At 32.2% G+C, this 136027-nt stretch overlaps 11 protein-coding genes, 1 non-coding gene and 1 pseudogene across 15 annotated transcripts; 7 read left to right on the top strand and 6 right to left on the bottom strand.

The window, feature by feature from the left end:
• The first annotated feature begins 2923 nt into the window (after positions 1 to 2923).
• Positions 2924 to 11542, top strand: LOC146939560 (Zn-dependent exopeptidases superfamily protein). The gene is made up of 15 exons (XM_085753181.1): positions 2924 to 3278; positions 3388 to 3502; positions 4118 to 4200; positions 4294 to 4370; positions 4813 to 4890; positions 5956 to 6027; positions 6125 to 6198; positions 6771 to 6903; positions 7015 to 7086; positions 8223 to 8342; positions 8678 to 8749; positions 8911 to 9051; positions 9669 to 9753; positions 9867 to 10302; positions 11076 to 11542. The coding sequence occupies exons 1-15, from the start codon at positions 3104 to 3106 to the stop codon at positions 11338 to 11340; spliced, it is 1998 nt and encodes a 665-aa protein (XP_085609307.1). The 5' UTR covers positions 2924 to 3103; the 3' UTR covers positions 11341 to 11542.
• A 2254-nt stretch (positions 11543 to 13796) lies between these two features.
• Positions 13797 to 20758, top strand: EMB1467 (NADH-ubiquinone dehydrogenase). The gene is made up of 5 exons (XM_085753182.1): positions 13797 to 14279; positions 15539 to 15785; positions 16322 to 16616; positions 18921 to 19295; positions 19588 to 20758. The coding sequence occupies exons 1-5, from the start codon at positions 13871 to 13873 to the stop codon at positions 20485 to 20487; spliced, it is 2226 nt and encodes a 741-aa protein (XP_085609308.1). The 5' UTR covers positions 13797 to 13870; the 3' UTR covers positions 20488 to 20758.
• LOC146939562 (carbon-sulfur lyase) lies at positions 20733 to 21886 on the bottom strand. 3 transcript variants are annotated; one of them, XM_085753183.1, is made up of 2 exons: positions 21754 to 21886; positions 20733 to 21409 (listed from the first exon to the last, which is right to left on the bottom strand). In XM_085753183.1, the coding sequence occupies exon 2, from the start codon at positions 21369 to 21371 to the stop codon at positions 20958 to 20960; it is 414 nt and encodes a 137-aa protein (XP_085609309.1). In that variant the 5' UTR covers positions 21372 to 21409; positions 21754 to 21886; the 3' UTR covers positions 20733 to 20957. The 3 variants fall into 3 exon arrangements, with proteins under 3 accessions (XP_085609309.1, XP_085609311.1, XP_085609310.1); XM_085753185.1 differs by having other exon boundaries at positions 20733 to 21419; positions 21754 to 21768; XM_085753184.1 differs by lacking the exon at positions 21754 to 21886 and adding an exon at positions 21597 to 21741.
• A 744-nt stretch (positions 21887 to 22630) lies between these two features.
• Positions 22631 to 22703, top strand: TRNAV-UAC (transfer RNA valine (anticodon UAC)). Its single transcript has one exon. It is a non-coding gene; the product is annotated as a tRNA-Val (tRNA).
• A 9471-nt stretch (positions 22704 to 32174) lies between these two features.
• LOC146939564 (Eukaryotic aspartyl protease family protein) lies at positions 32175 to 33981 on the top strand. The gene is made up of 2 exons (XM_085753176.1): positions 32175 to 32200; positions 32238 to 33981. Exon 2 carries the CDS (start codon positions 32255 to 32257, stop codon positions 33626 to 33628), a length of 1374 nt encoding a protein of 457 aa, XP_085609302.1. The 5' UTR covers positions 32175 to 32200; positions 32238 to 32254; the 3' UTR covers positions 33629 to 33981.
• An 8428-nt stretch (positions 33982 to 42409) lies between these two features.
• Positions 42410 to 45038, top strand: LOC146939565 (uncharacterized). Its single transcript, XM_085753187.1, has 4 exons — positions 42410 to 42490; positions 42619 to 42692; positions 43516 to 43726; positions 44036 to 45038. Exons 3-4 carry the CDS (start codon positions 43545 to 43547, stop codon positions 44862 to 44864), a joined length of 1011 nt encoding a protein of 336 aa, XP_085609313.1. The 5' UTR covers positions 42410 to 42490; positions 42619 to 42692; positions 43516 to 43544; the 3' UTR covers positions 44865 to 45038.
• A 315-nt stretch (positions 45039 to 45353) lies between these two features.
• EMB2444 (RNA-binding (RRM/RBD/RNP motifs) family protein) lies at positions 45354 to 51120 on the bottom strand. The gene is made up of 8 exons (XM_085753186.1): positions 50890 to 51120; positions 50695 to 50783; positions 50559 to 50615; positions 49588 to 49650; positions 49419 to 49484; positions 46882 to 46968; positions 46173 to 46266; positions 45354 to 46066 (listed from the first exon to the last, which is right to left on the bottom strand). Exons 1-8 carry the CDS (start codon positions 51041 to 51043, stop codon positions 45537 to 45539), a joined length of 1140 nt encoding a protein of 379 aa, XP_085609312.1. The 5' UTR covers positions 51044 to 51120; the 3' UTR covers positions 45354 to 45536.
• Positions 51121 to 65706: 14586 nt separating this feature from the next.
• On the bottom strand, positions 65707 to 66490 carry LOC146939567 (uncharacterized). The gene has a single exon (XM_085753188.1). It carries the CDS (start codon positions 66378 to 66380, stop codon positions 65835 to 65837), a length of 546 nt encoding a protein of 181 aa, XP_085609314.1. The 5' UTR covers positions 66381 to 66490; the 3' UTR covers positions 65707 to 65834.
• A 502-nt stretch (positions 66491 to 66992) lies between these two features.
• LOC146939568 (Tetratricopeptide repeat (TPR)-like superfamily protein) lies at positions 66993 to 79041 on the bottom strand. Its single transcript, XM_085753189.1, has 17 exons — positions 78781 to 79041; positions 77255 to 77442; positions 77032 to 77136; positions 76298 to 76398; positions 75974 to 76052; positions 74972 to 74983; positions 74790 to 74855; positions 73108 to 73176; positions 72948 to 73004; positions 71918 to 71995; positions 71294 to 71391; positions 71161 to 71206; positions 70804 to 70931; positions 69393 to 69501; positions 69206 to 69268; positions 67829 to 67891; positions 66993 to 67499 (listed from the first exon to the last, which is right to left on the bottom strand). The coding sequence occupies exons 1-17, from the start codon at positions 78977 to 78979 to the stop codon at positions 67362 to 67364; spliced, it is 1599 nt and encodes a 532-aa protein (XP_085609315.1). The 5' UTR covers positions 78980 to 79041; the 3' UTR covers positions 66993 to 67361.
• Positions 79042 to 85972: 6931 nt separating this feature from the next.
• Positions 85973 to 89856, bottom strand: LOC146939569 (glutamine synthetase cytosolic isozyme). Its single transcript, XM_085753190.1, has 12 exons — positions 89664 to 89856; positions 88902 to 88941; positions 88680 to 88783; positions 88507 to 88555; positions 87952 to 88058; positions 87771 to 87858; positions 87356 to 87484; positions 87167 to 87241; positions 86985 to 87038; positions 86814 to 86851; positions 86564 to 86723; positions 85973 to 86367 (listed from the first exon to the last, which is right to left on the bottom strand). Exons 1-12 carry the CDS (start codon positions 89735 to 89737, stop codon positions 86215 to 86217), a joined length of 1071 nt encoding a protein of 356 aa, XP_085609316.1. The 5' UTR covers positions 89738 to 89856; the 3' UTR covers positions 85973 to 86214.
• Positions 89857 to 93092: 3236 nt separating this feature from the next.
• Positions 93093 to 95117, bottom strand: LOC146939570 (uncharacterized). The gene is made up of 3 exons (XM_085749784.1): positions 95043 to 95117; positions 93586 to 94650; positions 93093 to 93191 (listed from the first exon to the last, which is right to left on the bottom strand). The coding sequence occupies exons 1-3, from the start codon at positions 95115 to 95117 to the stop codon at positions 93093 to 93095; spliced, it is 1239 nt and encodes a 412-aa protein (XP_085605910.1).
• A 4428-nt stretch (positions 95118 to 99545) lies between these two features.
• Positions 99546 to 109223, top strand: EMB2656 (ARM repeat superfamily protein). The gene is made up of 12 exons (XM_085753177.1): positions 99546 to 99962; positions 100769 to 100972; positions 102180 to 102325; positions 102882 to 103150; positions 103820 to 103917; positions 104406 to 104553; positions 104632 to 105071; positions 105669 to 106189; positions 106271 to 106331; positions 106450 to 106728; positions 107901 to 108162; positions 108547 to 109223. The coding sequence occupies exons 1-12, from the start codon at positions 99588 to 99590 to the stop codon at positions 108879 to 108881; spliced, it is 3138 nt and encodes a 1045-aa protein (XP_085609303.1). The 5' UTR covers positions 99546 to 99587; the 3' UTR covers positions 108882 to 109223.
• A 22657-nt stretch (positions 109224 to 131880) lies between these two features.
• Positions 131881 to 134094, top strand: LOC146939572 (nudix hydrolase 18, mitochondrial-like; annotated as a pseudogene). The gene is made up of 5 exons (XR_015031695.1): positions 131881 to 132058; positions 132511 to 132622; positions 132717 to 132800; positions 133300 to 133428; positions 133787 to 134094. The product of XR_015031695.1 is annotated as a nudix hydrolase 18, mitochondrial-like (transcript).
• Positions 134095 to 136027: the final 1933 nt, after the last annotated feature.

The following is a 136027-nucleotide window of genomic DNA, read 5'->3' on the forward strand; positions in this document are numbered from 1 at the left end:
GTCGTGGTTGAGCAAAAGCTCCAGGGCATGAGCCCTCATCTTTAAATGAGTATGCATGGACTCAACATCTTACGTCTTAGAAACTTCATGAACATCTATGACATCTTAAAACTACACGATCTTTAAATAGCATCTTTCTATAACCCATCTTTAAATCACACATCTTCAAATAACACATCCTTATATAACACATCTTTAAATCACACAACTTCAAATAACACATCTTTATATAACACATCTTTAATTCACACAACTTCAAATAACACATCTTTATATAATACATCTTTAAATAATACATTATTTTCACATCATTAAAACATCCATCATTCGACAACACGTCAATTTCACATCCTAATACATAAGAATTAAATAAGCTACTTATCATTGAATAACTCATAATTTAAAATTCCAAAATCAATTGATAATATATCACATGGTTCTATACAATTTAAAATAAAAGTAATCAGCACTAAAATCTATAACTGACAGTAGTATTTGATCTCTATCACCTGTGTAGAAAACTTTTGAATCAAATTTAAAAGCTAATAATATAAAATTATCAATTGCTAATAAATTTTGTTTGAATGATAAACCATAATCACGGTCCTATTATTTGCAAATTCATATACCGATAAGAAAACAATTTACGTGTCCATGGCTTCATGTAACCAGTTACTCTCATGTGTTATTAAATCAAATTATCAAAAACATGAATGTCAATCGAATATAGCATAATATCCTGAACACGTAATACGATATCAGTTAAACAAACCTAATCAAAAAGGCCGAACATGAATATATTGACATATAAACATCACTATACGTTAATCGGATTCAAATTAATGACTTTTTCACACTTTGACACATAGGAAACGAAAATAGAATATAACCATGAATCAATTATAAATTTAGCACATAAAAATAATGAAATTCAAACACAAGAATATACCCAAAATCACAGCAGCAAATTATAGCACGGATTTAACATGAATTATTCATGAAAAATAATGGAAAACAAAACCCTTCACTACCCATATGTTCATACAACCCTTATGGTGAATAGAGACTCCCCCCTTACATCAATTCAGTATTTTTTCATCTCATAATCATCAATTCTCACTCAAACCTTAATTCTCATAATCTTACAAAACTCATCCTAAAACACGTTAGATGCAATTTAATGATTCACAGGCTTAATATTAGTGAAAGATAGTCTCACCCTTACCTTAGATAGTTTTTCTGAAATCAAAAGCAGCGTTCTTCGTTCCTAGGGTTCTCTCTCTCTCTCTGAGTTCTCCTCTTTCTCCTCTTTCTCCAAAAAGCTGTTTAACGTAAAAACTCTTTCTAACCTAAGCTTCCTTATTTATAATACTAATCAGTCTTCCTAAATCTATTTAGGCCAATAACTTATTCTTATTTCTATTCTAACCTCCAATTCTACTTACACTGATAATTCTCATATTCTAATAAATAATAGAATAATGCCACATAATAAAATACTATACCCTCATATATATATATAAATAAATCACATAAATAGACTCTAACTTAATAAAAATAATTAAATAAAAAGGAGGGCGTTACATTGACCACTTTGGTCCCTGATGTTAAATTTAGCTGTTAACTCCACAAAAAAGTTGAGCTTGCAAGTTTTTGGATGACAAGTTAGGTGTGAGGTGACGAAATGGACCAAAATGAAATGTATTATTAACCAAATGTTATTTTCCATTATCCTTCCAAACCTAAACTCCTAATTTCCCTTCTTACTCTCCCAATCTACCTTGTCTGCCGGAAACACCAACACCCACCGCCGTTCACCGTCGTCTCCATTGGCGAGTTTGCGCCACCACCCATCATCATGTGCTTTTTTTAAGGAAGATTTGTTGGAATCAAGATGAAGAAGAAAGGGTAGGATTAGAGATTTGATGAAGGGATATTCAAAATTGGGATTATAGAGATTTACTAAAAAGAACTCAAATGTGTGATTATTTCATTTTGGTCCATGATGTCACCTCACCTGTTACTTGTCATAAAAAAACGTGAACTCAACTTTTTTTTTTTGAATTAATGGCCAAATTTAATGTCAATGACCAAAATGACTGCCAAATTTTAAAGTGTATTTTTCTCGAGTCATAGACTATTATAATGACATATACGCATCCAGGGTCATGAACTATTATGATAACATATACGTATTCATGGACCAAAATAACAATTTTTATATCATAATTGGACTCCGAAACATCTTTCGTGATTAATTGAATCCAAATTTAATTTAGGGTTAATTATGTTTTTGGTCCCTACAAAATGGCGACCTTGTAAGTTTAGTCCTTACTTAATTTTAATAGCATTTTTAATCCCTACAAAAAATTTCTGCACTCAATATTAGTCCTTACTCAATCCAAATTTGTTTAATTTATGCTTAAACTCTTAAGTTTTTCAACAATTTTTTACAGGCGTGTTAAGAACGTTATTAAAAGGTCCTCCGAAAAAAATATCGCAAAAATTTGATTTCTACGTCCATATTTTTGTTACTTATATCTTAAACTTTTGTCGTTTTAAAAAATTCATATTTAATTTATTTTATGTTAAAAAATTATAGTTTTTAGTAAATGAACCGTTCATAGTGTTCTAAACTTGTATAAAAAGAATCGTTAAAAAATTTAAGAGTTTAAGGATAATTAAACAAAATTTATTTTAGCAGGGACTAAAATTATAAGTAAATTTTTTTTTTGTAGGGATTAAAAATGCTATTAAAATTAAGTAAGGACTAAACTTACAAGGTTGCAATTTTGTAGGGACCAAAAACATAATTAACCCTTTAATTTAATAGTTTCTAATGTTCCTAATCTGATTTAAAAAATTTAAAAAATAAATTTTGAGAAAATTATGAATTTAAAGAAATCACAACTAAGAAAAAAACAATTACAGCAAGAAAATTCATCTCTCTCCTTTGGCTTGAGCAAAAGTCAGTGAGTATGATGAAAGCCAATTCATTCCACCTATGAAATGAAATCACATACATAATCCTGCAAATTCAGAGGAAATAAGCTCAGAAGAAAGACACTGTCACACACACTCCCTCTCTAGGGTTTATTCATCCATGGCGCTAACCTTCATCATCTTCCTCTTCTTCACCTCTCACTTTCTCTCTTTCATCTCAGCACAATCCACCTCCATGGAATCGGTCCCCGATCTTCAGAGCACCATGTACACCGACGTTGACGGATTTCCTTGCGTTCGGCTGCTTAGTCTCTCTGGGACCATCGGTTGTTCAAGTAATCCTCAATTTCACAATTCATTGTGTTAATTAATTGTAATTTGAAGTGTTATTTGTGAAATTGTGATTATAAGCTGATTAATGTTGTATTTGTGATAATCTGTTAGATCCTGGGCGAGATAAGGTTGTAGCTCCAATTGTGAGGTTCGAAAATGTTGATGATGTGACAGAGTTATCTTCTATATTGGTTTCATTGGATCAGTTTCCAACTCTCTTCAACAGGTATCGTTTTTCAACATTTCTGTTTTAAGAAATGCTAAATTTTATTGCATCTTAGTTAAATTTGAAGTTATTGGAAAGGTTTTATGTTTGGATTTCAGTTGAAAAGCTGCAAATGTAGGTTTGGACCCAAAGTATCTATAGAGTTATTTTAGGATATGTTCCAGAATAGAATATTAAAGACCTCGGTATATTGTGATCGAAGCATGACCGAGTGTTTGTTTTCTGAGCAATTGGTGGTTCTCCCCTGTCAATGAGATAGACTCCTTCTTTTAAAGAGGTTGTCATAAGAAGGTCTTTGGTGGTGGGGAAGTTAGAAATAAGATCATGGGTCTATGGGAAGTTATGTGCTGAATAAGTATAAAAGTGCACCGAGATATTTGTAAGTTGATGTCGGTATTGTTCTGGCGAAATACTGAATATGATAAGTCGAGATAAAAAATCTGTAACGGTCTAGGATAAAACGTAGGTTTGGATGCAAACGTATGTTTAGTGCCAATGTGAATACAAAAATGAGTTAGTCCTTGTTCATTGGCATGATTGTTAATGCTACTTATTCGTTTGATTTTTGAAATTATTTTTTTTTTCTCTTTCCCGAGTGTGAATCTTCCCTTTCAGATTATCAGCTGACCCAAGCTTTGCAAGCAAAGTTGGTGGTGTGCTAGTGGAATCAGTTACTGATTCACAGAAGAAGTTAAATGGTAAATACTATTGGTTTGCTTTAAACAAAGATAGTGTAGTATTTACTTTTTAAAGCTGCTCCCATGATAATTTTTTGTTTTTTATATATGTAGGATTCTCTCCAGATCAAAAGTTTCCGCTGGCTGAATTTGCTCCTTACCACAATATCAGCTATGAATGGAACCCAATTGTACGATATGGATTTACTTTTTCTTCCAGTTTATGGGGATATTTATATCTCATTTCAACATATTTTATTTGTCCTTTTCTTTTTCTTTTCTTTGCTTGCTTCTGCCAATTAGTTTCCAATTCTGATTCAATTACTTTTTATAGAGTGGAGTTTATAACTGATAGATGCTTTCTGGTTTCTATTAAGTTTATTTTTGTGGATGTACGTTGTATCATTGTTGGTTTCAGTGTCACGGAGATAGGATAAGCCAGATAAATTAATAGGTGAAGTATGTCTTGGGTTAGAATCAGAAGCGTATAATGTTATTAGATGTATTAAAAGATATATGGTGGGAATTTTACCAATTATCTTTTGGATATAATCTATATTAGTCTTGAGACAACATGATCGATTACTTAGAATGATTAATTTATTTGTTTTCTTTTTCATTCTACATCTACAGGGTTCTGGTATTATGTGGAAATCCTACGGTTTTCCTGTGTTTTTACTCACAGAAAGTGGCACGAAGACTCTTCAAGAGGTATCACATAGTATTTTCATTTTCTTTCTTAAACTCACAACACAAGATGCTAGTGATGGATGGTTACATTTTGAGATGTAGTTAGATATGTGGAGACAAACTTTGGAAACACGGTTCTTTCGTTTAAGTAGAAAGGGGTGTATGTATGGAATGCAACTTCTTTTGCTTGAGTAGAAAGGGGTGTATGAAATGCAATTTAAGCAGAAGGTACACTAATTCTAGCTTAATGGTGACAATCGAAGATCAAGACATATCAAAAGTCACAAGGTCTGCATCTAGAGTGCATCATACAAAATGATGGGAAAATAGAGATATAGACAATATGATTTAAGCTGGATAGATGAAATGAAGTAGTGCTTTGCACGTTGTTGTTATAGAAAAGTACTACTCAAGTTTGAGTAACAAAATTTTACTACACAACTATAAATCTGTAGTTTTGTACAGGATTAAGCTAGTCGAAGAGAATGTCAACTGGTAAAAACTGAAGAGAAAGTAACAAATTAAACTTGATGTTTTATGGATGAGAATTTTACTATTGATGATCGGACAAGCTAGATGAGATACAATTACAAAGGATTGTGTTCGAGGAAAAGTTGGGGTAACAACAATTACAGAAAAGATGATAGAATCTCATCTTAGGTACTAAAGACATATGTGGAGACGACTTATAAAATCCCAGTATGGAGAGTAGATCAAATTCTAGTTAGTTCAATAGTTAGTGCTGCAAAAACATCGGGAAGTATTCGGTTTTAAAATAATTTGTCTTTGGACATGATTTATGATACGACATTATAACTTTATTTTATCTATATAGTCAGATCCACCAAATGGAAATAAAAATTCGTTGTTATCAATCCATATAGCCAACACTACCTAATGGGAAAGACCTGGCTGTTGGCTTACTTTTATATTGTTAGAGGGGTACTATTGGCTAGCCTACACAATGTACAAATTTTCACTGATACAATTAGTTTAATCAACATTAATTTTATAGTGCCTTGATATGAATCTTATTATTGTTTATATGAACATTATGAAGATTAATTCTCTTTCACGTTTGTGCAGTTTGTATTAAAAGGTGAGGACAAAAAGAAAGCTTACACATCTAATGTGGCTGAGTTTGATCTGGTGATGCAGGTATGCTCCAGATTTTTGTAAACAATTATTGTTTTCTGGCATATGAAGCAAAATGTTTCATTGTTTGCATTTTTCTTTTTTGATTATCTTGGATTAGACAATGAAATCTGGGACACATGATTCAGAGTCTTGTTTAAATGAAGGAACTTGCCTCCCTTTAGGTGGATACAGGTGAAGTTTCTTACACTCTACTCCATAAATTCTGCAAAAATTTGTGGATGTGACTTTTTTTTGGGTGGGAATAAACAAGTGGTCAAGGGTGGCTGTCCCCTGTTTAGTGCAAGATTTCCAGGGAAAAAAACTGCGAATAGGATTTGTAATGCAGGGTTATGATATGATATTATTGAATGACATATGTAACTGTAAATCGTATGTTGCATTGTTGCTGCAAAACTAGATACCCGGTCAATCTTGCAAGACAGTGAACAACTGAACATGGATAAAAATTTAAGATTCCTCCTACAAAATCTGAGTCTCAACAGTAATCCTTTTGTAAGTGTATATAGAATAAATTGCCATATATAAAATACAGTCAGTTACTAGATTATATTGGCCATGAAGGAATACACGAGGCCAGATATCCTTATGAATGTAGCATCACATCGTTCACATAGTAGAAATGGGTTGTCCTGGATCTAGATTAAGACTATATTATCACCCGCTTCTCACTTTGCAGAGAAATTTAAAATCTTAGCATTGTTATGCTTGATGTTGACTTTGTGCATGTTTCATATGAAAGACAGTGTTTGGTCGGCTCTTCCTCCAATCAACAATTTATCCTCAAAACCGTCTAAGCCCATTATATTGACAGTAGCCTCTATGGATTCTGCTTCCTTTTTCCGAGACAGAAGTCTTGGTGCAGATTCACCTATTTCTGTAAGTGCAATTGCATTTGCTACAGCATACTGTTTTTTTTTCTTTCCGGATGAAATAAAGTGCTTATGTTCCAAAATCAAAATATAGTCTAACACGCTATCTACTTTACAGGGTTTAATTACATTACTGGCAGCAGCAGATGCACTTTCTCATTTGGATGGTATTGGTGACTTTAGTAAGCAGGTGCGTACAATGGAGTTTTCAGTTTTTGGACTGTTCGTAACTGATATGTTTTTGGACTCAACTAGTGATAGGAAGCGGCTCGATTTTAGGAGAGGGAGTAACATGTGTGCACAAAAAATTGGAGGGGAAGTTAGTTAGAAGAGAGGGAAAAGACATCTCAGATATGTTTATACAGGGAAAATCCGAGGAGAAAGGGTTATGGGAATTCCATATCAGTTGTTCCGCTTATAGGCTGGAACTCTGTATTCACTATGGCCATAGTAATTCGCCCTTACATTTTCTTAACTGTTCTTCCAGTTTTCACTTTGTCCAAAAGTGCTTGATGGGAACTGTTCCTTCCAATAGCGTAATTTTGTTAATAGTCACAAAGCTTTGACTTGTTATAGTTTCCCTGTGTGCCTTTCTGGTTTTATTGACCTTGAAGATCTCTGGGGAAAAATATTCTGGTTGGTCACTGTTTCTTAATCATTGGTTCATTAGGCTTGTGAGATAATTATCTACCATCCTTTCCAGTTTATTGTGATGGGATTGTTGTGTTTAAATTTTGTTGTTTAGAATGCAATAATTGCACCAATGGCAGATAACCTTGTGCACTCCCCTTTTTCCGTTTCAACACAGTAAACTCCTGGCGTTTCTTCTCCCCTCATTTCTTGTGGGTTTCCTTTTTAGAAGAGCATAATGCATCACGTTTATCATTATTTTATCATGTAGTCATGATACAGGTTTCTAGTGTATGGTGCTTCTTGTTTTCGAACCTACAGTTAGATGTTCCCTTGGATTAATTGGCGCAAGTTGCCCTTACTCAATATATTTGTTTATGCAATAATTATAAGAGTTGCTTTTTAAAACCTTTGTGTAGGTTGCAATTGGATAAGCTTTGAAAATAAAAAAGACAAGAAAGCACTTATGATATATGCATATAAATTTATTCAAAAGCTACGATTTCTAGCTTTTTTTTTAATAAAAAACTTCTGGTTATGATAAACAAAGTTTAACATTTTCCTAATTCAGGAAAGTGTTATTTATTTTTAAAAAATGAACAAGCAGGCTTATAAACTCAAGAACCAAGCAGTTTCCGACATGTTGTTACTGCTTCTCTGAACTTTATTGCTGATAGTTTCATAAACTCAATGCAGCTTGTTTTTGTAGTTTTCACTGGAGAAGCATGGGGCTATCTTGGAAGTAGGAGATTTTTGGTAGAACTTGACGAGCACTCAGATGCTGTTCATGGCCTTAATCACTCATTAATTGAAAAGGTACTCTGTGTTTCTAGTAAATATGAAAACTTAGTATTGGAGGCTGACCTGATGCACAGTATTTAAATTTAGGGAAATGTTAACTAGTTAAGGAAATATAAAAAGAAATATTTTCTAGGAAATTGTGTATGTTACTTTCTGAAACTTGAAAAAGTGTTGCTTTTAATGTTTATTTTCTCTTTTCTTGCCATTTTTAGTTGCTTAACTAGTGCCCCGGGGGCACTAGTTAACATGACCCTTAAATTTATATGCCAGATTATTTATAAATGCCTCCTCTGGAATTACTTTAAATGCTAACAGGCTAACTTATGCTTTTGTGGTGTGGTGTTTCACAGGTCCTTGAAATTGGTTCTGTTGGAAAGGGACTCAGTCAAGGGGCTAAAAACTTTTTTGCTCATGCAGAAAGGGTGAGATGATGGATCTGTTTAATATGTGCACATACACTAGTGCCCTTTTGCAATTTCAGTTGGATAAAATGCATTGTGTTAAATAATTTGTGTGGGCACCATCTGAATTATAGTATTGTATTGTTCCAAATCTTCTTATGACTAACGCCGCATCATTGCAGGATTCTTCTGCCACAAATCAGATCATGGTTGCCCTAAAACATGCACAAGAATCACTGCTATCTGAAGACATACGGATCACATCTGCAAGTGCGTCAAATCCTGGGATACCTCCGTCATCTTTAATGACCTTTTTGAACAAGGTTTTGGATACTGCACTTTTCTTAAATTTAATTATTGAAGTCCTTTTTTTGATAAAAAAAAAAAAAAGAAGTTAAGGTGAGTTGGTTTTTCAAAGACAATGATCTTTAACATAATGTCTTTTAGAGTCGCTTTCGATCATCACCATTCTTATATTACCCCATTCACAATTTCACACACGTTTGCTTGAGATCAATTTGATGTAAAGCACACATACCGTCCTTATTTGGATATATAGACGCTCAATACAATCTTGTATTATATTATACCTGCGAGCTACATCACATTTTGATTAAGTATCAATGTATAAACTCCATATTTAAATGGTGGGGGTGCTATCATGGGCACATCACACTAACATGCTAAAAAATGTGGAAAAAAAAACCTCTGCATCTATATCTGTAAGCTGCACAACAGCTGCCTTTGACTAAATTATTAATGTGCCATGTTGGCTCATATTATTTGTATTGACTGTACCATTGTTGAATCACATAATTTATCAATGCATATTTCAATGCATGTATTTGAATCACGTAATTGGTATTGGCATTTATCGAATTCCATAGTTTCCCACTGTTCATTATCTTTCTTCTTTTGTTCTTTTCTCGTATTTTATCAGAATCCCGGAATCTCTGGTGTCGTGTTAGAAGATTTTGACTCTTCCTTTGTCAACAAGTTCTACCATAGTTATCTTGATGATTTATGTGAGTTAACCTGTGACCCTGGCATTATTTTTTTCTTACCTGTTTGACTTTTTCTAGTCTTTCATGGCTATTTCCCTTGTCGTATGCCTTCTCATTTGTATGATTAAATGCAGCAAATGTGAACTCATCGGCTGTAGCTGCTGCTGCTTCTCTTGTTGCCCGAACCCTTTACATACTTGCTAGCGAAACTAATGTACAAAATTCAACTTTGGCTGCTATAAATGTAAATGTCTCACTTGTTGAACAACTTGTTGATTGCCTGTTGGGCTGTGATCCTGGTCTTTCGTGTGAGTTGGTGAAGAAATATATCTCGCCCGCTTCAACCTGTGCAAGCAATTATGTTGGTGTTATCTTAGACGAACCTTCTTCCACACCTAATCCGGGATACATTAATGACGTTCCTAGGTTCATCTGGAATTTTCTAGCCGACATAACTTCTACCCCCAAGGAGAATAGTAGCTCAGGTTGTCAACAGGGTTGCAGTGGTGATGAAGTTTGCATTAAGGCAGAGACCGATGGAAAGGGAGTTTGTGTTCTCTCTACAACTAGGTATTTTCTCGTCTAATTGTACTTTATGGATTTAGTAAACGGATGTGTTTCTTGGTACTGAATTTAGGATATATCTGTGTTTCTTATTGGTATTCTTTTCCAGGATTAGGCATGCTTGCTATCATTTGATGTTGTGCTTCTACCCCTATAGTTGAATTGAGGTTTACAACACGAATAATTGGATATGTAATGCATTTTTTTTTTATGGGAACACAACTGAACCATGTATGGAACGGAAAACTCCTCCATGTCCTGATACCGAGTCCAACTTACGTTAAAATGAAACTTGGATGTATCCCCGATTTGTTTCACTATTTCTGCCTAACCATGATTCCCGTAAAGTATAACCCATGGTTGTTTTCAGACTAGGATAATGTCTAAATATTTTTACCTTTTAAATTGAATATTTGATATTTCACGAAGCAGATAAAATCTGACAATGGTTGTATAAAATGTGATTCTGGCTAATTTCAAATCACATGTTTATAATTATGTTAGATTGACTTTCTACACATACACGCTCCCAGGTTCTCACCTTCACGTGCATGCATATTTACCACACTTGGTAAAAATTTGGATCAACCCAGTTGATTATATGTCATAATTGGCACCTTTGTTATGTTTGCTCATGTGATGTTGTGCTTTTCATGTTTAGACTGTTCACGTGTTATATGCCTGCTTCCATTTTCCTGGTACTGCACTTGTGAACTTGACATGATTAAATGGCTAAGTTGATGCGGTGTAATTTAATATTGATGTAAATTTTTTTACAGGTACGTTCCAGCTTATTCAACACGGTTATCATATGAATTAGGAGTATGGAGTGTTTTGCCCCCTAATTCCTCAGACAAAATGGGGGTCGTAGATCCAGTCTGGACAGAAAGTAACTGGAATACAGTAGGCATTCGGATCTACACAGTCCAAATTGCTGCTTATGACCGGGTTGTTCTGTTTGGGGGATTGGCTCTTACACTCCTGGCATACCTTGGAATAGCAGTTACAAGAACTTTCGTTGCCAAAGCGACAAAGAGGGATTGACACTATTATTTATGAAAACTAACTACTAAATTTTGTGAAACTAGGGCAAAATTAAATAGGCTGACGGGAAAATTACTAGTTTCGGGAAAATTTGTAAGGATGTGAATTATTTAGGCTGTGCTTGTGAATTTATTTGCAACAAGACCTTTTTTATCACTTGTAGTTAAGTGTTAGGAAATATAATGAAAACAAAAAGTAAAAAGCTTGTGTGTTTGTGTTGTGTTGTGTATTCCTGTAGTCCTAGTTAGTGAGCAGCAGCATAATTTTTAATTTAATCCTTCTTAAATTATTAAAGTTCAGTTAAGCTAATTAATTGAATTGCGACGCTTAAGTATAGTAGATGTAACGTTTAATTTGATTTTCTAAACATTAATCAATACATACTTTAGCAGAAATAGGCATCAAATATACGCTATGTTACCCAATATTTCTCAACAAAAGAGGTTTCAATCGATCCGATTTTGATTTGAAATTAATTTTCATATATTGTCGGTGTTAAAGTTTTTATATTGCTAATCAACCACAAATCATTATTTTTATGGCGATTCAACAATTGTGATCGACTATTAGTGCATATGAATTAAATCTATTTTATTTTGATCAAACCATCTCAGTGTCTTGATTATTAAATTGAAAAGACTTAAGCTTATTAATAAGCCATTAGTTTCTTCTTTTGGTACAACGTTCTCCAAAGTTCTAGTGGACGTGCTTATTTTTTCTTCATTGAAATCGAAAGGCTGAAAGCAGACTTGGAAATAGGCTTCATGTCCGAAGCATTTATATTGAATGGCATGAAAGGTGACACGGTTACTCTATTAACGCCCTAAATAAACTTTTTTTTTTTTTTGTGGTGGCCGGGATTTGAACCTGGACCTTACATATTTTATGCATTGTCCAAACCAACTGAGCTAAGAACGCTCTAAATAAACTTTAGTGTTAGTTGAAACCGGCGAAGATTCAATAACGTTTGAAATTAATTGAAATTGGTCGCTTTATTTTTAATCATGTTTGGTTCCATGTCTAGAGAAAGCAAAATTTATGTTTGGATTAAAATTGCTTTTTTAACATCAAAAACTTCCTAACAACACATGGAAAATACTTAAATGTCTTCAACGGTAGTTAACTACCGCTGGCTTATAACTAGAAACCGGCGGTAGTTAACTACTGTTAGGTTTTTTAGTTATTTCCAAGTGTTTCTAGGAAACATTGGAAGTCAAAAAAACAAGCTTCTATTTGGATTGGCAATGAATTTGAGCGATGATTGTCGGCCACTATGATTTAAGGGAAAGCGACACTTTGTAGTTTTATGACAAATTCATCGCAAATTCAAGTATAATTGGTTTATAAAATTTATGAGAAACTACTCCCTCCGTCCCTTAATGTAACCACCCATTTGATTTTATTTTTGTCCCTAAATGTAACCCCCTTTTCAAATTACTAGATGCATTTATTACTTTTTTCCTAAACATACCCCTAATTAATAATACTAACTTGTCTTGAAATATGAATAGTCAAATTTAATACACATACAAACAAAGGACAATTTGGTAATATTAATACACAAAACAGACACATTAATTACACTGACAACTTTTCTTAAGAAATGTGAAAAATGCAAAGGGGGGTTACATTAAGGGACGGAGGGAGTATATTTATGAGACCAAAAACTTAATTGACATAGGGGTGTTCGTGGTGCAGTTTGGTTCGGTTTTGAGGCTAAAAGTCATCCGAACTGCAAGATATAAAAGCATGCGGTTTGATTTGGTTGAGTTTTAAAATAAAATTCGGATTAAACCAAACCAAACCAAAACAATGTGGCTTTGGTTGGATTGGTTGGTGCAGTGTTTTTTAGACAATATACAATTTTTTGTTTTCAACATCAAAATCAAGTTAAAAAGCCAAAATACTATACGTTTCCAACAATGTTTTAAATTTCATCCAACATTGTTTCGAACAACATAGGTCAAATTAAAAAGTAGACAATAAGTAATCATTTTTTTTTAATAATAGACTATAAGTAATCATATTCTCTAAAAGTTCAAGTAACACACATAAATACATTTTTGAAATAAAAAGCAAAGAAACTTATCACGAGAAAAAATATGTCATTTTATAAAAGTTCTATTGAGTTTATACGAGTATTAGTCTAATTGATACATGAATAATTTTTTTCTTCTTATGTTACGATTTGTTTTGGTCGGTAAAATACAAACCGTAAACCAAACTAAATATGACTCAAATACATCCGAATCAAATATAATTTAATTTTAGTTGTTTAGGGTTTTTCTATTGAGTTGGTTCGGTTTTGAAGAGTAGTTTGACCTTAACTTAAATGGAATAAAAATGAAAGGTTGTTGGAAAACATATGATAAACGGGTCTTTCAGCAAACCCGAATCTGAAATCGGATCATCCAATATCTTCAACAAAATTCATTTTCTTCTTCTTCCACCCTCTCACCCCACTCTCCATATACACTCGCATCACCATTTCCCCCAAATCAACAACACAGATCTAACATCCACCCTAACAATGGGGTTTGGTTTATTAGCTTCAAAGACCTTTCGTCAAACCACCACCACCACCCGCCTCCTCCTCCTCCGTTCAATCACCACCAAACCCGAACTCCGCAAACCCGAACCCGCCGCTCAGCCCCAACCTGAACAACCTCTCGTCGATCTCACTCCCCGTACACCCGTCGCTGGCGCTAGAGTACATTTCCCCAATCCCGATGACGCTATCGAGGTTTTCGTCGATGGATACCCCGTTAAAATTCCGAAAGGATTCTCTGTTCTTCAAGCGTGTGAGGTTGCTGGTGTTGATATTCCTAGATTTTGTTATCATAGCAGACTTTCCATTGCTGGAAATTGTCGTATGTGTCTTGTTGAGGTTGAGAAATCTCCTAAGCCTGTTGCTTCTTGCGCCATGCCCGCTCTTCCTGGTTAGATTCTTCTTCTTCTTTTTTTTTTTCTGTTGCTGGATTTGCATTTCATTGATGATTTTTGTGTCTGTTTTGTTTATCTAAGAAATTTATTTTATTTATTTGAGTTTTGTTGTGTGTAAATGGAGTGTTGGATGGTAAAGAACAACACCGGATTAAAATAAGTGTAGTAGAGATGAAGATATTGCATTGGATGTGTGGTAATGCTAGACCATGATTTAGGGTGCGTTTGTTTTTGAATTTCAACGAAAAATCACTTTTGTCATTTGTAAGTGTTAGGTTAGGATTTAAAAAACAATCATTTTGAGTCAAATGAAATGCTATTAAGATTCACCTTTCCCAAAATCTATTTTTTCAAACACAAAGAGGCAAAACATGAATTAGTTAAAAAATCATTTTTTATGGGCGGTAAACAAACATAAAGCTGAAACAAACAGACTCTTAATTAGAAATGACAATATTAGATAGAGAGTTGGGGTAGCCACCTATTGGAGAAAAGATGGTAGAAACTCGGCATATGTGGTTTGTGCATGTAGAGAGAAGACTTGTAGATTCTGCAATAAGGAGAGTATATCAGATGGAGGATAGTCAGATCACTAGAGGTAGAGGAAGACCTAGAAAAACTATGAGAGAAACTATTAAGAAGGATCTAGAGATTAATGAGTTGGATAAGGATATAATATATGATAGAACATTATGCCGGTGTTTGATACATGTAGCCAACCACACTTAGTGGAATAAGGCTTGCTTGTTGTTTGAGTGATTCTTTTGATTAGTTCAAGGCCAAAAGTATTAAACTTAATAGTTGATGATTGCATTGTTGCAGTTTCTGTTATTTGCAAATTGTAGTTTGTAGATAACGGTGATACTAGTGAACTTCCATCTAGTTATGTGTCTAATAGTCTTACTTTTCCTTGTAACCATCTAGTTGACATTTCTTTTTTTAGTTATAATTTAGCTTTTGTCTGTCATCAAGTATGCTGTCTTTTTTTTTTCTTTTCAAAAATGCATTCTAGTTTTGCATTACATCTTCTACTTCTTTCTACTTTTATTTTTTAATTAGAGAGATATTTGAGATAAAATTATCATATGTTTAGTTGGTTTGGGGATAGCATCTATATTTTTTGATCTGATCTTACATTTAATTTCATTTGGTATTGAGACACTGACACATACATATAAACAACCTTGATTTTGTTTAGTTGAGGTTTTCAACCATTTATTGTTAAAAATGTAATATAATCATATGTTCAATTTAGGGATGAAAATCAAGACTGACACACCTATAGCCAAGAAAGCACGAGAAGGAGTGATGGAGTTTTTATTGATGAATCATCCATTAGATTGCCCAATTTGTGATCAGGGTGGAGAGTGTGATCTTCAGGATCAGTCAATGGCATTTGGCTCTGATCGTGGTCGTTTCACTGATATGAAGAGATCTGTGGTGGATAAAAATCTTGGACCTTTGGTAAAGACTGTGATGACACGGTGCATTCAATGTACAAGGTTCATTTTTCCCTGCAAACTTGATTATCTTTACGTACACATTTTGATAACTATATCATACCTTGGAAGCTAGAAATTTGTTGTGACTTTTATCTTCTAAAAGCAAGTATCAAGTGCTCTGCTAATTCATGTTAATAGTATGTATGATATTCTTGTAAGAATTAAGGACCTCGTTGAGTTGCATATATATATATATATATATTAAATTAAGTGGTGGTCATTGTTACAGTATGATAGTTTCTGAGGGAACTTACGGGTCAACTTTTTTTGCATATGATTAAAATAATATTCTGGTGTGATAATTTAGTTTGGTTGTATGTTTTACTTGCTCTCATGTCAGCTCAGGGCCAGCTAGGTTTCTTTTAATTTATGGTTAACGACATCTGGTAGCAATAGGTGTTGGCATTTTTGTAAAACCCAACCTTCAACATTTGGGAGCCATCCTCTTTTTGTTGTCAATTAAATGCTATATGTATTGTGATTATTTTATCTGAGTTCCTTAATGGATCCGGTGAAATATTACTTTCTTCCCACAGGTGTGTTAGATTCGCATCAGAGGTTGCAGGGGTTCAGGATCTTGGCATGTTAGGTCGTGGTAGTGGAGAAGAGATTGGAACATATGTTGAAAAACTCATGACAAGTGAACTCTCTGGAAATGTAATAGATATCTGCCCTGTAGGAGCACTCACTTCAAAACCTTTTGCATTTAAAGCCCGGAATTGGGAGTTGAAGAATACAGAGACCATTGATGTTACTGATGCTGTTGGTTCCAATATTCGTATTGATAGCAGAGGACCTGAAGTCATGCGCATTGTGCCTCGTTTAAATGAGGTTAGATTCTGATGGAAATGTTTTATTAAACTACTTGCGGTTGCCAAAGCTTCAATTTTCTTGTGGTTCTTAACATTATTTAACTCTTGCAAGAAAAACCATGGTACCTTAAGTACTTATGAGTGTTGTCCTATGATTTCGTAGTATGAATTAATTTGAAAAAATTGCTATTTATTAAGTCAATCTACACTACAACTTATAGGAATCGATGCTTACCAAAAGTTGGTACCAGTGAATTCTGACCTTGATTTATTTAATTGGTTGTAGGATTTTTTTCTTCTTTGCGTTAGAACATAACATACTATTATGACATAAGCGAGTTGATTTTCAAATTTTATTAATTGGCAGCCTCTGAAACACATTACACATGTTGTGTTTGGAAAACTGATGTTGATTTGTTTTCTTCCCCTGATATTAACCTGATTACTTTATATCACTAGCAATGATTGCATTGATGTGGGTTTTGAAAATAAGTAGAAAAAGACCTCCTATTATCACAATTTATTATGGGACTGAAGGAATTGTCTGAGTAGTTATTCAGTTCTTTCTAACTGAATATTTATACTTCCAATTGTCTGAGTAGTTATTCAGTTAATTTCTAACTGAATAATTATACTTCCAGAAGAATATGTGAGCATTTTACTTGCGATCTCAAGCCTTTGGTTATGGGCAATTGCGTTAAGGAGACCTTTAGCTTACCAGTCTGTAAATGCTATGGGGATGAGTATTTGAGGGATAACAATTAAGAAGCTGGTTTTTTAAGTGTTATTTACTGGGCCATTGATTGATCATGAATCATGAAGTAACCTTGGACTGTATAAAATGTGCAGATGTGAATGTGTTTTTGCAGAAGTTGTGATCCTCCCATGCTAATTTTTCACTAGGGTCGCAGTGAACAGGGACGGATACACATTCAACTAAATGGGGGCAGCTGCCCCCAAACTTTTTAAAAATGTTATTTTTAGTCTTTCAATAGCGTGCTATAGCGGAATAGCGTGGCGAAGGAGGCTTCCCCTGCGAAGCCATTTTCCTGCAATGGTGCTTCAACAATGGCTATGATAGTGGCCGCAAATAGCGGTGGAAACATGACTCAATCGCGGGTTCACGTCCGCTTCTAGGGCTCCTGCCGTTTTCCGGCTACCACCCTCATGTTGTGAAGAAACAAGTAATTAAAAGAAATGAATGATGATGACGAAAATATGCAGGGGCACGGTGACTGATGTAGTGTTGCAGAGGTGCCTTTTGGAGATGATGTTTTATATTTAGGGTTTTGAGAATGTACATCTTAGCTTTAGGGTTTGTTTCACATAATGAGCCTATTATAAACCAAACAATGGGTCAAGTATCTTCCTAATGTCTAACAAATGGGCCAAGTATGTTCCTAATTCCTAATGTCTAACAAATGTTTACGGCGGTTAGAGTTAGAAATTCATATGGGAAATGACAAAGTTGATTATAGTTATTAAGTATGATTTTTTTTTTTTTTTGAGAGAAGTTATTAAGTATGATGGTCTCTTTAGTTTTGTGTAATTTCTTAGTTTTGAGTATTTATGTTTCCTTTGTACACTGATTTATAGTCTTTGCTATAATAGCTATCTCGCTATAGCATTTTAAGGGGTCGACGCTATCTAGTTTTAACAACATGGGTTTCCCCTTGTTACCGCCAAAATATCGAATAATTTTATTTGTGAAGAATCAAATGCACAACAATGTGAGAGAGAGATTATTGAATGCTTGTTTGGTCACAAATATATAAATATATTTTTGATTGTGTAGAAAAAAAAAATATCAAACAATTTTTAAAATATGAAGACACGTATAAAACAATTATAATTTGTAGATTCTGAGGTATCTCTAATATTTTTGGTATATAATAATGGTATAATTTTGTGGACTTAACATTTTTGCTTAATGATAGTGATGTTACTATGTTATTGTTTATGTATTGATGTGTGTGTGTGTGTGTTTATATAGTACTAAGATCTTGTCGTTGATAGAAATTTCTGGATCCGTCCCTGACAGTGAGACTTGGGAGAGCGAACACCGTGTGCATAGATTCCCAAGTCCCCTGTACACAACGTCACGAATTTAAATTATTTTATTTTAAAAGTTCACTTCTAATCCCTGTGTTATGCGGGGAATCAACATTTTATTAGCAACTAGTTAAGTTCCAGTGAGGATTAATATTTTACGATGCGATTTAGTGTTCTCTGGGGATTGAATTTATTATATGCTTAATTTAGCAGAAGGGATGATTTCTATTCATAGTTTGCTATTGAAACTTGTTCCACTTTCCCATTGCAGGACATAAACGAAGAGTGGATTTCAGACAAAACCCGCTTTTGTTATGATGGTTTGAAGAGGCAGAGGTTAAATGACCCTATGATTCGTGGTCCTGATGGCCGCTTTAAGCCTGTGAACTGGCGTGAAGCCCTTTCTTTGGTAGCAGAGGTTGTGCATCAAGTTAAACCAGAAGAAATTGTTGGAATATCTGGCAAACTTTCTGATGCTGAGTCCATGATTGCACTAAAAGATTTCTTAAACAGGCTGGGGTCAAATAATGTATGGGGCGAAGGAATTGGCGTAAATACTAATGCTGATTTCAGATCAGGATATATTATGAATACTAGCATTGCTGGTCTTGAGAAAGCAGATGCTTTCCTGTTGGTTGGCACCCAGGTATATCTCTAATTTATTTTAGTGTGCAACTTCTCTAGTTTTATGTTATGGTTAACCAATGATTCCTGTTATATATTGAAATGCGATTCCTTTTTAGCCCTTTGGGATTGCACTGGATTTCATAATTGTAGTTTTGGAGATTCTAATTACAACTATTCAACAATAAAACTTATGAAAATTATTGTTTTATTGGATGCGCTCGTCATTTTTCGTCTTTAAATGCTGCCATCTTTTATGCATTAATATATCTGGTGTCTGTTTGGTTATAATGTGTTCACTTCCAAATTTGCAGCCACGGGTGGAAGCTGCTATGGTTAATGCTAGAATACGCAAGACTGTCACGGCAAACCAAGCCAAGGTCGGTTACATTGGGCCTGCTACTGATTTCAACTATGATAACGAACATCTTGGTACTGGTCCTCAAACACTTCTTGAAATTGCTGAGGGTCGACACCCATTTTCCAAGACTATTTCAAATGCCAAAAACCCTGTTATCATTGTTGGTGCTGGGATTTTTGAGAGGAAGGATCAGGATGCAATTTTTGCAGCTGTTGAAACCATCGCAAAACAAGGGAATGTCATCAGATCTGATTGGAATGGCCTTAATGTATTACTTCTCCATGCTGCCCAGGCTGCTGCACTTGACCTTGGACTTGTGCCCCAATCTGAAAAAAGCCTTGAATCTGCAAAGTTTGTATATTTAATGGGAGCTGATGATACAAACTTGGACAAGATCCCGAAGGATGCTTTTGTTGTTTATCAAGGTCACCATGGTGATAAGAGTGTTTATCGTGCTAATGTCATTTTGCCAGCAGCTGCATTCAGTGAGAAGGAAGGTACATATGAAAATACTGAAGGATGCACACAGCAAACATGGCCTGCAGTTCCAACAGTTGGAGACTCCAGAGATGATTGGAAGATAATTCGAGCTCTGTCCGAGATAGCAGGGGTGCGTTTACCCTATGATACAATTGGGGGAGTTCGCGCCCGACTGAGGACTGTAGCGCCAAACCTTGCGCAAATGGACGAGAGAGAACCAGCTGCATTGCCATCTTCACTGAGACCAACCTTCACTAAGAAGGTGGATCCATCACCATTCGGGATTGCGGTTGAGAATTTCTATATGACTGATGCAATTACCAGGGCATCAAAGATAATGGCTCAATGCAGTGCTATGCTGTTGAAGAAATGAAGCGTGTATTATTTATTTTTTTTGGTTTGAATAAAAATGCAGTTTCGTGTTTTTCTTTTCCTGGCCAAGCAAGACCTTGCTTGCGGATAGTACGATATGATTTGAAATTAGGCTTTATCCATTCCATTTGTATTTTGCTGGTGTAAAAGCACTACTTTTTAGAATTTTTGCCATGTACAATTCGGGTTAGTCCGACTGTTTGTTAAAAGTTTACTTGTCTCATAAAATGAAACCTTGGAAGCATGTGCAATCCAAAACTACATCATTCAAATAACATAATTACTGTGTTTAACATTTTTTTTATTTTATTATTACAACTGTTATGAAAGCTAGAGCCTAGAGTATATGAAGCAGCACCACAAATGTGTTGAGGGACATAAAAACTTCATTCAGGATGAAGAGATGCCTGTCTCATTATTACTTGCAACAAAATGATATCAACTAATTTGTAATCCCTGATGTTAAATGAGTCACTTCTGCTCCTTTGAACATGAAGATATGTTTGTCTCATTATATGAGCGTTCCCAATTCTTCCCGTCAAAATGCTTGATTTCGACGTGTCTCAACGTTCCAGAGTCAACACACCTGAATGAAATTGCAACCCCATCTGGGTTTGAGCGTGGATAATAGAACGAAGTTATTCCACATATTTTACAGAATGTGTGCTTAGCAGTGTGAGAGCCAAACGTGTAAGTTGTAATAAACTCAGCAGAATTTCCCAGAAGCTCAAATTTGTCAGCAGGTACAACAAAGTGAGCATTAGCTCTCATGTAGCAGTTTGAGCAGTTGCAGTCCCATACCACCACACTGGAAGGAGCAGCCACTTTCCACCTTACACTCTTACAATGGCAGCCTCCTGTATGCACCACTCTTTCAGCTTCCATTTGAGGATTCTAAACAATTAAATCTTTGCTCCTAGCTCCTGCTAATTACTGTTTGTGAGTTTGTCATGCATAGAGATTCTATTAAGGTAAACTGAACTTAATATCATAAAAAAAAAAAAATCAAGCTATGAAGAATTCGGTGTTCATACTTGAGATATGGCATATACTACAATCAATATTACATGCATTTCCAGGGTTAATAAGTTTCATAAGCAGAAAACTTACAGTTATAAGACACAAAGTTTCAAAAGAAATTCCTCATACACCCAACAAAAGAAGCAGATAATGTAAATTTTAGAACAGAAACATATTGAAAAAGCAGAATCAAAGATTCTTAAAAATAATAAAATGGTAACAAGGGATATGAAGGAAAGTAACTCACCGGATGGAATGAGATGGGGCGGTAGAAATCGGCAGATTTATATCAGAACTATTAGATGAGGTCTGAGGAGAACAAATTCGATTTTGCATTTTCATTTAGACTTGTATAATAAAGTACTAGTAAATAAAAAAACAATAATAATCTGCTATGGTTTTTTTGAATAAATAATCTGGCGTGTTTATTTACTCAAGTTTCAGTGTTTTGGCGTTTAATCTGATTTTTATTAGTTTCTTCTTTTTATATTTAAAGGTTTGTAAATAAACAAAAGAAACAGCAAGATGTTTGACTAAGAAGCCTATGTTTAAGGTGTTAGGTACAAACAAAACAATCACCTTAAACCTATTTTTTTTGTCCCTGATATTGTTTTAATGGCTTTATTTGTGGTCTCAATGTTACACCACATTGATTTTATTTTTTTGTCCAATTCACACTTAACATAGTAAAATTAATCTCATGTGACGGATGTCTCGTAAATACAGTTCATATAATAAAAAAACTGCAAACATATTTGATATGTTGGAGCGTGAGTTTAGACCTATAATTTTTCATTTAGTGTATGAAGATTTTGCTGTTAGATTCTTTAGTAGAACAAAGAAAAATCTTATGTGATAGATAACTGATCTACGTGACATACAAATACTTATAAGGTTGATATGTGTGACGATGAATTATAGCACTTATGCTAAGCAATAATGTCTACCCTGCTAGCTAATTATAATTATTACACATCATAAAAAATGTCAATTTTAAGTACCCTAGAAGTCATAGTAAGATTATTTTTGTGACGGAATGATTATAATAAAATGCATACTTGCACTTAAAACCAATACGAAAACATACAATAAATATTACGTGATCAAAACTGTTATCACAAACGGTTGCTGTGGTGTAGTGGTTATCACGTCAGTCTTACACACTGAAGGTCTCCAGTTCGATCCTGGGCAGCAACATATTTTTTTTTCTTCCAAAGATGAATGAGTTTATTGACGCACCTAATTATTTTGCCTCGGACTCCACATGTTAATTCAATTTCCTTGTTATTGAAGCACAATTTGTTCTTACACTTCTCAAACTTGTTATATTTATCTTTCAATTGTACAATCAAGAACTTGAAATTGAGGTTCATATTGCATAAAACATGTTACGCTATACAAGTATTTTCTATATTGCAAATTTTGGTCAAACAAAAATCAACAATTTTGGGGTTGAAATCTAATGAAATTTTTTCATATCCTATCACTTTTTTTTCCTTTCATGAAATTAATAGTACTTTATCTGTCATTATATTTTTTTTAGATTCATTGAATAACTGTCGTATTTGATCTATTAATATATCATAACGTATAATAGATTACATATATAAATTATTTATTAAAATTGAAAAAAAATACTTATAATAAATGATCGAAAAGAATATCTATCAAGTGATCCACTCTCCAAGTGCTCATAATTCTACCATAAATTGTTCTTCAATTTTCTTGTCGGAAACTACTATTGTTTTCATTACAACTCGTGTTAAAGGTGCTTCAATGGAGGAAGCTTCATCTTTTTTTGAGGAGGAAGCTATAATTTAAGGATTTAATTGAGCATATAGACTAAATTGTCCTTTTTTTAAATTTATTGTCAGGGATTATTTTTGTCCCATAAATCGATTTCATGACACGTAGGTATCATGATGATACACTGAACTAACAACATGAATGCAAACATTACACATAAGTCAAATAACCAATTTTTTTTTTTTATATATTTTCATTTAAAGATTTTTTTTTTGTAATTATTTAAAGACTAAAATTGGTCTTTGTCTAAAAAAAAGTGAAAAATATATATTTCGGTTTGTTTTAATTTCTAAAAAAAAGTGAAAAATATATATTTCGGTTTGTTTTAATTTTTATGGGTAGATTAGATGAAGGGTATAAAAGCAACCTTACTAACTTTTGGACTACTTATTTTTGTCTTTTGTATTTTTTCTTCATTTCCACCGTCCCCTAATTTTTTTCTCTCTCAGAATCTCCTATCCCTTCATCCCACCCCTCAATGGCCACCACCACCCCTTTTCCCAACAGTGACATGAGAGAAGTATGGAGGGAGACACACTATAATGTTTTGTTTTAAAAACAAAGCCATCATCATACATTACATTCTTTAGATGAAAAGATATAACTTGTTTTTTTTTTTTTTTTTTATAGAGGTGCTCCATTGATGGTTAAGGCTACAATGTATCAATGTTTTCATTGTATTTGCCTAAAATAAATGTAACTCTAATAAAGTTAAAAAAATATGTATTCATATTAACTTCTTAATAAGAAGATGGAAAACATTTGAATTGAACAATTATGATGAAAAAAGAAGATAAAATGCTACAATTAGGGTTGACACATGCATGGGAAAACATTTTCACTTGTTAACATTTCCCTTTAAAAAATTACACACAAAGGTAAAAAGAACATGGATTTATATTCTTGTTCACTTCAATTATCAATTATGTCTTTTTTTTTCTTTCCATTTCCACCGTCCCCTAATTTTCCAATCACATAAACCGACTAGAATAATTTTTTGCTGAAGTAAATTTTCAAAATACATGCATGTCACTTTATAACTTTTTTAGTCAAACAAAGGTCTAATCGATCTTTATTCATTTTCCTCCTATTTAGACTATTATGTACGAATGCGTTATATTTTTTTTCTACCTTCTATGGGTGTTCCACTTCATTCTATTGTACACTTTCTACATTGTTTTAAAGTGGCCTAAATTAAATCCCAACAAGAAAAGGAAATGAAGGGAGTGGGGGAACAAGTCCATGTACCCTTTAGGTAAAGTGCTACTGTGCTTTGAGGAAGATATGGAACAATGCACATGGAGACTCTAACAACAACTAGTGCCACCTGAGGCTTCTTTGGACCCCATAGTGATGAATTAGGGTCCTATGATGGTTATTGCTTCTACAGCAGCCCACTCAAGACTTGAAAATATTTATGGTACAACATTATAATTATTCAAGTTAGCTGGATTCACATGCCAATTTTCATCTGGTGGTACCATTTTATTCAATTTTGATTGCCCCCCTTGATGACCATGTTGGAGTTGAATGGAATAAAATGTCTTGTGACAATTATCATATCAGAAAAAGAGAGAGATTAAGACCTATGAAGCACAAACACTCATCGGAGCGTGTCCGACACCGACACATATGATTATTCTGAATTATGTGGTATTCTTAAATTATTAGAGGTGTCAGCATGTTGGTGTGCGTGTCCGTACCAGTGCTTCATAGGCTAAAACTATATATAGCTAGCGGTTCAAGATCTTCACTATAAAATACACCTGCATCAGTTAAAAACACTTTAAATTTGTATCTAACTTTCTTCTCATATACTATTGTCGTAGAGTGTTGTGAGATATATTTGTTTTGAAGAGTGGTTGGATTGGGATCATTAGGTCTGAGAGAAGTTTGTGTTCTGTAGAAAAAATCACTGTTATTTGTGCTCTTTCACCCCATTTATTTCAATGTATAGTTTCTAATCTACTGACTGCATGTGTAGTGTGATTGTGATGTTTTTCAAACAAAAACTATATGTCTGAGTAAAAAAACATACAAACTAAATAAATATCAAATCTTGACCAAGTCTTGTTTACCTTGAGGTTCATCTATATTAAATACTGACAGATTAGGTGTCAGATCAAATCATAAGTGACTGTGTAAATATCTTCAAGAAGCTGAAGGACATTGATTGACCCCGGTCCACCATAGTTGAAGATCATGGTCTAAGAATCTTGAAATAAGGTGATCCAAGTATATATAACGATCAATTAACTAACTAACATCCAATATTGGCTAACTTATGAAATACTTCAAACATAAACCAATTTGACTATAGGACTAGGACTATATATCTTGCCTTTTCTTTCACCCTTTGTTAGCATGTGGGAAAGAGGTCCAATATCAACTATAATATGGCCAACGCGGTTGTGTGGGCCACTGTTTTATTTTCATCTGGTATACCTGATTCTTATATGGCATTTAACAAGAAATGGCATTGATCAAATTTGAAGGTATTTTTGTTAAGTAGTATAATGATCTTTATCCTTTAAGATGATCAATAAATGGAAAATTTTGGTTTGGACATCAACATATGTACATTATAATGTTCTTATCAATTGAGTTATACTCACGGACACAAATCTAATAATTTTCATTTGCATTGATACTCGTTCTTGACACATGATTTTGTTTCAATAAAGCAATATCCCTTGTGACAAGATATAAGCAAAAATGAGTTCACTAAAATTGATGTATTTTGTTTAAAATATTCAAATACATCAATTTTCTTTGACTCACTTTTGTTTATGTTGGTGCTGAGTAGTAATAATTAAGTGGTTTAATTATATGATTTTTGGCAAAAAAAAATGAATACATTTTTTTTCAATTCATCCGGAGACAAATTAAAAATCATCTTGTTTAGACTATTTTTAAGCACGCATGTTTCAAATTTAGCCTATTAATTGTCATAAGTTTATTTGTAGGCCTTAACTAACCTATTATATATATTTCATATTAACATCTTCTATACAAGTAACCTAACATATACTCCAAAAAATATTTATGCAGCCTACTCAGAATTTAGGATATATAGTACATGCATATAATACAGCCCTCTAAAAAAAATAGTTACCTTTAGCTCGATTAGCTTAATGTAGCAATCAAAACAACCTATTTGGTTGTCTTTTACGAACACTATGTTCCAAAAAAGAGTAGTTACAAAATGTTGGATATATATACAAGTTTGTCGGACAGATTTTCAAACGCGTTCAAGTTAGGAAACATGATGTGTGAGTTGTTAATATATAGTATATTTAAAATGCAAGTAAAACAAATAACTTATACATAGAACAAAATAAGCAAATGGTTTATACTTTATACTAAACTATGTGATTTAAATTCGAGACAAAAATGTGTTGCTAGCTCATCAATTTCAGATAACAAAAGTAAACGATTGCATCTTGCAGAGTCAGAACATGCATGTCCTATGTCACACACCTTATATATATAGTCCAAATATACTTTCTTTTATTGAGTAATTGTATTTATATATACTTATACACCGTAACTTGTTTACATATTCTCACCTAAAAAAAAAAAAAAAAAAAACTTGTTTACGTATTCAACAGATAATTTTAAATAGTTGAAATGAAAATGCAAACATGAATGAAAAGTTAATGAATATAAATATCCATTAGTACGCAGCAAAGTTTGCTTGAGATTCAAGCAATCAAGATTGGGAGAGATATATATAAGAGAAATTGAGAGAGAAGAAGAGAGATACAATTTGATTGTGATTAAAGAAAGGGTGAACATTACAATCATTTATACAACACATATGCAACTAACTAACTAACTTCCTTAAAAGTTGCGTAACGGTTAAACTAACCATTATGGGTCGATACAAACAACACTATGGATTGGCTCATGTTACAAAATTCTCAACATTACTAATCGAAACTAACTGAACGAACTTGAATTAACATTCAACATTTTTAAGGTATTTTTGAGCCAGTTCCACAACAGGCTTAAATACTCCATGTGAAACTGATTAGACGTTCTTTCAACCAGCTTAAATTAATTAGCATGTTTTAAACCGGTTGAAATAAACATTCATGCTAGCATTTTTATATATATTTTTTAAATAAATTATTTAAACTCATTTTAAACATTATTTAGATGCATCAAGATTAACTTTGTATACTAAAAAAGTGTTTAAGACGTTAATTTTGATGCACAATAATAGTGTAACAAATGATTTTATATGATATAAAATTTCAATCAACGATCAAATTTAGAAAATATGTATCTCGTAAAACATATTGAGCGGTTTAACAATGGTGTAATGTTACTTCAGTGTAATTTGATCCCTATCTTTATGTATGACATATAAAGTGAGAGTGTCATTTGTATGTGAGAATGAAATGAATAAATGGTAGTCATTAAATTAAGACGTGGGGCTGAGAAATAAGATTAAAAGATGGGTAAGTGAATCGTGTGTCAATTCTTAAGACAAGTACACGTACCGTCTTATTTTTTCACGTTTCACTCATTGTTCATGTTCCAACCCTTCTTCATCCATGCTTCAACATTTCTTCTTCCCCTCACCTTCCACCACAAATTCCAACGCCCTGAATCTTCTTCCCACTAATGTGTCGCCAGAACAAAGCCCTCTCATTTAATCCATGTGATATCAAATTTCACTACTTTTGGTCCTTTGTTTTTATATGTCGTTCAAAAATGATGATGTGGCCGGAATATGATGATTGTACCACTGCCACATGTGTAAATGATGTTGACTCTCCATTTTTTTTAACGAACTCATCAATAAATAAAAAAAAACAGTATTTTCGAGGGACAAAAATCAAAATCATTTAAAAAAGTTAGAGGATTAAAGTTGACATAAAAAAACAATTTTTTTCATCTTTTCAAGACTATGTTCATATTCATCATACTTGTTAAACCTAAAAACTCAGAAAACATCAAACTTAAAAGCACTAAAATTGAAACTTTATCATGAAAATGGTCAACCCAAAAACTGGAACATAACAAATTAAAATAGAATAAAACACAAAATTGTTTACCATGTGTTCTTCATCCCCAATAGTTTAAAATTCTCGAAAAATTCTCAGTCCTTATCCCTATCCCTGGTTTTGAATGATTTTGGTCCCTTGGAAATTGTCTTTTTTTAAACTTTTTATTGACGAGTCAAGTCACTTACACGAACGATAGAGGTTCATTCATGAGATTCTAACCACGTCATCATTTTTAAGTGTCAAGTAAAAATTAAGGATCAAAAGTAATGGAATATAATATTATAAGAGTAAAACGAGAACATTCTTTTGTTTAAAGACTAAGATCAAAATTCGATTAAACGATGTAGGCCAAAAAAAAAACATATATGGTCGTGACCTGAAATTGGGTCGTGACAAAATTTCTCAAAAAAACATAAAAGTGAGAATAAAACACACTGAAAAATTTGTATTGATTTGTAAAATCAGTCGAAAATCTTTAAAGTCGTTTGAGATGTTATATATGTAACCAACCGAGTAAAAAGTAACAAATGATTAATAATTGAAATTTGAAAGTAAGAAACTACAGGTGTTTTCTAGACCGTGCGCTTATTTGACCAGAGACCAAATTGAAAAATCTATGGCTGTGGGGTTACCACTCGAATTTATGTCATTTTCCACCAGTTTTGAACATCCCCAATGATAAATAAATGGTCTATTACGGCTTCTTCTTCTTCTTCTTGCAAGCTTGGCACCAGCTGTGTAGAGTAGTTGACTACATTACAACATCAAACAATATCCCACTTGCACCTAACCAAATCACACTCTCTACTCTAAAGATTACACCAAAATCTTACTAACCCATTGTCATTGGATTTCACGACAATGTATATATTGTATATATAACTACGCGCATGCACTAATATATGCTTCCACTTTTACAATGTGAGATGGATTCATTCTCATTTTTTTAACCTAAAACCAAAATGAATGAATGTATCCTTAATAATCCTCATAATATATTGTACCATGGACAAAGGTCTGAAATAATAATGTGGCAGTATATGTCAATGTCACTAATTAAAAAAATTGTTTGGTAAAAAAAAACAAGTCTATTTGTTTTACATGCCATGTGATTTGTCTATCTTCTACTCATTATCTTAATTTATGGATAAGGACATAATAACTTTAGGCTGAATATGATTTTACAATTTTATATTTTTATTTATAAATTATTCGGACATCAAGTATACGACATTCCATTTTTCGATGTATTGTAGTCCACTTTAAACCTTGTGTGACCCTTCACAGTTTTTCCTTTTATAAAAAGACGTCTCGTTTGGTTGAGGAAATGTGAATGTTGTTTTTTTGGGTTGTTGTGATATTGGTACGAACTTTTCACTTCTGCTTAGTATTGATTAATCTCTGTTGGATAACGAGTTAGGTAATTGATTTTCCCCCTTCTAGTGGAATTTTTTCCGTGCGTAAAAATCAGAGGTCAAACCCGTGACATTTGCTTAAGAGTCTCAAGTCTCTTATCACTTTGATCTCAATTACTTTTGACCTCAATTTTTTTTATGTAACATGGTAATTTTCAATGTACCCAAACAATAATGATAAAAGTTCACCTTATTTTTCAAATCATTCAAGAGAGCCCGAGTTCGATTCTTAGATAAAATAGTTATTGGTCAAGTTTCACTTACCTTTCGACTGAACTCTAGATTACTAGGGTCCGACCGATCCCGAATGAACCAAAGGATAGCAAACAAAAAAAGTTCACCTTATTTTACTTTAAAATATAAAAAATGAGATTTGTTTTTAAAACTATTAATATAAAATAAATAAATAAATAAATAAATAAATGATTTTTTTTCAAATTGATTAAACATGCTTTATCTTCTCATTTTTTTCATTGTGAGTTTTTTCCTTTATAATTTTATTTTATTATTACTTCGACTCTCTTGAAATTTCCACCTGCTATATACAATTATATTTATTTATTTAAGAAATTTGTGAGTTTTGTAAAAGCAATAATAGGGTGATCAGGGTCTACGATTTTATTACTATATAACCAAAAAAATATGTCTTTTAGTGATAGGAAAAATCCATCAGCAGAATATATTAATCTACACAAAATAGACAACATAACCATATCAAATTTTATATATTACACTTACATGTATGAGCAATTGATGCAGCAACAAATATATATGATTTATTCTCTTGGCCAAAAAAAAAGATTTATTCAAAGACAATATTAAATGCAACGCCGTTGCTAACTGATAAAAAGCATGTGTAGATACATTGTATATTTCCTCTAATGTTTAGAAATTTGACAAAAGACTGAACATGTCAAGCAAGAAACATTTCCATTTGAAACAGAACACGTACATATTACAAATTAAAGTTTAAATTTATTTAATTGTTTTATATGCAATTTCATTCCTGAAATTGTAACTATCAGTTTAACAATTCTCATGTTAAGTTCTCTAAGAAGAAAGTCAATGTGATAGTTCATGTCTTAGCAACAAATTTATTTAATTGTTTTATATGCAATTTCATTCCTGAAATTGTAACTATCAGTTTAACAATTCTCATGTTAAGTTCTCTAAGAAGAAAGCCAATGTGATAGTTCATGTCTTAGCAACAGTAGCCACGTTAACACCCAGCCCTCAACCTTTATATTCATACATATATTTACTACTTTATTATCGATAAAATGAAGTCATTGTTTTCGGTTAAAAAAATGACCTTTTTCAACTTGTTGCAATTTCAAGAATTAAATTGCTAATTGTATTGTAAAAATCAAAGACATAGTTTGAGTGATGATTAAAATTTCAAAGAAAAAAAAAACTTTATTTACTCCTTTCAATGTAGAATTATAAGAGCGTCTTTGATCCGTTAAAAAATGAAAGACAAGACAGAACAACTATAAACTATTTTGAGACATGATAAACTGGAGGCAAAAGACATGATAAAAACATAAATTTTTGTCCCTTAATAAACCACATCACAACTTTTTGTCCCACTTATTTTGTCTTGTGTTGTGTTGTTATGTTCAGTACATAATGTTTAGCAAATCAAACACACTTTAAATCTAAAGAGATATCTATTTACATATGAAATGTATATAAATGAAAAAATAACAATCTAGAGCAGTTCAGATAAAAAGTAAAGAGATATTGGATATGTTGGTCCTTTATATTTGATCATTTATATGTATTAGTCTTAATTTTAAATTTAAATTCCTAATTCTAAAAACTTAAGAATCAAAGTACCTAATATTTGGTAGAAATGTATTCGTTCTAGAGCAATATTTCAAATCAACAAACCTAAAATATCCAATCGTTCATCTATAGTTTGATAATGTACGATGAATGTGTATTTGAAAGTTGTTCATTTCTAACTGTAGAATAAAAATTGTGGTTCACATAGGAAAAAAATGTAACCATGATCGGTCCAATTATCTTAAAAAATTATTCATCTCTACTCATGACATAAAAGTTATGATTCAAAGTTCAAACTTAAAGGACCGTCGATATAATTTTAACTAGAATAAAGTAGGGTAGCAAAAGCTGTGAAGAAAGGGACACAATCATACGACACATGGCCATTCACATAAATGAAATTACAAAATCATTAACTAAGACACACCTTCCAAATTGAATAAGGTATGATCACAAGATGTGTAGAGATCTGTGTTATGTCTTTGCTAAAGAATAATATGATCCACCCCACACCCCCACCCCCACCCCCCAACCGAACAAAACGCGTCTTCTTTTGTTTCCTTCCTCTCTTTTCTTTCCTCCCCATTCCACTCCACTCACTTTTTCCCTTATATAAATCACAACCCACACAACACAACCATAACCTTAACCACTTCAAAAAAACACAACCATAACCTTAACCACTTCAAAAAAACACACTCACTCTCTCTTTAAAACAACCATGTTATTGTTCCAACATTGCAACAACAATAACAACAACAAAAACAAAATGTATGTCTTTCTCTTTGTTCTCTTCTTCTCTATCAACCCTTCTCAACAAACAAACTCAACTAAAACAAAAACAAACACACTCTCACTCTCTTTCCCTCTAACATCACTCTCTCTCTCCAATGACACAACCTCAAAAATGTTATACACATCTCAACTATTTTCAGCAACAAAAAAACCCAACAACCCACAAAACAAAACAGCAACAACACCTTCTTATAACTACAAATTTTCCTTCAAATATTCAATGGCACTCATCATCAACCTCCCCATTGGAACACCACCACAAACTCAACCAATGGTGTTGGACACTGGTAGCCAACTTTCATGGATTCAGTGTCACAAGAAACAACCTCCAAAACCTTCCTTTGATCCTTCTCTCTCTTCAACTTTCTCTATCCTCCCTTGTACTCACCCTCTCTGTAAACCACGAATTCCCGATTTTACCCTCCCAACTTCTTGTGACCAAAACCGTCTCTGCCACTATTCCTATTTTTACGCAGACGGCACTTATGCTGAGGGTAATCTCGTCAGAGAAAAATTCACGTTCTCACGTTCCGTTTCTACCCCTCCATTAATCTTGGGATGTGCTACAGAATCTACTGACCCTAGGGGTATTTTAGGAATGAATCTTGGTCGTTTATCCTTTGCTAAACAGTCCAAAATTACTAAATTCTCCTATTGTGTACCTCCACGTCAAACTCGACCCGGTTTTACTCCAACCGGATCGTTTTATCTCGGTAACAACCCGAGTTCCAAGGGATTTAAGTACGTCGGCATGATGACTTCTTCACGTCAACGCATGCCGAACTTTGACCCCTTGGCTTACACTATCCCGATGGTCGGGATAAGAATTGCCGGTAAGAAATTAAATATCTCACCGGCAGTTTTTCGAGCTGACGCTGGTGGATCAGGTCAAACCATGATTGATTCGGGATCCGAATTTACTTATTTGGTTAGTGAAGCTTATGATAAAGTGCGGGCTCAAGTAGTTAGAGCTGTGGGGCCCAGATTAAAGAAGGGTTACGTGTACGGTGGAGTAGCTGACATGTGTTTTGACAGTGTAAAAGCAGTTGAGATCGGACGGCTGATAGGTGAGATGGTGTTTGAATTTGAAAGAGGTGTGGAGGTTGTGATTCCAAAAGAAAGAGTACTTGCTGACGTGGGTGGTGGGGTCCACTGTGTTGGGATTGGAAGTTCAGATAAATTAGGTGCTGCAAGTAATATTATTGGAAACTTTCATCAACAAAATCTATGGGTGGAATTTGATCTTGTGAGGCGTAGGGTGGGGTTTGGTAAGGCTGATTGTAGCAGATTAGCGAAGTAGAAAAGGGTAATGCTTGTGTACGGAGTGGTGTATTGTGGTTTATCGTGTGTCGGTAGTAGTTGAGTAGGTTTGATTTTTTTGTACGGAGGGAAAAAATATCTGATTTGTGTGGTCAGTGATCATCTTAGTGATGATGAGATCTAACGGTTCATGATGATACACGTGTGTAAACGACAAGTTTACGTTTGATGCTAAGATGTGGGGCATTTGTTTAGCAACATGAGTCAAAGCTGGTATAAGTAATTATTAGTTAACCATGTACACTAATGTGAATTTATGAGATTTATGTATATACGAGGATTAGAGGTTATATTATTCATCATAATATAATATTAATGTTACTATTTTTTTAATCTTTAATATTACTATATATATATATATAGAATATGAATGTGAAATTCTTGTTTGTACCTTATTATGTTGTGCAAATAATGTAATTTTTATGTTTAATGTTTAATTATTCCTTCAAAAAAAAAATGTTTGATGTTTAATTACATTTTGCAATGGATCAGATATTTAGTTGCATGTGTTTACAAATTCTTTCTCGATTACTATACTCTACTAATACTATGAATGTTGCCACTCTAAGTCGGTTATGCATAATGCCGACAAAAAAATGGCTATGCAATATGCATGTCATGCATGCACATCAATTAAAGTTTTCAATTAATTTAATCCAAAGTATATATTAAAGAACTCATTGCCAAAATTCTGTTTTAGAAATTATACCAACTTATTTTTCAAAAAATTAAAAATTAATTTTAAAATAAATATTTTTTATTTATAGAATTCTTAACATGGTGTAATATTCATCATATTATCATGACCCTTTTATTAAAACCAAAATATTATTAAAGAAAAGTAAGAGGTACTTTAATCTATTACTCCAACATGGTGTAACATTCATCAATATAATTGCAAATAAGTAGTAAGATTATTACACCAAGAGGCAAAAACATAAGATAAGAGTAATTGGATTCACTAAAGAAAGAAACATAAGAGTAACTGAATGATATTTTTTGAAATGCTAACTTTGAATGCTGCAAAATGTTTTGATCACCTCAAGTTTGCAACCAGTGGCGGATCTCTTCAGGGACCCTCAGGTGCCACTGCACCCCCTAGTTTTAATATAAATTTCATATTATCCATGTTATTTCACAAATGCATTGCCGGTCCAGCGGTTAAGCGGTCCCCCAAGTGTGTTTTAGGTCGCGCGTTCGATCCCTGGCGCCCTTCTTTTTATAATTCTAAGCGAACTTTTCTTATTTAATTAAAAAAAATAGTCCTGGTGGGGATGGGATTTGAACCAGCATCCCCATGCATGAATCATGGCAATCTTACCACCACAACTGTTTCCAGTAATGTAAAATTTTTGAAACTGTTTAATATATATTCTTCAAATATTTGGCACCCCCGGAAAAAAAAATTCAAGATCCGCCACTGTTTGCAACATCATATTTGATAGGTATTGTCTATTTTAAACTTTTTGAAAACTCTTGTAGATTTGTCCTTCCTATTAGACATCATCTTTATTTTCTAAAATAGTAGTAAATGACTATATATTTTTTGATCAAGTAACCTGTATATTTAACTGATACATAAACATAATAAGAAATTGATGTATTAAAGAAAATCAAAAAAAGTTGTGCTAGTATATTTATCTCTATTTTATGTTCAAAGAGTGTATTTATGTTTACGTACAAATTTCATGTAGGATGGATGCTTGTAACTAGGGATGAATGAGTAAAAGGATGGAAAAATTATGATCTCTTTGGACATGGAACTCCTAAAACCTCACAACTCAAAAGGCAAAATTTGATTACTAGAAACAAAGCGAGAATGAAATGATGATGAAAAAGAAGTTACGTCACAGTCACATTGGTAGAAGTACTTATTGGAGCCAGCTGTGACATAAAAATGTGGAGCAGACTTCCCTTTCACTTTGAGGGTTTTGCGGGGTTTTAACCCCTCAATCGAGAAAGTTTGATCCCAACGCAATGCAATGCATATGCCATGTTTGGATTCGAAAGCAGTAAAGCTAAAGAGATTTTTCTTTATGTAGAGGGAAATGAATAATTTATTTTACAGCTATCTACAGCTCACAAAAAAGATGCCCTAACCTAAGCATGGTTATAAACACTGCCGTCTTCCTTGAAAAGGCGAATTGCATTAATCGAGGAGAATTCAAACTTCAATTTCAAACGGTAAAATAGATTTTGAATACCAAAATGGAAAGGTTGATGATTGTTTACACAGCAATAGTAAGTGCTTTGTCTAAATTACTTTTAGGCAAACCCTTTAATTACTGTATGTTGTAAAATTACTTTGTTTTGTCAATTAATTGATTATGTCTAAAAGTGAATGTGTTATATGTAAAATGATTTGTGTTTGAATACAAATCAAGGGTCTCATAAATTAACAAAAGTTTAGTGTCTAGGTCATCGACGCCACGTCACAAATCAATGGTCTCGTTAATTGGCTTAATTATGGATGATAACTAAGGGTGAGAACAGGTCAGATCGTCCGACAGGGGTCTACGACTTAGTCTATTTAAAGTCTATCTCGGTCGAACTCGTTTAATATATAAGAAAGACTTAAGCTTTTTATAGAGCATATTTAATTAAACAGGTCAAGCTAAAGCTTACAAAAAAACCTATTAAGTCTGTCAGATCGGCCTATTAAGCTTTTTAAATATAAAATATCTTTCATTATTGACATTGTTAAAGTTTTTTATATAAACTCAAGACTCCATATGAGTTGATTATTTAGTAGCAGATATATTAATGTGATTAGACATTCATAAGATTTCGTTATTTAGTAGCATACTTATTCACGTGCTTTAGGCGTTTATAAGTTTTGACCTATTTAGTAGTAATTTGATAGGTGTTGTTAGGTCTTAGTTTAAAATATGCTTTTAAATAGGCTTTCAGACTTCATCAGATCTTTAAAAAGGTCAGGTCTAACCTTGAAAATGAACCTATGACAAGTAATAGGTCAGGCTCAAGTCTATAATTCATGCTTAGGCCTTACAAAGATCGGTCCGGCCTAACCCATTTTCATCCCTAATGGTAACTTAATATTAGGGAAATGCATATGATATAGTCTTCTATAAATAATGTCCATTTTTTAGGGTTTCGAGGGTTTGCAACCTTTCCCCTTGTCAAACTCAAACCTAAATTTGGGGTATGATCTCTGTCTACTATTCTCTCCTTAGTTTTAAATAGGCTTCAGACTTCGTCAGACCTTTAAAAAGGTCAGGTCAGACCTTGAAAATGAACCTATGACGAATAATAGGTCACACTCAGGCCTATACTTTTTGAAATAGGCCAGACTTAGGCCTTACAAAGCCCGGTCTGGCCTAGCTTATTTCCACCCTAATGGTAACTTAATATTTGGGGAATGCATATGGTATAGTCTTCTATAAATAATGTCCATTTTTTAGGGTTTCGAGGGTTTTGGGGCTTTTTCCTAGTCAAACCCAAACATAAATTTCGGGGGTCTCTGTCGAATATTCTATCATGATTGACAATGAATGGATGATGTACGGAGAAATAATATGTATTTTGCCTTATATGGAAGCCCTTTTTCAGTTGGGGCCTTTTTGGCCGATCGAGTACTCGTCGAAGACACGGAGAGCGAAGACCAAAGATAGTCTTAGCTCCACAAGTCAAGTCCCTATGCATGTAAGAGTTTGTCCTATGTTGGATGCGGTCTATCTTTTTCTAGACCTCCTTGTTGGTTGTATTAAACTTCTTTGGTCGAGTCCTTCGGTGCAAAACATAAGGTACCGAACATAGTCCTTGAGTGTTGATTCTAAAGGGTGAAGGCGCTCTTACATGCCATTGATATTTATCTTAGTTGATGCCAAGAGGGTTTAGGTTGTAATTTTTTTTCACACAAAATGAAGAAAAATTGTAAATAAATGAAAGAGTAACAATTTTGTAAAATTATTTTAATTAACTATTAAATGTTGATCACTTTGATATATACGTACATATACTTTTTTTTCCGGTCAAATAATTTAGTGGTTAAAATTCATTTTTTAAGGTGAATAAATGGGGTGTTCAGGGTTTAAACTTTGACTCATGCATTTAACAATGCATTGTCCAAACCAATTGAGTTGTGCTCATGGGAACTACATATAAGTGTGCTTATGAAAACTTGAAAGTGATGTATATAATATTTAATGTAAATAATAAAATTAAGGGTATTTTGATATAAATATACTACAATTAAACAATATATTAATCCGTATAAAAAATAAGCTTAATACACTAAGGCCTCATTATATTTCAAGAACTTTTTTTGTTTGTGTTAATCATTTGTTTCTCAAGGGAAATGAATCTGATAATCTAGAGTTTAGTCTGAAGATAAGTACAGTCTGACATCAAAACTACACGACTTTTAAAATAGAACTACTATATATAGTTCCTCATGGATGAATCAATATGTTTAGAGGCATAAAAACAAATTTTATAATTAGGTCTTTTGAAATAAAGAAGTCAATTTTGTTGAGTCTAAGAGTTGAACCTAGAACAAGTAAGAAATGAGACACTTATCCTGACCAACTAAGTTGGAGAAACATCTACAATTTAATTCTCATATTATACATTTATAGCTAAATTGATACTCCCTCCGTTTCAAAATGAGTGTCGTTTTAGGTGTTTACACACATATTAAGAAATGCAATGATTAAAAGAAAGAGAATGGTTTATTTTACCAAATTATCCTTATTAACTATTGGTTAGTTTTAAAAGTAATACTTTGAAAGTAGTGTGCAGAGTATTAATTGGAGGGTACAATTGAAAAGAAAAAGTTATTATTGCATTGGAAACTGAAAGCGACATTCATTTTGAAACAAATTTTTTTGGCTAAAGCGACACTCATTTTGAAACGGAGAGAGTATATTTTTTTAACCTTTTTATCCAAAACTTTAAGGTCTTAAACCCCTAACTTGAATTGCTTGACCCTTGTGTCAGCCTTATAGTTCTTTGAAGTGTGTTCTGAAGGAGAGTAGCACTTGGGTGACATAGCTTTTGATGACATTGTTCATATCTTCCTCTTAGTCAATCATTCTCTCTCATCTAAATAATTTATTTTAATCATCCATATACCATTCTCTCATACATGTTAGCATTAGGCATATCCTAAAGTATAAAGATATGAAGAGTATTTATTCATGGATATGAGAGTAGGTGGTTTTGGGGTTTAATGTTGTACACATAATAGTTATGAGAATGGTCCCGTGTCTTTGGCCTCGTGTTTCAAATTCATTACTTCTTTAAGCTGCCCACGCATTGCTACTTTACTGCAAGCCAGCTTGTGTTGAACTTGATCAATTAATTTTCCATTTCTCATTATGCCTTTCCTTTCTATCATCCTACTGCTTTAGCCTTTAGTTGGTAATTTGTTGTGCTAGAGCCAGACAAGCCTTATGAGATAACGGGATCTTTTTTTCTTTTTTTGGTTTAGTTGGTACTACAACAAGTCATGGGGTTCACGAACACCAAAGATATTTTTTATATTCTCTCATAGTTTACATAGATCTAGACACATTACAGTAAATTTTTCAAAAGATAAAAAACATCGCAGAAAAAAAGTACTACAGTTATATGTATCTTAATTTCTTCAATAAGGAAATTCATTAAAAATCACCTGAGTATCATTAAAAATTTATCCCTGCCTTCTATGGTGGGTTGAAAAAGACACTCAATTAGTCAATTATGTGATGTAACTAAAATAAATGCAAAAATAAGTAAACGATAGTTTAGATACAATAGTCCTCTAATTTAAAGCTCTAGAGCATCACTATTCTAAAACATAACATAATGAAATGCACATTAAACTAACTAAACCAACATAATACACTAATTAATGAATAAATTAAGTCTATCAACTTTGTTGATTAAATCCAGCCCCATTCCTAGAATGACATGTAGGCTTAACTTCAATCCTACAATATGATACACACCAGCAACTTAGCATAATTATTATGTCAATGTTATGAATGCAAAAGATAATCTAGACAAGGAGATGTCAATAATCGAATTTGAGGAATTTAATGGACACATGACATGTTGTTTTTGGATTTCCAAACTGTTGTATTTGGATTTCCAAATTCTATTATCTACCGAAGTTGTTACTAGGTTGAGTCACGACCAGGTCGCTCTCTTTAAGACGTTTCGTGGCACTACCCAAAATTGTGCAAGGTAGACTATCAACCACGCCGCCTCCAGGATAAAACAAGCCCAGCTACAACTGTGCGGTTAACTACTGCACTGTAGAAAACCGTTCGAGAATTACACCTTCAAATATGGTACTAAGACCACTCATTAATACTGAAACCAATTTAATATGGTATTATTACCATTCTATATGGTGCTAAGACCACTCAAATATGGTGTTTCCACCATTCTAACTTTTAAGTTCTCCAAACTTTCAATATGGTACTACGACCACTCAAAATATGGTGATACCACCATTTCTCCTCAAATAGAAAAATATTTAAATAATTTATATACTGTTAAGATCATTCATAATTCCGACGGGACATTATTATTACGAAAGGGACTATGATCTTAATAGTACTCTTTATTCCGAAGGGACTTATATTATCGAAAGGGACTATGAACTTAAGACCACTCTTAATTCCGAAGGGACATTAAACCGAAAAAGGGACTATGATCTTAAGAACACTCTTAAAATATGGTTCAATCGATTGATCGAATCCACTCGATACGGTACATAACCGCTCTATTTGAAACCGAAAGGGACAGAAAGGAGTAGAAGCAGAAGAAACTTGTTAACACAAGTCGGAGGGAGAAGAGAAGAAAAGAATTCCCGACAACTCAATGAAATTCTTTTCGGTGTGTGGAATGCACGGTGTGAGCTCTCTATTTATAGAGAAAATTCACAACTAATAAGTGAGAAACTTTGGGAACAAGTAATATGAGAAACTTTGGGAACAAGTAACATATTACTTTGCGATTAAGTAATTCACATATTAGATCTAGTACAAAAATATCTTAATTGAGTACTAAAATATATTAAATTTAGTACAAAAATATATCATATTATGTACCAAAATATTTTAGCAAAACTTGGGGACTAAGAAAGCACTTTCTAATAATGATTAAATTAATTATTTAATTTATCATTTCCAAATAATAAAATATATATCAATATATATTTTTTCTCTAGTGCTTATGTACCCCCCATTAATTAGAGGTACACCCCCACTATATAAACACTACTAATGTGTGTGTTCCATCCGATGTGAGACTTCCACTTTTTTCAATTCACACAACACTAGTTCTACCCAACATGGGAATTTGTGTTTAGTCTTTTAACTCAATTTCCACACATGTTCCAACATGACATGTGAAGGAGCTGATGAGATGAAAGAACATAAAATATTCCCTTGACATGCTATAAGAGCCAAAGTAACGATCGACAATAGGTGAAAAAAATTGATAAAGTCTCTTCTCTCCTTTTGATACTCTTTTGATGACCTAAGTTTTATAGTTGACATTCTTCCATTTTTATATTGTTCTAGTATTTTTATTTTATAAATGGATTGATTCTATCTCACTTTGAATTTTGTTCACATTGCAATTTGCAATACTCTTCTCTAACACCACGATCACTATCGGTCAATAAACTCAGTCAAATTTATTCAACTTCATCAAATCAGCTTTAAATAATTTTTACCATCACTAATTTGAGAAGAGTATTTAGAATTTTACTCATATTTTAGATAGAACTTAATCATATTTTTATTAAAATTTACTGACAATAGTAATTAAGGTCCACATTTAGATTAGATCTATATAAACACCCCTTTTTAATATCGAAAAATATCATAAAATGAGTTTTTTTTAGGAGTATAAATACATAATATAGCTATAACCAAGTAAAAGTAGCTTGAACAACATGGTGTGATACAAATGAAAAATGATTAACTAGATCTCTTAAACATTTGATCACAAGCTTGAACAATGTCCAATGCGTATGAAATAACATACAATGAAAGAGTTCAACCTCTTAAATAAATTTTACTTACCTCGAGAAAGTAATCTTCGCTTTTTTGTGTAGATACATTGGTTTACAATAATAAGTAAAAGTTGCTCTCCTTTTAATGTGAAAATCATTAGTACCTTCGTATCCAAGGCAACTTATAGAGCAAAAAGAAGGGATGAGCCTAACTTTTAACTTAGGGAGGCCAAGACAAAATTGGAATAAAACTTTTTTAAAAAAGTACAAAGCTGAGAAAAAGTGTTGTGAAGTTACAAAATTGTGTCTAAAGTTGTATATGACAAATTTTGAAGTTGTAATTACCACAACGTATTGTCAATGACATGTATATAATAATCAACCAACCATGCATATATTATTTCCAAAAAAAAAAAAAAATACATCATTCATGTCTTATAATAAATAAAATATTTAAAAAAATGCACACGAAAAAGAATGTCTCTCTTTCTACTGATGAGAAATGATTGTGATAAAATGTAACTTTCATTTCATTTTATTTGTTTTTTTTCAATTGTTAACTTATTTATTGTTTTTCTAATTAATCGACTAACATGTGCTTCTAAGTTTATCTACCATTGCATTTTTGCATGGCAGTGGCACGGTCAAGCTCTCCCTGCAAACATGGGAGAGATGTGTTTCCCCATAAAATTCGTTATAGTAGCCAAAATTCAACCATCTCTTCTACAATCTCCAAATTTTCTCTTTATATCCCATCTCCATTTTGTCAACATTGACCACTAATTTCAATTAGCAAATTCATATTCCAATATGTTTTGAAGAAGAATAGAAGGTGACAAACTCATCTAGCTATATCCTTCTATTATGAATGTGAGCACCCTTCATCAGCCATGATTTCAACTCTTCTTTCTATTAAATTCATAATTTCTTTCTCTAATTAATTTCTCACTATATGATTTTTTTTTTCTTATTGCTTTTTCTTGTTTTTTTTTTTTCAGAACTAAATCAAAAACATTGATTGCTTGTATAGAAGACTTGTGATTGTCACCTCTCTCAATCTCGGGGACTCAATGTATCCAAGGCTTCCTAACTTTTTTCTTTCTTTCTTTCTTGTTTTGTATTTTGTAATGAAGGCTCTCACCCAAAAGAAAAAAATAACTCATGAATAAAAGTAAAAGAACTCATGCAATGGTTAATTTTGTGGTGCTGAAATAAAATATAGTATTGTACCGTCCAAAAGTACTCTTTTGACTCTTGAATTAATAAATTTCAAGTTTTTAACACATCTCACTTAACTCCATTATGAAACTTATTGATCCATTGATAGACACAAATTTGCATAGATGGTACAACATATATTTGTACACCATAGAACTATTCTTCATACTAGTCATATATGTACCTTTGAATTTTTATCTAAATTTATGTTTATTTGCACTTTTGATCCTCTATTTTATTAAATTTACGAAAATAAACCCTTAATAAATTCGAACTTTTACTCCCTCTATTTTCACATTTATTGTATTTTTGGTCCCAAGTTATGTATTTTTACCCAAAAAAGGTGAATTTTGATCTCATCGGTGATATGTTTATTTTTATTTTTTTTGAGAGATAGTGATATGTTTATTTAGATACAACATTAGGCCAATACATAATTTTTTGGAGTCAAAAATCAACCATTTTTGTTGGCAAAAATAATGGATTATGATAAAAATTACAATAAATGTGAAAATAGAAAGACAAAAAAGTTTGATTTTAACGGAAGGAAATTATTTTCGTAAATTTGATAAAATAAAAGACCATAACTGCAATTAAACCTAATTTTTTATGTTAATGCTATAATTCATAGCTAGGTTGTGACCATGTTGTGTGTGTTTTGAATATGGAACTGGAAGGTCATCGGGAAAGAACATTTTATGAGGAAATGTCAGCTGCGGAGAGCAAGCGAGAGAAGCTAGCGGGCTTGTCTCTTGACGACATCTTAGCGAATCAACAAAGACCCGGCTCTACACCGCCAAGCTCTACAACGCCAAAGCAACCACCCTCTAAAAGTCGAACCCTCATAGACATCATCAAAGACGACGAAACCAACAAAAAAGATCGCAGGTAACATAATCATTTAATAATAAGTAATAACACAATTTTTTGACATATATATAAAAAGAAGTGGTTTTTTTTCCTTCCTCTAAAAAGAAGTGGTTTTTTCCCTTGTAGAGTAACTAACTAATTATTGTATAATGACAAACTAAAACTCACAATGACATCTACAATTTTTTACTTATCTCAACTTCTGTATTTTCTTTTTACATGATTTATTGATCAATTTTATTTTATGGAAACAATAATGTTAGTTTAAAAAGATTAAGATTATCAAATAATAAGCTCGCTACTGCTTCATTTTCATTGATATGGAAGATCTTGGAAAGCCTTTAAAGACAAGCTTCGGCTAAAGCGTGCTGGCTCTGCTTGGACATCATCTATTCCCATTCCAACATCAGACATCCCTATCCAAAATCCAAACAGCAGAAGCTTTTCACAATTCGGTCGTCGCAACTCAGTTCGAGTCCAAACTCATCACGACTCAGACATGTCAACACACCAAGTAGATGACCTCGATCCATCAGATGAATCCCATGCTCCAGCTAGCAGGCCAAAATTCACTCGTGGGAGCTCAACTCGTTTCACGACAGATTCCTCTGAGAATACTAGTGGAGGAAATCTCCGGCCACAATTATCACGCAAGAATTCCAGTAGTGTGTCGTCGGATCCATTCCGAAAAGGGCGTGTAGTGACTTTTCGAGACAGCTTCGACGATGAGGAGCCAGACGATGATACCAAGCATCCAGAGACGGGGAGGGCATTATCTGCGAGAGAAGCAGTGGCGGCACAAGAAGCGGCAGAAGCTGCAGCGGAGGCTGAAGCTGAGGCTGCAACAGGACCTCCGACGATGTCGTTGATGGATTTGTTAGGGGAGACTGATAGAGAGATGGGGTTGGAAGGGTCAAGGTATATATTAAGTGATGAGGAAGATTTTTCTGATGATGATTATGAAGGTGAAGATGATGAAAATGGGGAAAGTGCATTGGAACACACTTGTTCTATTTGCATGGTGAAGCATAAGGGCACTGCTTTGGCAGCTTGTAGCCATAGTTTTTGTAGGATGTGTTCAAGGGAGCTTCTGGTTGCTAAGGGAAATTGTCCACTTTGTAATAATTTCGTTTTAGAGATTCTTGAGATTTTTTGATTTGTTTATTATTCCAAGTTCTTGTTATTTTATTTGAGTTGGGAACTCTTTTTACAGATTTGTTATTGTTATTTTTTTTTTTATTTAAGGTGGAATTTATAAGAGTGTGGATGATGATCTATTGATCTCACTCTTACTCTGTTGTTATTATATTGTCCAGAAGTTTTGGGGTCATTCAATAGGTGTCAACATATTACATATATGATATATCTACCACGATCTCTTTATAGAAAGAAAAAAAAAAAATATATATATATATATATATATATATGCCCTTTGACAAGATATCACGGATATCCTAGAATTTTATTTCATTTTTTGAAAAATGTCAACTATTCTACTTTTTTTCTTGATATTATTTAGGACCTAAATACAAAACTTTATCTCCGTTCAAATGTTAAAACTATTTGGACCTATATAGAAAGAGTAAACATAGGTTTGCTGAAAAAAATGTGATGAAAGTTGTAATAAGACAGTAAAATAAGGATATCATGCTGTAAACCTAAAACTCAAATTGTCTATTTTGTTGGGCATGATTTTAACTATCATGTACGTTAATATTACAATCGATCCGCACCACTTGAAGTTAGAAATATAACGCACCAAACTAACAATAAACAGGCAAAATTCCAGATGGTGGTCAGGAACATTCACGTAAGAATTGCATTTTTTTTAACCTGAAGGTGGTCGCATTCCATGGTGATTGGGAGGTGGCGGTGGCGGCATTGAGTTCTGAGGATATCCCATAGGATGTCCACCCTGTTGCTGAGGTGGTGGCGGTGGTCGCCAAACTTGTTGCTGGCCTGCCATTACTGATGGCAGTGGAAGAGGCCTTGGAGGTCCCTGCATACCTTGTGGAGGTGGTGGCGGCGGCATCTGCATCGAGTGAGGTGGCCTGAACTGTTGCATTGGAGGAGGCATTCCCTGTTGCATCATTGGTTGACCTTGCTGTTGTTGATGCCATGCTTGTTGTCCAGGTGGTGGCATCTGCATAGGCTGAAAGGCTGGGGCTTGTGGAGGTGGTGCTTGGATGACATGAATAGGAGGGGGGGCGACACCATTAGCGAAGGGGCGAGGAGGCACTGGAGCAGGAATGGTACCATTAGCCTGAGGAGCATTGGGAAGTGATGGTGGCCCACTTGCAAATAAAGTATGAGGCCTGCTCTTCTGTGCCGTCGGATTACTTGCAGCCAAAACTCTTTCTGCATCAAAGGAAATATGAGAAGATAAACTAAAGATAGTACAGAAACAACGAAAGGCTTTAATTGATACCATAAAAAAAAAAAAAGTGGCAAGAAAGGGGCTCACCTGCGGGAGTACCGTGCCTTTCGCCTTTAGTGTCTTTCTTATAAGCATACGACACTGTAATTTGACGATTGCAAAGATACTGTCCATTCATTGCCTGTGAAATATAGAAATAATTCATTATCAGTGACGAGGGAATATTCACTTCCTTCTATATGGCTGTGTTTTCCACATCAAATTATGAATTAAGCATCATATTCCCTAATTTAATGCTCTGTTTGATTTTATCTACTCCTTACATCTAATATGGAATATTAAAAGAACAAATATTCAACTCCTACTTTTCTAATTGATATTTCATAGTGTCAGACAAACAATAATCTCCACATTTTTCCCAATTTTCAAATCCCTTTTCTGCAGCATGAATTCATTTGACTTAGGGAAGACAAGAAATATAAGAAAGTTGTCATTGATCAAATGATGCCATAGAATCATGAAACACTCGAAATGAAGTCAAATATAAAACTTGAAGGGTACCGAAATAATTTTAAATGTTTTACTATGTTAATACAGGGTCTTACAGCCCGAAAGAGTCTGATTAGATAGTAGATACAAGGTAACCTATCCATCCATCTATTTTGTTTGTTATCAAGTGTTATATACTCCTATGAGTAAGCTTCAATGTGTAATCCATGAATGCCGAATAACAAAAGAATGAAAGTTTGATCTCACGCATTTCTATATATGATTCAAACACAAACACAAGTCATACCTCAATAGCTGAATCAGATGCCTCAAATGAATCGTAGCTAATGAAGCCAAAGCCTCGGGAATTCCCCGTGTCAGGATCTCTCATGATCTGCAGTGAAATGCCTTGAACATCAGATCATAAGCTAAATTTTGACGCGTAAAATTTAACCCTCAATGGATGGAGGGTTAATACAACTGAAGGAGTATGAACATAAATACGAGATAGAACTCGTAGCAATTTACACATATACATGAACATAAATGGGATAATTTAAGAGTACGAACATAAATACAATTAAAATTGAAAGTGGCACCGTCCAACATAGTATAACCCATCCATCAGATAAAGTACTTGACCTAAACTAACTTGTGGACCTGTCTCAGGTGTTTTTTAATGGGGAAGATAATTATAGATGTGTTACCCAAGGATACGTATATTTTGTCATACTACAAATAATTAGAGCATATAAAGCCTAAAAATGTGGAAAAGTACTCAAAATGTAGTCATCCGCTTGATACTAGACTGAACCTTTTCAAACAAACAACATGTAGAGAAAACATCAGTGGTAAGTAACTTTTAATGTAATTAGCTATAAATATCGCAAATTGATTGTAATCCCTAAGTGTATCCGGATTGTTGGCTACTTTGGGTTAGGCGTTATTTCCCCAATGAAGAGGGAAATTGTGGCACTGGCCTCAGCTTCCATGGCAGATAGAGACCCGATTGATGAAGTTTAAAATTTTAATTTCCGTGAAACCTTACTTCAAACTTTACAAATTTGGGAAAATTGCTCAATAAATATTTAATCATTATTTGTAGGCACACTAATTATATCTAATGTGATATAGTATCATATATGGTACTGATTTGAAAATTTTTAACAATTAATTAATGAGGAAAGGTTAATGATGTCACGTCTTAAGGAGAAAACTGCCAACACAAGGTAATGGAAATCAGTTTCCAAAATGACTATTGCAACCAATTCAGACGATTGAAATTCCATATTTGTTAGCTACTATGAAGTAAGAGCTAAGCTAAAAATTACTTTTCCAGTTTGGTTTCTGAATGAGGTATAGTCTCATTGTTGTTGGAAAAATAAATATTAGCGGTGAGTGGGGAAATGAATTTAAATTAACTGATGGATCTTGACATAAGATGGCATCCTTCTTTAATACAAAATTATCTAAACTACAAGGAAGGTTGGTAAGGTTGCAAGGACAATAGCCACTATTAAATAAAGATGTTTCTATTACTTAGACACCCTACTAATTACTTAACACCTCACTAATACTATTTATTACATAATAACCCTTTCCCTTATCCTTCATAATCAGGTCTCTATCATTTCCCAAGAGCAAACTCCAATTCAATATAAACGGGTACACATTTATTGGTAGCCTTAAAAAATTGATGGTTTCCTAATTTCAATGTACTCTCCTGAGTGTTGGCATATGAGAACGAACAAGAAAATAAATTATTCCCTTTTTCAAGAAAAGATGTATATATCCTTAAACTCGTAACTTAGATATTTGTAGAAACTAGTTTTTATTGATAAAAGATGATTACAAACTAACGGACGGCATGAGGGAGAAGCTAACACCATAAGCAATAGGATCCTCCCTAATAACTAACGGCGATTTAGATGGGAATGGATATCATATAATTCCAACAGTAAGACCCATTGTGACCCATGTTAACAGTTGGTCTTTGTGAACGTGAACAATTGAATATTTCGTTTCTGGCGGTGGTGGTGGTTAAATCTCCCTCCCAATTGTATGATTGTTAACTCGTGTGGTTAGGAGTGATATCCTCATTATTTTCTATGATTTAAGCAGCTAAACACTACAGCCTATATCATGAAAATTCTGTATTTTAGAAAAAACAGTAAGGACCGAGAACAAGGTTTACTAAAGAAGTATGACTGTCCAGTAGAATAGTGACCGAAAAAAATTGATATATTTGATACTTATATGGCCCGAGACTACCTAATTTATACTTACAAGTCTTCAAGGGAAATCATAAAGTGGATATTCTCTTGAAAACATTGTTGAGACCTAGGGTTTGATTTCTTGGACGGGCCAGCCAAGAATGATTAATATCGACTACCGGTCTGTGCTTTGACGGTAAGTGTTGGAGAGAATTCAGTGATAAGAATTAGCATTAAATGTGATTAGCTCGGTAAATATTGTATTGGGGCAACAAACATTCGTGAACCATTTCACAATGTGTCCAGATAATCCAAAGTCTTGATATTTAGTTCTCAGATAGCTAACAGGCACACCAATTTTAGGTTCGGAATAATTTCCTCATTCTTTCATTTTTCCTCCAACTATTAGAGTAGGTTCAGTCAGCCTATGTTATTTAAATTCTGTATTCTCAGAAAACCAACAGGGGTTTCTGACTAAATCTTCAATCACAAAATATTAATGGCCATGATGTAAAATAGTGTGTATGGTGATGTATGAAAAGCATTAACCACTGCTGCTAGCTGGATACTTTTACTTAAATGAAACAAACAACACTATCAGGTAAGATGAAAGAAATTAGAAGAGTAAAACCTTGGGATTGGTAACAATAACTCCAAATGCACTGAAAGTATCATACAAGAGCTTCTCATCTACATCCTGCAACAGAAACATTAAGAGTCTTGTTAAATCTGATCACAAAGCCCAGCACATTTTAATCTATTTAAAATTAAATGAAAAACTTTCATATTTGGTGACTTACAGGATCGAGATTGCCAATGAAAAGGTTTGCCCCGACATCCAAGCTCTTTTTATCTTGGGATGCCTAAAACCAAAGAAATAGTAGATCAATACTCTTTAATCAAGTAGCATAGACACTGAAATATCTTTCACCAAGTGACAGACAACGATATAAGATAAGTATACATATTGTAAGCATGAAAAATTAATTTCTATGTGATTAATGAGAAATACTCAATTGTTAAAACGACATCTTCGAATTCGAATGATATACAATAAGGATTGGGAAAATAACAGATGAATATTATATTAGTATAATACTTGGTGGTTAGAACTTGGTCCACATAAAATGGTGTGCAATGACAATGATTCCATTCTACGTGGTATTAAGATATTTGTTTTTAGTACGAGAAAAATGACACAAAAAAATAATCCCATCTTAGAATCTCTAAATTTATTTCCAAATACAAGAACTGTCATTCCCTCCAAGGAGCAATAGTAATGGAGATTCTCAGCCAACATGAATCGGTTCAATACTGACTTTGTTTTTTTATTTATCTTTTGTTAGAGTTGATAGAAAAACAGAAATGAAAACTAGGGTTCAAATTATGAATGTTACGAATCAAATTGACTAATCTTCAGATAACATACAAATACAGTGCCCAAGCAGAAAACTAATAACTCGGCAGTTTTGTAACTGCATCAAACAACTTCTATCTAAATGATAACAAACACAATATGCATGCACTTAATAAAATGACTAAACTATATCTCTATCAATACATAAATATACAACAGAATGCAGTGGAACAAAATTAACTCCATACAAAAGGGAATCAAGAACATGAATAACAGTTTTGGGTCCTAATTGGATAAACATCTTAATTAAGCGTTAATAGCACAAGTACATATCAGATAAGTGCTTATTGAGATTATAATCTATTTCCACAAGCTCTCTCAAACAGTCTCACAAGTAGGAATGGAAAAACGTACCTTATTTACACGAATTGGTTTTCCATAAAGTTTAATCATGTTAAGTACTTTAATGGCCTGCAACAAAACAAGCAATTAGGTTTTATGTTAATTTGGTTGCAAATAATAAGCGGAGCAAGGAATGAAGAAAACATACATAATCAGCATCTTCTTCGCTGCGGAATTCAACAAATCCATAACCTTGATGTTGATTAGTGACTCTATCCTTTGGAACATACACATTAACTGAATCAAAAGCAATAAGTTAAGAAGTTAAATTTCAATGTATTGAATTGAATTGAATTACCCTAAACTAAAATGAATAAGAGAGAAAGGGAGAGAGTGATAGTACCTACTGGACCAGCTTGAACAAAAAGCTCCCACAATAACTCCTCAGAAATCTGAGGGTCGAGATTACCGACGTAAGCAGTGGCATCTTGGTTCCTCTCCGCCGAATGTTGCCCGAGCAGATTAGCACCAACACCCGGCGCAATTCGAGTCGTCATCCTTCACCGGCAGCCGGAAGCAGAGCACACGATACAGCGGGGGGAGGGGAAGTTAGGGTTGTGTTAAAATTAACTTCAATTCAGGCTGTTGTGAGTCTGGGTTTTAAGTGGAACTCTGCCTGCGACACTGTTTGTATGTAACCCGTCCAATTGAGACAAATCGCCAATAAATTTCTCTTTATTTTTTGGAGATCTTTATTTGAAAAAACGAATTTTTTTTATTTTAGGTGTGAAAAAAAAAAGTGTATATTGGTTGGTAATTGTGATTTTGATATTGAATGTGTAACAAATAGTCACGATGGTTAATCAACGTATCAAAATTTTAAAATGGAAAATGTACTTAATTGCAAATTGTAATATCACAAACCCCATTGTCATTGTGTATTCTATCAAAGGGTACTTTTTCAACTTCCACATTTCTATAACTACATGAATTCCGCTAAATCGTGTTTTTTCATTAGGTAATATTGGCTTTGTGATCCATTCGAGGAATTTTTCTTCGTGGTATATAACACTGTTGTTTTAAAATAGTCTTTTGATTGTGCACTTTGTTGATTAAAAGAATCTTTTGCGTTAAAATGTTTCATTGTGAATTGCGATATCAGTCTCTCAATATACTTATTGATTCTCTTGTCAATCTTTATAAGCATTTGCTTATTGTCACATCAATTTTTGTAAGAAAAGAGTTATTGTCAACATTAATGAACTATTTTAACATGATGTGCTACTTTGACCAAATAAGTGCATATCAATGACTATTTTGAATTGTTGATACATTAATAGACTATTATGACAACTCATTACACATTTAAAGACCAAAATAACTGTTACCTTTTTATAATCTTAGTAACCTCTTCTGCTTTATTAGTTTTTTTTTTAGTTATTGTAAATCGAGAAATATAAATGTAGTTGGTAATTCTTAAATTCAAAAATTATTTTTAAAAAATCAATCACATTGTTGTTATTAATGTTATTTTTATTCTTAAAAAATCAATCACATTCAATTTGGTTTCCATTTAGACTCTAAAACTTCAATCTGAAATACATAGCAACAAAATAATTCAAAAATAATAGCAACATAAATTAAACACAAATAAAATCATGGATGAGTCAAACTAATTTCTTAATTATATTCATCCATGCAGGCCCTGATTTCTTCGTATGTCATAATTTCTTTGTAAGTCCTAGGAGATATCAAACTTGTCTGAATAGCATAAACAGATCTCAACAATGCGGCGTCTATCTTGATTGATCCATTGGAACTACGCTGATAAGATATAGATAACATGGTTTTTACATCATTGTTCTGAGTAGATCACAGATATAGATAGCATGGTTTTTACATTATCGTTCTAAAGTTTCAATTAAGTGAAGTGAGTGCATCCATCTGAGTCGATCGTCGACCGACGATATCCAACATTGAACCCTTCTTGTGTCATTATGGTTGATAAGACCGTTAACTTGGATTCTTTACATCGGGCAGTGTAACATCAACACTGATCCTAAACATATTTGGTTTTCCTTTGTTGTAGTAAACTATAATTAGGCTAGAGTTTAGTTCGATTGGACAAGTGTTCATTGTTTTACAGTGGACCACAAAGACGCCAATTTTTACAAGTTTTTGTTTGTTGTGGACCACAAAGACTGTCGATGTATTGTACACCATATAAAATCTTGTGTTTGACTGATTCATATTTGAGAAATCGAAAAATTTAACTACATTTTGGTTTATAGAATCTGAAATGTACAAAACCTTTCAGTATGTTGGCTTGTTTCAAATTCTATAAACCAAACAGACAAAATACAAATTCGACTTCTAGAATTTGAACGAGTAAAATATAGAAAAGTGTAGACTCTCCACATAACAGTCTTTGTACTTTACCAATTCACAAGAAGTAGTAGTTGGGGAATTTGAAAGAACATGTCTCTTGTAAATGCAAATTTGTATGAGCGGTTTGATATCAAATTTTCAAGAGATTTGGGAGAGTTGTTATTCTTTCGAGGTCTGTGACGACTCTTTTAGAAAGAGTTATTATTCCTTCTTGACAATTTGTAATTTGCAAAGGGGGTCGGAAAGAATTGTGGAAAAGGAAGAGATTAATAAGTGATGTTGACCGGACAGTAAATAAAGTAAATTTATATAGTAACCAGTAACTTCAATTTTATTGCACAGATCGTCACCGTGGAATTAATTTAACTGTTCGATTTTACTTTTATCAATGGTCTTGTTTATATAGTAACTAGTAACTTAAATTCGATCGCACAAATCGTCAATATGGAATTAATTAAATCGTTCGATTTTACTTTTATCAACGGTTTTGCAACGCGTATAATTCTCCCCTTGCAACGCGCGCTGTTTAAACTATTATTATTTTTTACAAAATTTCAACTATTTTTTAATACATAAAAAACTGTAACAAAATTATTTTTTTAGTAAATAAAATAATTATTTTTAATTAACTTAGAGATGATTTTTCTTCTAAATTTACCTTTTTTTTTAATTTAATTAATTGATATTAATGTGTATAAATCTTTATGATGACGTATCGTTGGTTAGAGTTTGTTTTGCTTGACTGGATAAATGTTTGTTGTATGTACCTTGCCACTCACAATGTGGAGTGTATAATTAGTGTACCTTGACAATGTGGAGTATAAAATCAGTGTACTTTATTGCCTCAATATTTTAGAATATGTTTATTTTTTTAGGGGAATTCGCTTGTATAACTTCAACTTCAAAAACAATTATAAAATGCACATTCACTTTAGTTAATATAAATATCCAAAAAAAAAATTCCAAACCTTAATATGTTTGGGGTGAATTTATTCATGCGCATATATGAAGCGTGTTTGATGATGGTTGTAATTTTGGTGGTGAATAATGACAGTATGTTTATACTTGCATAGAAATGGAAATAAAAAAAAATATGAAAGACAAAAGGAAAAAGTTAATCGTATATAAAAAACATTTTATCTTATTCACCACAAATACACGGATTTTCATAAAACTAAACATCCACCTGCATGACACACGGGTAAAATATGTGTTGTATTATATTATATTATATTATCTACAATTTTATTAATATAGTAACGAAGTGTTCCCATCACTATTCGTTCATGTGCACCTAGTGTGATAATACTTTAATTATATTTGTTCCAACATATACATCGAGGAGTAGACTATATCTGCGATTTTGATCAAATTAAAATCAGATATTATAAGTTAAAGTGTCACGCAAACAACAATTCACGAGTTTAAGAATTAAGAAAGCATGTTAATGTTATTAAACAAAATATATCTATTCATTTGAATATATTAGAATTCTATAGTACGTTTCTTTAAATAGAAACCATGTCGTTCTCATTTTGGATCATGAGTTCCAAGTAAATTATTTTATTATTAGTTGCTTGTGTCGAGGCTATGAAATTGTTTTAAACGTTAAATTTTATTGTTCGAATGATTTTAAATACATTAATTAACGATATGATATAGGAGATATATAAAATGGTTCTACTTTTAACACTCATTTCAACCTACAACTGTTCAGGGTTTATGTTTCATGTTTATGCAATTTTAATTTGAATCTACTACTTTATTTGAATCTACTACTTTTCCTGATTTTGTTTGTTCTCAAAATGCAATCAAAAGTGTCAAAAGTTATCATTTTTATAAGTTTCAGTAAACAACTCAAATAGTGTCAACACCAAAAGAAAACAAAACAAATAACAACATCATTAATCAGAACATGAATTTTCACAATTTTATTACACTGCTAGTTAATAAGATAGTACACAATAAGATTCTTAATTAATTGTAGGCATTATTTGAACACTAACTTCAACATAAACACTTGGTGAAAATCAAAGTTGGAGAGTAATAGGACATACATTTCAACAGAGGCTCACCTTTACTGATGCACCCTCAAAGCAGTTTTCTGCAGAGAAGAAGAGTGCATGTATGCCTTCATGAGCTTGAAAATTAAAATATCCAAAGGCAATTTCGTATCATCATAGTTTTTAATCCACGGATGACCTACAGTACACAATTGTGAGTAACAAAAAAGAAATAGAAGAATACGAGCCAACAATAACCCCCAAGAAACTTAATGCTTGTGCTGCACTCACTTTAAGATGGCTCTTTAAATTTGCTGCACTCACTTTCACTTGCTAACTTAGGAGAGACTTATTAGCATCAGAAAATTGCTTCAAGAAACTAGACATATCTCAATCTCAAGCATTGGAGCCGGCACTGGAGGAGTCGTCGTCACTGGAGGGGTCCATCAACATGGAATCATCTGAGTCATCCTCATCAGGTGGTGGTGGTGGTGGTAGGGCAAGTATCAACGCCCATGGGGTTAGTAGCCCATCTTCCTCCCCTAAATTTGTCCATTCATCAAATTTTGCCTGAAGGTCAGCTACATTCCTGTCCGGGATCCACTCCATGACCTCACCATCATTAAAAACCAAGTCCATGTTGTTTCCATGGCGTAAAACACCTATAGCATGAGCGTAGTTCTCATGGAATGACCAATCGTCCCTGCATCAGCCAATTCATACGTTTAGAAAGAATGAAAATGTAAAATATAATCACAACATTAAATTCCAAGGGGAGAAACAGACGCATTTAATGTTTAATATTTTACATGTGTGTGTATGACCCTTTTTTACAGGATAATTATTCAACATTGTAATCAAAGGTCACAATCAGTGAAAGGCCACTTGGGCATTTGATACATGCGAGGATTCTCAACATTGGACGTGAGACATGCAATGGAAATCATTTCAGATATAAGAGACAGCAGCAACAACTTATGCTCAAAGATTGCTATTGTTTCCTTTTTTGTTTTAAGTGTTGGATTCTAGAAAATTGGGATGCTAACATGCATGTAACGGGAAACCAAAGTGTCAGACCCCAATACTTGTGTGACAAAACATTCCTAGCATTTACAAATTACAACCTCTCAAATGCCTCTGAAAATTAGTCATATCGAACAACTTCATAGTTCATAACACTGTTATCAAGTCTTTCCCATATCATTAAATTAATTAAAGTAGGTTTGTTGTATATTTAACATAATAGTTGAAGTAATTTTAAAAGATATAATATAATTATTTTATTTATATGTTTTTGTTTTAACTTGTGTTATGATAATCTTTTAGCTTATTAACTCCAACTTTATTAACAAGCTTATTTACTTTTTCCTTCAAAAAAGCTTATTTACTTTTGTGACAAATTCTTTTTTAGAGAATTTTCACTTTACAAAAGTGGGGAAATATATCAGATGTCATCTTTAAGTAGTGTGTATATATATAATTCCAAACCTTAATATGTTTGGGGTGAATTTATTCATGCGCATATATGAAGCGTGTTTGATGATGGTTGTAATTTTGGTGGTGAATAATGACAGTATGTTTATACTTGCATAGAAATGGAAATAAAAAAAAAATATGAAAGACAAAAGGAAAAAGTTAATCGCATACAAAAAACATTTTATCTTATTCACCACAAATACACGGATTTTCATAAAACTAAACGTCCACCTGCATGACACACGGGTAAAATATGTGTTGTATTATATTATATTATCTACAATTTTATTAATATAGTAACGAAGTGTTCCTATCACTATTCGTTCATGTGCATCTAGTGTGATAATACTTTAATTATATTTGTTCCAACATATACATCGAGGAGTAGACTATATCTGCGATTTTGATCAAATTAAAATCAGATATTATAAGTTAAAGTGTCACGCAAACAACAATTCACGAGTTTAAGAATTAAGAAAGCATGTTAATGTTATTAAACAAAATATATCTATTCATTTGAATATATTAGAATTCTATAGTACGTTTCTTTAAATAGAAACCATGCCGTTCTCATTTTGGATCATGAGTTCCAAATAAATTATTTTATTATTAGTTGCTTGTGTCGAGGCTATGAAATTGTTTTAAACGTTAAATTTTATTGTTTGAATGATTTTAAATACATTAATTAACGATATGATATAGGAGATATATAAAATGGTTCTACTTTTAACACTCATTTCAACCTACAATACCATATCATTAAATTAATTAATGTAGGTTTGTTGTATATTTAACATAATAGTTGAAGTATTTTTAAAAGATATAATATAATTATTGTATTTATATGTTTTTGTTTTAACTGGTGTTATGATAATCTTTTAGCTTCTTAACTCCAACTTTATTAACAAGCTTATTTACTTTTGAGACAAATTCTTTTTTAGAGAATTTTCACTTTACAAGAGTGGGGAAATATATCAGATGTCATCTTTAAGTAGTATATGTATATGTATATATATATATATATATATATATATATATATATATATATATTGTTCATTATCAAAGGAAGAATATGGATCAAAGAAGCAAAAATGTAATGTAAATTGCTTCCATAAATATTACAAATACTTTCTACTTAAAGAACACATGAAATTGTCAATGTATTAAATTTAGAAAGTTAATGATGTTTAATCGTTCATATGTCAACATTTTTTCAATTTGAATTTGATAACACACAAGTGAATATATCTTACAAATTGTTTATTAAATATTTGTATTTTTCTTTATGATAAATTTACATGTAAATACATTTTTCTATTTCCATAAAATAAGAAGTGGTTTCATCATTTAAAAATTGAGTCATTTTAATAACTTCAGACATAGAAATGGTAAGCTTAAGATATTTAAATTAAGATATACGATATTATTGTTATTCAAGTCTTCATTTTAACAACTATCATTTTGGTAAAGATATTGTGCTTATATATTTCACTTTTTAAAGGAGAATTTTAAAAGAGATAACATTAATTTTAAATAATTTTATGTTTGATGCTGAAATTTATTTTGTATAAACCTAGGACAAAAGCAACAAAATTGCTATTTAGGCAATATTTCCCTTTCGATTTGGTAGGTCTTTTTGATTTGCTTGTATGGTGTAAACTAAATTATTTATTCATTTATCTTCATGCACCAACCACAGTCTAACCAAGACCAAGATATGCTGCCTTATGAAGGCCAAACCTTAAACAACACAACGATTAAGGATTTCATCGACACTGAATACATACGTTATGTGAAGGCCAATTTGAGGAGGAATATACCATCACTGGTGGATGGATTCAAGCCTTGTAAACGAAAGATAATCTTCTCTTCTTTTAAGAGGAATTTGATAGATAAAGAGCTGAAAGTAGCCCAACTTACATGCTATGTTGCAGAAAATGTCTCTTATCATCATGACGAGAGGAACTTAGCACAAACTACAGTGTGGATGGCCCATGATTTTGTTGGTGGCAACAACGTAACGTTGTTTGAGCCAATTGGACAATTTGGAACCAGAAACACGGTAACACCTCCATTTTCTATTTCCATTTTAAAGTATAAGTATATAAGTATGTGGTTCTGAAATATTTGCCCTAATTTGTTGAATTTATTAAACTATTCAGGATGACAAAGACCATGCGAGTGAGTGATACTTACACACTTACCTCTCATCCATTACACCTTCTCTCTTTAACAAGCTTGATAACAAGTGTGTTCATTATCTCAAGGAAGATGGAAAGATGGTTGAACCTGAATGATATAATTCTTATGAATCAAAAAATTTCAACTGGTTAGGTAAGTACATAGACATGGTAAAACAACCCGCACCCTCCGGGGTCTGGGGGCGGGGACGGGGCTGGGTACCATCGAACGGGGCCGGGGCCGGGTGTATTAAAACCCGCCCCCGCCCTGCCCCATTGCCATGTCTATAGGTACAATCACATTCAATTATCTCATGTGATCTATCTGATTCAATTGGTCAATTAGGTATATTTTTGTGTTACCAATGGTTTTGGTTTGGTTAACGGTTGTAGAGGCTTTGAATAGGATAAAGTTGCGAAGTACACCCCTACAATCCCAATGATATAATTGAAAACATTAAAAGGTACTTGAGGGAAGAGAAGATGAAGCCAATGATACCTCGGTACAAGGGTTTCACAGGAAGAAAAAGAGGGAAAGTACTATGTAGAGGGAGTTATCGAAAAAAAAAGTGACAATATGTATTACATTAGAGAATTACCTACAAAGGAATGGAGTGAAAACTACAAGAATTTTCTAAAAAGTTTGTGTGCGGAAAAAAATGAAAAAAATAGTCTGCTCGAGGTAATTCTACTTTTGTTTTTCATGTTTTATTTATTGCAGAGATTATCTATATAGCTAAAAAAAAATATTAGTTATTTATGTCGTAGTTGTGAAATTGTTTTAAACATTAGGTTTTATTGTTTGAGTGATTTTAAATACATAAATTAGCAATATGATATAGGATATATATAAAATATTTTTACTTTTAACACTCATTTCAACTTGCAATACGATACTATTAAATTAATTAATGTATATTTGTTGTATATTTAAAATAATAGTTGAAGTATTTTTAAAATGTATAATATAATTATATTGTATATATATGTTTTTGTGTTAACTTTTAGTATGATGATTTTTTAGCATATTAACTCCAACTTTATTAACAAGCTCCTTTAGTTTTGAGACAAATTCTTTTTGAGAGGATTTTCTCGTTGCAAAAGAAGAGAAGATATATTAGATGTCATCTCTTATATATATATTGTTATTTATCAAAAGAAAAATATGGATCAAGGAATTCAAAATGTAATGCAAATTGCTTCGATAAATATTACATAAACTTCCTACTTAGTGAACACATAAAATTATCAACGTATTAAAGTTAGAAAGTTATATTTCTCATTGAACAACCTTATAAGGAATATTGAAGATTTTTGGTTGGATCTTTGGAAATGCTTCTTTCTTGGAGAATGCATAAGTTATTGAAAATATGATAACGAAATTAACAAAAAATTGTAAATCATAAAATTCTTTGTTCAATAATACAAACGATATTATTAAAAGTATTTTTGGAGACATAGAAGCAAGTTTAGAACTATCTCAATAAAAACTATTACATAGCTTGCAATGGTGAACGACGTAACATCCTGAAGTTATTATCAATTATAACTTGTGTGTTTTGACAAGTTTTGAATATATCAGAATTCTATTCTATGTTTTTTTAAATAGAAACATGTCGTTCTCATTTTGAATCATGTGTTTCAAGTAAATTATTTTATTATTAGTTGTTTATGTCGTAGTTTTAAACATTAAATTTTTTGTTTGAATGATTTTAAATACACAAAATAGTTATATGATATAGGAGATATGTAAAACGTTTCTACTTTTAACACTCATTTCAATCTGCATATCATATCATTAAATTAATGTATGTATGTTTGTTGTATATTTAATATAATAGTTGAAGTCTGTGTAGCTAGGTATTATTCACTCACTATTTACGTGGAATGATTTGATTGGATGTAAAAGACTTAATATTTTTGTTTTTCAATGTGTAGGCCCTAGCTGCAGGTGGGTTTGGCCAAGGGGGACTACAACTGCAGGAAGCTCTGGTCAATGTCTTGGTGCAGCAAGCACCACATATAGCTCAAGGTGTCTTGACAGTTATATGATATAGGAGATATGTAAAACGTTTATACTTTTAACACTCATTTCAATATGCATATCATATCATTAAATTAATGTATGTATGTTTGTTGTATATTTAACATAATAATTGAAGTATTTTTAAAGGTATAATATAATTATATTGTATTTATTTGTTTTTCTTTTAACTTGTGTTCCGATGATTTTTTAGTCTATTAACTCAAACTTTATTAACAAACTCATTTACTTTTTGGACAAATTCTTTTTGAGAGGATTTTCACGTTACAAGAGTAGAGAAATATATCAGATGTCATCTCTAAGTAGTATATATATATTGTTATTTATCAAAGGAAGAATACGGATCAAAGAAGCAAAAATGAAATGTAAATTGCTTCGATAAATATTACAAAGACTTTATACTTAATGAACACATGAAATTATCAATGTATTAAATTTAAAAAGTTAGTGACGTTCAACCGTCTATGTGTCAATATTTTTTCAATTTGAGATAACATACAAGTGAATATATGTTTTTTGGAGGGAAAGTGAATATATGTTACAAATTATTTTTTAAATATTTGTATTTTTCTTTATGATAAATTTACATGTAAATACATTTTTCTATTTCCATAGAATAAGAAGTGGTTTCGTCATTTTAATAACTTCAGATATGAAAATGGTAAGCTTAAAATATCTAAATTAAGATATATGATATATTTATTATTCAATTGTATTCTATATTTACAATTTATTATTTTTATAGGAGAAAGATACAACATCGACCTAAAATTGATTGAAAAATTATTATGCAATTTAGAGCTGCAAATTCAGCGTAGAAAGGATTTATGTTTCTATCTTTCAGTCATATCATATATGTTGGTTGGTTATCCAGCTATTATAATTCTTTTATAAAGAGTGAAAAAAGTAGAAAAGTAAGCTTTTATTAGCATAAAGAGTTAAAAACGTAGAAAAGTAAGTTTTTATTAGTATTTTCTTAATCCATTTATACATGGAAGTTCGTTATTTATCAAATAAATGAAGAATTGGGTTATATTTTCAAAAGAACGTAAGACTTGTCACTTTCAAATTTTAAAACTTTAGTCTTTTGTGTACATGCGTTGAGGACATATTTTATAGTTTATGTTGTGCAATTTTAGTCATGCATTTATATATAGATTGGTTTTCAGTGGTATATCAAGTTTGATACATTCTCTCAATGAGTGAAACACAAACTATCTATCTCCAAAGTTATTAGTCAAATGACTTTACAATGAATTTTTGCTCGTGCAATATCAAGGGTAAGATATCTCTATAAATGACTCAAACGTTGTCGACTTTTTGCTCATGAAAATAATGTATTTTTAAACATTTAGCATCTTCTTTTTTAAAAAAAGAAATTCTCATTCGTAATGCTTGATCAGGGCTCAGACACATGTTACTTTTGCAACTATTTAACATCAGAAGTTCATGACAACCCTTGATTATCAACAACGCAAAATCATTTTCTAAAAAGAAGTTCACTATTTCATTTTCTTCATTCTCCTAAATCTTTTAATTATTTACATTGAGTTAATAGTTTTTCCTAAATTAGGGAAATTAATTAATATATGCAGCTCGAAGATGAGTTAAAGAACTTAAAAGATTTGAGCTCAAAAAACTAATCAAACTGATGGTACTACAAAGATTTCAACAGAAAAATGTTGTGGTTCTGAAGTTGTTACTTTGTCGATTGATACTTTGATTATTGGAGGGAAAGTTGGCAAGATATACATTTATGAAGTATAAATATTAAGTATGAATGTAGGGCTTGAGAATGGAGTGATTAAATGGTTCTTAAGAGGAAGTTAAGTCGGATCTTCGATTACATGCAGTGAGTTTTGTTACTTCATTCAATGTCATTTCTGATTCGTAACTTCCAAGAGTGTGCAATTTCTCTAATATCTTCTTCTTTGTAATTACCTATTTCAGGTAATATTTAACATCATAAGATCATGTTAGCCCTTGATTATCAACAACACACAATTTTTTAATCAGCAACACAAAATAATTTTCTAAAATGAAGTTCACTATTTCAGAGAACATCCAATTGAAGTAGCCATTAGTCCAAATTCACCAAAATTGTTAGATTCACAAACAATTTATCTATCAAACCATCTCATCTTAACAATTTTAAAAAACACAACAACTTCGTTTGATTCGCTTGTGCAACAATTACAACTTCATTTTATAGTGATTCAAAAACAAAGAGATTTCACATGTTAATTGCATACATCATTGGATATAATTCCAGATCAAAATTTGGGTTCATGATAAAACATATTATGTTGACTTGAACATCATTATGTTCAATCTTGATTATTATGACGTTGAGATCATAAGACATCAATAGAGAGAATATGTGAATCATTGTCATGAATCATGTAGCCTAAACCGGAGAAAAAAAATATGGGTGTTTAGCGAAACCTGAAATCACTAGAATCAGTAACACAATTATGAGAAATCAGATATCAAAAGAATGATGGGTTTCGACCAAACCCAACAGAAAAACATGGATGATGATAACACATAAGTTTACGATGAAATGATTTTATTCATGTGATTGGTGTTTTAAGGATTTAACAAACCGCTTTAACAAATGTTAAAAAGAACATGCATTATTCTGGTGATTTCCTCTAATACAATTCCATTAACATGTTCATATTTTTAAACATATAATTTATTATTTTCAAGTAGATTTGACATAAAAATATACCAATTAAAATATTACAACATATCATTAGCCCAATTAACATACCGACTATGTTTATCCCTTATGTACCTATGCTTCAAAGGTTGCATACCGTGTACCAAACTCGTACCAAAGATAATTATGAATCATGTGACAATGCTTTCACCTTTTGAATAGAGTTAAAGTAATTATGTGACAATGCTTTCACCTTTTGAATAGAGTTAAAGTAGATAAATTAAAACTAGATTTTTTTTTGTGGTGATCGGGGTTCGAACCCCGGACATTATTCTGGTGATTTCCTCTAATACAATTCCATTAACTTGTTCATATTTTTTAACATATAATTTATTATTTTCAAGTAGATTTGACATAAAAATGTCAATTAAAATATTACAACATATCATTAGCCCAATTAACATACCGACTATGTGTATCCCTTTTATCTTTGCTTCAAAGGTTGCATACCGGTTGCATACCGTGTACCAAACTCGTACCAAAGATAATTATGAATCATGTGACAATGCTTTCACCTTTTGAACAGAGTTAAAGTAATTATGTGACAATGCTTTCACCTTTTGAATAGAGTTAAAGTAGATAAATTAAAACTATGTGACAATGCTTTCACCTTTTGAATAGAGTTAAAGTAGATAGAGTTAAAGTAGATAAATTAAAACTAGATTTTTTTTTGTGGTGATCGGGGCTCGAACCCCGAACCTTGCATATTTTATACACTGTTCCTACCAACTGAGCTAAGCTCACGAGGACAAATTAAAACTAGATTTAAAAATGAAATGGAAGTGCTAAACGTAAAATATTATATATGAAAAGTTTAAATGTTTTTTTGAAATATTTAATTTATAAAATATGAGAAAATTTTAAAACTAAGTCAACCTAAAGTATTTAAAATATAAAATCAATGGTTAAATAATATTTCTCCCACCCATTTGGCTTTGGACATTGTTGTGGTTTTCCTAGGTTACAGTTTGTATAATTATTTTTTTAAAAATGATGTTTTAAGCTATTTGAATTAAGTCTTTAACAAAAGAATTTCAATTGAAATAAAAAATTGTAAAAGAATTTAAAAAATTCAACTCAGCGTACCAAATCAGGAATTTTATACAGTTAACGCGTAACGCCAGCTTATTTGTACAGTCAAATATGGTTGGGGTTGAAAATCAAAGAATCTTGAAAGGACAATGGAACTATTTTTTGTACAGGAGGTAAATCAAAACTCGACCAAATGACAGATGACAGGGTGTAAACATTATTTAACCCTAAAATCAATTATATAAATTAACGAGTCGAATTAAATATAACTTAACTCATTCTACTAACGAACATAATTTTCAGCTCAAATTTAACTTATTTGATTCATGAATCAAGTACAACAAATCAATTGAAAGATGTGACTTAAGATTTGTACATTGGATTGTTATATTTCTCATTTATCATCTTTAAGACCCTTAATTTTTTTGGGTTGATACAATGTTTTCACAAACATCTAGCAAATGATTAATATCCGTTGAAGAGCATATGGGACATGGTGAGTTTTTCCCTCGTCATATTATAGTTATTGTCAAGGCAGTTAGAGGGAAAGTATCATTCATGATCAATTCTCAATAACTTGCAGATTTATGTCAAGGGGCCTGCATTGTTCATGGTTACAAATGATTTGGTTATAGAACCAATGTTTCAAATTTCAGCTTTATCTCTACTCAATAGTTTTCGAAACTCTTCCTAGTAATGTGACTGAAAAAGATGTCTTCATTAGTCTCATGGCGGTAGAAAGAATGTTAAGTATTTTAAAAAAAGTTATGTAATTGAGAACAATGCTGTTTAGTTTTTTTCAATTACATTGATGCCATGTTGATAGATTGATTTACTAGGAAGTTATTTAGATCCACCACCTCACTGAGTGATTGGTTCCTTAATAACTATTCATAAGGCTCTTATTCACATTTTCCTTATAATTTTACTGTAGCAGAAAGAAACATGTGACTCTGCATTGAATTCACATCTTCCAGCACAAATTAGAGAGCTTGGGTGATTAGAGATCAATAAATGTCCTACATAAAAGGTTATGTTACCATTCCTAGATATCACATGATCCATGTCCAAAAGTTTCCTTAACAAACTACTATATACCAAACTCATTTAAATAAACTTAATGCTGCCTCGGATTGGTGCAAAGTGTTCAAGGATCTGAAATTGAATTTTCTCTCTAGCAAATGTCATTGTGACTCTTCTTCATTACCCTGGAAATTAGAGCCCTTTTTACGTGTATGAGCATTTTCATTTCGCGAGCACTTTACAAAATACTCTCTTCGATCTCAAATATAAGTAAAAATGTCTAGGTATTTGGTTCAAATTTACATCAAATAAATATTATATCAACGAAACTTAAGTGTATATATCAATGTAGAAATGTTTACCCCAAATTAAATTTCTAAATCATTCCATAGTTAACACTAATCTTGTACAAAAACAATTGTTGGTAAACATTATAATTAAAATGAAAGAACTATTCGATCCTTTCTTGCTAGATACTTAACTAGAGGTACACCTATGCTTCACAGACAACTGATCACCCCTTAAAGCACTTCCATCCACTACATCATTCCCACCACCACAAACAACAACATTTCTTGACCAAAACCCTTTGAAGTTTATAAACCTTTTCTTATTATTCATCCTTCTATTACCATCATCATTCTTTGCACAATTGTCATCCATATGTTTGTTGGTACTTGAGTCAATGAGGCTATCAAATTGCCTTGAAATGCTTTGTACTTCGTACGTGTCAAGTAGAGATTTGTTGTGTGTTATTGTTCCAACCTCAAGTCCGTTGCACCTAAGATCAGTTACCTTGGCCATTCGCATTGCTTCTAACTTGTAACGAGAAGGCCTCGGTGAACGTCGAGTTCTTGTAACATCAAATTCATTCGAAGATTTTTTTCTTTCAGATCTTGAACCATGTTGGTACCATGCCCATGCAGCTGCTTTTACAAGGGCTAGCTCATCTCTGCTTTCTTGAGGTTGAGGCTTCCTTTTTTTCTCCATGAGAGAGCTCAGAGAGAAAAGCCTTGGTGACATGATTATATAACTCACCACTTCCTCTTTTATACCTGTGAATGTTTGTTGGATAATGCTACGTTTCGTTTCTATGTTGAGCTGGTTGATAACCAATTCAAGTTTATCACAAGAGCGTCATCTTAAATTTTTAAAAATTTCATGACTGCATTTAGTATGGAAATGGGGGTAGTGGTCCACAAGAGCATTGAGATAGATAGTGATTTGGTTTGGTCCTCCTTGTGAGAAATGGTTTGTTCTAGGCTATGTGTGTAATTTTGTGAATTGTCAGCACTATGAGAGATTATTCTTTTGAAAATGTTGTTGCATCACAAAGCACATACTCTCACTCTTCACATGTGGGGCTACGGCAAAATATAAATGTGGATACCAAATGGGAAAAAAAATTATCCAATTTTAAAATCGAATTTGGTCATCGAACTACCAAAACTTTTGGATCATGGTTCAACTGTCTTTAACCGCTCGAACCATGATGCAACCACAATCAAACTGTTGAGTATCTAAACCGTAGTAAAGAGGTCAGTTGAATGTTAGACTGATCGAATTGTCCAGTTTGGTTTTAAAACACTGGTTTTATCACACATCTAAATATACAAGACATAAGGGGGGAGGGGGATAGAGAAGAGGAAATATTGAGATTCCAATCTTCAGTTGTTTTCAACAATCACAATATCAAATGAAATTATCGAAAGAAAATTCGATGACCATACATTTTTTATATTCAACAAATTGGAAGTATATAACAGTTCAATATCAAGGTAACGTGATTAACAATCACACAAAGCAAAGTGAGATGCTTTGTGTGATTATAAAGAATGTTTATGATAGAATCCCACGTTTGTTGTAAGTGTGGTCAAATGTACATTTCTTTCCGTTGCCAAGAGCCGAGGCAATTATGCTCCCTATGGCGTGTGGTATATTTATTTCTCTCTTTTTTGACTAAATTTCATCTTCACAAAAAATAGAAAATGAAAAAAGACCTCTTCACGATGTTTGATTCAGCTTTTGGATACCTTCTCCATCAAGTTTATTGCCAAGCAAGCTTTGAGCATGCTTAAAACATGAAAGATATTCGTTCTTTATTTCAGGGTAATCGGTAATTGACTTCTTATGTACAACAAACTGCAAAGGAAGAGTTGAGTTGTGATAAATATTCAAAATCCCATGAGAACATCTAACTAATTTATGCTCTTTATTTTCTTCATTTTCAATAGTTATTTCTATATAGCAAAAAGCCGAATAATGGATCTCGGTCTGAGTATAATGGTATTTAGTTAAATGGAATATTATATATATAACAAAGTATGCATAAAATATGCAGCAATGCATTGACGCAGAAATGACTACTGAAAATAACAAAATAAAGAGCATTGATTGAAAAAGCAAGATTTAAGTCAATTGAAGTATGCATACTCACAAGAAAGTTTAGCATGTGAATAGTTAATTCTTACCTCGTTGTAAGCAGCAATGCATTGAAGGAGTGCCTCTTTAGCCTTGACGTTAATATCCCCTTTCTGCTTTGCAAAAGAGCACCAATATTTAGACCAAATAGAAATATGAATTTAGATGATTTACATTCATTGGGCCCTGAATCTGGTTGAACTACTACAATGCAGGCTTATTAAAATCTCTTAGAATTTTGTTTTGATCTAACTCATCCTTACAAAATCCGCTTGTAAAGTGGGAGATGCATCTCACTTATGAACAATTTTTTCAAGCCATATCACCTTCAATGTGGGACTCTCAATGCACACTCTCACACCTAAGACTGGACATTTGGACCATGACTTGATAACGAATGGTCCAAAGGATTAAGGATAGGTTCTGATACCATCATAGTGCTGGACCTGACTTAATTTTACAAAACCGGTTTATAAAGTTAGGAATGTCTCCCCCTTATGAATACATATTTTTTTAAAAAAATAAAAATCAGAAACCATTAATCATCAAGGAAAAACCATTATTTATTTATTTTGACTCAACAAATTGTAAAGAAACATGAATTTGGAATGCCACTCCACCTTCGGCACTTCTAGTCTACTCTCCAAAGCCACTTTGGCAGTGCAACTTAACTTTGCTCTCACTTCATGATTGTGCTCTTTAATGCATTTGGTATTATGCGCTATCATTAGTCGCCCTTGAATTTCACTTTGTATTCTACCCATTTCATCCTCAAGTGCACAAACTCTATCTGCAACATTCATACCTTCTTTGATTTGATTTTGATGAATAGTGTAGACCCTTGGATTGTATTTATAGAATTGTTCGTGTGTGTTGTCATGTGATACTAGAGCGAGAGAAAGCATGCACACCAACAACTCTAAATACAATCTCAGTCTCTACCCTATTTGTCAAAATCAAATCAAAGAAGCAATGGATATTCCAGGTACAATTTAATCAATTGAGGAGAAAATTGGTAAAAATAAAATGTGAAAGTCAAGAGTGACTAATGATGGCACGTACTGTCAAATTTATTAAAGAGCACAATCACGAAGGGAGAGGGAAGCTAATTAGCCCAAAGCACGTGAAGTGGTTTTGGTGAGGAATCTGGAAGTGCTGAATGTAGATGGGATTACCTCAATGTATAACAGATATCAAATAATCATCCAAAGTTGTAAGACTTGAAGATATCTGAAAGCGTGGTGGGAGATATCTCATCCTTAACCCACACATCCCTTTTATCAAACCAAGCTATACTACCATGTTAGAATTTAAATTGGACCTAACTCATCCTTAAAAAACTGGTTGGTATAGTGAGAGATATCTCCTACTTAGAAGTATTTTTAGACCATATCACATTTAATGTGAGACTCTCAACATAATCTAACCTGAATCTCCTGCAATTCTTCCTTAGCCAACTCCACCGATGATAGAGTACTGAGTGATTGCAACTGCAAAATTACATTCCAACTTTCATAACCAAATCAACTTTTATTTACAAAAGAGCACATTGATACAAGTGTATTTTAATATACGTGCATGAGAGAAAGCTAATAACGAGGTAATAAAACTAACCAATATGACAAGTGCTGCTTGGGCTTCCTTACTAGTATGTCCACGCACACTAGTTTTCTTCGACTTGTCTTTTTGTTTTAATATCGTATCTAAACATTTACGCGCAATCCTGAGATAGAAAAAGAGAAATACATTCAAAAGAAGGATAAGGCATACTTAATTTTCATTTTTCAATGTCTAGTAACATTGTTATTGGAAAAGAGGGAATCAAACATAAGTTTCTTATACTAGAGAAAGAGAATTTTCAAGAAAAGAAGGCCTGGACAAAGTTATTTCCCAACAATTTGCAACAACAATTTAATTTATTGCATGCAAGATCTATTTTTCTTTTCATTTTTGTGTTTCTACTGACAAATATCTTGCATTAAGAGACATGACATAGAAAATGCAGCAAAGTTTGGCCATAATAAACAAAACCACAATGAAATAATTGAATATCAAAGAGGCCACCAATCACTTTGATTTTTCTTTCTTTATTTTGCAGAAAAATTCCTTTTACAAGTTGCAAAGACACCAAAAACTTTAGCATGATGACCTATAATGATTTTAAACTTGGTTTTCTTCCCAAAATTTCAGAAATGAATCATTGCAAAAAGCTCTAAAGTTGAAGGACTGACAACCATCAACGCAAATGATATCAAAAATCAAACATACATACCAGAAAACAAATGTCAAGAAATGGAAAATAATATTGATAGCTATGAGCTATCAAGTGCTGATCCATAGTAAGTGTGAATAATTGGTGGATTGAATGCATGTATGTTTTAATAATCTGTGTTTCGCAAATATCATAATATTGAGAATTATTTGCATATGCATACAATAATTCAATTCTTAACCAATAAATTACTTGCACAGCCTACAGTATTGGGAAGAAATTAAAGTATAGCTTTAGCCATTATAATTTAATAGGGACCATCAGATTACAACAGTACAGTAAGTTTCAAGCAAAAATCAATCAAGCAGGTCCAAGTAAACTCTGTACACTGGATTCTTTAGTCCTCATAAAACCTAATGGCTCCTTAGGGTTTCAGAGTGTTAGGTTGTTCTTTCTGTATTCTCATTTTTAATTGAGGTCTTTTTATCATCTGCATGGCCTACCGAATATATATCATGTTGAAAATGAATAAAAATCTAAGTCTTTATTAGTTAAGATGTAGTAGGTCAAGTGAAAATATTTTGTCCTTTCCTTAAGTGAATCAACCAGATCTAAAAGCTGCAAGTGAAAATATATATCCTTTTATGTATAACATTCAAATTCTACATGTCCCATCAGCTGCAAGTGAAAATTGTACTGTCCGAAGAAATAATAATCAACACTAAAAAATATAAACAAACAATAATAATTTGATTTAGGTTTTATATGTAAAAAAAGTTATGAAAGAATTAGGCACATCAAAATAGTGTAAACCTTATGGAATTATGTAAATAATCCTTTGCTATATCAAGCTCAGCTTTAGCTCTAGAAACATCCAATTTTTTGTACTGACTGAAATCAAGCATTGCCACTCTTGCAAGATGAAGTAGGTTTGCACCAATCTGACCGTGGGTAAAAAAAAAAAAAAAAATCAGTTTTTCGTGAGGTAAAACAATCATGTTTTTATCTTATTTAAATAGAGCAACAACATCATATACATCTCGAGCATTAGCATGCATATAATAAGAAAAATGTTGTGTAAGTAAGCATCAGTTTTGCAATCAATTTTAGAGGGATTTGAAATCTAAATAAAATTGTAATTACCGAAATCCCTTTCAAGAACTAACAAACCTGAATATGATCTCCAGGAAGTAAGGCTCTCCGAACCTCGAGACATCTACAAGAGAGAGAAAGGGAAAGGATTTAATTTGCATAGGCGAAAGTTAATTTCACAAGTTTTGATAAATTAATAAAATGAAATAACCTTTCAAGAAGCTCTTTTGATTGTTTTGTTTCAGAAGATGCTTGTAGGGTCAGGGCCAAGGATTCAGCTGCAATAACTGTGTCCAACGATTTCCATCCCTGTATTACCCAAATTGCATCTTTTTTAATGATAAAAGATTTTGCGATATTGCTATTATGGCAACATTTTCTTTTTTCATTCATCAAGATTATCACAAATAATTCTGATTGAGAAGAAAGAAGTTAAAACTCATCGGTCACTAATTTCCAGACATAATAGTTTGCATGGTTATCCAGTAATTACAAATATTCCACAAATTATCAAATCATAATTGTTTTTTATGAAACCAACCCCTGGATTATTTTAAAATTAGATCCCATATTTCTATAATTACAATAGTGACTTTGGTCATTATTCAGCAAGAATAGAATAACATGGTGTCACAGGAACCTCATTTACAGTGATAGAAAATGTAGGAAATATGAAGCAACCACCCTTAATTGACAATGGAGGTTACTTTAATTGTTCAGAAGTATCATTGCACACTTGCTATTTTATACTGATTTGTAAATTATGCATGCATCACCGTTAATGAAGAAAATGAATTTGGAAGCAGAAGAGGGGAAAGAAGTTCACAAAAAAAACCTTTGAGAATTCCATTATATTCAGGATCTTTCTCTGGACCATCTCAGCGTCATCAAGACGATGCAATTTCAAATATATCTGGAAAAATTATAGCAATAGCTTAATATCATTAATAAAGTTAGCACAGAAAAGTAGGGAACAGAACCACTATGAGAGGTGGAAAATGCACAAACTCATTACAACATAGACTGAAAAACTTAATCAAACTATAAAGAACTTGAGGGAGACCAAACTGGATTAAACTCCTTAGCAAGCGGTATAAGAGCCTTTAGTACAATGCCAAGAACCAAATCTTCCCATAGTTGAAGTTGTTAGGTGAAGAACCTAAAAATTGTTCTTATGTATTTATACTAGCATGCGGACAGACACTAATGTGCCCATCTGTCTACTTTTCTCAAATGAATATCATAATTGGTCTTTATTATAACAAAAATTACGCTTGAAATTTTGGACGGGATTCTATAATTTAGTATCGCTATTTTTATTTTAATTACTACATTTTTAGTTCAAAATTTAATTCAGGGTATAAGGATTAGATTAGATTTCATTTAAAATTTAAATTAGGATTAGATCAAATTCGATTCAAATTTAAAATTAAGATTAAGTTCAATTACTTGATTAGGAAAAGAAGAATAAAATTGTAAATAAAAGAGTTTAAATGAAGGTTAAAGTGGAAGAAAAAAGCTACATCAAAACTTGGTATTCCTTATATATATAGTTATAGATAAAAATTAGTTTTGTATCTACAGAACATACATGTTCAACTAGTTTACCTCTTAAATATACTTGGATTGTTTTATTCAGGTTGTATATGCCCTTTTTCCACCTAGATGACATTTTCTGTTCACACCATGTCCAATATGGCTCATCCTTTTGGCAGTTGGCACAAATTCAAGATAAAGAAAATGAGAGTAATTTTTCAGTCTTATCAACATTTTAAAAAAAAAGTATTCTTTTTCAACTAGTGCAAATCGCTATTTATAAAATAAGTTTCACTACTTTAGGGGCCGCAGAAGGATTAAAAAATTACCTGGGAGAGGGAACGGAGTCTTCTAATGCATACAATTGACTCCCCTTCGCCACTTTTCTGCACGTGTAACCAAAATATCTTTAGAACAAAAGAAAAAAAAACAAATTTACCAAACAACGCGGCTGAGGGAATTGAAGTTGGATAAAAATGTACCACACACCTCTAACATGCTTATGGAGTCCTTAATAATGATCTCGGCATCCTTTTCTTTTCCTTGTAGATACAGAACCTGAACACAAACATTGCAGCTTAAGATCCAGTTGAGCCAAAAATCCAAGAAGCATATAAGATAGACCATCAAAGGGGGGTCACCAACAAGGGAATTACATTCTGAGCAAATAAATTAGATAGATAATCCCCTTAGATCTTAAAGCTTTGAATAATTGAATCACTATCAAGCTATCACGGAACATTGTTTCACGGCACAGACCAAGCAAATATAAGTAAAGGAAACATCTTTATTTTAGTGTATCTTCAGTCATTACCATAATTCGCACTTCTTAGTTTTCATCAAAGTAGTTAGTTAAGAAAAGAGAAATCAGAGGATAGAAATACTTTGTCAATTTAAAGAAAAGAGAACTGAACAATATATAACAAGAATCAAACCTTAGAAAAAGTGATGGATTATATAGATGCAAAGCTTAAAGAATGAAAAACTCTTCACTTTTTACGAAAGAAGAGTGACCAAGGATATCTATGACAAATCCTTGTCTCACTTCTCTCCTAGACTAGATTCTAAACAAGGAAAAACTTTGTCCCCTATCCACATTTCTATTCAGATTTTTGGGAAATGGTTGTGGTATCAAGTCTGATTCATGTGAAAATAGCAGTAACAAACCCACAAGCTATAGAAATCAGAAATATAGATACAATTGAGATAACAAATCTGCCGAGGCTTATTGAATCTCAAAAGAAAAAGGAGAAAATACTACTTCCAAGGATTTCCACTTTTACAATCAGTTATCAAATACTCATATTCAGACTGCACTTTCTTCTTCCTTTACAAGTTTCAACTGTCATAACATAACAGTTTTAACTGCTTCAATCTCTAATTATGAGTCAGATTATATTTCAGATCCTAAACTCTATAGGCTCATTGTTGGAGTTTTCTTTGTGACCACTGTAGAGCAGAAAACAACTTGCAGTTCACAAAGTTTGCTAATTTCTCTCTCAGCCCCTGGAGGAACATCAGAAATTGGTCAAAAGGGTACTATAATATTTGAATGGAACACTTCACCAATGTCTCCTTTCACAAGATGCAAGTTCTCAGTAGCCTCTCCCTCTTATTTCCTATTGTGTTAACCCAGATGACAAAAGTCTACCCCGGTATCCTGCATATTTCTAAGCACAAATTTGGTCTCTCGGTGGTCTAAAGAGAAGACACAAATAGCCAGAACCAGAATACCCGAGCTTGGCTAACACTGCAGCAGAAATTTTGTTGATTGAATCCTTACTTAAGGAACTTAGTGCCCTTTCATTGTAGGAAATGGCCAAACAATACTCTGTTTTCCCTATTTCCATTGTAATTATTAAAGGTAGAAAAAGTGTAAAAAAAATGTGGCCTTTCCATAATTATTATAGATAAACATATCATTTGAAAATGAAAACATAAAATAAACCATGTTTTCACTATATACTTCACAATTCTTACAAATAAAAAAGTGAAAACAAGGTGGTCATTTATTTATTATTGATAACATATTATTTGAAAATGAAAATAGAAAATAAACCAAACACCTCATTTATTTCAAGATTTCCTGTCTCTAAAGAGAGTATAAGACTACTTTACCAAAGAAGGCAAACATGAGTTAAAAAGTGTATAGTGAAAAGACAGATAATTACCATGCCGATTTGATACATTGTATCTGAACATTCTGAATGATTATACCCCAGAACACGCCTTTTTATCTGAATAAATCAACATCAAACAATGAAATAATGTTTAGATTTACTAATGAATTATAAAGTGGTTACAATATACAGAAGAAAATAGCATTCTCTTCCTGAGCATAATAGGTCCGTACCTTCAAAGCACGCTGTTAAAAAACAAAATTAAAACGAGATAAGATGGTCAGTATAATTGAAGGAATAAAAAGGAATAGATTAATAGCACTATAAAAACATGTCAGGGCCACAAGAAAGATTATATGTGTAGAGTGGAAGAGGGAATGACCATAGATGTCCAACACAAACATATCAACTTTCACGATCAGCAAATGATAAATTTTGTTCTGCTAACATAATGATGCAAAATATAACGAGTGTATGATAAAAAGACATGCACACAAAGTACTTTCCCATTAGATGTACGGATCTAACAACGCCAATATGTTTTCATAAATCATATCCATTTAAATCCAAATCTTTCTTGATTGTTTGACCTATAGTTTTTCTTGATCTTACTCTACTAATTATTGGACTATAATCAATCTAGTCTATCCTCCTTACTGGCACTTATATTGGTCTCTTCCACATGCCCAAAGCACCTAACACGCGATTCTATAATCTCTACAATAAGTGCTACCCCAGCGTTCTCCTGATACATACACTCACCCATAAATCTATCTTAGCTCGGTTGATCGCCCATTCATTGTAACATTCTTAGCTTTGCAACACTAAGTTTGCTTTCTTCTTGGCTCTTTATGGCATAACATTTAAACCGATACAAAATTGTATATCTTAGAGCTATGTGGTAAAACTTCACTCAAAAGTTTGAGTGGAACTTTTCTGTCACATATTATACCAAAAGCATTTCACGATTTAATAAAATGATACCCATGAAATAGGAAAATTTGAAGCTAGAATATTTGAAATATTTACATAATGCACACATCCATCACAATCACAAGCAGTATATTGGGCACTGTTGGAAACTTGTTGCTCAAACATCAAAATATTTTGATATGCCTGTATAATTTTAAAATTGCTTTAGTTTCTTTAGGGGGTCATTTGACCCTTATTTATGTACTTTTCTCAAAGAACTTATTGAAGCGTTTTGATCAGGATTGTTAAATTCAACTGATTACCTCATAGCTAACTAGAGCTTTTTCCAACATCCGCTGTCCAATGTAGAACTGCCCTAGGTTGTGAACAGCAACTGCAACCCTGCATGATCACAGTTAGCCATAGGCTTTAGCTTTTGATTTGATATATTTTCACTGAATAACTATTGTATAAAAAAAGCAATTTTATAGCAGAGGGAAAATCAATTTCATTTGATAGAATTTTGTTTGGTCCACTGCCACGGTAAGACTATTTGCACTATCAATCAACAAGTTGGTAATGCCAACATGAAGCAATAAAGTAGATGAAGCATCATTTATAATTGTTTCACAGCAACTGCACCCTACCTTACATCATCAGGACCAAAAGATTCCTCTAAGATTTTGATAGCTTCCAAATACAACGGTTCTGCTTTGTCAAATGCCTTCTTGACCCTGTACAACTCTGCCTGAAAAGTCAATAATTGAAAATCAAGTTGTGTAATAACAGATTCATTAACTTTCTCAATTAACCTTAACAATAGATGATAATTCAACATTAAAAGGAGCTTCTTCAGTTTGCTGCAAAGCAAAACTTGAGGTGAAGGATCGTGCTCATGCATAATCAACCAACAACAATTAGAGTGCTTAATAAAAAAAACACAAGTTAACTAACGCTGCAAGAAGATGAAATTTTGTTGTAATTATACCACCGCTTTCTTCAAGTTATTTGAGGTTTGATCATTGTCAGTTGTGAATCAGATATAAATCTCATATACTATCTTGGTATGTAGACTACGCCATTAGTCTTTTGTCAGGAATTAAAATCAATGTACAAACATTTCTTAACAGAAATTCAAAAACTTCAGAAATAATGGAACAAATCTCGGCAAAAAAAAAAAAGTCTTGAGGTACAAGAATACAAATAATTAAAATTTAAATATAATTAAGTAGTCTGAAGTAATCAAAGAACTAGAAACATAAAAGTGATTTTTTAAAAAAAGAAATTGAAAGGCATCAACTTAAGTCTCCAAGAACTAGAATATTGCATAGTTCCCAAAACAATTATGAAAATAACAATTATCAAGTATGGTTAAACCAACCAGATTGTTGCATGAAGATGCAACATGCGGATCTTGCTCGCCAAAACCTTCTTTAGCTTCTTTTATGGCAGCAACAAAGAGTCTTTCAGCATCATCTAATTTTCCCTAGAAGAACATGGACAACTAAAATATAATCAACAACAACATCCTTTTCCACTAGGAGGTGCATAAAACATAACTGAAAAGAATTTTAAAGCAAAGCAATAGGGAAGAAACTACATGCCTCAAAGAAAAGCTCTCTTGCTTTATCAGTAAAGACTCTCCATTTCGCTGTATGTATATTTGATGCTACAGAACCATCCTCAATTTTTCTTAATCCATTTAAGTCATCATTAGCACTATTACCGGAAGACGTTTCGGTCGTTACATCCTCTGCAAACGCAGCGTTTGCACTAATCCCCAGAGTCACAACTGCACATAAGTCCGAGTAGTCAATGTAAAGTATCTGAGAATATTGTTTAATCAACTTCCAATATTAATACTAATTAATACACCATTAATTAGTTTTCCATGGGAAAACTATCTGCAAACAACCATTATATAAAATCTCATATCTTGAGGTATGTCTGGTTTCAGAAAACGTTTTCAGTTTCCACTTTTGAGTACAAAATTGTCACCTTTTTTACTTTGTTTCCTATTTTCAAAAATTTATGCAAAAGGAAAAGCTTGTATTCCCTGTTTCCATTGCAAATCTTTGGAAACATGAAACAAGGTGAAAAGAAGGTGGCCGCTTTGTAATTATAAGAAGATTATGTATGGTCCTTGTTATCTTAATTAAAAGAAATTTCAACAGAAGGTGAGGGTGAGTCTTTGATTTATCCATGACTGAAGACTGAAGTCTTTTGGATGAGATGTCAGAAATGAAACCTATCTATAGGACAGCACCTAGAAACTTAAGTTTCACATGCTTTCTTCTACTACGTATGAAAGGAAGGTGATTCATACTTCTGGGGCATTATTCTATAAACATGTGATCTAGAATCCAATAAAGGCATGGAATTTGATGGACGAAAAGAAAAACAAGTGAGAGTATTCTTAAAATTTGGATTGGGTCTGACTCAACTCTACAAAATCGGCTTGTAAGGTGAGAGATGTCTCTGCTTCCATATAAACTCATTTTCAAGTCTTATAGTATCCAACAGGTGACCAAATAGCTCTGGGATAAGCTCTGATATCCTTACAAAACAGGCTTGTAAAGTGAGCAATGTCTCCCATTTATAAACTCATTTTCAAGCCTTATCTCGTCCAGCTATTAACAAGTACAAGGTCAGCAGTAGTTCTCCATTTTGGATCGACTTATTTGAGCTTATCTATATTAACATACATACTTGTGACACTGTTTGGGAGAACTTATGAAAACACCTCATGACGTGTTCATAAGCTGTTTTTAACTTATTTCCATAATCTCTGCAGAACAACTTATGAAAACAGCTTATATGAAAACAATTATTTTATCTTTTTGCTCTAGAAATAGCTTAAACATAACCAATAATTATGCTCTAAGCCGTAAATTAAGTTGTTTATCCAAAAAGGGCCATGATGATCTCTATACAAAAAATGAAAAGATTCAACTTTGTTACCTACCTCACACTTAAAATATCTGTCTCAATATTGAATCACTAATGAACATAATGTAGAATAATCATATCACAAAAAATGACATTACATTACATATTGAAAAACAAGAATAGAATAGAATAGAATAGAATTGATGTGTTGGTATTGAAAAAAGCATGCATACATACATACCTACATGTCCAGATATAAGAATCCATAAACAAGGATCCCAAAGATTTTGTCTCCAACGATATTCTCCAGTTTGATACCAGTGAGAAAATCTTTTACCGGAAAATGAGATGGGCAATGAATTAGAGGCGGAGAAGGCGTGTGAAGAAGGAAAGCGAAGTTTTTTAAGCAAATTAGAGACTGCCATGCGCAGAGGAGACATCTCCTCCGGTGAAGAACAGGGGAAGCTGCTGCTACAGAGTTTTGGTGTGGGTTTATGCTCCTAACAATTTTATTAATATTAGGATCAAATTGTTCCACATGTAAAATTATGATTTACTTAATAGTATTTGTATAGAAAATAAAAATAAATACTTTTCTTATTTACAGGAATTTTTTTTAACAATAAATAGATTGCAGAGATTGAGAAATTTTTAGGGTTAAATAATTTTTTTTAATTGCTACAAAATTATTAACTTTCATTAAAAAGTTCAAGATAAAAATAATGAAAACAATGAGAGTAACATTTGGCATTTTTGAAATTTTAAAAATATCAATTTCATTTTTTGAAGTTAACATTAAAAACAATTGACAAATATATCTTATGTCATCATTATATTTAAAAGGGTTAAATATTTTTTGTTTTCTATAAATATTCTAATTTTTCATTTTAATTCTCCTAGAAAATTTATTCGACTTTTAGTCCCTCAAAAATTTTCAATTACCACATTTGGTTCATGCTTTTAAGTCAACTCATGTGTAACTTTCATATTTTTTATTGAATTGTTTAGAATATTATAAGAATTTCTCCCAAATAAATTAGATTTTTTTTAAACAAAACATGAATTAGATATGAATTTTGTATGTTTTTTGCCCTTTAAAATTCATGTTTTGTTAAAAAGTTTACTTTTTTTTTTGAGAAATTGTTGTTAATATTCTACACATTTTTGCAAATTTTAATTAAAAAATACGAAAGCTACACAAAAGTTGACTTAAAAGTAAGGATCAAAAGTGAAGATAGAAAACTTTTAGGGACTAAAAGTAAAAAAAAAAAATTAGAAGCGCTGAAAAAATTAGAAAACTATGTAATCGCCGATATATAAAAGATAGATAGAATGAGAGAGGTTTTCCTTTCTTCTCTTTATAAATGGAAACTATGTAAGTGGGGTTTGTGTAATTTCCTAATACTTACCATTTAATTATTATTCTAATTTATCTCTTAATTCCTTATTCTCCAATTTAATCCATAATTATCTTAATCACCAACATTTGTATAAAAAAATGAGTAAATTTAGTTTAAACCATCTATATACTAATGAAAAAGGTTGTGTTGTTACACACGGACGCACACACACAAGTTGAATCCATAGATTCATAGCCCAAGTGAAAAAGTAATCTAAATAAACTCTTCGACAAAACACAAGTGTGTGTGTGTATATATATATATGCAAATTAAATAGTGTACATCCCAAAATTATACTTAAATAGAGCACCACATCTAGATGTTCCTTGTCCTAAGCCTAACATATTTGTTTGGCTAACTACATCCATAGTTGTTGTCGATACTACATGAGTTTCATGACCAACAAAGTTTCTTGGAGGTTTGACATGTTCGTATCTAATTCCATAATACATATTCCAATTATTTTACTACAAAACACACACACACACACACCAAGTGTTGGCATTATACTTTTTTTTTTACCCTTTATCATTGACTATCAGATTCTCATCGAATTCCAGAATCGATCACTCCAATAATGACATCGGACTTAGAGTATTTCCTCTCCACATATTGTGGAAAGCCTATGAAATACCATGATTTTGTTGTAAGCAAATGTCTCTTTTTAACAGAAAGATAGACACTACCCTATCAAGTCCTACACGACCAATTTTCACAATTAACAAACATATTTAAGTTGAAACGATATATATAGCTTTTTTCAATAGGAAAAGTTTAGTGTTAACACACACCATCCATTTTGTCAGCTTCTCCCTTTGTGAGTTTAGTTACAAATCCATTGAATATAAAATAAAATTGAATTAATTTTTTATGTCACAAAATTTAAATGGTAGTGATTTAATAGGGACTTGGTAAACAAGGATCACCTGGATTGTTACCTGAATTTCTATCTATGGTTGCAGCACCCACAACAATTGACTAAGCTGAAAAAATTGTCTAATGATACAGGTTGTGGACCTTCGTTTCATATTGCAAAGACGGTTAATACTCCACTTTAAATTGCATGAAAAGATGAAATAAAAAAGAATAAAAAAGAATCTCTAAAAATGCTATGATGATTTCCTACTTCTCCAATAAACACTAATAATATGTCAACTCCGTGTGTTATTGAATCATCGAAAGCCGAGAGAATGTTTGCAGTATCACACCTCTAGATGTTCTTTGTCCTAAGCCTAACATACTTGCCTGACTAACTATATTCTTAGCTGCACTCGATGCTACATGAGTCCCATGATCCACAAAGTCTCTTGGAGGTCCGACATCTTCGTAACTAATTTCATAATACCTAGCTCAAATTATTTTACTAAAAAACATATACATCAACAATTGTTAGAATTATACTCTTTTTTTTAGTAAAGTAAATATTTTAACACGAGTTATAGGACGACATTTACTTGTTGCAACTAAAATTGTAGAAAATTCCCTTCCATTTGCTTAAATTAAAAAAAAAGTACAATCACAAAAGGTTAATCGCTTCTTGAGAACTAGCCAAATGAGCACCAAGAGAGAAAAAAGAACACCAAGGAGGCAGAAACAATCCCACCCAAACACTAAAAACTCTCAAACAACTCCTAGATAAACCAGATGTCGAAGGAGCACCAAAGTACAAGGCAACAACAGGACAAAACCCCTCTACTAGAAACAACTAAGAGAAATGGGCACCATGCAACCCCCACACACACGCATGCATGCACTCGCGCACACAAGTTGAATCCATAGATTCATAATCTAAATAAAAATGTAATTTAAATAAATTCTTCGACAAAACACAAGTGAATTCAAATATGGGAGGCAACATATTTCAGTTTGAAAGTTCTAGTAAGTGTTTGACATAGTGTGATTATATTCTATCATTTTTATTTTCTTAAAAAAAGTATTTATATACTCCCTATGCATTTTATTATAAGTCACTTTACAATATCAATGCATTTTTAATGATTTTTTTTTCTATTATATCCTTTATCATTTATTACTCTCTCTTGTTTCTATTCTATTAATATATTTTTTCTCATGTCATTGATAAGAGAATCACTCATCGTTTTTCTTTGCAATACCAAATTAACTATATCTTGATAGGATCATGAATGCTAAAATAATGAATCTTTTAGTTTATTCTATAAGTGGATCTTTTAAGCATATTCTATTAGTTTGTTGGTGGTAGGTACTATTGTTATTGTGTGGTATGTATTTATCTTACAATGTGTATGTATCAACCTATATAAGCATTGTATTGTACCATTAGAAATGAAAATATTATTTTATTTGACCTTAGTTTTACCTTCTTCTTTTTTAGCTTAGAACCCTAGTTTATCATAGTTTTCTTAGCGATATGTTTTAGGTTCCTATTATATTTCTTAATATGTGTGAAAATGTCAAAACAACTTATAATAAAATACAGAGCATAGATGCTTATGTGTTGTGGTTTTTGGAACTTGAAAAGACTATTTGGAATCACTCTACGTGCACGTTAATAGTGTTGGCTTTGTGATTAATAAAAAAATTGTAACTTTTAAATTATGATCTATTAAACATTTCAACAATAACTCAAGTTTCTTGTAAAAAAACAAAACTCAAGTTTATAATTAGATAAGGGATGATATATTCTGGAATAATATGTAGTGGCATATATACTTTGCATTTAGGCTCGTGGTTGAATTGTTTTAGCGTATGATATGTTGAAAACACGTTAACTGATATGTTTTATAATATGCATTAACCTATTTTTGGAATGTGAACGTTAGATATATGAATTTCCCATATTGAAATAGAAGGGATCATGGTTAAAAGGAGAATTATGGAGTGTGAAGTGAAGATTCCAAATGACAACCTACAAATATTGACTATGACACACAAGTAAGAGTTTCTCTTAATTCATTCGCTTTGCCTCATCATATACACATAAATTATTTTTTCGGCTCAAACTCAATCTCACATCATACTTATTTTATTTAGGTTTCGTCTGTATCCATTATGGGAGTTTCATATTTATACCCACGTCATCGCTTTTACACCAAAGTTTGAATTGTTGTTGTCGAAGACAAATGTACTAGAAAAATCACACTTATTAGTACCAACAACAAAGAGAACTATGACATATAGGTGCATGTCACACACTTATTGATGCACAACACTCTACGATTACATCCTTATCGATCACATGTCTATCGTAGTTACTAACAAGCATTGACTACGACACACAAGTAAGTGTTTCTCTTAACTCATTTATTTTGCTGGCCGTATACGCAAAGATTCTTTCATTCACCCAACTAAATTGCACTTCACTACTCACTCATTTTTTTATGTTTCTTATGTATCCATGGTAGGAGTTTTGAATTTCTATCCACCCTATTACTCTTGTATCAGAGTTCAGATTGTTGTCGAAAATCAATGCACCAACAAAATCACACTTATTAGTTCCAACAACAACAAAGAGAACCATGCCATCTAGATGCATGTTGCGCATTCACTGTAGCCAACCGCTCTACTACTACATCCTTATTATGTGTCATTTTTCGATCCTTTTCGATCCCCATATTTAACTTTTTTCCTCAAAATTTTGGTCCATCATCTCATTTTGGATATTTTTTTTATGATGTGGCCTTTTCATTTGTGATGTGGCGGCGTTTAGTAGTCATATTTTGTTGACATGCATATTCAATGTGGCATAATAAGCGTTATCACGCTATAAATGAATAAGTCACATAATAAAAAAAATAGATGAGGGGCAAAATTCATAAATAAATAAAAAAAATAATAGGGGCATTAAAAAGCCAATTTTTAAAGTAAGAGGACTAAAATTCAACTTATTTTTAAAATAGCGGGCCAAGAATGTATTTAAACCTAAAAATTTTAACTAGTCTTACGCATATGTCTAAGAAGATGTCATTATTTAACTATAAGATTTCGGTGTTTTTGAGAGAAAACAACAATAATATGTGTTTTAAAAAATTGAGGGAAAAGGAGATTATCATTAATAACTATGATCCTTCTTGCATTTCAAATCATTTTACGCAATTTATTGAGTTTGATGACTCTTCGAAATCAAAACGGTCTTTTATGCAAGTAATTTGGTATGCGTGTGTTTGGACAATTTGGAAAGAAAAGAATGACATACACCCTCCAGTCACTATTATAAGCAAAAATCAACATTTTAGATTCATTCATTAAATGATGTATCTCGTCTATAGTAAAGACTATATACATCATTTAATGAATGAATCTAAAATGTTAATTTTTGCTTATAATAATGACCGGAGGGTGTAATTTTTAACAGCAAAAAGCTCAACTTTATCAGGTACTCAACAAAGTTAAGTTGCTTTTTTTTTGTGTGGTTAAAACCAATTGTGCTATTTTTGCTTTTGATTACCACGCTTGACGGCTTAACCCTTTATTATGTATGGCTTCATCCCTTGTTGTGTCTGTTTTTGGCCTTGCAATTTTATTTTCGACCTTTTTTTCATTAGGTTGTCTATGTTACTTTGTTAAACTGTTGTTGACATTCTCTATCACATTTTGTGTTGGTAGAACGCAATGTTCATTATATTATATTTAATTTTTGCTCGTTAATAAAAAGAAAAACTATGATATTAATAATCAATTTACAACTGTCACATTTGAGAATTGAATATATTTCTTATGATTATGCAAAATCAAAATATTACCATCGATATTTTGGTTTTAAAATAATGAAATAAAATCCGGTCTAAATGATTTTCAGAACATCTCTATATATGTCAAATATTTTCAAAAAATCTAAATATATCCAATAAAAATTTGTTTTTTGCGATTTACGATTTTTTATGTAGTTACAATTTTTCTTTAAATTGGTTTCAACGTGTACAGCTTTCAAGAGCATGAATTTTTTGCTTTGGCAAGTTCAAGAACATGACTTGAATTCAAGTTTATTGTGGCAAAGGTGATTGCTCAAAATTTAGAATAGTGAAAAAGTCATGGATGGGTTTATACGTAATGTTTGACTATATGTAACGTGTGTTATGCTGCTACCTAAGTCCTAAGTCTAACACGACATTTCCCCTTAAAAAAAAGTCCTAACACAACATTAAATTCTACTAATTCCGCATAATTAGGGGGTTCAAAATTCCACCTTGTAGATTCCATCTTCATTATAAAAAATAAAAGACGTGCCTTATGTTTGGTATCACGGAAGAAATGATAGAATTACGACGATTCATTATAATTTTTTAAAGACTACATTATATAGTTTTGCAAAATTACGAAAATTATCATGTTTCCGACATATCTATCATAATATCAAACATACACAACACAAGTGGGAACTAATTTGATACATCTCATTTTTCGTAAATTCAACATAATTCATTTTTTCCAAAATGATGTCTTTGTATAATATTCTCTTCATTCTTAAATGAATGCAACAACTGAACTATTTATACATGTCGATGCACAATTTTGACCATTAATATTTTTAATTATTTATAGTAAAAAATTATAAAAATTGATATTTTGAAAATATTTAGTGAGACAAATCAAACATCTTTTATATCGAGTGATTGTGTAGCTCAACTGGTTTGAGTTAAGGGTAAAATAGTTGGAGGTCTTTGGGTTCAAATCGGATGAAGAAGTAAATATTAATCTAACTACTTATTTGTCATTAAAAAAAAGATAAACATATATACTAAATTTGTCTTTGTATGTTGGTAAAATAAAAATATTAAAGTAGGTTATGTGAATAGTACACATAGTCAAACTTCAACTTATATTTAAAAACGGATGGAGTATAATGGATAAACTTCATCATTATTAAAGTCTACGCAAAAATGTCCTTGTGAGCTGCTCAGTTGGTAGGTACAATGCATAATATATGCAAGGTCTGGGGTTCAAACCCCAACCACCAAAAAAAATCCAACCAAAAAGTAGTTGTCCATAAGTTAAATTTATAGTAGTTGTGTTTATAAAGTTCATTCCTGCCTTCTTCCCTCATGGTCATTGGCATTTTTCTTAATAAACATAATCAACAATAATTATTTTACGGACAAATATTACATTATTATTCTGACATTTACTTGGAACAAGAGAAAGAAATATGAAACCTATAACGAGGCCTCAAATTCAAACAAACAAAGTGTGAACCATAACAATAACACAAATCCAAATCCTAGAAAAAACAATGACCAAATTCTAATGCGGAATCAACAATGACTTTCAAATACTTCAATGCATGTGTGTGTGGTGGCTTATGGTTTCCAGAGAATGGTGGTGTCTGCAATCATGGAAGTAACAACATATGGATCCATGTTAGATGATGGCCTCCTATCCTCGAAATAACCTTTCCCTGCTTTCTCTGTGTCCCTTCCAACTCTAATCGACGCACCACGGTTTGCAACACCCTTCAAATAACACAAGCCACGCCAACAATTAGAACAACAAAAAAAAAAAAACAAATGTTACAGACTAGGTCAAGTCCCCAACCGCACTAATCCCCCCCATACGTAGTAGACTTGAAATCGGAACAAAATTAATGTCAAATGAAACTTTTCTTTTTTTTCTTTTCTTGGAGAGAGAACAATATTATTATTTGCTTACCCATAAGAAGGTGTTAATGTCAGCTGTCTCATGTCGCCCTGTCAATCTACGCTCGTTGCCTTCTCCATAAGCAGCAATGTGCTCCTTGTGCTTCTTCCCAAGCTTCTCAATTGCTTTCAAGATGACTTCATAGCCACCATCTTCTCTCATAGACTTGGTGCTACAGCATTATAAGGATGCACTTGTCAACCATGACCATATAAAATATTCAACTATAGTCTTTTTGATTTACTTAATTAACAAACATTACCTGTAATTTGTGTGAGCACCAGCACCATTCCAATCACCCTAGTTTTGCATTAAAAAAATAACAAAGTCAACTTAAATAGTAAATATAAGACAAGTATATCAATTGGAAAGGAGTTGGAACAAATGTCTTGTGTAGAATAACTTGATTCAAACAAAGGTGGAAATAGCAAACCTTAATTGGTTTTGGGTCAAAGGAAAGCACCACACCAGCAACCTCAGTGATCCTCTATTGGAACATAAACAAAGAAAGTTAGTTAGTTGGAGAAGGTAACACTAACTTCCATTCAATAAGTCAAAAAGAGGTGTTGGAAAATAGTAAAAATAACACTTAGTCAATACTCATGTGCCACCTACCTCCAAAATGTAACGAGCAACCCATATCTCATCACCAGCAGAGATACCAACTGAGGGACCAACTTGGAATTCCCACTACATTAAAAAAACAATAGATTAAACTTATAAAAATCAACAAGCATATGTTTAATTTAAATGAAAAAAATGTAGTAAATAATAATGCTAAAGGGTAAAATAAGTCCAACTTACTTGACCAGGCATCACTTCACCATTGATTCCACTGATGTTGATGCCGGCATAAAGACAGGCTTTGTAATGTGAGTCAACAATGTCACGGCCAAATGCCTTGTCAGCACCAGCACCACAATAGTATGGTCCCTATTGAGCAAATTATAAAATAACAATGTTAATAACAGATAAAATTAGAACAGATGTAACCAATGACAATAAAAAATTCACCAAAAGACAAGTTCAAATTGAGAATCTTTGATAAAAAAAAATAACATAAAACTATGGTTTAAACAAATTTAAAACAATTAGGTATGGGACATTTTTCTCATATTATTACCACTCATGGTCACACCATTTTCTTATATGATTGTGCAAGTGACTAGCTTGAAAAATAAAATAAAAACACTAATGATGAATGAAAGTGAGTTTTCACCTGAGGTCCAGGAAAACCACCAACTGGCCAACCAAGAGGCCAATTGATGTCTTTCTGCAACAAGGTGTATTCTTGCTCAATACCATACCTAATCACAAATCATACAACAATTGTTGATCAGAACACAGTAAACAAGTGGCAAAAAGGTTATTACAATAAGCAAAGTAGCAACAAAAGATACCATGGTACTTCAGCAACAACATCAGGATGGCTGAAAATCTTGGCAGCTGCATGTCTCTTGTTGGTGGGAATGGGCTCTCCAGCTGGAGTGTATGCATCACACATAACCTGAATTTAATTAAACACAAAAGAGGGTTACACCAATGAAACAAGACCAGCTGCATAAACTCACAATAGTCAAGTTGTGAATTGAACACAGATGATTCAATATACAACAGGAATTAAAACAAAATATAAACAAGTTGATTGTCATATTCTGATCCCTAAATGTGTGAGGCGTGTCAATATGGCTCATGAATACATTGAAGTTATTAAAACATCATCGAGTGTGTCTTTGTTGGTGATTTTATGGATCAAACTAACTAACGGAAAACATATTGGAGAACCAAACTAATTAACAAAAGACAAATTTGATGACCAAATGCGTTAAAAAAGACACATTCAAAGATATTTTAGTAATTTTGATACATTTAAGGACTAATGACGCCATTTGATACATTCAAGAATCAAAATGACTACTACCAGCATATGTTAAAAAAAAAAAAAAAAAACTTACCAAGATATTGTTACCCCTTCTAAATGGGTCCTTGAAAATGGCTTGTGGGCTGTAAGCAATCCAACCCCAAATAAGTAAAACTCAGAATATCCAAAAAAAAATTAAAGAACAAAATCTTTACATAATTAAGGATTCAAAAATTAAAAAATAAATAGTATTATAGAAAATCATACTAGATAATAACTTCACTATCTTCTCCAGGAGCTTGACCTGTGCTGGAACCATCATAGTTCCACTTGGGAAGCTGTGAAGGGTCAGTAACTGGTCCTGGTAGAGTCTGCACCCAAAAAAAGCCATTTATATTTTCAATAAATTAAATGAAAAAGCAAAAGCAAAATCACTTTTTTTTTTTTTTTCCTTTTTCATTTTTAGATAGCTATGAGAATGTTAATTACCCTTGCTTTGCTCCTCAAGTCCAAACCAGATCCACCAATCCTGTCATAATGAGAGAAAAAAAAATTAATCAAAAGGGGAAATTTTAATATTAATTTTGATATAAAAACAATATTTAGTACAAGAGTTTTAATATCATGGTTTGGTTTGGTTTGGTATTGTACTTAGTGGTAGACTGGTAGGTTTGGGTTTGTATTGAAAATTGATTGAAAACAAAGCAACAAACAAAAAGACAACTGAAAAAATCTCTTTCTTTTTTCCAATTTTATTCCAAACAAAAAAACAAAGTCATTTTTCAGAATGAGTAAATACTAAAACCATACTCAACCATCAAAAAACAGAGTCAGAACAGAAAAAATCATCATGGGTTTAAGCCTAAAAAACAGAACAAAACATCCTCATATCCCAAAATCAACTTAAAAATCTATAAACAATAAATTAAAATATAAAAGAAAATAAATAACCAAAATAACTAAAAAAAGAGAGAGAAAATAATCACTGGTTATTATACTCATGATATTAATTTATAGTGATGAATCATGAATAAAAAAAATAATAATCATGGTGATGATTAGTATGAATGATTCTAGAAAAACGTTGCGGTGGACGTAACTGAATGCATATGCAGAAACAGACAGAGAAGAATCTAGTAGTGTTTTTCGTACGTACGGAACATACAAAACAACATCATCATCATAAAAAGAGTTGTATGTGTCTATGTTTTTGTTTGTAAGCATGTGAGGGAAAGAGAAGAAGAATCTAACCATATGTATTCGGCGATGATTTTCTCGGTGGTTTCGGAGAGGTCAAGGTTGATAAGATCTGAAAGGAGAGACATGTTTTGGTTTTGGTTTCAAACTTAGTAAAATCTAAGGAATCTGTATTGAATCCTAAAGATTCGATTCGATTTGATTCAATGAATCAAATGAAAACGAAAACGGAAATATTGTTGTGAACAGAGAAATGAGGCAGTGTGGGGTCTTATTTATAGCCTAGTTGGTTTTTCTGTTCCTAGTCTTCCTCACCTTCTCTATAATCTTTTTTTTTTTGTTACAACTCCTTCTCTATAATCTAGTCTACTCTAATTAAATTCTTTTTACAAAACAAATTCGATATTCGTCTAATCTCACATTTCACTTGCGAAACCCTGTTTAATTTAAAATCAAGGCATGATTTTTTGTGAATTTAGTCAACAACTGAAATTGACAACGGTGAGAACTAAACGTTAGAACTTATTTTAAGGAGTCAAACCAACTTCATTGGAACAACTCAAATTAGTTCGACTCTAATTAATAATTATTTCTAATTTTATTCCTTTTTATTTGTTTATTGTTGTTATTATTGGTAATCACGACAAGCTAAAAAACAGGATTCTTCAATTATTTGATTGATTAACAATTAGAGATATAATTCTCAATAATTATATTAAACAATTTTAGAAATACTAGTTGTTTACAACTCATTTTTTATGATTACAGAGTGAGAAATATTTAAAAGGTTTTTTCGTTGATGTTAACAATAAATTATTTTCCTAAAAAAACAGTAAATTATTCCTTTAAAAAATAATAAATTATGGATTCATTTGACTCTTATAATAAGATAAAAACGATGATAATGAGTTTGATGTAAATAGGATATAAACTAATAAATTGGATATGAATAAAATATGATAATGTATAACAAGAATAACATGATTTAAATCATTATCCTCGAAATAAGCTCAATTAGAAAACAATGCGATATAACAAGAACACAAATTATATATTTCGAACCTCAAATTCTTTACTTATTTTACATTTGTTAGCAATTTATCAAAAAATAAAAAGAAAAATTAGCTCAACCAATGATGAGAGTGTTGATGAACGGTGGTGATATTGAGACGTGAATGCTCGCTCTGTACGGTAAAGGACGGATAAATAGTCGTGCTGCAGTTCCCAGTGTTTACATCGTCACGTGTCTGCTGGTACAGTAAAGGCATCCTTCTCTCTCGAGGTTATCTCACCTACTCCACCATAATTATTGCACTAGTTTATGGTACACACTCGTGAATTCGTAATATAACTGAAATTTTTATGAAGTTTTCTTAGAATCACCAAATTACATTAGTCTTTCAATTAAAAAATGATATTCCATCGTTATCACAAAATTTATCGCATTTGATCATTTATTTGACATAAACAGAGCAAAGATAATTTTAACATGTTTCGATTTTCAATATATAAGATGTATTGAGTCAGTTTTGAAAATATCATTAATGTTTCAGACTTTCAGTGATGTATAAAATAACATATTAGTGGTTCTATTTAAGAATTTTTTTTAGTTTAGTGCCATTAGAGTCATTAAGTCCTCAATATATTTTTTATTTAAAAATTATTAAGACATATTTAAAGATTTTTGTTACGTACTCGTTGTTATCATTGTGAATGCTCTCGTGCACCCCAGTAGGTTGACCTCATGAGAGGGAGGGTTTCAAGTTGGGAAAGTGGCGTAAGCGCATGCAAAAGTATGTCATGCCCATCCAGTTTTCCAATGATTTTTTGGGTTCACAGGTCACTGATAAAATTCAGCCAGAAATTATTGCCCTTGATATTTCTTTCTTGTTCTAGTTGGCCTTGACTTTTCGAACAACGTACTGTTTCTTTTATTCATTCGTAGCTCGTGGCATAGAAAGTAAAATGGTATAAAGAGTTTGAATTCTACAATGGCATCTTAGAAAATACTCCTTCCACATTTTATTATAGGTCAATTTGTTTCTATAAAATTATTATTCATTAATAACATGAGAAAGAAAAAATAAAAACAATTAGAAGAATAGAGAATAATGAATAGTAAAGGATAGATAGAAAAGACATCATTAGTCCCCATAATAATAGGCCGAACATTATGACCGGGGTTTGAACCCCGGTACCTCCACTTTATGTGTATGAGTTTATGATGACTTTGTCATCTCGTCTATCTACAAAAAAAAAAAATATCATTAATGTTTCGGACTTCCAGTGATGTATAAAATGACATATAAGAGAGTATATCAAAAAATTGTGTTATGAAGTGTGTTGATAACATTACTTTTTTTTAAAAAAAAATGTTTCTTTACCAAAGGTACTTTCATAAAAATAAAATAAAAAATCTCAATATTTTGCATTAAAAATTAGTAAAAGTAATTATATTACTAAAAAGTGTGTATATTTTAATTGAAACACATAAAAGACGTAAGACCAAAAAGTTTTCGTCGAGTGATTTAATTTTTTAGGGTACACTTTTATGCCAAGTTTTCTAGAGTTCAAAATGCCAACTTTTTTCTTTTTTAGAGACCCCCTCTATCCTAGCAAAGCCAAATTAAACTCCCTCAATTGTCTAACCCACATCCCTCCGCATACAAATATACCTCCATCCTATCCAACAAATTTTCCTATGATCCTCACCCCCCCCCCCCCCCCCCCCCCACCCCACAAAAAAAATAAAATAATAATTATTCAAAAGAAATTTTATGGAAGAGATTATACTTGACGGAGCCTTGAAGAAGGAAAGAGCATAGACAGACAGAGCAATCGGGACAAACTTTAGCAGGATCAAGCGACCACCGAAGGAAAAAACCCGGCTTTGCTAACCAGACAGTCAAAATTTTTTACGGTTAAGAACGGGCTCCCAAAATAACAACCTGCGCGGATTACCACCGATCGAAAGACCCAAATAAAGGAAAGGCAGTCTACCCATTTTGCAGCTCAAAACTGATGCCTCCTCAGTCAAAAGAGTCAAATATATTAACCCCAACAAACAAACTTGTGTGAAAATTAACTTTTAAACCAGACACAGTCTCGAAGAGAACAAGAACCGCCCGCAAAACACGGACATTAGCCTAACTTTCCCCCTAAAATCAAAGTATCATCAGCAAACTGAAGGTGAGATATAACCACCGGCTTTTTCGAACCAACACTATAGCCTTTAAAATTATCTGACTCAACCATAGCCTTTATCATAATATTCAGACCCTATGCCGCCGGTAATAACAGGAAGGGTGAAAGATGATCACCTTGACGCAAACCCCTTCCTAGAGGAAATTCATCGGTCGGGCTACCATTGACTAACACGGAAACGGTAGCCGTAGTTACACACTCCTTAATCCACTTCCTCCACTAAGTCGGAAAAAACATTCTTTCCATAACTGCATCAAGATACCCCCAATCAACGAAGTCTTAGGCCTTCTCAAAATCCACTTTAAACATCAAAAGTTTCTTCTTGGTCTTACGAGCCTCATCCACCACCTTATTAGCTATCAGTATCCCATCAAGAATCTGCCAATCTTTAACAAAAGCAGACTAAGCGTCTGAAATGACACTTCTAATAACCTGTCTCAATCTATTTGCCAAGAGTTTCGTTAGAATTTTATACAAACTCCCCACCAAAGAAATAGTTTGAAAATCATTTAAAGTTTGAGGGCAGTCCACTTTAGGAATAAGAGCTATAAAAGTAGTGTTTATACCTTTCGTCAACTTCCCAATCTGATGAAATTCAGAAATAAACCTCATAATGTCCTCTTTCAAGTCAAGCCAGAAGTCATTGATAAAGCCAAAATTGATGTCATCAGGACCCAGACTCTTAAAACTATCACAATCCCAGATTTCCGCTTTGACTTCCTCCACAGAAAAAAGGCTTGATAAGACTGCCCCCTTCCGCAAAAGACAGTACCCGAAACTGTAAATTATTCACCACCAGCCTATCCACATTTTGCGCTTGAAATTGAGCGGCAAAGTGGGAGAAGACAGCCTGATGGACGAGTTGCACGCCCTCCACCAGTGAACCGCCCACCAAAATCGAACACAATGAATTACGGCGCCTCCGGCTAGACAAAACGGAATGAAAATATTTAGAAATCGCATCTCCCTCCCGCAGCCAAGATAACCTTGATTGCTGCCAACAAATGCTGGTATTAAGACGAGATAAAGAATGAATGTCTGACGTAATACCATGTAACTCCACGATCTCATCTTCCGACAACTCCTTCTTCTCCCCTTTACCATCAAGGGCGGCCAACCTGTCCTTAAGAGAAGCAATCTTCTCCGGCAAATTATGAGTATGGGATACGTGCCACTCCTTCAACGCCTTCTTAAGTAATTTAAATTTTTCTTTCAAAACGTAGCCACATCCCGTTACCTGAAGAGATTTCCATTTGTTACTGACAAATTGTTTGTAACCAGGTGTATCTTGCCAGCATTTCAACATTCGAGAGGGCCTAGGACCCCAATTTTCTTCATCAACTGATAACACCAACCGAAAATGGTCAGACATCCCGCGTAAAAGAGCAACCTGAAGGCAGTTAGGCCATTCCAAACACCACACCTGAGAAAGGGGAAATCTATCCAACCGACTCATCGACTTTCCATCACCCTTAAACCAAGTATATTTGCAGCCATGAAATGGTAAATCAACCAAAATATTATCATCAATAAAATTGTTAAAAGAAGCAGAATCTGCAGACAAGCAACCGCCCCTGACATAACCACGTTTGTCCCCATCACGGACCGCGTTGAAATCCTTATAAACACACACATTTTTTCCACCTAACAACTGTAAGTGAGCCGTCAATGAATCCCACATGACTTGCTTCACAATCTGATCACATGGAGCATACACATTGAACAAATGAAATTCCTCACTGGATTTAACAAACTTGCCATGAATCAGCAGGAGATGATCACCACATACCGAATCCCAAACATGCACTTCAGTATTATCCCACACCGTCAACACACCCTTGACACCCCAATAGACGGACGAAAAGAATAGGAATGAAGGGTGTTACGTACCCCACACAGAAGCACATAAAAAATCATCGCAACACTGCATCTTGGTTTCCTGAAGCACACAATAGACAACAATTTCTCCCCCACCAACATCTGAACTTCCCTTCTCTTCTCTAACCTCTCCAACCCCCTGACACCCACCCCCTCAGACCGCCCTTCCACTCCCTCACCTTTATTTTTTGACCCCCTCGTTCCATTCCTCGATCTCAAAAGTACACCGAACATATTATGATTATCACAATTAAATTTAACTCCAATAGCTTTCCCAATCCCCCACACATCCTCCACCGCCACCTTCTCACTCCCATGCAAAACCACCAAGTGTTTTCAATCATTATTAACTGAAGCTGATGCTGATGCACCTTCTGAATCTTCTTTTGTTACAACCTCCACAGACCGAATGGCGATCTTTATCATGCCGCTTACAAACTCGTCTTTTCAAATCTTTCAACACCGCTGAACGATCCTTATTAGGAAGCCTCGTCACCTTTTTCAAATTGTGTACAGAGTGGCGAAGCATTCCCCCTGCCCTTTTATGCTTAGTAACAGAGACCCCTTCGTGTGTGTGACCTTCATTACTCTTCGCCAATTATTTGCTTACATGTAAAAAAAAGAATCAAATTTGTAATTCGAGAGTTGTACATGTGGAACTAATGGTCAACATATATTTTATTTTTTCCTTTTATCTAAAATAAAATCCCCCCTAAAAAAGAGAGTAGATGCTTGTCAATTTACATGTTCCTTTTTCATATTTTTTGACCAGGTATTCTTCTTACTTTTTTTTAAGGAAACCAGCTAGGTCTTCCATTTTAAAATTTGTCTTTTTTGTTTCCTTTCATTTTGACAATTTCTTGCAATTGCACCAATAAACAAGCTTAAACAAAAGTTAAAATGCATAGAAATAATAAACCCCGTTAATAAATTATGTTGATATTGACTCTTGGCCATTGTTGTTTGGTTGTTGTCAAAGGACAGTTTGTCAATCGTTAACTGTCTTTTATGTAAGCTATGCCGTTAGTAAAGAGCTCGCATTGACGTTTGACAATAACAATTATACGATATTTACAAATAAAATTTAAATAATAATATAGTGGTACTTTTAGTCCTAACATTAGATATTTTATTATTTGTCCTCGTGAGCTTAACTCAGTTGGCAAGGACAATGCATAAAATATGCAAGGTCTGGGGTTCGAACCTCGGCCACCACCAAAAAAAGATATTTTATTATTTTTTACTTTTGATCGAGTAGACTAGTGATTAAGAATTGATCTCCTATGAATAAGTAAAATGTATGTGGTTTGAATCACTATCCCTGCATATATATATATATATAATACAATACAATACAATACAATGTCTATATCAACAGAGTTAAACCTATGATAACATATATTTTATTATTTAATCATAAACTAAATAACAGATGAAAATTTTAAAAAAAAAACAGATAATTTTCTTTTGGGGGTATAAAAATATTATATTATATTTTTTATTTGACAAATAAAATAAATATTATATTAGTTTTTTTTGTTTTTTGAAGAGAATATTATATTAGTTGTTGATTAATAGTTGCACTGTTGTAACTAACAAAAAAATAGTTGCACTGTCTGGTCCTAACGTCACATGTTTTGTTTAATACTAACAAAAATAATAAACAAATAAAAGATTAGTTGTTAAACTTAATTGCTAAATTTCAATTAGACAAAATACAGTGAATCATGGATGAGTTAGTCAATAGGGGTAAAACTGTAGAGCAAAATATTTATATATATAATTGCTATTTTACATGCATCTAAAAACACTAAACAGTAAGTTAACATCTTACATCAACTTAATTTTGACTAGAAAAACTAATTTCTATTATTATAAGTCACTTGAAATTTAAGCTAATTAGCATAACTCTGTCATTTAATAACTTCTGTGTTTACACCCTTTTGCCGTTGGTGGTGTTTTTGTTTTCAGACTCTTGTTAAATTTTATATGTATACACCTTGTACTGACTAGGATATAATTTTTGGTTTTTTTGCCAAGTAGGTTTATGACTAGATTCACGTATTTTTTTTGTCAAGTAATCTAGTGGTTAGAGCTCACACATTTTAAATGTGAAGAAGTGAGAGTGTCTGGAGTTCGAACTCCGACCCTTACATTTTAATTGTGAATAAATAAGGAATCTGATGTTTAAACTACACCCTTATAGATAATGTCGCTGATAACTACCAATTGAATCACACTTACAGTTATTTAGCTTCTTAAAAAACATTGTCCATCAAATATGACTTCCTCTCGTATTTAGTCCTTAAATTATATAAAAATAACATATAGTCTTTAAATTATATAGAATCAATCTCTTTACTTCTTGTATCTCTTTTTTTAGGGTAGTTCTTGATAGAAGAGGCTAATTTAACATATTTCATATATTTTACGGATTAATTTGACAAATTTATCTGGTTTAAAGACTACTTGTTATTTTTATAAGCCTTAAGAGAATAAATAAGTGAGAGCAAGATAGTGAGACTAAACTAATGGTCTACTTTTCCGGAATGACGCCATGAGCATAGAACTTGAACAAAGTCGTTCATTTGTTGTTGCTGTTGTTATTTGTCTAGTGTAAGATGTACAAATGTATGTTCCAAAAACAAGTGAACAAATGTTTGTTCTTACGATCATACTAGTAGTATTTTTTTTTAAATGTTGGTCGGTCCCAACCCAACCAAATCTTCATTGTAACTAGTAAAGCAAAGCAAAAATTGCAGTAGATGACATGGGTTTCACCTTGTGAAACAGCCTATAGTATTAGAGGCAAAAATGTATGGGTATTTGGTGCCAATCTGTCATAGGAAGGCTTTGGTTTTTGTGTTTTGTCACAATTCATATGGAACCTTCTTCATTGGACGGCATACAAATGCTGTCTTTCTTATGCTGCCAATGCCAATATAGTGATGTCAATACACACATTTTTAAAAATAATGGTAGGATAAGACTATTATAATTGCTGCTACATAGAAAAATTAGGTGTCTTAATTGTATAACTAAAATTTTAAAAGCAAAACAGGTCCATCGAATCATATAGTGGTAATCGAAAGACACTAGTTTCTGCATAAACCGGGCGATGCTTACATACTTCATTGTCAAAAAAAATAAAATTATATAAATGTCTCTGTATGTGACGTGAGCCTCTCAATAATGATTTTATAAAAAATAAGGGTCCATGAAATCAGCTGCTTAAAAAATGTGTGAACAGTCATCGAATATACATGTATGCATAAATAAATCAAAGCTTCTATTTTTACTTGTAAAAAATTGAAAGCTTTCCATCCAATTTGAGACGAGGCTTTTGCTACTGTGCCGTGTGTGACGTGGGAGGAATTGAAAGCTTTCCATCCAATTTGAGACGAGGCAACAAGGTTGAAGAAGAAAAACTAAACAACAATCACAGCACAAGAATATAACGTGGAAACTCCAAAATTAGAGAAAAAACCATGACCGTTGTCTAAATCGACAACCAGAGAATTATCACTATGTGAAATTTTTTACAACACATAGACTTCTCTCATTCTCACCCCAGTGCCCCAGTACACCCACACTCTCACAAAGCAAATATTTAAACTAAGTCAGATAAAAGCTTAAAGTGCTACTGACTGGTGCATCTAACAACAAAGAAACTAGGTTCAATATATAACCTTGGTCTTCCCCTTGCTTCACTAAACTAAGAGATGTGGGGCATAATCACCAATAACTAATATTTTTAACCTCCTTCTTTATTCAAGAAGCTTGACAATCAAACCCAACAGCTTTTGCTACTGTGCCGCGTGTGACGTGGGAGGAATTTGACACCCGTCCTATAAAAATATCTGTAATATAAGTCACTCGTCCTGTTGCTAGCAGAGCATGAAGTCCTTGATGAGATTGCTGCTGAGCAGAGGTACTAAGAACTGGCCGGAAGATTGGCCGTATCAGAGACCATGTCTAAGTTGTCATGGTCAGTGGTGTGGTGTAGCAAGAGTCTGATGAATGACATCATTTAGATGCAACCTTGGGAGAGGATCATGGAGAATGAGTTTATCGCCGCATGTGTGTTGTTGGGCGTGGGGGTGGTAGGGGGTTAGATTTTATGTTATGGTATTGTAAGCGTTGGATAATTGTTATTTTGATTTTTATGTTATGTTTGAACTAGTTTGTAACTTTGTGATAATTTTTATTTAATCTAATGTTTGAATTTTATGTTGTGTTGTTAATTTCTGTTTTAGATTGAATTTTATGTTGGAACCAATATCTTACACATATGCACATCTCAGCCAAAAGACACAATTTTTGTCTCTCTATGTCTCTGTACCGATACATTTCAGATTATATAATCCGAAATGTTTTATGGCATTGTTGGATTATATAATCCGAAATGTACATTTTCTTATCTTTTTCTCGCTCCAAAATCAGACTTTTCTAGGGTGTTTGACACTTTTCGGATTTTATAAACCAAAACTGATTAAAAATGTTCGGATTTTATAATCCAAAAATGACTAAAAATGTTCGGATTTTATAATCCGAACTGTTCCAACGTGTTTTAGGATCAAGGTGCTTCAGGTTCTAACTTCTAACAATTTCTGAATATTTTGAATTTTATAATCCAAACACAGTTCGGATTATAAAATTCGAACAAATGATATTTTTTGAAAAAATAGGGCGCTTGAGAATGTAATAGGGTGGGAAAAGTAATAGTCAGAATTTAATGGAACTTAAATCATTAATGGCCATTCATATGCTACAGCCCATACATTTAAGCCCAAAACAATCAAAACAACCTCCCGCTCAAAATTCAAAACTCAAAAAAATCACAATCTCAAACTCAAACGCACTTCTCTCCACGCTCCTTCATCTTCGTCCACCATAATGGAAGACACCAACACCGACCACGAAAATCGCTTATCCCAAAAAATCGCTTCCATCTTCGACGAAGTTCGAATCTCATACGCAACACACAACCGCAAACTCAAAGAACTCTCTCTCCTCCGCTCCAAATCCACTTCCCCTTCTCATTTCTTCTCCGCTTTCTCCAAATCCCTAATTCCTCTTTTCAACTTCCAACGTCGTCTCGCTTCCGCTGACCGTGTCGTTTCCTTTGTCTCGTCTTTTACTGCTGCTCGGAACTCTGCTGATGCTGAAGTCTGCGATGAGTTTCTCGATCATTTCCTTCATTTTCTGCTTGTTGCTGCGACTGCGGCCGATAAGACTGTTAGATTTAGAGCATGCCAGATCGTCTCCGAGGTAATGAAGCTTAATTCAACTTTTTATGGAGTAATTTTTCTACTGTTTTTAGCTTGTTAGGTTTTAGTTAAGAGAATTAATTTTGTAAAATTGATTTTAGTTGAAAATGAGTTTAAGTTTTAAATGGTTTATGTTTTGATATGTTTATGTGAAACTGAGTTGAACTATAAATTTGAGTGTTAAAATCATGTTTGAGACGAACTACAAATACTAGTTTTAAGTTGGACTCAATTATGAAGGTAAAATCAGTTATTGTTGAGAATTTAAACATGGCAAAATCAATTTTAAGTCTTCATAATCACTTTTAGACTTAAATACTGAATTCAAACGTTGCAATAAGTGTGATGTGCAAATTTACATTTAGTAATTGTAGATAGATCTGGCTGTAGTGCGAAAGTTAGAACTGCAGTTAATTTCTCCAATTAATGTGTTTATTAATTGTTGATTTTGAAAGAAATTAAGTTTGATAGAGTAGCCTGTTTTGAAAGATTGTGGAAAATAGGCTTAGTTAGGTGGTTTGCGCATGTAGAGAGAAGATCTGTAAATTCTGTAGCATGGAGATGGAGGATAGTTGGATCACTAGAGGCAGAGGAAGACCTAGAAAAGCTATAAGAAACTATTAAGAAAGATCTAGAGATTAATGAGTTGGATTAAATATGGTTTATGATAGAAAACTATGGCGTAATTTGACCCATCTAGCCAACTCCATATAGTGGGATAAGGCTTGGTTGTTGTTGTATTTATTTTATTTATTATTCATTCACCTATTTTGGTTATGATTTGTGCGAAACTTGTTGATTTTGTAGATAATATTGAGGTTACCGGATGATGCAGAAGTGAGCAATGATTTATGGGACGAGGTGATAGAATGCATGAAGGTTAGGGTACGAGACAAGATCCATGTGGTTCGTACTTTTGCAGTTAGGGCGCTTGCGCGTTTTGTGAACGACTCTTCCAACGTTGACATCCTTGATTTATTTCTTGAGATGCTTCCTTTGGAACAGAATGCGGTGAGTATTCCAATCGGATTATCGAATGTTTTCCTTTATAATTTCCCCCATGCTTGTATCAGTTGTGCTGTTTTGTGTATACTGTATAGGGTTTTTAATAGATTAAATTATATTTGATAGAAGTTCATCTGAGGGTTTGAGGTCACAGTTATTGGTAGTTAATTTCTTATACTAGCAAGGCTTAGCATTGTAGTATCATTGGCTACTTGAAATTTTAGTATCAGGTTGCTTTAATGATTTTACCCAAGGATAGATACAATTTTGACTAAAACCATGCTTTTGTCAAAAACAAAAATAGTGTACTGAAACTCTAATCTGTAGTCAATAGTGACTGTAGCGGCGCTTATGCCTTACTCAAAACCCTATTGCATTGTGGTTTTGATTAACAGCTGATGGCTGTAGCGCTACCAATTAACGGCTGCTGCAGTGAAACTCTTGCAAAATTAAAAATGTTTTGGACATTTATTCATTTCATCATAGAATAGCAGTATTTTGTACACAATATATAGATATCCCCTCTGTTTCTGTTTGCGCTTCTGGTCATTTCACACCATGAAATTCTAAATCACAACGAAATAAGCCCTCCTGTCTTGTTATTTTTCTACTCTTAAACAACTTCGTCTCATCTCACTATGCGTGCCTTTCCAGAGGTTCTTTTTGCAACCTTCCAGTGGCCTTTTCTATCACTTTTTGGACTCCATCATCATACTGGAGAGAGTGATTCCATTAAATGAATCATTTATATTTGTTTTAAATGCTTAGGTTAGATGAGTAATTTGTTTTAAAACTTATTTACTTTATACTACCGGGTTTGAATATTGATAGCAATGAACTTTCATTATCAGTTATGAATATGTATTTAGTATTGCGTATTCTTCCTTTTTTTTTTATATAGTTTTTATGTGTATGGTATAAATAAATTTTGTGTATTATTTCTCTAATTTTCAACGTAGCGGCCATATCATTACGCACCATACCACTAGTGTTTCAGGGGTCTCCTGCTCTATTCACCATTGGCTACATTGCTTAATCTCACTGTTTTTTTCTTTCTTTATTCATTAACCTGGTTACCAAGTCTTGAATCTCTTGTATAGTCTTATTATTGGAATTGGAATATCTGCGTGGAACATTTTATCATTGGTAGTACATCTTAATACTACACGCGTATGCAGAGATATAGCATTATTAAACTTGAAAATGCGTGCAGGACGTTCGTAAGGTGATTGTGTTGTCTTTGCCTCCTTCCAGTGCAACCTCTCAAGTTATCATTGATTGTACCTTGGATGTGAGTGAATCTGTTCGCAAAGCAGCATACTGTGTTCTAGCTAATAAATTTCCTCTTCAAAGCTTAAGGTAAATGTGGTATGGTAAAAGATGCAAGGGTTCGCCTTAGAGTTTTGTAAATAAAGTGCCACTTGTCTACTCTTGAAAAAGAATAAAATCATTGGTCTATAATTTTTTAAATAGGAGCACATGGGTAATGGAAAGTAAATGATTGATTTATGATAACGTCTCCATTGATTTTGCCATTACTGGTTACAGTTTGTATTATAGTCCCTAAAGTGCACATACATTGCAAAGGATTTCAATATTTTCTTTGATTATAGAATGAATAATAATTTCCATGTCCCTTCCCCATACCTCTTCTAAGACATTGAATTGAATCTATTGACATGGTAGTAAATTGAAATCGCAAACTTGTAATTGGTATAATATGTCTCTGCCAGTCCTTTTTAATTATTTTGAGATATGTAGTCATAGAATCCTATAAATACATCTGCCAACGGTGGATTTCCTATTGTTTTGCCGGTCCTTTTTAACATATTTTGCTCAAGTGCCTTTTTGTAATCTTTGCCCTTTTTTTTTTTGGTACATAATCTTTGCCCTTTTATTTGCCTGGTTTCTGCAGTATTAAGCTCAGGACCATAATTCTTCGGAGAGGACTTGCTGACCGATCTGCTGGTGTCTCGAAGGAATGTTTTAAATTATTGAAAGATGAATGGCTTATAAAGTGCTGTAATGTCGATCCTTTAGAACTTTTGAAGTATCTCGATGTTGAAACCTATGAATCAGTAAGCGAGTCTGTCATGGAGGCACTTCTAAAAGCTGGTTTAGTAAAGCTAAAGAATGGTGCAAGTATCCAGCAGCATATAACATCAAACAGTGACACAGCAGAAGGTAAGACACGATTTTTAAATATTAAATAGTTTTATTTGTTTCACTTTTCAGTGTTGCTACATGTTGCTTGATTAAATCTTTCAAAAACAAATATAAAATGGTATAGTTTGATATACCGTGTTTGTTATGAATAATGTTTATGACGACACACACACACATACTCATAGACATTATTATCTATAAATTTTACAAATTAACGTTGAAATGAAAATTCTCATTTAGTAGATTAAGTCTACAAATTTTATGATATTCAAAAGCTTTTTGATACCTAATTGTCTTACTTTATTTTGAAGTTTAATATGCCATTCACGTAAATATCTACTATCACATTATTAAACTGTACATACATACTGATGCACAAATTACCTAAAATGCGCATAAATAGCCACCAATATGAAATTTTAGTTTAAATAATTGATTTACATTGTACAAAAAGTTATTGATGGGGTAAGTATGTCAGTTTTGATGCTTCGTGAGAACGATCTGATCAACAATTTTACGAGCACGCGCTTGAATTTGGTGAGAAGATTTATGGAACTGGTCAATCAGGTGGAGTGATTGAGGCTGTGCTTCGTTGGATGTAGTTTCCTGAATGCCAGGATGACAACTTACCTGTTATTTTTTAGTTTGCTGCTTACCATAATTTACTGCTTTGCATATTAATTGTAGGGGAAGGGGATCATTGTCCACCAAGCATTATATTGATGGAAGCAGAGGCTGCTCTTTATTGGAGAACTGTTTGCAAACATTTGCAGTCAGAAGCACATGTGAGTCAAAAAGAATATAGTGCCATTTTTTTTATTTATTTCTTACTTTTCTTTTATCTCATATTAGTGGTTGAATCAGTGTTGCCAAGTAGCAGAAATATGGGCACTAGTGCTATTGCTTAGCATATTTGACTAAAACAATATCTTTATCAGTCAGTATCATGGTATTTTTGCACAGAATTTGGGTAAATGTTTTATATCCCAAAAGAGAAAGTGACTAATTGCCAACACTCGTGTTAATCATGTTCTTTTAATTTATGGTTTTGCTACCATTTTAATGCATATGTTATTGGTAGATATAATATGTTATTTAAGACGTAGTGAAGTCAAATCAGAATATATCTCTGTGATTCATAACCTTCTTTCTAGTATCCTTTTGTGTTTATTATTTTTTGGAATATAATTACAATTAGAAGTATAATCATCACTATTAGGACTTACTTTTTTTCCATCCAAATTACTGAGATTTATGATTTGTGCCCCAATAGGCCTTAGGCTCTGATGCTGCAGCCACAGCCGGTACCGAAGCAGAAGTATATGCTGCAGAAGCATCAGATAAAAATGACCTTCTAGAAAAAATTCTTCCTGCTTCAGTTGATGAGTACATAGAGTTGGTCAGAGCCCATATCGTTGCTGGTACGTATAAGTTTATTCGGATGGTACTTCTATGCCCAACTCTAATGCATACTTAAGTGTTCAATCTAATATTTGCAGGACCAAACCATCGCTTTGCATGCCGACAACTACTTTTGCTTGGTGCTATGTTTGATTTTTCAGACACTTCATATAGAAAAGCTGCTAGTGTGTTTCTGCAGGAGCTGATGAGCAAGCCTCCTGAGCACGAGGTTGATAATGAAGGGAACGTTGTTGTCATTGGAGATGGCTTAAGTTTTGGTGGAGATACTGATTGGGCAGAAGCCATAGCCAAATTAGCAAAGAAAGTCCATGCGGCTCCTGGTGAATTTGAAGAAATTGTTCTTGCAATCATAGAAAAGCTAGCTCAACCTTGCAGAGAGAGAACAGCAGATTATGTGCAGTGGATACACACCCTTTCTCTTATTGGCCTTTTACTGAAAAATGCAGTGTCCATGCGCTTTCTTCAGGGCAAAGCTATAGAACCAGAAGAACTACTCCAATCTTTACTTCTTCCTGGGGTAACAAATTGTTGCAAATCATAGTTTTTTAAATCTACATTGATTGATTAATAAATCTGTTACAAATACAACACTATACTTCTTTAAACTGACAAAAATGTTATGCATGCAGTGTGTTTTAGTTTACAACAATAGGAAATGATTCTCACATCATGAAAACCTTGTTCTGAATTCTGACTGATCTTTTGCAAGAATTAAATATAAATTTGGAAAAGTATGATGCATGTTGATTGATACATACACGACAAAATAAATCTACATCTTCCTATCTTGAAAAGCTGTCGAAGAATAGCTCATTCTTTGGTATAAATTGTTTACTTATTGTTGCACGAATAGTTCCTCATGGCTAAATGAACAATGATATTAATACTTGTTGTTGCTATAAAGTTTACCGAATTAAAAAAGCAATGAAATGATATATGAGCTACACAAACATATGCACCGCAGTATGACATTGTAGTAAGAAATTTACTTTCTGATGGACAAGGTTTTGCGATTTAATAATTTGCTTCAGGGCACAATCAGTTTATAATTGTAGATTTTGTTTGAGGGCATTGTTTACCAACTATTTACTGGTGTGGACAATGAAATGCACAGGCGAAACAATCTCACTTGGACGTGCAAAGAATTGCTGTAAGATGTCTTGGTCTCTTTGGGCTTTTGGAGAGGAAACCAAATGCTGAACTTTTGAAACAGCTAAGGACTTCATACATTAAGGGGCCACATTTAATTAGTATAGAGGCTGGTAAAGCATTAATTGATCTTGTGATGTGGCACGGTCCTCAAGAAGTTGACAAGGTTTTAAGTCACGATGTTCCAAGCCAAGTAAACTGTGACAAGAAATGTTTTGTTCCTGTGAACTTCTCTGATTCTGAAGGGGATTCAAACTCAAATGTTGACATTCTTGATCTTTTATACGGTGGCTTTGAAAATGAAGACTGGGCTAATCCTTTAACTAGCAATGAAGATGAATGCATTTATGCTGTTCTTGGGGAAGGCTTTGCGAAAATTCTTCTCCTAAGTGATAACTATCCAAGCATACCGGCTTCTTTGCACCCTGTGCTTTTATCTAAGCTCATTTACCTGTACTTCAGTGATGTATCAGAAAATATGCACAGGTGGTAGCTAATTTTCTCCCTTTGTACTATTCTTGCCCTGTACAATTAGCTAATTTAGATCAAATGTTTTTCACCTGCCAGGTTGAAGCAATGCTTATCTGTTTTCTTTGAGCACTACCCATGTCTCTCAACAAATCACAAGGCAAGCATTATTGATGTCATATTTTCATTGTTCTACATTATCCATCATTTTTACTTATTTTTCTTATTTGAATATCATATCTTACGCCTGCCTTAATTGTTTTATTTCGTAAATACAGAGGTGTATATTGAAGGCTTTTATTCCAGCTATGCGTTCAATGTGGCCAGGAATTTTTGGCAATTCCGGGGGTTCCCCTTTTATGGTGTCTCAGATGCGTAAGCGTGCGGTTCAAGCTTCACGATTTATGTTGCAGATGGTTCAGATTCCATTATTCGTTAAAGAGACTGAAGCAGTGAGTGAAAACTCTGGTACAGAACACCCACAAGTTATAGACAATATTGCTGAAGTTCCATTTGAGTGTGGTGAGGAGGGGCTCGCACTACGCATAGCCATAGAGGTAAACCATCCACAAACTTGAAGTTTGTTAAATATATGCTAACTTGATCATCTGTTCACCTAACTTGATATTCAAAGGCACACACCTTCACCTTAATATGGATTGGTACTTGGTAGGTTTAGATTAGTCCACATAATTCTGTTCTAATTGATTCTAAAGGTTTTATTTTGTGTAAATGATATCTGCATATTATGGATGAAGACTGACTTAATGTTTTTTATATACAGTTTATAGAGAGTTAACTTTTTTTTTTTTTTTGTGGTGTCCGGGATTCGAACCTCAGACCTTGCATATATTATGCATTATCCCTACCAACTGACCTAAGCTCACGGGGATAGAGTTAACTTATTTAAAGCAGCATTTTTTTAAAAGAAACTTATTTTAAGTAGCTCTTTTATAGTTGCGAATGCAGTACAATATCTTAATGAATTGAACAGGGAAAGTTGATTTTTAATGGGGTAATTTATGTTGCACAGTGCACTCAATTTTAAATAGTGACCATTAGTACAACTTTTGCCTGTACACATTTTAGCACAGAAAAAGGGAAAATAAAATATGATAGACATGTTTGTAATCTTGTTACTTGATCTACTTTAATCTTTTATCCAAACATTGCACAAAATGATGTATTGATCTGGAACCTAGGATTTTGGACTGAATTATTGTGCGGTGAATAAAGTTACCTATGATGTTACTGTTGATATAGAAACTACATATAATAATTCTATTATAGTAGAAATTTATCAGTAAATGCAATTAGAGGCCAGATTCTTATAGTTAAAATTATGAACCTTTTTGTTGTATATTCTTGGAAATTCATCATTATGTCTGAAACTAGTTTTAAGCTAAGTGTGCAGTTCCTTGTGAAGCCTTTTCGTATACTGCAAGAAATTGGCCTGTGCATGTTACATATGGGAAATTGAAAATAGTCTGAACTGGGTGTTGGTTTTCATTGCGTACTTGTTGAAGTTTGGCATGCAACTGCCACTATATTGCTTAATTCTGCTGGATGTCACTTGGACACAATAGCATAATGAATCTATGTTACCCGTTATACAGTGAAGAGAAAGAAACAGTATATATGAATTTCATGTCAGATGGCTGATTAAAAATATTGTACAATTAACAATTCAATTAATGTTTATAGTTTTTTTTCTTTCCTCTCTGTTAAGGTCGCAAGCTTTCACTCGAAGAAGACAGCTGCTGAGAAGGCATATGTATCTGCATTATGCAAAATACTTGTCTCACTTCATTTTCGGTTATCAGAACAAGGGCCAATAAAAATTATGAGGAAACTTCTATGTCGTATGGCTGAATGTGTATCTTCAGAAAAGGATCTTGTTAAAGAATTGAAACGCATGGCTGATCATCTAATGACAATTGACAGGCAACAAGATCAAGAATTGTTGCAAGATGAAGTTAATCTCATTTTGGGTAATGCTTTATATTTTTTCTTTGACATTGTCTGCAATGATTACATGCCTAGACTTTGGTTCTTGTTGTGGCCATATTATTATGATTGATGCGAGGACAAGAAGTTTGTTAAGCAAGCAAAAGAAACCAACTGAATTTAAAAATTAGATCAGTTACACGAAGTATCACTTTTTCAGGCTTTCTTTCATGATGTAAGATTCGACTAGTACGACTGAAAAAGTAGTGTAGCAAGCAATTTGAATTTTAATCTTAATCTATCAATCATTTATATGCGCATTTGCAGACTGATTTGAGCTGTATTATTCAGTATTATTGGCTGTACTTATCCCTCCCGAAAACCTCTTACAGCTAACATTTATCTTCTACCATCTTATTTTTTTGAAGGAAAACTGGAACTCGACTTCAACCTGGATTTGGATGCTTCTGTTGCAATGCCACAAACACCAGCTGTACAGCCAACGAGAGCCACACGTGCAAGGAGAAGGGTAAGGATCGAGGAAGATAGTTCTGATGATGAAGAAGACTCACAAGCTTCTGTGATTCCCGCCACTGTTAATACGGTAAAAGGTCGCTCGCAGAGAGCAAGCAAAACTGCAGCCATGAACAAGATGTCGTCTGCCATTAGATCACCCATAATTGATGAATTTGAAGAGCAAGAGGAAGAAGATGAAGCGTCGAATTTGACATCTGACGATGAAGAATCCGACCAGTCTAGTTAAATATATAGCTAACATGGTATATGTCATGATCATTTCTATGTAATTTATTAAACATGTATGTTGTATTGTTTGATTTAGATTGCAGGTTTTGTACAGAACTGCATCAATAGTTCATCTTGCATTTGCTTGTGCAAGTCATAGGCTATTAGTATTGCATTTAGTTTGAGTGAATGAAATTCACGTGTTCAGTAATCTAGTAATTATTACCTGTGACTCCGTAGGCCATTTGGTATTAAGAACAAGTTTAATTTGTAATTGTAGCTCTAATCTGCATTATGTTCTACTGATAGATCATAGCTACGGATAGATGCCAAATTGCCAAGTTAAAGTTGTGTTTGAGAATTGAGGCCTTGCTAATTACTCTGCTTACCAATGAATTTAGTTTTTTCGTCTCCTATATTCCCGCAGGATCTGATGGATCCAGATTATTTGCACTCAAATTAATTCATGATATATTATAGTTAACAAATTGAAACTGCTGGGACTAATATCAATGGCTCACATGTTAGACTTTAATAAATCAGATTCAAAACAAGGGTTTAAAAATGAGTTGGTTGAATTGAATCTTCATCCAACAATTCCAATGTATTTGCCACGGCATGACTTATCAGTTTGTTTTTTCCTTTGTTTTGAAATGAGAGATTTGGTTTAAAATATAAAATCAACATTTATAATTTTGATGAAGCACAATTTGACATGCTTGCATCTTGCTTGCTAGGGGTGAGCATGACCCAACCTCCAAAACATGCTTACTCCAAAATTCATGTTTTACTTGTAACTTATTTAAAAAAAAAATGTTTTACTTGTGCCTGAAACTAATTTGTTAAATCGGAAATGCTAACAAGTGTCCTTAAGACACTCGTTAAGGACTTTAAATAGTATTTTTATGAAATATTGTGCATTCAATTCATTGAAAATTGAAGTGTTAAACTTTTTTAAAGATAATTTCTTAATTGAAAAACCTTAAAGAGTGCCCTAAGAATACTTGTTAATAAGACCCTTGTTAAATACTAAAGAACGTGTCCAACAAAAATTTAGGAACGAGTTATAGTTGATCTTAACGCATCCTAATCCTTGTCCCTTACTCACCTTCCCCTAATTGCATGCTCTATTACATTGGTCATTGGTAATGGGAGTTTTACAAACAAAATATGTCAAATTTATGTTAGTTTTGCTACAAACCGTGTAACAAAATACTATTGTAAGAGACTTAGACATCTTAAAAAATGGTCATGAGTTAATCTCTAGCTACTATGTATGGGAAAAATTAACTGGAGATGCAAGAATTTACCTTGCATACCACAAAGAAAAAGCCAAATAATAGTCACGACTAAACGATGGTAGATACTTCATATCTATATCATTATTATAAAAAAGAGAGTCATTCTTTAGCTTGATTATATGGTAAAGAACTAAAATATCATTCTTTCACTTCAAATTTGTACTCTTAATTAAATGACCACTTTATAATTGTGTTTCAATTGTTCGTCTATTCAACATGTTACGTCTTAATTTTTTTTTTTGCTGTTAACTCTTCAATTTCTAGGAAAGAGTTCTCAATGAGAGATAAATAAAATGGGGAATTAGTCACTTTAGTCCCTGAATAGGAAATGAGTAGTCACTTTAGTCCCTGAATGCAGAGAAATTGCAAAACAGTCCCTGAGTGTAGACTCTGTTGGTCAATTTAAGGGACTAAATTGACTAACGGAGTCTGCATTCAGGGATTAAATTGACTAACAGAGTCTGCATTTAGGGACTATTTTGCAATTTATCTGCATTCAAGGAATAAAGTGACGACTCCTTTCCTATTCAGGGACTAAAATGACTAATTCCCCTAAATAAAATATAATCAAAGTTGATTGTTCAAATTGACTCGATCTTAATTTAACATTTAAAACATTAAATTTGTTCGGTTTATAGAGGAGTTGGGTTAAAAAACAACCTAATAAAAATTTAGGGTTGGACCGTCCCTTTGTCACTGTGCTCCTTACAATTTCAACCACTAATTATTTTAATTGAATTAAATTATTTTACTCTTTAACTCATTTGAAGTACATCATGTTATTGGCCTCTCAAAAAGCACATGTTATTGGTAGTTGTGTGGCTAAAAAATAATCAATCTATATAGTAGTAAATGTTGTCTGTTAGGCCAAAGCATATACCATGTTTCTGATTGTCGGGCTCCTTATTTTTAGTTTAGGTATAGAAAATACCATGTTATTGATCATTGTACCAATAAAATATGCTGGAAAAAGAAGAAGAACGAAGATTTACGGTGTAACTGAATCCAAATATGAATCCAATACAGACAAATAATCTTCTACTATTAGACAAAATTTATTTATTAATCTTCACCAACTCCCAAAACAAAAAATTAATACAAGCTCAAAGCTTAATGGACCGAATTGAAGCTCCCATGCTGAATGATGTTATCTTGCATTCTTTCGTTCCGTGGTCCCATATGATAATGTCATTGTTTGTAGTCCTACTTTAATTCTTTTTTAAGTGTTGTCTTAAAGTTTTTTATACAAACCACAAAAAATACACATATTTCTTATTTTATAAAATTATATATTTATATTGCTTATTTTTATACACTGTCTTGCAAAAAAAGAAATACACTGAAAAAAGTAACGAAAAGTGGATAACACAATTGGAAAACTCCTCCAATAAAACCCTAACCCTAAGCACCAAGGCAAAACTAAAGCAAAAAATGATCACATTATTATCGATTTCTTTACAAGATTGTTAGTCGGCCAAATAAAATCCTCCAATGACGTTATTCTTAAGGCTTAAATAGTGGTCGATGTCATGGAGAGCACGTCCAAGTTCCATAAATGAGAAGGAAGAAAATAAAACTTTCGTCCTCCCAACCATTTGTGGACACACACTATGCACATGATAGGGCAAACTTTCATTTTCATTTTCATATTACATTTTTGCACCTAAAAAGTGTAAGGTTCAGAAGAAAAAGACAGATAGATTGTTCAATATAAAAATGAAAGAAAGTAAGGTCTCTCTCCCTCTTCTTTTTTTGATAAGAAGAAAGTGAGGTCTCTAGTCTTTTTAAAAATGGATATTAATTATTTGTCATGCAATTACTTTTAAGTAACTATAGGGGCAAGACATTGACTCTACCTAAGTCTTTCAAATGTATAGTTAGCCTCTTTACACTATTCGTGGTCCCCATAGATTTACCTTTCGTTTTCATCTCGAAGTGACTCAAATAAAGTAGATAGATAATCCAAAAATGAGTTCAATATTTTAAGATTTGAACTAAAAACAGAAACTCAACTTCACTATCTTCTACTTTTCTATATGTAATAGTATTCGATGCGTGTAAGCAAGAATTCTATGTTACCATCATCAAACAAAATTTCGTATATTATACTATATGTAATGATTTTCTCTTAATTTTTCACTTGTAAAAGAAGTAATTGTTAACAAATTTAAAATTGCTATTAACTTTTTTATTTCTCATAACTAATTAGTCAAAATGATCCTATATTTAAGTAGGAATGTAGTAGAATGGAGGTAGTACAATAGAGAGGGTGAAGGAATTAAAATAAGGAGGATAATATGTTCATTTATTATATGTCCTCAAATAACAATAGATTAAGAAAAACATCATCTTCAAATAAGCGAGCATGTGCTGCAACCTTGGTGTGAGGCATTCAATCAAAGCTTACACATGGGGTGCTATACCAATCGAGAGTTTGGCGTGTTAATGACTGCAAATTATTTTCCAAATATAAGTCACTTTCATAAATAAGATTAATTAACTTTCTACACTATTAGTAGTATACAAAGTTTGGTCGGTCTGTTTGAATTTTTACAAATCTTGGTTGATTTGGTTTCATTTGATTGGTTATGTTTATCCACGTCATTCTTTCATGTTTGGTCGAACTGTTATGGCTCGAAAGGGTTTATGTTGCTGGGTGTTTTCGGTGTTCTAAAGCAGAGAGTTGTAGTGTGTGGATCTGCTACTGTATTGACGGATGGATCCATTTGTCAATTATCATGATCTAAGTTTCATGCTCAAATGTTCACACATCATTTTTGTTATATTTCGGTTTCATGCTCGTACGCAGATGCGTTGAATTGTGCACGTGATGTGCAGCTGTTCGCCTGATTTTGGATTTGGCTCTCTACGCTTAAAGGTTGTTAAGCTTTACCTTTTGGATGTTTGTTTTTGTTGTACACCGGATCAAGTTTTATGTTCTCGTGAGCTTAGCTCAGTTAGTAGGGACAAATACATAATATATGCAAGGTCTGGGGTTCGAACCCCGACCACAAAAAAAAGAACCTATAGAAAATAAAAACCAAAGTTTTGGAATAGATGAGTAACTACGACCACTAAAATAAAAACCAAAGTTTTGGAATAGATGAGTAACTACGACCACTAAAATTGTGCCCTATTTGTTGAGAATTGAGTGAGATTGTTGGGGGGAATTCTCATTAATTGGACCAAACTTTATAATGGTGCTGTCTGACTGTAAATATATGGTGTTACATTGCATCACGAAATCTATAATTAGAAGGAAATATTAATAGCTTAGGCCATGTGCTCCCAATAGAAATGGAACAGAATCCTCCAATTTGAAGAAAATCTCCAATTAACAGGACAATAAATTTGTTTTTCCTATTCATCATCAACTTATTCATTTGCCAATAAAATTGTGGAATGCACTAACAACAATTTGAACTAGTAAGTGGCTATACACTTTGCTTTGATTACAAATTTACGATGAAACAGAAAGATGAAGAATGTGGAATCCACCTAAACTGTTTTGTAATCTTTACAGATTTATGCATATGTAAGATCTACCACCATGTGATGATAATGTCCAATGGCAAATTTCGATTTTTTTGTTGTTGAAAAAGAAATAGAAAATTTCGATTAACTTCCGAGTCTAGAAACTTCTCAATACAAACATTGTAGTGTTTGGGTAATGTAATTGATACAAGTGTTTTTTATTTTTTATTTTTACCAATGATTTTTTTTGAAAGAAAAAAAAAATCATTGGTAAAAATAAAAAATAAAAAACACTTTGATGAAGGGTTCATAAGTATATTATTTAGTCTTATTTTGAAACAAAATTGATTGGTTATTTGATTTATAATGTTATCGATGAAATATTTATCTGTAAAATTAAGATTAAATTGGAAAACAATAGAAGCAAATGGATGTAAGTAATTATGTTTGGTGTCGTAAACACTTTTTGGACCTTCCATCTCAACGTTAAACCAAACCATCACGTGAACATTTTTTTAACAAAGTTGGATGAAAAAAGAGATCAATTTATTGCAATAAAAAATATAGAAGGAGTAACTTATTAACTTTTAGTGACATAATTAAGGCTCATTTGATACTAAAAAAACTAAACACTAATCCAATACAAATGTTTAACTTAAAGAACACCAAGATGTATTCGACCTAAAAATTAACCAATAATTAATGGGTGTTATAAATATTATAGTGGATGTCCAAATAGCAAATGGGTTAATGGGCTATACTATTAGATCATTGGGCTTAGTCCATAAGCTATTTTATTTCCCTATAAATAGAGCTCATTTGTAACATTCTCAACTACATCAGAGAATAATAATACTTCTCTCTATTCTCTCTTCTTCTCCTTCTCTCTATTATTGTTTCTATTTACTTAGTTTCATAACACGTTATCAGCACGCTCTAATCAACTAAGAAGGTGAATAGTTCTTCTTAATCTATTATAATAAGTTGTAATTTTGTATCGATGATTATAGGCTATTGTTGCAATTCCATAAATTTGGAATCAATGCCTTATAGATACATATTATTTTTATTATACAAATTATATAGTGTTTGTTTGTTTTTAATTAAACATTCATGCATCCCTGAAGGATTGCATAAAAGATTGATCACATCTATAATATAGCTCCCGAAGAACTATATTCAAAAAGGAACGCATCCCTGAAGGATTGCTTAAAAAACTCAAATTGTTTTCCAATGAATTCCTGATGAATTCAAAGGTGCTGTATCCCTGAAGGATTACTTAAAAACTCAATTTTTTTTCAATGAATTCCTGGTGAATTCAAAGGTATTGCATCCCTGAAGGATTGCTTAGAAACACAATTTTTACGGTGCATCCTTGAAGGATTGCACAAATGAATTGATTAGATTTATATTTTTTTTTATCAAGATTTGATTTAGTATATGGTTCTTAAAGAACTTAAGAGAAACTATTTTTTTCCACCATGAATTCCTGCAGAATTCAACGTCCATGCATCCTTGAAGGATTGCACAAGGATTGATTTTTTTAGAAGGCATAAGAATTTATCGCATATTGAGATATATTATAAAGTTCCTGAAGAACTCAATATTATTCTGAGTGAATTCTGGAAGAATTCAATTCAATAGTGAAACATCTCTAAAAGATTGTCAAAAGAATTGATATGATTGTGTAGAACTTGAACTCAATTTGTTTTTACAATAAGTAACAAGAAAAATTGATTTTATGTATTTGCCCAGAGCAAATAGAGCAAATATATACATTACAGTTTATTACTATCATGTTTCAAATTGTGATGATAAACTCCGCCCAGATTTAATTTCCCTCTTTTACTTATTGGTTCTTTAGGAGAGAAATTGGTTTCTTGATTACATGCCTTGCAATTTTAAAATAGAAATATGTGACAAGTTTTCTTTGTTTTGCTTTTATTTGCATAACAATCATTATTCGAAAGAAAAATGCAATATTAATTCGTTTTAATGTAATTAATTGACATTACAAGATAAATTAATTTTTCTTAATGTGATTAATTGCCTTGTTAATTTGTTAAGAGATAATATTCCTGTTTTTGAAATATTAATTTGTGTGCTTGTAATGAGAAGCAAATTTTAAAAGCATATAAGCAAATTTTAAAATAGAAATATATGTGTTTTTTTTAATCAACGTGACAAGAAGTAAATAATTGATATGTTTTGTCATGATTTTGATTGTAATAATTCTCTTGATATGCTTCTAAAACATTTGAATTTGTAATAAGACTTGTCTTTAAATATGAGATCACATCATTAATTAGTTCTTCATTTTCATAATTAAGATTTTATTATTGTAATTATTATTATTACTATTGCTTGGTTCTTGATCTTGTGGACATATTTTTGAAGAAATAATTTTTTTAATATTAAACCATATATGAAAGATTTCTCAAAGAATTATAATTGTTTATTAATATCATTTATGATTTAATCCCAAAGAAGTACAATTGTTTACTATTAGCACATCCTTGAAGGATTACTTAAAGAATGATTTTTCAAAGATCATTGGTTATGAACATTTGTGATATAGTTCTTGAAGAACTAAAATAAACATATCATTGGAAGCATCCCTGAAGGACTACTTAAGGAATGAATCATTTCAATCATTGTTCATGAAGATTCGTGGCATAGTTCCTGAAGAACTAATACCATAGTATCAAACACCCTTGTGGGCCATAAAAAAAGTGATTTTTCTTGGTCACCGTTTATGTAAATTTGATGTTGAGTTCTTGAAGAACTACACATTTAAATCATAACAGAACATAAATTTATAAGATCTATTTGATCATAAAAAAAAAGGAGGAAAATATGAGACAATACATGTTTTTATACAACTTGAATATGCTCCTGAAGTAGCAAAATGAGTGAATATCTTCAAAAATATTTTTGAAAAATTACTCGCATTTGTAATTAAATAATGAGTGATTTTTAATCAAAATGGTGAAAGGTCACATTGAACGTCATTCCCAGAAGTGAATGGTTCATACTATTTGTGTTATATAACTAATATCATAATTATGGTAATTGATTTAGTAAAGAGTACTATTGATATAATACATGTCAAGGTCGTACGATTTCTTTAGTATGAACTTAGATCAGTTGAGAAATTACTACGTGATCAAAGATTTTATTGATATGATCATATTTCTATAATATGGATTGAAATTTGCAAGATTGTCTCCGTATTGATCAAAGTTTGGTTATGATTTTCTTCTATATGGCTTGGATTACAAGGTAAGCACAAATTCTTCAAGATTATTATCTCATAAATATTACATGTTAGATATATATATATATATATATATATATATTTTCTCGTGATCTCACATGTAATTTACATTGTGAAGATATCAAACTTTTGAAATATATCTTATGGACAAATTTTTGTTGCGTAATTATTCACCTGAAAAATACATATGATTTATAAAGTTTTTTTTCTTGGATAAATTTTGAGTTTACCTCCTTTTATATCTATAGTAATACAAGAGATAAATCAAGACTTTATCATATTTATTATATAGTTTTATTTGGAAACATTATGGATAAGAACAAATGAAACACATTATTGTAAACCAGAAGTTTACAAATCATGTTTCAAACCTCAAATGGATAAAAACAAATGAAACACATATTATTGTAAACCAGAAGTTTACAAATCATCTTTCAAATGGTAATTCTTAAAAATATATAACAATCCCTGAAGGATTGCTCAAAATGATTTTTCTTGATCATTTATGATATAGTTCCTGAATAACTATAAAGATTACTCAAAGCTCCTGAAGAGCTAATGTATTGTTACATAGAGTAACAAAATTACACATTGATGTTACATTTAATATAATTTTATTGAGTTTTAAGATATCCATCTAAATGGATATCATATTGAAAAATATATGTTAAAATTGATATTAAAAAATTGCTAGCATATGCTCATAAAAAAATGGACTTGAAGATCCATTCTTTAGACGTCTAAAGTTAATTGTATGATTGATACTTATGAAACCATACATTATAAACTCTATTTTGGGGATCAACAATCTTTTATGTTGATATATTGATTTGCATCAAGCCAACTTATTACTATATGTAAGTCCTCCCTCTAATTCATCATTGGTTTTAGGTTAACAATCTAATATTTCTCATCTTAGTAAATTTTTGAAAGTGTTGTGTATATCACAATTGCTCCAATATAATACACTAGGATAAATCTTGAAAGAATATTGGGAAAACATTTTTGATATGAATCTCCATCTATCATAATTTTTATTAAGTCAACTTGTTTACAACCCAGTAGGTTGATTATCAATTGATGGATTAGTTTTCCCAATATTAGGGGGAGATGATAAGCAGCTAAAAAAAATGTGAACCTGAAGTTCAAATAAATTATTTGAAAGAAAATATTATTGTCTCATCATGATCCTCAAGATATAACTCATTTGCAAAGTTAAACAAATTGAATATTAGCTGCTAATGCTCCAAACGAAATAGATATCCCTGTAGGATATTCTAATATTGCAAATGAGTCTCAACCGTGCCTGAAGCATGGTAGAACAATCGGTTCCAAATATAAAAATCTTCGAATAAGAAAAGGAGCTTAAAGGAAAGATAACCCAAACGAGGATATAGAAAATCTAAAAGAGTGTTATGACATAATCGATTTTCCAGTTCCAGAAGAACTGATCAGGTACCTAAAATTTATGAAATATCAATTAATTATGTCATGAATGAAAGATCTCAATGGAATGAGATGGAACCGAAATGAAGTCAACATTGACGTGTTTTTGCATATAATATAGCGCTATATGTGATAAGTAAAAATGAGGATCACATGTTAAAATCTATTAAAGTTATAGATAATCAAAATATTTACAAATGAAAAGAGACAATTCAAGTGAAATAAAACTCGCTTCATAAAGCAGACTTTTTTTGGACTTGTAGTCGACACACTTGAAGGTGTGAAGTTAAATGGATATATATGATTTTTCGCGCGAAAGGGGAATTAGATTGATAAAATACATGTATATAGAGTTTGATATGTTCACCGGAAGTGAATTGGTAAATGTCTACCATTTATTTTTAATAGACAACTATTTTTAAGAGACATATTCAGCTGAAGTGAATTCAAGAACTTTTTCATACTTGATTAAGTTTAGTAGCACATGAAAGGATCAAATTATATGAATGATGCACTACAATTTATTTGTATCACTCACTTAATAGTGATGATTATATGAAACTCCCTGAAGGATTTCATTTGCATAAAACATACCATCAAAAATATTGAAAAGATGGCATCATTTGGCCATCTTAAGGATTTGAAAATGAACTTGTTATAATTGAATTTATGATAATGGTATAAATATTATTAGAACTCCTGAAGAGATTTTAAATTTTGTTATATAAAGGTTGATATGGACAAATCTCATCCATTGTCTACTCCAATGGTTGTAAGATCCATAGATGTGGAGAAAGATCCTTTCAGACCTCAAGAAGACGGGAGAAGAACTACTTGGTCCTGAAGTACCATATCTCAATGCAATAGAAGCATTGATGTATCTTGCTAATTATACATGTACTGATATATCATTTTCTGTCAATTTATTATCAAGATATAGTTCTTCACCTACACGAAGACATTGGAATGGAGTCAAACATGTACTTCGTTAGCTTCGAGATGCAAGTTATTTGTCAAATCCTCATCATGGTAGATCACAAACGGGTTCCTTGTTTACAAGTGGAGATACAACCATTTCATGGAGATCTGTATATCAGACCATAACAGCAACATCATCAAGTCATGCAAAACTTTTAGCACTTCACAAGGCAAGTAGAGAATGTGTTTGATTAAGGTCATTGATTCAACATATACAAAATAATTGTGGTTTATCTTCTGGAAGAATGGATGCAACAATCATTTATGAAGATAATACATCATGTATTGCTCAGTTGAAAGAAGGATACATTAAAGGAGACCAAACAAAACATATTTCTCCCAAATTCTTTTTCACCCGTGATCTTCAGAAGAATGGTGATATGCATTCAACAAGTTTGTTCGTGTGATAATCTTGCAGATGATTTTACAAAGTCACTCCCAAGTAAAGTTTTTGAGAAACTTGTATTAAGAATTGGTCTTCTCCGTATATTTGTCTTCATGAGGGGGAGAAATAAATGTGTCCTGCACTCTTTTTTCCTTCACCAAGGTTTTGTCCCATTGGGTTTTCCTGGTAAGGTTTTTAACGAGGCAGTTCGCACTCAAAAGGATATTGTACTCTTTTTCCTTCACTATAATTTTTTCCCACTCGGTTTTATTTTAGTAAGGTTTTAATGAGGCATATCCTCGATGGACATCCAAGGGGGAGTGTTATAAATATTATAGTGGATGTCCAAATAGCAAATGGGTTAATGGGCTATACTATTAGATCATTGGGCTTAGTCCATAAGCTATTTTATTTCCCTATAAATAGAGCTCATTTGTAACATTCTCAACTACATCAGAGAATAATAATACTTCTCTCTATTCTCTCTTCTTCTCCTTCTCTCTATTATTGTTTCTATTTACTTAGTTTCATAACAATGGGATTATTTTGGTAAAAAAATTATTCTCTTTTCGTTATTCACTCTTTTACTTATTTACATTTTTGTTTACATGTATTAAACAACCTAATGCAATCATTCACCAAATAAAAACCTTAAGTTACACTCAATAGGATAAAACTAATATATACATCATTCGGTCACTATTATAAGTCAAAATCTATATTATGAATCTAAAATATTGATTTTTGCTTATAATAATGAACGAATGATGTATTGTCTTAGATGGATTTAGTGTAGTAATTACGTGATGTAGTTATTGATATCAATCATCTTGATCTCAATAAACAACAAAAACTTGTTTAAAGCTAATTTTATTATTGTATAATTTGAACCATTCGATCTCAGATTAGCAACCAAGATGTTTGCTGCATGAAACTGTGTGGTGCAGTCATTCAAGATACATTCTAGAGTACATGAATCATATCAAAGATTCTATGTTAAGTTATAGGAGGGAATGGATCTCCTCCAGTGGAAATCTCTACTGTTTTCTGCAGTGTACAATCTGCACCATTAAATATCTTCTCTCTCTTATTTTCAACATTTATTAATATTTAATATCCTCACATGCATTCATTTTTAATGGACATGATTTCACTGGACTCTCATGTGACTGGAGAGAATCCAAACCCGTTATAGGAAGCAAAACTCATGGCCACCACGTACCCACTACCTAATTGTGTGTTGTGTATTCGTGAGCATGAGGAAACAACAGTAAATAAAACAGAAACTTTGCTACCTCAAAAGATGCACATTTGTGGAAGATTATTTTGTTTTCTTGCTGTATTTGTAAATAAAAAATGTTTTATGTACAATCATTTTTTTACACATCTTCCGTCTTCGAGTTATTCAAGTGCAAAAATATGATAAATTTAACAGAGTAGATAGTTAATTTATGAAGTTGAATTATTCATAATTTTGACCGTTAATTGAATAAACCATGTACAAGTGAATTAACCAAATATTGAATATGTGACTAACTAAATGTCATATTAAAGCTGTATTAGAGTTTTACATTGTTTAAGTTTTTAAGTTGTTGGATGTATAAACATGTTTGAACTTTTTCATCATTTAAACTAATTTTTTAGATGAAATTCAAACTCATTTAACAGAATTTCCGAATTCGAGGAATATTAACAAATGTACAAAAAATTAGTGTCCATGTATCATTAGTCAATTAACCACAATACCTAATCTTAATCATGCATGATGAGATCAAACACTATTTACGCATTGACCATCCCTTTTGCGAAGGTTGGAAAAAGTATATTTTTTTTGGTAGTGTAGAAGAAAAAAAAAAGTATATAAATTCTTGTCAGCATCCTCATGTAAACTGCAGTTTTGGATAATATTATTATGAGTTAAATATGCGCTTTTATCCCAATAGAACTAACAAATTTTGGTTTTGCTCCCAATAATATTTTTTTTTTATCATTCATTTTAATCCCTCTAAAATATACAGTATTATTTTTCTCTCTATAAAATGAACAAAATTTAATTCCGGTCTATGGAGAAAAAAATCACTTAAAACTAAATAAAATATTTATAAAGACTAAAATCAAAATTAATATATTTTATAAGGATTTAAAGTACATTTAACTTAAGAGTTGACCATAAAATATAGTATAACTAAAAAGCATGAAAAATAATGTGATAAGTTAAAATAATATATTTTTTTTTTGACAAAGTAACAAATAATAATGTTAACCATCATCTAAAGTTGACAAGTTACCATATATTAACGCTGAAGTCCTTAATTTCGGTGGGAGACTTAGGATTAATGTCAATGATCGAAAGCATCAAATGCAAACTTCAATTACTTATTTTTCTTTCATGTGTAGTAAGCACTTTGAGAACATTAACTGATATGAAAGAAACGACATGAAAAAAAGCATAAAATAACACAAGTGAAATTCAAATATAACGGATGTGACGAGTGACACCTCTTTTTTTTTTTTTTTTAGTTTTAGCCAAGAAACTTTCCAATGATGTCTTAAGCATGAGAGGTTAGAACTAAGTATGGAAATCAACCGAGTTGAGTCGAACTTGATATAAATTAGTCCAGTTTAAAACTCGACACAAATTTGTTTGGAACATTTTCTCTCAACTCAAACTCTACTTGATTTAAGAGACGAACAACCCTAGTTCTAGTCAATAGTTCAACTATTAAAGAGAGTCCCCCTTCCCTTTTCGAAAAGAGAAATGATATTTGAACAACATTTTTTTAACAACTTTTATGATAGCTTTCTCTTTTATACTCACATTATGTTTTGACTTTTTCTCTCTATTGCTTTAGTTTTTGTGTCAATACTCGTATTTTTTTGTATATTTAGGTTGTTCCACAAGGTGTCAACAAAAATAGTTGTTCAAATAACACTCTTGTTTCTAAAGAACCATAAAGGTGTATAGAATCATACCCTTTTTTGAATGAGCTTGGAGAGGTTTTCGTGCCACGGGTTGGATGAGATTTGTGTTGAAAGAGAAAACCAAGTTGCTTAAAGGTAGGATCAAGGAATGGAATAGAGCGGAATATGGAGGATCGGAAGATAGATGTTTGAAGTTGGTTGAAGAAATAGTGTGTTTAGACGAAAAAGGGGTGATGGGAGTTTTGTCGGATCAAGAAGTGGAGGTGCGGAAGGAGGAATTTGCAAATTTATGGTATAGATCTAAATGGTTTAAAGAAGGAGATACCAATTCCGAATTCCAATTTCAATCAATTTCATGCTAACGAGACAGAGCCTAAGAGCTTCCTTGCGTAGTTTGTGGCATTGATTCCAAAAGCATCCTCTCCTTTTTTTTCCTAAAGGATTACCATCCTATCTCTTTAGTTGGAAGTCTTTATAAGCTTTTGTCATAGGTGTTAACATCTAGACTTTCAGCGGTTTTTGAAGGATGACTTTCAAAGGTTATGAACTCATTCATTTCATCGTCACAATCATATTTTGTTGAAGGGCATAATTTAGTGGATGATGTTATGGTTATTAATGAAGTGGTGGATTTTGCTAAAAGGGTTAAAAGAAGTTGCTTGATTTTAAAAGTGGATTTAAAAAAGGATTATGGCTCGGTAGATTGAGGATTTTTTTTAGTATACGATACTTAGAGTTGGTTTTTGTACGAATTGGATAGCTTAGATGAAGGCATGTGTGTTTGGAGGTTTGAACAGGGAGACCCTTTAGCATCTTTTTTCACTCTTCTTGTGACGGAAGGCTAATAGGGTGTACTAAATGAATTTTTCTAGAGGATTGGAAGCATAATTTCAAAATCGGAATAAGAGACATCTGTCAAAGTTCAATAGGGAGGTCTTAACTAAATCAATTGTCTTTCAAAAAAAAAAAAAAAAACTAAATCAATTGTTCATTCTATTCCTACTTAACGCATGTGCTATTTTCTCTTACCTATAACTTTAGGTTAAGTAATTCAATGCATGCTAAATTCTTTATGGTCCAGGATCTAATAGACAAAACAGAAGAGGGATAAACTAGTTGAGATGGGACCAATTTGCTATGTAGAAGGAATATGGAGGTATGAGCTTTCGTTATCTCTATAGGTTCAATTTGGACATGCTTTCGTTACTAAAAAAATATAATACTTATTATTTTTTCGACAAAAATATATACTTACTTAAAATTAGAACATTTTGCCTTCAATAAGAGGTTCATATTCACAAGGTTTTGATCTTTTAAACTGTTTAATTATTTTACTACAAGTCCTCTTTAGGGTAATTTTTATGCAAATATTTTCACAGAAAACTGCATTTCCCTTTCATAAAAATAATTTCCATTCAAAATGCAATTTATCTAGACAACATATCAACATCTTTAATGTACACGACTTTGCTTGTTTCTTCCTATTATTAAGTGTTTAGGTTTATGACATTTTTGAGTTAGTTATGTAGCTTTATGTTTAGATTTGGTCAATTTCATATTTCTTGAAAAGACTCGACCAGTATGAATTGTAGAGCTTTTGCTTCACCGTCCAACCATCCATAGACCGTAGTTGAGCGGCAACGCAAAACTCCAAATGTCTTTTAATGGTTGACCTCTACTTTTAAATTTCTAATAACGTCTAGAAAAACATGATATATGATGATATCATATGATGATGATTGCAACATGATTTTTCTTCATACTATTTCATTTTCGACAGACTTTTTGTTCCCATGTTGTTAGAGGATAATGATCAACTTACATACAATTGATTATGTATCTTACTACATTCATCTTATAGTATATATGTCTTACTTGAAATATTTCATATCCTCTCAAAGTTTCTTTTTTGGGTACAATATAGGGTAAAAGCCCAAATGAAAAGAAACTAAACAACTAAATAATCATTTTTAGACATGTAAGTTCCGAAAATATTATCAACATGGAAACTATATTAAGCTCACCATAAGTAGTCTCCAAAACAATACAAGTCCAAAAATGCATGGTAACGTTGAAATTAACAAGTCGTTCAACATTTATGTCACCTTCACGCAAGGTATAATTGAATTGAATGTGTCAACTATAATTCAAAAGATTTTAAATACGATAAAGTTCATCCAAGCGAAACTCAGGCCCATGTATGACCCCTACATTTTACATTAGCAATGCACCATTCTAAATTTAAGTAAGAATAAATAATATTTTTTTATTAATATTATTATTATCATTCTAAATTTTATACTATGTTAAATTATAAATTGACCATATTATAAATTTAACCTAAGAAGACGTACAACTATATTTATTTACCCGGTTCGGTCTAAATTGATCTCCGTTAGAAGGAGAAATCAACTCATCAATCTAGTATCAAATAGTTCTTACGAAGGGATACAAATGTTACAAGAAATTATCCTTCTACAAACTCTAATTTCTACAAGCTTCTTTAAAAAACTCTAATTTCTACAATTTTCTCAGTCTCTTTCCTTGAAAAAGAGACTCAACATTTCACTCACCAAAGTGTTTAGTTTGTTTCCCACCCTAGAGTATAATCCAAAAGTGCTCAATTCTTAGCATTTGATCTCTAAAAAATTTCTCTTATAATAAAACCTAGTTTACCTCACACCTCTCACTAAAAACTGCGTTGAAACTGCTTTTTTATACACTCGATCGCACTGTGCCTGAGCCTAAAACAACATTCTAAAATGCCTTTAAATTAGAGCTTAAAAACGGGTTTATAACATATTTTAAGGCACTTTTTAACGCTTACATTAGAGCATAAAAACGGGTTTATAACATGTAATATGTCATATTCATACGTAAGGGTCTGTGCTCAGGCGATTGCAGCAAAGATGAAATGATTAATCATCTTTTCTTGGAGTGTGACTTCTTTGGTAGTATTTGGAATCTCATTCATCGCTAGTTGGGTAGTTCTACAGTTATTCTAGCAGATATTAAGTGTTACGCGAAACAATTTTTTGGCGCACTTGCTTTCAAAAAGAAAATTCGTTTATGCTTTCACGTTGTGTGGGTGGCATGTCTTTGGATCATTTGGAAAGAACGCAATTCATGAATTTTTAACAACAAAATCTCAGGCTACGATCAACTTCTGGATAGCATTAAGCCTCATTCATGGTCATGGCTAAAGACGGATAAACCAAATTTTTCTTTTGATTTTCACTTTTGATGGTCTTTACTGCCACTCTGTATAGGGTACACCACGACTTTATAATTGCGGTTCTTGCTTTTGTCATCCTTATCATGTTGACTATTTGTATTTTTTTCCCTTTAGGTACATTTTGTGCGCAAGGAGGATAATTTTTAATATATTTTACTTTTTCTTAAAAAAAATCATACTGAAGATTTTCAAAGTAGTTAGATAAGGTAAGACGTAAAAGTTGAATTGTGGTTTGATAGGTTAAAGTCATGAGTCATTTATCTAAAACTATTTCAATACTCCATTGATATCATATTAATTGTGTCATATTTGAAATACAATTTGCTTAATAAAGTTTGATATTTTGTGTTTTTAGATTATCCATGACCAGGAAACATAATTACATTTTTAATTTAATTTAACTAAGCTGACCAAAGCCGATCGACATTTCATCATAAAGAAAATGTATTAGCATTTGGGTGTGTGGAAAACATAATTCGTTACATAAGTTAATTTTGATTAAATTACGTGACAACTGTCCTTCATGACTACTACTTATGACACTTTGTTTCATTCCCAGCCATTGTTTTATAGGTACTCATTTTGCAAAACAACGTATTTTCTGTGGGCTTGTTGTAATAGATGAAAAGGTTCACCCTGTATTTACATGAAAAATCACGTTTTTTAAGTTCTTTGAAATTTCAATATATTTTTTTCTTTCTGACAGCAGCACTTTTGTAGCTATAATAATATGTCATAGTTAATTGAATCAGCTCATGTTTGGGGCCAATGGCCAAACATAAAATTTGTTTGCTTGGAAAGTGATTCTTGAATTATTTATGATTGTTGTAGTAAATAATACTCCTATAGTCCTATTATTACTGCTACAAATATAACAACAACAATAGTTATATGTTTAACTCGTTTATATTTGGTATTTCTATGTGCCAGGCAAAATTATGTCAATTTTAAGTCAATAGAATTATTGTAGAAGTTTAGAATTAATCATGTTTTGCTCATGAAAATACAAACAGTGTAGTTCATCATTTTTTAATCCAAATTCCGAATCTTTTTTTGGTATGCATTTTGGTTCGTACATGAAATATTGTGTGTTGACCTATATTTTTTTTAATAATGACCTATAACATTTTTAAGCAATAAAAATTAATTTTATTAAGTGAAAAAGAGATAATAACAATTAGGGGAATGGGAAATTGAAACAAAAGAACAAAAATTTAAGGACAAAACCAAATTTCATTCAAAACAAATTTAAGATCATCGTCCTCTTGAGAGTTGTATTACAAAGCTTTTAGAGAAAGTTTTATGTACTTCCTCCGTTTATATCTTTGCAATTTAGATGTAATCACACTAAACTCGTCTTCATCAAAAATATGGTAAGTCGATGTAGTGTCATTATTGAAATCAACTAAATCTCTTCCTTTCAAAAATTTGACGAGTATTTCCATATCATAAATACCATTGTGATTTAAATTTTAACATTAGAGAGAGAAAAGTTCACAAACTTTGTTGCAACACTTAACATTACCTACAACAGGCATATCTTGCTAAAGCTCAACATGTTCATGACTAGTGGATACTGCTTTAGATTCTGCCAAATCAGTTGTTTTTTCGAGAGCATTACATAGCAAAAATTAGAAAAGAATAGCCATTGACCTTATAATATACTCCCTCCTTAATTATAACTATCATTTTAAAAAAAGTTTTGTTCTTAAATATAAGCTCTCATACAAATTACTAAATACAGTTTTTTTTCAAACATAACTCTAATTAATACCATTAACTTATCTTAGAATATAAAAAAAGTCAACAAAAACCAATTGTAACGTGATCGGGCTGGTTCGGTTGATTTTTATTTTTTTTAAAGTTCAACCCTATCAAATATGCTTGATTTGAATCCAAATTCTCACCAAACCTGAACCAACAAACTCACATGATCACCCCTGCTTGTACTGGTTATAAAAGAGAATTCTATTGAATCATTGGGTGTGCAAATTTATTGCTATTTCTTAAATAGAACATTATTGAAAATTATACCAAAAAAGTATAAGTATGTATTTAATTCGAAGGGGAGAAATAAAAACAAGTTGAGAGATTTTATTGGTTGTTGGGTTTTTTTTTATAGATTATATTTAGTTGTTAGTATAATATGTTAACAACCAAAATTTTAAACCATTTACCATTTTCTCAAACTCTTTAAGATGTTCTAGCACATAACACTTTTCTTGGTCGTTGATTTTATTGGTAGGAGGACTTCACACTATCCACAAGTGAAATGATGGAGATAATAATTTTATAAGAGATGATTAAATTGGATGCTGGGGAAGACAACGACATATATGCAGATTCTAGATTTAAATTGAATGTCAACTACATTAGACTTGTTCATACTTTATACACAAATGAAATAATGCATAACATTCTATTTTTTGGAAATGTTAATTAAACAAATATAGAAATAGCTCATTGAAATATGTGTATTATATTTACTATCTTTAACTTTTTAATGAGTTGAATACACAAAATTTTATAAAACATTTCTTCTTTTAGGTTTTTTAACTTATGCTTTAAGGACACAAGTTAACACTACTTTTTTTTTCTATGCAAACTTCAGCACTACGAGTGCATGATGTGCCGCATCTTCAACCGCACCTCCATGTGATCGAGTGGTCCCTCTGCTTCTTCGTGTCCTCTAGTTTTGCTCTTTAGGGGACCCTCTCTTTGGAGGACCTCAAGGCTGGCCCACTTTACCTATTTATTTTATCTTCTTGGGGCCACTTATGATTTTATTTTACTTTTAAATTGAAGTTTAAATTTTTTAACGATTAAATATGTTTTTAATTTCTATAAATTTAGTAATCTTTTAGACTTTGTTCACGTAAAATTATTTTGCAATTTTGTCTCTCTTATTTTTTTGAACAAATAATTTTGTCTCTCTTATTGTTGTATAAAAACAAGGAGTTTATGTATAAGATGAGGAACTAAAAACATATATTTTATAATAGATGGAGACAAAACAAATTATATTTTATAAGAACAACCGACTTTAATATTTTGATTAGAAGATAAAATTACTTGACAATAAAATCTTCACCCGAAATTATAAACGCGACTATAATTTTAGACTTGGTTTAAACTCAATATCAATAGTTAAATTGAAAGAGATTCATATTGTTTGAAATGTTGTAGGTGTTTCGTTTATGTATATATTATTTATATTTTATTTTTTAAACAAGCAAAAATGGTATATATTGACACTGACAAACAATTCAGCACAAAGTGTACCAAAGAGACTACAAAGAATTTAAAAAGTCAGCACATGAATACAAACATAAATCAGGCGATGCCCAAACATACAAGGGGGCTCGACCACCACATATGAGTCCCAAATACAAAACGGACTTTCTTAGCTTGAAGCCACCATAAAGAATAAGACTTAACATTTTCTAATAACTAAAGCATGATATTTTCTTTCTGATTAAATAGCCTGCTGTTATGTTCATTCCACACAATCCAAGTACACAACAACCAAATCAACTGAAGAAAAGACTGTCACGAATTCAGACCATCTGTGTAATAAATACTGAAAATGATATGTAATCACTCGAGAATCCACACCATCAAAACTAATCCACAACTGATGTTCTTTTTTAAATTTGAGCTAAGTCTTTTTTATATTTATAAAGTACTTTCTCAAAGGAAACTTTTATCTACTTTTTATCTTTTGAATTTTGCTCACAAATATATTGATATTCTAATGAGTAACGTTCTTCTAGATCATCTTGAAATGAGGTTGTACTTTCAATTACTTTTCACATTATTAGTTGGTTTGACATTTGTTAATTTGAGTTTCAATTATATCCGCATTATTAGTTAGTTTGACATTGATTAAAATTTGTAATTAAAAAAGTGAACGAGCTTCAATTTTCACATGGCACGAGCCAACATTGGTGTGTAACCCTCAAGACTATCCTATTATTATTAGGCGAGTGTTGAGTTTTAAAGAATTTACCCAGCAACCAATCATAATAATCAACATGAATTAATTTTCAATTCACTTGAAAATTTACTTACGTGGATAATTTAAATTTGGTTGATGGGTAAGTTATCCACATCTATTTAATGGTAATAAAAAAAAAAAAAACTTATTGTTAACCCTCAATTTATTTTTACTTGTCACTATATACCAATAAAATCAAAAGAATTTGTTAATTTTTATAAAGTTATTTATCACTTTTTCATACCACCCTTAACTATTTACTTTCGTCGTCTCCAATTATAAGACTTTTGAAATATTTACTTATCTCTAAATATAAGTTGCTTTCTAAATTTCTAGATAAATTTTTAGATAAATTCCGAAGCTGATGGATAAAGTGAAAGTTTCTACCTATTGGTGGCTGTAAGCACAAAATGTTAATTTTTCTTTTGGTCATTTTATGTGGTTGAAACAACCCTTTGATTGTTTTGGGTTTTGACTCGATTTTTCTGTTTTTCCTTTTTAGTTCCGTGATGTGGGTTAAGATCCTCTCCATTTGTAATTTGGTTAAGACCCTCTCCATTTGTAATTTGTTCCATTTGTTGCAATTTGGAGAGAGAGACACAAAAAAATAAGTGGTGGGTCCTATCACTAAATGGATCCCACCATCATTAATTTTTTTGTGTCTATCTCTCTTCAAATTGCAACAAATAGAACAAATTACAAATGGAAAGGATCTTAACCCTCGTGATGTAAAGCTATTTTGCTCCTTCTTCCACACCTTATGCTTGGGAGCAGACAATTTCTTATGATAATATATATGATTTTGGCTTGAATTATTCAACTTAATCAATTACCTATGATTTTTACTACAATCAAAATCTTGGAATTCATAATTACTACTACAATCAAATTTAGATTAAGTTAGTTTTAACACTCCCAAGTGTGGTTTTTTTTTTTTAAAGACCTCCCAAGTGTCGATTAAAACACAAACAAAATAATAACAGCAGGGTGACCACACCATCCAAAGGATATTGACAGCCACATAAGAAGTTACATGCCACGTCATTTACACGTGTATGCAGGGCCTAGGCATTACCCGTAGGATCCTCTTCCAAGTGGGTCTCATGTCCAACGTCACTTTACTTTTCTCAATTTTAATCCTTTTCTCCATTTTAATCTTCAAAGTAGTTCATAGTTCACACTTCTTTTTTATCGACATCCCTATCCTATGAAAATTTATGGGGTTAAATTCCAATGCTAAATTAATTTTTACCGACATCCTATGAAAATTTATGATATTGCTACATAAATATATTTCATAACCATCTTTTACCAACATCCTATAAAAGACTAACTAAAATTTTAGAGAGTAAAACAAAAAGTTTGTATATTTATAAAGATAAAAAATATATTTAACTTTTAAATATTACCAGTACACTAGTTTTTGTTGATGATGCATATTCCTTGTTATTATTCAACACAACAATGGTATTTAGACATCTCATACTTTCAAACACGATTTACACATTTCATTTTATCTTTATCTCTATTTTTTCAACAAACTACCAATAAATTAGTACCATCACATTCTCTATCTTTGTATTTTTCAAGATGCATGCATTTATTTACGTAACGTAGTAACAAGGAATATGCATAATCAACTAAATATTTTCTTATGGTTCTTTAAACAATAAATTTTATCTTAAAATTACAAGTAAGATAATTTTTAAAATAATAATATAATCATTATTCATCCAAAAATTATTTCTTTTTGTTCCCCATTTTCCTTTTCTTATTTAGTATTATTGAATTTACAACACTCACATATATTCATAAACCATTTACACTATAATAAGTTGACAACAATTGTGTTTGGTAGTAAAAGAGAAAAAAAATAAAAAAAGGAATAATAACATATAAAACAATAAATAATATTAAAAAAATATAGTTTCTCTCTCCTCTAAAGGTAAACCCTTTTCTCTCTCTAACCAATATTAAAAGGGGTCCCTTCCTCGCTTCCCGTTATGCTATCCACTCAAACAAAACTCTCATTCGTTTCTTCCTTAAACTCTCTGTTTCATTATTCTTTACAAAACACACAATAATGGTTGCTTTGGTTTCTCAAGAAAATGTTGTCACATTGGTTTCTCGTACTGGTAGAGAGTTACAACGTTATAGAAAAGGTCGTCGTCAAGTTGTTGGGTTCGTTTCTCAACACCCCTTTTCATTTCTTCAACTGGGTTTTCTTTCAAAATTGTTTTCATCCATTTTTTTTTGAAAAAAAATTGTGACTTTCATTGTGGGGTTTTGGTTTTTTGTTGATTTCTGAGACCACTTTTGATAATTTTGAGGTGCAAAGAATAATACTGCTAAATTATCACGGTGTATCACTGTGATTCAGATACAAAAAATACTATTGGTTAATGGGTTATTATTAGCTCAGAGTTTGACAGAATCACGGCGTGTCACTGTGATTCTGATAACAAATGTACACTTTAGTATTATAACGTAATCATTACACGTGATTTCATCAAACTCACTAGTGATTCTAAAGAAGTACTAATTGGAAATAAAGATAAAAATTGCATTGTTTATTTATTGAATTTAACATCAATGGTACTAATAATTTTGTGTTTACAATCATGCTTATGCAGATGTATACCATACAGATATAAGATTGGGGAGAAAAATTCATTGGATGTTTTAGATGAATTGGAAGTTCTTGTTATAAGTTCTCAGAAAGGGAAAGGGATGCTATTTCCAAAGGTATATAGATATTAGTCAATGATTAATACTTTTATTTTGATTCATTTTCTTCCATTATGTTATTTATAATTTTGTATTGCTTACTAAATAACAGGGAGGTTGGGAATTAGATGAATCTCAAAAGGAGGCAGCTTTGAGAGAAACCATGGAGGAAGCTGGTGTACGAGGCATTGTTGAGGTGAGAAATTTACTCAAGATGTTGTACAGAACAAGTAAAAAATAAGTAATTAAGTAATCTCCAATTTATTCTAGATATCGTAAGTATCGGACGATTTGATTTCTTAGTAAATGATCGAGTTCTAGTGATTAATGAAGTTAAATTGAAGATGAATTGTTTTGAAGAACTCGGGTTCGGATATTGATTGAAATTTTTTGAACAGACTTTATTTACCTTTTGTACGAACTCTATTATTAAGACTTTTTCCGCGAAAACAAGACAATTTGGTTCTGAAGTCAACAAACTTTTAAAATGATTTATGAGAGCATTAATGCTTTTTGGTTGTCAATTCAGCAACTAAAATTGTCTTGGTGGAACTAATGTTACTTGAGGTTGAGAGAATTTGCAATTGTGCCACTGTTATGGCTAAATTGAAGAATCCTACAATTTTAAAGGCTAAATGGATAATTCTCTAAAAATAATTGGCTTTGGATACTAATGTTACTATTGCTTGGTGCAGGGTAAATTGGGTAAATGGAGTTTCAAGAGTAAAACATATGATACTTTATATGATGGTTACATGTTTCCTCTACTTGTTCAAGAGGAATTGGAGTTCTGGCCTGAACAAAACCTTCGTCAAAGAAGATGGGTAAGTAGCATGAACAGTGTCAATGTTAAAGCATCAATTTAGCTTCTAAAGTATAAAAAAAATAACCAGACTTTAATATATATATATATATATATATATATATATATATATATATATATATATATATATCGTAATTTAGTCCGTGTAAGTTGTAACTATAAAAATATTACAGACTAAATGGATGGATTTTATATACTTAAGGACCATGTGTCCTAGTATAATATATTCTTTTAGGAATTAAATTGGAGAAAAAAAAATGATAATTTAGTGACTAAATTGACGGTTTATTACGTTGTTATTAATTTTCTGAAAGGGTCACTGAAATTTTGTTTGAAACTTTCTATTTTGGGGTTTATAGATGAGCATATCTGAAGCAAGAGATGTTTGTCAACACTGGTGGATGAAAGAGGCTTTGGACAGACTAGTAAACCGTCTATTAGGTCAAAAACTTGGTTTTCTGAGAAGCAAGTTCTACGTCCTCTAAATTGCATTGGAGATGCCAAATCTGACTTGTTAAAAGTGTAATTTCGTGGAGGGTAGAGCTCAATTTTTTTTGTGTTGCTTGAGGTTGAGGAGAAGAATAGTAGGATCCATTGAATTGAGCCAAATTATGATAGTATATATAAATATATAATAAAAATAATAGATTGTAGATCTTACATAGAAGTTTGCATTTCCCTAAAAAAATACTTATTTTTGCTAAGAGAAACTCAATTTGAACATGATTTTTTCTCATCTTATGATGAGGATTAATTTTCAATTGTGGAAATATATATTAAATGTATTCATGGGAATTCACTTCTTATGTATTGCAAAACTTCTTGAAGTCAATTAGGTAACAAACAGATTGCTTTGCTTTTTTAAGCAACAGATTTGTGCTAATGTAAGAGAGGTGATATGAATATTTGATTATTTGTATAACCTCTCTAATATGAAGAAGGGATAAGGCTTTTTTTCTTCCACTTATTGTATTGTGTGATGTGATTATCATTTGTGGATTATAAGTTCTGTTCCCTTTACTGGAGATGAAGTTTTGTCTAGCTTGATAAAAAATGTTTAGACTTCATTCTAACTTTCCAAGTAGTTTTAAGAACATAATTAATTTATTTAGTGATTATTGTTTGTTTCCGCCAAAAATGATGATACACACGTCGCAATCTAGTATACCTTGAAAGAATCCACTATTGTTAACTGTGACTAATCTTTATCGAAAAATTTAATAACGTTCCATTGACGAGAGTTAAGATTCGAACCTTTGTTCAAGTCACTCGAGTACTTACCATTACTATTAAAACCAACCTAACTTGATATTAAATCATGTTATTTAAGTCTATCATAAGATCAAATCAATTGGACTTTATTGAAGTGTATAAACTCTTGATATTTTAGTTGAGAAGTGTCAATTATGATTGTGATAACAAATAATTGTGGTTTTAGTTGTACCTTCTAATATCATAGAGTTGGAGATGGATATGTTGCTTCTTTATTTTCTATGCATTTTTTTAATACATTTGTTTTAAACAAACTAACCTCTAAAATCTGACCAAACTAAATCATCAAAACATTTATTGAAGTGTAATGCTTTTATCTAGCATAGAGATAAAATTAAGATGAGCAATAACATTAGGCAAGTTGGCAACTAACTTGTGAGCCTAATAAATAGAGAATGATACTTCACCATCAGCACTAATAATAATACCCCACGGAAAAGTAGCCTATGAGTTGGGGAAACACTGACACTCACTTTAATTTTGCCAATATGTGAAGGAATATCAAAGCAAACTCTTGACATATCCCAAAAGCCAAATTGAGACATCTCAGTTTCAAGGGTTTGGCTGCTTAAAAGTGAAAGGTGGCAAGTTTATTTTGTTGAAGGAATGGAAGGTGCAAGTTATTTAGTCCAGATTTTGATAAATTCAGCAAGATATTGTATATACAGTCACAATTTTTGAAATTACACCTATGTTTTTAATTACTCTATAATTTTGTTATTCTGACTCTCCACTTTGATATTTGATCATTATGAAGAGGATCAATGATAAGTTAAACAACTTGCAATACTTGCTCATAAACTATGTTGTTCGAACTCGAAGATAACTGCTCTTCTCTCATCTGTTTTTGCTCATTTCCGTCAAATAGTCGAGCGTGAGTTAACTCATGCAGGTGTATTTTCCAGCGTGAGTTAACTCACATTGGACAAGAATGAGCAAAATTAGATGGGAGGAGCAATTCTCGAACTCGAATATACCTATATGGGCCTTTGTATCATATCAAAATTTAACTTCAGAACTAAGCCCAAAAACTTGAGAATTTTTTTTTCCTTCCTACTCATCTTTTGCACCTCCTCCAAATTTCTCATTTTACACCTGTTCGAATTATATAATCCTTTTCTTAGGCTAGTGAGAATGAAACACAACATAGTGATCATTTAGAATGACGAGGAGAAGTAGAACTATATCTTCTTTGAATTTGTGTGAATTACACATTACGCATAGATTCATATTGACAACAAACATTGTATGTGCAATTGGGAAGTTCTTATTCATTTTAAAAGGATCGTTTCAAATTTTAATCTAGACTTATCTTCCAAGACGCCTAT

The sequence above is a fragment of the Medicago sativa genome, chromosome 3, assembly GCF_051527215.1.
Source record: "Medicago sativa cultivar Bolivia chromosome 3, Bolivia_mono, whole genome shotgun sequence".
NCBI lineage: Eukaryota > Viridiplantae > Streptophyta > Magnoliopsida > Fabales > Fabaceae > Medicago > Medicago sativa.

Bases quoted from the DNA above. Each gene is read 5' to 3' on its own strand.
- EMB2656 (XM_085753177.1), top strand. From the start codon at position 99,588: ATGGAAGACACCAACACCGACCACGAAAATCGCTTATCCCAAAAAATC. The intron at 100,973-102,179 runs GTGAGTATTCCA...AAATGCGTGCAG, and splicing joins TTCCTTTGGAACAGAATGCG to GACGTTCGTAAGGTGATTGT. The intron at 108,163-108,546 runs GTAATGCTTTAT...ATTTTTTTGAAG, and splicing joins TGAAGTTAATCTCATTTTGG to GAAAACTGGAACTCGACTTC.
- LOC146939565 (XM_085753187.1), top strand. From the start codon at position 43,545: ATGTCAGCTGCGGAGAGCAAGCGAGAGAAGCTAGCGGGCTTGTCTCTT. The intron at 43,727-44,035 runs GTAACATAATCA...TTGATATGGAAG, and splicing joins ACCAACAAAAAAGATCGCAG to ATCTTGGAAAGCCTTTAAAG.
- LOC146939564 (XM_085753176.1), top strand. From the start codon at position 32,255: ATGTTATTGTTCCAACATTGCAACAACAATAACAACAACAAAAACAAA.
- LOC146939560 (XM_085753181.1), top strand. From the start codon at position 3,104: ATGGCGCTAACCTTCATCATCTTCCTCTTCTTCACCTCTCACTTTCTC. The intron at 6,199-6,770 runs GTGAAGTTTCTT...TATGAAAGACAG, and splicing joins CTCCCTTTAGGTGGATACAG to TGTTTGGTCGGCTCTTCCTC. The intron at 8,343-8,677 runs GTACTCTGTGTT...GGTGTTTCACAG, and splicing joins ATCACTCATTAATTGAAAAG to GTCCTTGAAATTGGTTCTGT.
- EMB1467 (XM_085753182.1), top strand. From the start codon at position 13,871: ATGGGGTTTGGTTTATTAGCTTCAAAGACCTTTCGTCAAACCACCACC. The intron at 15,786-16,321 runs GTTCATTTTTCC...TTCTTCCCACAG, and splicing joins CGGTGCATTCAATGTACAAG to GTGTGTTAGATTCGCATCAG. The intron at 19,296-19,587 runs GTATATCTCTAA...CCAAATTTGCAG, and splicing joins TCCTGTTGGTTGGCACCCAG to CCACGGGTGGAAGCTGCTAT.
- EMB2444 (XM_085753186.1), bottom strand. From the start codon at position 51,043: ATGACGACTCGAATTGCGCCGGGTGTTGGTGCTAATCTGCTCGGGCAA. The intron at 50,616-50,694 runs GTATGTTTTCTT...GTTTTGTTGCAG, and splicing joins GCGAAGAAGATGCTGATTAT to GCCATTAAAGTACTTAACAT. The intron at 46,969-49,418 runs GTTTTACTCTTC...ATTTCACTGCAG, and splicing joins TTATTGTTACCAATCCCAAG to ATCATGAGAGATCCTGACAC.
- LOC146939567 (XM_085753188.1), bottom strand. From the start codon at position 66,380: ATGTCACCAAGGCTTTTCTCTCTGAGCTCTCTCATGGAGAAAAAAAGG.
- LOC146939569 (XM_085753190.1), bottom strand. From the start codon at position 89,737: ATGTCTCTCCTTTCAGATCTTATCAACCTTGACCTCTCCGAAACCACC. The intron at 88,942-89,663 runs GTTAGATTCTTC...TCATTATGACAG, and splicing joins ATCATCGCCGAATACATATG to GATTGGTGGATCTGGTTTGG. The intron at 86,368-86,563 runs GTAAGCAAATAA...TGTTATTTGAAG, and splicing joins ACATTAACACCTTCTTATGG to GGTGTTGCAAACCGTGGTGC.
- LOC146939568 (XM_085753189.1), bottom strand. From the start codon at position 78,979: ATGTCTCCTCTGCGCATGGCAGTCTCTAATTTGCTTAAAAAACTTCGC. The intron at 76,399-77,031 runs GTTGGTTTAACC...TTGACTTTTCAG, and splicing joins CATCTTCATGCAACAATCTG to GCAGAGTTGTACAGGGTCAA. The intron at 69,269-69,392 runs GTTAGTTTTATT...GTAATTTTGCAG, and splicing joins AAGCAGCACTTGTCATATTG to TTGCAATCACTCAGTACTCT.
- LOC146939570 (XM_085749784.1), bottom strand. From the start codon at position 95,117: ATGATAAAGATCGCCATTCGGTCTGTGGAGGTTGTAACAAAAGAAGAT. The intron at 94,651-95,042 runs GTTAATAATGAT...TGGGGTGTCAAG, and splicing joins GTGCATCAGCATCAGCTTCA to GGTGTGTTGACGGTGTGGGA. The intron at 93,192-93,585 runs GTACTGTCTTTT...AAAGATTGGCAG, and splicing joins TGAATAATTTACAGTTTCGG to ATTCTTGATGGGATACTGAT.
- LOC146939562 (XM_085753183.1), bottom strand. From the start codon at position 21,371: ATGGAAGCTGAAAGAGTGGTGCATACAGGAGGCTGCCATTGTAAGAGT.